Here is a 144,179-nt window from a genome sequence, read left to right as displayed (position 1 = left end):
GAGTTGCTAAAGTGGGTTGACGGATATTGCAGGCGCTTTGCTTTAACCTGACCGGCAAAACCTAATGGATACTGGCAATTAAGGTCTGTAATGCCTCGTTTCATAGAAAGGAAAGAAAGAAGAAAAAAACGTTATAATTGAAAATGCTTCATGTGTAGTAATTCACTCCCTCTGTTAGTTCTTCCGTCCTTCACTTAGGTCTGTAGAGGGACACGTAGACCTACAGTATAGTGAGGAAGAGCTAAAGAGGTTCGTGCTTACATTAGAATAACCCGCTATGCAGAAAGCGCAGGTCCAGTTAGTATTTATATATTAAAATGTTAGGTTTGTATGTTTGTAGTAAAAAAAAAAAAAAGTTTATATATTTGTGGCCAATTCTTTTGACAATATCTCGGAAACCACAATATCTAGAAAGATGCTGTTTTCACTAATCAATTCCAAATTTTGTGTAGATTGTTCAGTTCTAATTGAATTCTTAAGAAACATGGCCGTTATTTCTTTATTGCATTTTTAAGGGGTGCACTGGAAGTGTTGTATTTTTTAAAATTAAAGCATCATATCCTACGAGTTATACATTCCAACACCACACAAGTGTATACGGAGTATTATATCTCTCAGGCGATCGTTTCATGGCCAAACGATAATGGAAAACGAAGGATAACCATTCCTTCAGTCTAAGATGAATCTTTATTGTTTGAAGTATTTTGCCCAATGAACACCATATGTCACTGACATTATAATTAATTGTGTATGTAATGTGTTTGCTTATTAGATACTGCATGCAAAAAAAAAAAAAAAAAACACTCACCATATATATGAATTAGAAACTCCAACCGGAAGTAGGCTCAAATCTTGCAAACGGTGCGAGATATTGAAAAAAAATAGTCGAAATAATCTCTCCTTTATGGTACCGATTTTTTATCAAGACGTCTTTCACTTGAGTCTGTAAAGGGACATGTACAGATGTAAATAATGACAAGGATATTCATGTTCATACGTGAATGATACGCTGTGTAGAGAACGCAGGTTCAGCCAGTATATATTAAAATGCTACGTTTGTGCGCAATTCCTTTCGACAATGAGATCTTGGAAATCACAAGCTCTAGAAATATGCCGTTTTCGCTAGTAGCTTCCAAATTTTCTGTATATTTGCCACTTCTCATTCGCTTTTTTTAAAGTGCTATTATTTTTCAGTTAAACATTGTAGGTGTCATTGTAGCACTTAAGTCAATAGGCCTATATGATAGTGAAATTAATAACAAACAGACAGTACTGTGAAATTAGGCCCACCAACACATCTATTGCCAAATTACTGTACGGCATATAACTGCGAAATTGAAACCAATTGTATTTCGTACTTCGACGGAACTAGGGATGTTCAAGAGACAAGATTTGAGGCTGTCTCGTCTCGAAAATGTGCTGTAAAAGCGATGTCTCGACTCGAAAAATGTATATTTCTCTATTGGAAGAGGTGTGTCTTGACTCTAATTTTGTCAGAAAAATTGTCTCGACTCGTCTCGTGCGCATCCGTAGACGAAACAATACTAAATTTCTAAACGCAGCAAGAAAGCAATAACCTACAGTATATAGTCAGATTAATACGTACCTCCAAAACAATCAAGTCTGATGTTATTTGCCAATTATATATTTTGTAATATATATGCAAATATATATTACACCATATGTGTAATATATATATATATATATATATATATATATATATATATATATATATATATATATATGTGTGTGTGTGTGTGTGTGTGTGTAAAAACCTAATTTTTTCCACGGCTTTTTTTTCCCTGGGAAACTTTAGTCTTTTAAAAATATATGTCCATTTTAATGAAGATATAAAATACATTACATATTTGTTTTCTCATTATAACAAAACAAAACATAAAGAAGAAAAAGAAGAGAAAAAAGAAAAGTGTGCTGAAGATAAAAAATCGTAAAATAAATTCAGAAATCAATCATTCGATAGGAAAGCAAAATGACAGGTCAGTGGACGCAATGAGTTTTATAGTTCCAACAAATTTTGTGTACTACTGTTAGAATAATGTTTAATGGCTTTTTTTTTTTTTTTTTTGCAGTAAAAGGATTGATAGTGTTAGCTATAACTGTTCTGAAAATGTGTTATACGATAGTTACATATAATGGGATAGTTACATATCATGGTATAATTTATTGATAGGCTAAAATTTCAGTTAGTAATATGTTTTAGGAGCTAAAGACGCACTTGACGTAGAAGCATATGTTAAACAAGTAGAACGTAATATGAGTTCATTTCACAAAATTTAATTCATTTGGCATTTTATCCATTAAAATAGGTTGACCGCCATGAGCATCATATGTGGTGCTCACCTTATTTTTCTGTGAGGCCATGAGCACCATATATGATGCTCATGCTTCATTTCACAAATTACTAACCTATTCAGGTTCTTGAGCATCATATATGATGCTCATTGTAACAAATTACTATGAAACCATGAGCATGACATATGGTGCTCGGCTTCCATTGGTACATTTTCGGAAGAAGCAAAATATCGCGACAAAAATGTGACATGACTATCCATAATTGGGCCAAAGGTAAAAAGAAATTTTTGGCCTCCTGGGACCAGTGCCCTCAGTACCCTCAAATCACCTTGGCAGTCAACCTGTTAAAACCAAAATTTAAGTTTTTAAGCCCCAAAAAGGCCAACGACATACAATTTATATTCGAGTAATGAGATTTTACTCTTGTGTTATATACAGCCTATATATACGTACGAGGGGCATTCAATAAGTAAAGAGACAAATTGCTATAGCTCAATAAAGATTTATTTCAATCTTTCAAAACTAAGGCTATTTTTCAATATAATCACCCTTTACAGTTATGCATTTGTCCCATATTTCTTGCAGCTTCCTAATTCCCTTGGCGAAGAAATCTTTCGATTTAGCCCGAAGCCACCTTTGCACCGCTGCCTTAACTTCCTCATTGTTAGCAAATCTTTTTCCACGTAGGGCGTCTTTGAGTGGTCCAAACAGGTAAAAATCAGATGGGGCGAGGTCTGGGCTGTAGGCAGGATGAGGTAAGATCTCCCAACCCAATTCTTGAAGCTTATCTTTGGTCAGCTGGGCTGTATCGTGCTGAAGAATGACTCCTTTTGACAAGAGTCCACGGCGTTTGCTCCTGATAGCTGGTTTAACTTTGTGTTCTAGCATCTCAGAATAGTATAGGCTATTGATAGTTCGCCGATCTTCAAGGAAATCGCAATAGATTGGACCCTGTGAGTCCCAAAAGATGGTCAGCAGCACTTTACCAGCGGAAGGTTGAACCTTGAATTTTTTGCGAACTGGAGAGCTAGTGTGTTTCCACTCCATACTCTGCCTTTTGGTCTCAGGGTCGTAGTGATGGATCCAGGCCTCGTCGCAAGTCACTATTCTTTCAAAAAAAACGTCTCCTTCAATCAAACTTCGTTGCGTTAAGGCTTGACAAATGGAAAGCCTTGATTCTTTATGAGCGTCAGTAAGCTGTCTGGGAACCCATCTGGCACACGTTTTTCTGTACTTTAAAATGTTCCTAATGACATTGTGAACAGTTCCAACACTTACTTGAACTTCCTAAGCTATCATTTCAACAGTAATTCTTCTGTTATCACGAATAAGTCCGTCAATCCTCGATTCCAACGAAGAACCAGAAACTTCCACTGGACGTCCACATCGGGGTTCATCACCTACACTTATTCGGCCACTTTTAAACCGATCAACCCACTTTACACATTCGCACGGTTCATACAACTGTTACCGTACTGTCTCAACATTCGAGAAAAAATTGCACTTGGTTTTACACCTTCTGCGACTAAAAATCTAATGACTGAGCGCTGTTCTTCTAAGGTGCAATCTTCTAGAGGACTTGCCATGATAAATTGATATTTTTGAAGTTATGTTGACATAAAATTACGAAACAGCAGATCAGAGCATATTCCAAGGTTGCCAGCTAACACCCCTGAAACAAAAAAAAAAAAAAAATGATTATTGTAAAAATGATTATTGTTGTCTCTTTACTTATTGAATGATCCTCGTATATATATATATATATATATATATATATATATATATATATATATATATATATATATATATATATATATATATATATATATATATATATATATATATATATATATATATATATATACGTATAGCAGCCAAATTAACTTTGTCAGTTCGTTAAAATTCAACGGGAAGCAAGTTTAAAACGCTATCAACATTGTTTCCTATTTCAAGCGTATTGATACGATATATTAGCAGGGTTGTTTTGTTTAAAACAAATGATTGAAACTTGTTTTAAACAATTCATTTTGTTTAAAACAAATGTTATATACGTTTACATTTTTTTAAAAAAACGTTTATTTTTAAGATTTGTTTTAAACATAGGTTTATTTTTACTTCATTTTATTTTTGTAAAAGAAAATCTGTCAGAGAAAGAAAATTGTCAAAAAGTGCTCCTCATTCAGAAGACTATATTCTTTCTGTGTGAATGTTTTGATTTTTCGTGGCTTCAGCAGGTCAATATGATGATCTGTAATATTTATATTTATTTTGTCTCTTTTCCCCCCTTGTTTTTAACGTTTATTGTATTGTTTAAATGCTTATCAGTTAACTTACAAGAAAGTGTCGTAGTCGAAGGTTGAACTATTGTGGAACTGATATTAAAAAAATAAAGAATTATCCTGGAAACAAGCTTTTGTGTTGTATTCAGAAAACAAACAAAAGGTTCTTTGCTAAATTGTGGTTCTAGAATTAAAATATCCTAGGCAGTCATTGATGCAGTACATGTTGGTTCTTGGTTTCCGCACTGAAAAAAAAAAATACACAAAAAAAACGCATGTAGCGTACGTAAAAACGTAGGTTACATGTGTAAATTCTGTAGTTTTTGGACATGAAGTACAGCAAACATGTAGACCTAACTGAAAAAAATATATTTTATACGTACTTTCTGCATAAGTGCTCTGAATAAATGTACTTTCCGTACGAACGAAAGAACTGCATACATGCGGTCAGGATCTCACATATAGATGTATGTATGTAACATATAACTGGACTTATGTAACATACGTATATGTAGGTAATATACGGAAGACTGTTAGATCTCATACATCCTGCAATGACATGATGTAACATCTAAGCGGGAAAAGTATGTAGCATATGGATAACGTATGCTCCGTACTGATTTCCGTAGTAAACATAAGGATTCCGTATATTTGTACAATATACTGCTATCCGAATAACAGATTTTTCTCAGTGCGTACAACGTAGAATCGTTTAACATGAGTTTTACGGGAAGGAAAAAAAGTACATCATTTGGAACAAATTTATTAAAGTAACTCAACTCATCATTATGAAAAATGGAATGCTGTGAAAAAACTGGAAACTCCAACAATGCTTCTGATAATTCTCCGTCAGTGATGTGGTTAAGATGAACCGGAAACCAGGCCGGTAGCCAAACCAAAAATGTAGGGGGGTCCGGCTGCAGTTAGGGGGGCCGATCCAACCATATTATAGTTCATCACCATATTATAGTCCATTTGCAAGTTTACCGTGAAAATGTTAGGAACCCGCAAAAATTTAGGAAGGGGCCGGCCCCCCTAGACCCCCCTGCCGGGAACTTCAAGTAAGAATTAGTTTTGTTGTATAACCAATATCTTTTTCGTTATGTTATGAAAATTTTATTTCGTCCCTCTTCTCCACCTTCGTTCTAAATTTTCTTTAAAACTTTATACTCTGGCATAGCTTGTATGAAGAGAACAGGCAAGAAAGCGCATGGTAAGGCAGTCATCCGCTTAACTAACCATTAAAGCGTGATACGAGTACTTATTGTCACATCCAGAGTTGGCGTGGGTCAAAGAAAACTTGACCCACGACCCACTGACCCACCACCCACCATGACCCACTCTTACCCACGACCCACCATGACCCACGACCCACTCTGACCCACGACCCACCACCCACGGTGACCCACTCTGACCCACCACCCACGGTGACCCACCACCACCCACCACCCACCGTGACCTACTCTGAACACGAACCACGGCCTCTTCTGAACTGACTAGAGTTTACACTTGTAATAAAACAAGACTGTGAAATTGTCACTAATCGCAGTTTGAATTTCTAGTCAATCGCTCAAGCACCTCTCTGTTACAATAACGGTGAATCTGACCTTTACAATATCAAATGATAAAATGTTTATCAGTGAGGAAATTGAAACAGTTCGAGGTGGGGGAAAATTAGTGTGTGCCTAAAATATACTTGTACTAAGAGACTATTCTTGCAATGGTTAATTTCTGAACGCATTCCACAAGAAACTTCTATTCGCAGGAAAATACCCCTGTACAATATGGAAAAGGTTATGGTTTCTCAGTTCACAGTACTTTTCTCACAAAAGACTTGAAAAATTAGTTGTTCATAGGGTATAAAGGTGCTCGGGTACCCTATGTGAGAGCATCTCCATAAAGCATGCTCATAATTGTAATTTGTGTAATTACTAAAACACCACGTTAAATTTAAGTTACAAATATGCATAATTGCAATTATTATGAATATTCAAAGTAGTTTACCTAAAGTAAAGAAGAGACTTACTAAAAATTAGGTACAAAGTTGAATAACACAAATAAGCCATTAGTAATACAAGTATACATTTTCCGTAACTCGTAATTTTCCACCTTAAAACAAACATGAAATCAGATTTATTTCCTGTTGGTAACTTTTTGGCGGTAAATCATCCGCAGTGGAATGATGTCCATCTTTCAGCCAAGAAATAACTAGCTCGTCTACTTTGAGCTTGTCTAGCGGTGGGCCATTAACATTGATGAGCAACAAGTTAGACAATGTTTAAGCACTTAGTCTATTTCTAATATCAGTCATCTATAAATTCATAAGGGGAAATTCCCGTTCGCACTCTGTCGTGGAAATTGATAATACTTCTACCCGATTTCTGCAACTTCTCATCGACAATCTACTTGTTAGACTTAAGTCTGATAACGATTTTTCTTGGTCAGATTTGAAATACTCAGCAAGTAGTATCATCTCTCTACCACCATACAACATCTTTCCCATATCGACCATGTCAGTTGGCAATGTCGACCCATGTAGAACAGAAACTTCATCTACCACGCCTTTGATAGGGAATCTTGTGAATAAATTATCAATTAAAGCCATATAATTATGCGTACAATCCAAACTTCAAATTTCCGTGTAATTAAACTTACAGTACAAATTTTATGCCTATTTTTCTCACAATTTTAAGGGTTGATTGCCCTGTGCTGTAAGCGCTCCATATAATAAACATAAGCTTCAGCAATTATTATAGCAGAAAACAATAGATATATGAAGCCAAGCACTATATTTTTTGTTTCTGATTTTTTTCTTAAATAACATCGATCGTTTTCGATTTTTACACACCAACTCACTACCAATTTTCCATATATAGGAAGTGCCCCCCCCCCCACATAATGGAGAATTTTAAAAATTCTAGGACACATTTTGTTTATTTTTAATAAAGAGTTAATACACTGAATTTCAGCTCCATAAGTTTAACGGCTTGCGAGATACTTTTTTTTTTTTTTTTTTTTTTTTGCAAAAATTCGGATTCTCACTACCCCCTTAGGATATTATACATTATAATGAAAGCAATATAACATCCCAGTTTGGATTAAGGCCTAACTATATACTAAAAGTAATTTCATTTGACTTTGCAATTTGACCGTGATGGCCAGGTATTACCTGACCAGGATATTAGTGCGGTTTTTCGTGGAGGGCGCTAGTGTAGTGTTTACATCAGTTTCTAGGTAAGCGCGGTGGGACAGGGGAACGGAGAGCGTCACTCTGCAGTGTATCCAACGATTTTCAAAAGTTGCAGTTTACATGTTATAAGTAGCCTAATCTGTTTCGCTTAATAAAGAACTCCATAAATTATATAGTTATTATTGAATGCAGTAATGGTTATTCCTGCAGTAAAGCAGATGTATTGTGGATAATGGCATATGCATGGAAATTAATAATTTAAGAACAAGATAGCATACAAGTGAGTTTCTACCGTGTATTAAGCAGATTATATATATAAAAAATGATTACGTTTTATTTGATTTCATTATAAAACAGTAGAAACCTCTAAAACTCAGTAATAAGATGTAATGACTAAAATATTAATTATGGGTTGGTAGCTTAGATACTTGCGCAATATCTTGTAACTGTAAGTTTAAATCAAGTTAAGGCTCGCGATGCTTGTATTTGTTTTAATGTAGGTCTATTGATTGACAACTAAATTATTTTCTTGAGTTGTAGCCAAGAAATAATTCCGATACGTTTCCACTCGAGAACTGTGGAAGTTCTCTCCGTTGGTCTATTGGCTAGCGCATGTGTCATTGTTGTACGTGGTTCTGTGAGAGCCCAACAATTAATTTTACAATGTTTCACTTTCATTAATCATCTGTCTCCTCTAGCATAAAGAGCATAATCATGGGACGTTAAACTAAAGAAATTTCATTTCATTGTTTCGATTAATGTGAACCCTTTGGGGGAAAAGGAAGTGAAGAATAAATTTTCCTTAATTTTTTAAAGGGCTACGGGATTGGATAGCTTGTCTTTCGGGATTGCCTTGTAAAACCTGATTACAATGTACAGTATCTTTCTTTTAGGATTATAATCGTAATCCAGCCTTTTGGAAATAAAAGTATCGATAAAACATCAGCGTATGGGTAATGTAAGCATAAATATCATTCGTTCAATACACAATAAATTCACAACTTTTATTTATGAGTATAGAAATTCCCTTTGAACTCCCTCTGAATTTCTTTCAGACCCTAGGTCTCTTGTGACAAAGAATTAATTCTATTATCTGTTTTCATACACATAATTTTAAAACTTGGGAGCCTGGTGTTGTCTTTTTGTCTGTAACACGTAATCATTTGTCGATTGACTTCAGAAGACTGAGTTTAGCCCGTGAGCATAAGTTGCATATAGTTCAAACATATCAGATGTACGGTCTTGTTTAACAAATCCTGTGTGCACATATAAAATTCAAAGACAAAGGTAATCAATCGTCTTTAAACAGCTGTATTTTTATTTCAAGTGTAAGTACTAAAATGTGCTACGTAGATTTCCGGCCAATTGTTTCATCGCCGATATCTTTGAGCAATGAAATAGCAGTGGAAGACAAACTTCGTTCTTCTAACTTGATATTTTGAAAAACTTACGCAAGTGGTTTTGTTACTTAAATACATATCTATTCACTCTAATCAATTTCAAAAGTACCATCAACTTTATAATAACATAATGAATGTAAGAGTTACCCTGAAAATTTATTTTGTATTTCTTTTTTAATATGAAATTCATTTTTTCTGAATTTCACGAGCTATAAGAAATCGATTGTCAGGCTCCCCACTTTAAATTTTAATCGCTCCCCTACCGCCTCAATGTAACATTGGGTTTATTTCTTTTCAATATTTTTTTTTCAAAATATGGTAGAAATACTGGATTTTTAAATTACCAAACCATGCTAAATAATGACAGGTTAGATATCAGAGAAAGTTATCTTTATCTACCTTCTTAATTAGGGGCTGATCCAAATCTCCTTCGGAGGCGGTTAGATTATCAGTTTCTCTCTCACCAGTCTTTTGCAGCACATCCGAAAATGATCTCAATGCAAATTTGTTACTGAAGGTACTGTCAATCGATCGATCACATGGTCCAAATTGGTAGCAATTTCGAAGACGCCTTATCTCAAAACTACACAATAGAACTTGCTTTAAACAATGAAAGCGCAGTTGCCAAAGTATAACTTTGATTCACAAAGATGAACTTGGAGGTTTCGTTAACAGATGAATTAGGAATTCCTTACACTCTAATGCTACGAAGTTCTCAGTGTTCCTTTGTACAACACTGTGGTTAGTTTATTCGCAAGTTATTGTCATATTAATATGGAGGGTGTATGTACTTTTTTTTTTTTTTTGCAGTCCCTTAAAATGTTCTGAAAATAACTTCCATAACTTTTGAAATTGTGTTTGTCTTAACTTGAACATATGCGTGAAGTGGTTTATTATGAACAGGGCTAAAACAACTGTGATAGATTAATTACAAGTGATCCGGTTAGAAACACTGTTGTTTGTATTTTAGTTCCAAAATCGGCCGCCCGCACTCGTTCGCTGGTGGACTAATACACATAGTTACATTCAATTTTTTATATAACAATTTATATATTACAGTGATTCAAAAATGTATTTTTTCCAGTAGTTAGCTCTAAAAATTCACAAATCTCAAAAGCCAAGTTGTAGTGTAAGTCCTATTGCTATTATTACTATTAAAAATATCAATATCCAAAAGTGCCTGAAGTTCTTTTTTCACTTGGTTAGATATACTCACCTCAGGTAAGTAGACAGAAACAAGTGGAAAAGGAAGGGAAATGAAGGTCTTGAAAGTAAAACGGAGACAAATTTACCAGTCTTCAGAAGATACTGTCTACAATGCAGTGAGCAGAGAGGGTCGGTAGATCATACTGAGTCGGTGGGTCGCAGTTGGTCACGGTGGGTGGTGGGTCGCAGTGGGTCATGGTGGGTGGTGGGTCGCAGTGGGTCACGGTGGGTGGTGGGTCACAGTGGGTCATGGTGGGTGGTGGGTCGCAATGGGTCACGGTGGGTGGTGGGTCACAGTAGGTCACATGTTGTTGACCCACGGCCCACTGACCCACTCAGAAAACTTGACCCACTGACCCACCGACCCACTGACCCACTCCATCTCTGGTCACATCCTTGTCGCAGTCAGTGAGGTTCCTGGGACGACTTGATTTACATTTGTTCGTTGTATGTATGCACCACGCTAAAGAGCGCAATATTCAGTCTTTTATCATTATATTTTGAGGGTAGAGGTACGAGACGCCCGGAATTTGCTATATAGATTTTGACTGCAATCCAGTGTGCGAATTAGATCATCTATATTGGGGGGGGATAAAATTAGACCAAAGGACATAGTCTGAAGGTTCAAATTTCAAAATGAGACAATAAAATGCCTTACCCTCCATATATATATATATATATATATATATATATATATATATATATATATGTGTGTGTGTGTGTGTGTGTGTGTGTGACATCTGTAATAAATAAGAGATTTATTAATTTAATAAATCTACCGACAATAACTATGCACATATATATTGTCTGACATACACACACCCCACTAAACCTTTCTGAACGTGTTTTAATGTTGTACTCACTCTTGTCCCCGTAGCTCTCTAAGGTTTATTTAGTTAATAATTCGGCTCGAGCGATAGCCATGATCACAAGCATATGTTAATTTTTCCACTCATTGAAAGCTTCCACTTTGCATTAATACATACAGGTTGCGAAAAGAAACCTACTTCAGTCTTGTGAAAACGACTGAAATTATCAGTTAAACCGGACATTTTTTTTTTTAAAAGAAAATCTATATATTAGCCTATCAAATAAGAAATGGATTGTTGCTGGTCCCGATTTCTCACATAAGGTCAAATCGAAGGCCAAATATTTAAAATCTCTCAATTCAAATTTCGAGCTTGTCCTTCTACTTCCCGCTAAAGCTGTGCTCATCACGACTTTTTTTTCTCCAAATATCGATTCCGTGATGGGCACAGAAAGTCAACACTTAAAAATTGCTTTACTGTTAGGTTGAAGATGAGTTGATTCACTATGGGCTACGTTATTCAAATAAAGTAAAACATTACACTGAAGTTGTACAGCGAAAAGATGGAAAAATGAAGGGTTAACTTTTAAAAAACCCGCTCCAGTTGAAATGCTTATACAGACACGGACAATGACACGGAGAACCAGTCGTATTAACAAATGCTGAAACAAATCTTGAATTATTCGCTTATTCACCTAAAAATCACCTTCATTAACATGTCTGCTCACTAGGAGCGTATCCCCCAGCGTGTACGTTAACATATACTTACGAGAGAGTACCTATATCTCAGATTTTGAGTACAGTTTCAAAAGTTCATTTCCGTAAACTGTAAAAGCAGTGATTACTATGCTAATTATCACAAATTAAATGCAACTTTTGAGTTGCATACACACAACCTACTAGGGAATGAAGACCATGTACTAACAAAGAGTACACTGGAAAATGAAATAACATGTCATAACAAAAATTAAAATAAGATGATAATCGATACAAATATAGAGGATCAATAAGACATATCCGAACTTCGCAAAGTATGGTAGAAGAAGCTATTTGTTTACTTCTTCTTGGCCAACCGCTAAGAACATTTATAAATCTATATGTGGCTTTGTTATACGCAATTAGTACATTCAAATTCACAAACGATGACGAACTGAAGGGTACGAAGGTACAGTTGCAAGTAACAACCGTAGTCATAATAATATAGTTATACTAAACAACGTTGAAAATAGTGGGTAATTAGCTGGTAAGTAGAAATGACCAAAACTGAACAGTTTACATCGATCATTTCGAAATACAGCTAGAAGATTAAATTTACAAGAAATAACAAAAATCAGTGAAATTTGGAGTTATACTAAGCATAGTTTGAGGGGGAACGCGAGCATCCCCGGTGGGGATACTTCAGCTGACTTCTTTTGGGGGGGAACAAAATGCGATTGAGGGGGGAAATCCCCCTCACCCCCCCCCGGTAATTCGCACCCTGCTGCAATCCGAGGTAAAATTTCAAAATTAGTGGTTCGGATCCCACTTTAAACAATAAACTCTGTCTCATGTAGCCTTGCTACTGATGTAAAATTGTAAGCAATCAAACTAAACAAACTAATTTTATACGTTTCGAACAAACTTGGGTTGCAGGATAAATTTGGCTCCAACTTAGGCTTTTAAGAATATTTTTAGATATGGGGTGTTCAGAGCACAAGGAAACCAAGTCCATTTTCAGAAAAGATCACTTTTCTCAGTAAATGTACAAACGTAGTATCTTCGTGGCAAAGAGTCCGAAATAAATTAATTAAAAACCACGTGTAAGGGTGTGTGCTAGAGTTTCATAGGACAACCGCTAGACAAGGGCGTTGATGGAACGCGGGGACAGCAGGGCTAATTTCCCTCTCCTTGCCCATAAATTTAATGAGCGCAAGAGTCTTGGTCTTGAAGTTTGTGCAAGAGTCTTGGGGTCCCTTAGGGTCATGGGGCCCCTGGCATGGAGTCTCTGGTTCGATCCCATCTTGCGCCATGTGAGTTTTTATGGCGGACAAACACCGTGTGCGTGGATTTTCTCGGAATTTTCCTGTTTCCTCCTACTTTCTTCATTCCACCATTTCATTTATTTCTCATCATCACCGTCTTCCTTAATCTCGATGCATAAACGTGGGACGATAAACTAGATATTTCATTTTATTTCAAAACATATTAGTGGTGTTCTTCCAAAACTAAAGAGAAATGTAGTATTGAACATCGGTGATTCCGTACACCATAGGTGTCGACTACATGGGTATGGCCTTGGCTCCGAGGCTCAATCATCCGTTGGAAATTTCTAATATGTGCTCATAAAATTAATATCGAAAAGCATTTTTATGACATTGACAAAAACTTTGTGCATGTGACCACAAGCTTGATTTCATGGCCGGATGCTGCGGTACTTCTTCAACAATTTTTATAGAGGTAGTTGGTGAGTACTTCAGATATATGCTCGTATCCAAAATACCTCTATAAGAAAATGTTGCGTGAGTACCTTAGGATTCTGAAGCATGTATTTTTGGATAGTGCACGACCCGACTACGGTAGGCCCCATAGTATTGGAGCTATGTACCTTTGAAGCTCATTTTTTCATGTTTTCAGTAGCCTATAACTTTGAAAGGAAGCATTTATGCACCCAGGTTGGTCTATACTCTTTGTCTTATCTTGGTGTCAGGAAACACCTTCTAAACGTTGTCAGTGTTGTTTTGAAATTGAGTTTACACAAAGGACATAGACAGTTGAGTCTTTTTAAGTTTTCACTCAAATTATTCTAAAATATTGAGAGGTTTTATTATAATCATTATTATTTTATTTTTCTTTCTTTTTTGGCCAATATTGTTAAACATATCATCATCATCGTTATCATTGCCATTAATGGCAGGTCACTTGCTGCAACTGAGAAGATTCTATGTACGGTGGTCCTCAGCTAGTCTCTGCGTCTTGACGCAACAATTCTCTGTTTTAATACCTTCCTTCAACTAGTCTCCTTCGTCCCCTCCCTCTCTTTCCGTTCACCATACCCTAGTACTTCCTTCATAATACAGTTTCTCCTCAGCCAATGTGCCAATCAGTTCCTCTTCCTCCTCTTAATTACATCTGGAATTCTTCTTTTCTCCCCTACTGCTATTATTTCTAGCACCTCATTCGTTTTTCGTTCAACCCAGCTAATTCTCTCCTTTTTTCTGCATGCCAACGTTTCAAAAGCCTCCATTTTTTTTAATCGCTTTTGCGTAATGTCCATGTTTCTGTCCCATAGAATACATATTGGAATCAGTAAAATAAAATTTCAATATTTAATTGGAAGTTTGTTCAATACAAAGATTAGCTAATCGTGATTGAAAAAAAAAAAAATGTGACGCCTTTAGAGTGTAAAAATAATTTTGCAATTCATGGTCTTTCAGTAATCTGTGCCGTCTTGATTTTCGTTTATGCGTCTCAAGGGTAGCCTCCATTGTTTGGGAATAGCCCAGTCAATAAAGGTTTTTGCAAGGAAAAAATTTGGGTAAAGCTGATTTTCTCCCAAGTAATAGACCACTATGAGAGGAACATTTTCCCAAAAGTCCTCGCCCCTCCCCCTGGAGCTTTCCCCCCCACGCCCCCTCAAATTTAAAAAATGGGCGTTTTATAAAAAAGGCCATATCTTCAAAACTAATGGACATATTGACATGCTTCTTCTTTTCTCGTAATCTGTAAAATGTGCTCTACAATTTCGTATTCCTTAAAGTTTTTCATAAACCTAATGGTTTCTTGGCAATTTTAACCTAAAGAGTAAAAAATGAAAAAAATCGCCCGCGCCATTTTGTTTTTCCTCTTATATTTCCTTAGTGAGTTGTGATATGGAAAAATGTTTCAAATAAATCTTAAAGAGGATAAAATTATCTTTTCAACGGTGTATATATTGTGGGGGTTACTCTTAAAATTAGCCATGTAGCGAGGTAAGTTTGAAGACGAGCTGGCTCAAATTTTCGCCTCAAATATCAGTCACTATGTTTTATTTCGAAAAAAAAAAAAAGACAAAGCTTTTTGTTTTGCAAATAATAAGCCACTGCATTGTTAGAAAAGCATTTTTGTTTAGTCCTGCCTCCCCTGTGAAGCTTTAACCCTTACTCTATCCCCATTACCATTCTAAATTTAAAAATAAGTGTTTCTGACAAAAGGTATTATCTCCAAAACTATTCAACACACTGATAATTTTCACATTCTGTTTTATTCTTAAAAAGTGATAAAATTATTTTATTTTATTTTCTATTTTTTTTATAAATCTAATAATTTCTAGATAAACAAATAAACTATAAAAATTTGAAATATTTTGTTTGCTCTTCCTTTCCCTATTTTTTGCCTTGGATCTCCTCAGTCAATTAGCATATGAAATTATATCTATAACATTTTTTATTATGTTTACATCTTAATTTTGAACATGTTCCCTATGCTTACTGCAATATTTTCAAAATCTTCCGTAGCTATACAGTATACTATTTAATTTTCGGATGATGATTCTACAAGTTCTTCCTCGGAATAGAAATGTGAATTTAGGCAAGACAGCCCACTACAGTGCTCACACATTGCAGAGCAATCTATTTTAGTTATTTTACATTTACAGTATTGGCCACATCCTTGCTTACACGAACATGATATTATGTACAGAAGCTCGTCTGGTGCAAATGGATTGGATGTGGGAATAGGTTTCAACGTCTTTTTGGAGCGTCCGTTTTCTTTAGTTAATTCTATCCTCCAATCCCATTCTGTGTCAGGAAATTTATTCCCTAACCATTTCTGTACTTGCAAAAATACTCTGAGCGAATGTTCATTACACGCTTCAGAAGTTGGAGGTAGTTTGGCCAGGTCAAAGTTAGATCTTAGTGAACTTTTCTTTGTCAAAGACAAAAATCTGTGGTATCGGCCTTCATTCAAATTTGAGAATTTTCCCAAACCATACAAAGCCAAAACTAATTTTTCACCTGTAGATAATATTTCTCCTTTAGATTTTGAAATATCCAAAAACACTCTGGCCCAGTTTTGAAATTCCGGAGATTTGAGCATATCTATTACTTTTAATTTGCCCATACCATAAAAACACGATGTCGTGTCACATCCTGTAAACGCATGATAGAAGAAAAGTAGTTGCCGGCAATCTCCAAACTTTTCAATCAATGTTTCGATCCTGAAGTACCGTGTGTTCGGAGTCACACCACCTTTCTCTTTACAGAAGTAAACAGAAGCACTTTCTTTCTCAGGAGACAAAGCAGTAAGTAAGACTACCAGGTCAGTATCAGATCCTACAACAATAACTCTTGAAGCAGTTTTCAACTGTTGAATGGCCGTCATTACAATGTCAACATCTGCGTCTTCCTCTGCTGTAATTACAGTCAATCCACGTTTCACGAGTTCAGACCCCAGAGCCAACGATAATCTCTTCTTGTTTCTATTACCTAAGAACTCGTCTTTTCCCGTGGCACAGACTGTGTTTTGACAAAAAATTATCTTATGAAGATTTTTTCGCCGCTCTCCTGCTTTGTTCTTCAGTTTTCGTGGTAGGCTCACTAGGGTAACCATCAAATACCATGGTTTGGCCATGGCAGATGGTGAAGAAGAAACCCTCCGTCTACAATATATGTTGCATCCTTTACATCTAGTTCTTCGATGATTCCTTCTTCAAAAACTTTCATCAAGGATGATTTTGTACCTTTTCGAAGAGAAACTTCGTCAAACAGAGCTGGTGGGCGTACTGCCAATTCATATTCGAAATATGTCTAATTTGCTGGCGCTATCACAGACACACAATATCCGATTAAAAAGCTGTTGAGAATTGATATTGACCTCTTTTGATCTTACTATTGCTGACTTCTGTGCTGCCTGTGTCTTCACCATATCTTTTCTGTGCAGTTTGAGTTCTTCGAAATTTTTACCTTTAACTTTGTTTATGGTAGACAAACCGACATCGTATGCTTGATCACAGTTTACTGAATCATCACAAACAAACCCAGTGGCCAAAGAGACCAGTTCACCAGACAACTTTGTAAAAGGATTGTGTTCTTGTAACCAAGCTGTAAACTTCTGTAAGTCTGACAAGTCTTTCTTCTTTCTGAATTCTCGTAGTTCAACGTGCTGTTCGCTAAACTGCATTGCTGTTCCGAAAAAATCTTCTACACCCTCATGGACTTTGAGAAAGAATGGTGTTCCAAGTACCCATTTTGAAAGAGTATTGTCAGTAATGCCACGGCCATGTGTCAGTCCTCCTTTCCGCCTAATAGTGAAGAATCCTTTCTCCTTAAAAAGAACTAGTTCTTGATTTGTGAGTTTTGATTGAAGTTTGCACATCTCTTGTGCATACAAATGGGCGGATTTAGCATAGGGGACATGTGCGGCAGCATGAAAATATGGGAGCATTTGAATTGTTGTATTCAGATGTAAATTCCAGTTTCCTGATCTTTCTGCAAAGATAAACAGCATTATAAGGCTTGAAGGTGCATTTGTGTCAATTTCTGCACACACAAAGAAAACAATCTTTTCCACAAAGAAAACAATCTTTTCTAAAGTCAAAGTTCACTTCCGAACTCCTCAAAACCGAAGATGCCATTGAAGATGGATTACTTTCGCATTTATCTTATTTTCTAATAGCAGCGTTAATACTCGAAGGTCGAGTATAATTTTGCCTGCATCTTTTATGAACTGTAATATTTTGTTTTCCTTCCAACTTTTCATGAAGCCCATCGTTGGGCTTTAAGCTACTTTCAATAATCGTTTTCAGCCCCTTTTCAACTATTACGGTATCTCCTGCCAATTCTTCCCCACAAATAATACATGAGAAACTTGAACTGGCCATTGTCATCAAAAATAGAATGAAAGAACTATTTTTCTTTTATTATTAAACAGCTTTAGATGGGAAATCTTTCCTGCAATATAGCACAAAGTATTTCACAGAGACGCTGAACACAACAACCTAGCTCGCCAGTTGTTATGACTCAACTTGGATAAGCTTGCATATGTGCATTATTTTTATTCATATTAGTTTCATTTTTTGTATATAGTTTAGTGGTTTAGTGAATTCTTTGTGCTTCTTTAGTGATTTTTTTGGTGAGTTTTTAGTGAGTTGTGTTTGCATTGGCTGGCAACAGTGCCTTCAGTGTGCTATTCAAGTTGTGTCTGTGCATTCGACAATGTGTTGTGAAGTGCAACTAGGCAAACATATTCATTAATAGTTTCAGAAAAGCATATTTATTCATAGGGTTTAGAGTAACACTCATGTTCATTAATATACAAGATTCACATGTTCTTAACAGTGTTTTAGAGTGTTACTCAGTTTATGTGTGACCGAAGACAAAGTATGACAGTTTAGCAAGCAACCACGTGGTTTAGCAGCAAGCTAGCAACAATTAACTGCGAAAAGAAGTTAAGATAAGTAATTCATTGTACTAATATTTAAGTATTATGTCATTATATTAACCTATGAACAAAGCATGTCATATTTATCATATTAACGCATGTACTTTTGAATAAGAATTGAAGCAAGTAACAGCTAAATTGTTCGTCAAGTCTTATTTCTCGTTCCTTCATGATATCTGGGTGAATCAGTAAAATGGGTTTAATCATACAGTTCATTAGCTTTGGATGCGATATGTGTGATTTGTAAATAAAGTACATAAACATATCACCCCTTCATACATCATCATTTTTTTGGTCCTCCGGGCCGGATATCAGAACGAGAAACGTGACTTTGAATTGTTTGTTCTCGTGTGTGTGTTTGTGTGGGTGTTGGCTGTCATAGGCAGGACAGAACTGTTCATATCAGTACAGTGGTGTGTGTGCATTCAACCCAGCTGAATTCAAGGTTACACGTTTGTAGGTCACTCAGAAGTAAAAAAAAGAAAAATATATTGTCAGCGGTTTGAGTAGTTAAAAAAAAGAAAGACTGAAACAATGGCAGAAGTGCAGTTGGGTCAATTAATTAAGAAACGTGCTTCGGTCAAAGGTCAGGCAACAAGAATACAGACATTTCTTCAAAAACTACAGAATGAAAATAAACCTAGCATACAAGAAGCAAGAACAAGGCTAGTTGCACTTGAAGGGGTTTTTATTAAGTTTGATGAGATACAGTCAGAAATAGAGCTCTTGGATGAGACGGGTGAACAAGAAACGCACAGAATTACATTCGAGGAACTGTATTATGATTCAAAGGTTAAGTTACAAGAATTTATTGAAAGTTTTGAACAAAAAACGGATTCAGGGACAGCAAATAACAAAGCTGGAAATTCTAGTAGTAGTTCAGTACAATTGCCTAAAATTTCCTTGCCCACATTTTGCGGTAAATACGAGGAGTGGTCGCCCTTTAAGGACATTTTCATTTCCCTTATTCACAATAACGAATCATTAAGTACAGTTTGTCAGTTTCAATATTTGCGCACATCACTCAAGGGAGAAGCGTTTACATTAATAGCAAATCTGCCAACGGTAGAAGTAAATTACGAAATTGCATGGAAGCTTCTTGTTGAACGCTACGAAAACAAACGGTTGATAGCTTCGACATATGTACGAGGGTTGCTCAATATCAAGCCAGTAATGAAAGAAAACGCTAAAGACATTAGACAATTTGTAAATACTGCACGTAGTAATTTTCAAGCCCTTGAAGCATTGAATTTGGACAAACCTTTGCATGACGTACTCCTAACACAACATTTAGTAAAAAAACTTGATTCGGCAAGCAAAAGGGAATGGGAAGCTGAGCAAAGTAGTGACTCCTTTCCATCGTTATCGGAATTATTTTCATTTTTAGAAGGTCGTTGTCAAATGTTAGAAAACATTCGTCCGACTCAATCTGAAAGTACTTATGACAACAAAAGTGTAGATTCCAAAGCAAAAAGAAAGAATAACAGTCAAGTGAATGCGTTTGTTACTGTGCTTCCAAATGCATGTAATATTTGCCGTAGCAAAGAAACGCATGCTGTTTTTCGTTGCCCAGAATTTCTGAGTGCCAACATTAATCAAAGAAAGGAGCTCGTGAAGCAAAATAAACTATGTTTTAATTGCTTAGGTAATAAACATCAAGTAAGGGCATGCAAATCAAGTACTTGTAAGAAATGCAATTTTAAGCATAATACACTGTTGCATGAAGATACTACTCAGGAGGCTACTAACAAAGACAGTTCAAGCAAAACAAATAACAATACTACTAACGTACCTAAAGTTAAGGAACAGAATCAGGTTAAGGTTCAACCACAGGACTCTTATTGCTCATTTAAGATTAATTATGGTCAGCAAGTCTTATTAGCAACAGCGTTAGTTAACGTAACAGACACTAAAGGTCGTTTTCAACAATGCAGAGTGTTATTAGATGCAGCGTCTCAATCGAATTTTGTAAGCGAAGCTTTAGTTCATAGATTAGGTCTCAAGAAAACGAAAAATCGTGTTCCCATTAGAGGTATCAATTCTGTAACCTCCGAAGCTCAGTACAGTGTTGAAGTTCATATTTATTCACGAACATGTGATTTTAATGCAGTGGTCGATTGTTTAGTATTACCAAACATTACAGGTTGCATACCTTCTAAGGATATTGATTACAGTAATTGGAACTTGCCAAAAGATATCTGTTTAGCCGATCCAATTTTTAATCGCTCGTCTTCAGTAGACATGCTTATAGGTGCGGGGTTATTCTACAGTCTCCTTGAGCCAGGCCAGAAGACTAGAAAAGAAAATTATCCAGTTTTGCAGGAAACGAAGCTAGGATACGTTGTCGTCGGAAATATGCCTTCAATACCCGAAGAAGCCAACCAGTCGGTAATTTCATGTTTTGCTCAGATGGAGACAGACTTGGATACACAATTGAGAAAATTCTGGGAACTCGAAGATCTTCAGACTAAGATTTATACGCCGGAAGAAGAACATTGTGAGAAGCATTTTTTAAAAAATACAACCAGAAATGGAGATGGAAGATTTATTGTCAAATTACCAAAGAAGGAAGAGAATGCAGCTTTAGGAGAGTCTTACAACATGGCACTACAAAGATTTAAGCAGCTTGAAAGAAGATTGCTACAAAATCCTGAGTTTCATAAACAATATGCCGCCTTCATGGATGAGTATTTAAGTTTGGGTCACATGCGAAAAGTTACAGAAGAAGACGTGAACAGCAGCAGCAGTTGTTATCTTCCACATCATCCTGTAGTCAAGATGGACAGTACAACAACTAAATTAAGAGTGGTTTTTGATGCAAGTGCAAAAACGTCTAATGGCAAATCATTGAATGACATTCTTCAAGTTGGGCCAATTGTTCAAGATGACTTGTACTCCATTATTTTAAGGTTTCGGTTGTACCCAGTTGCATTTACAGCAGACTTAGAGAAAATGTACCACCAAATATTAATTCATGATGAAGACAAGTGTTTACAACGCATTCTTTGGAGAAACTCAGTAGAAGAACCGATCCAGACGTACGAACTACAAACAGTGACGTACGGGACTTCGTCAGCATCCTTCTTGGCAACAAGATGTCTGAAGCAAATAGCGGAGGAAAATTCCAAGGAATTTCCAGAAGCGGCAGAAGTAATAAAACACAATTTCTACATTGATGATGTGTTAAAATCAGTACCAAACGTGTCAAAGGCCTTAGAACTACAGAAGGATCTTATTAATATTTTAAGCAGAGCAGGTTTCAAGCTTTGTAAATGGAGTTCTAACAAAGAAGAAGTACTTCAAGGAGTTCCTGAAGACTTCAGGGAAAAACAACAGCCAATCATACTTGGTCAGCAAGACGGTGTTAAGACTTTAGGAATAGCATGGATTCCATTAACAGACAAACTTATAATTTCGAACAAAATCTGTAAAAATGGAACTGCAGTAGAAAGTAATGTTGCAATGACAAAAAGACAAGTCGTCAGCATAGTGTCATCTATCTTCGATCCATTAGGTCTAATCGCTCCAATTGTCATCAAATACAAGAATTTCTTACAGAAGTTGTGGAAGACAGGGATGGATTGGAATGACCCATTAGACACAGTCCTACAAGTTGAGTGGAATCAATTAATGTCTTGGTTACCTGCGATGGCGAAGATACAAATTACAAGAAACGTAATGTCTTCAGAGAACGTTAAGGAAATTCAATTACATGGGTTTTGCGATGCAAGTGAAGAAAATTTTGGAGCAGTAGTGTATATCAGGGCTACAGACGATCAAGGAAACATTGAAGTCAATTTACTTTGTTCAAAGTCGAAGGTTGCACCACTGAAGAAGCAAACTTTGCCTAGATTGGAATTATGTGGAGCACTGTTACTTTCGAAGCTAAGAGACAAAACGCTATCCATATTGAATATAGAGGTCAGTGGTATACACCTGTGGACAGACTCGACGATAGTTTTGTCATGGATCAAATCACCTCCCAATCGTTGGAAGACATTTGTATCCAACAGAGTGGCTCAAATTCAGAGAATCACATCAATCAATCAATGGCACCACGTGCCTAGTAAAGAAAATGCGGCAGACATAGTTAGTCGAGGAGCGGATCCCAACACTCTTATCCAGTCTCGAGAATGGTGGCATGGTCCAGAGTTTCTTCACACAGCAGAATGGCCATGTCAAGAACAAAATGAGCCAGCTAATATTCCAGAAGAGAAGAAAGTCATGATAAGTTTGGTGGCAGTTTATGAAACAAGCTTTATGAAAAGATATTCATCGTTAAACAAAGTGTTGAGAGTAGTAGCATATTGTTTGCGATTCAAACAGAATTGTCTTTCCAAGAAATTAGAAACAAAAACCGATAGTCTTGAAGCTTCGGAACTTCGTTTAGCGTTACACAGATGTATCAAGATAGTACAACATACTACCTATCATGAAGAAATATTGAACTTGCAGCAACAAATGGAAGTTTCAACAAAGAGCCCAATCAAGGATCTTTTTCCATTTCTGGACACGGAAGGAATGCTAAGAGTAGGAGGAAGATTGGAACATTCAAACTTGGAGTACGACAACAAGCATCAATTCATCCTACCTGTAGGACATCATTTCACCCACCTGATAGTCAAAGAAGAACATAAAAGGTTGCTTCATGCAGGACCACAGCTTCTTATTGCATCTTTGCGTACCAGATATTGGATTCCAAGAACTAAGAAGATAGTCAAAGCAATAGTACACAATTGTTTGGTTTGTTTCAAGTGGAGATCAACAAGTTCATCACAGTAAATGGGACACTTACCCAAGGAGAGAGTAAATGAAGCAAGACCATTTGTACACTTGGGAGTTGACTATGCAGGATTCTTTTATGTCAAGCCCACGATTCGCAGCAAAATTCAAATGAAAGTCTATGCAGCGTGGTTCATCTGTTTAGCCACTAGAGCAGTTCACATAGAAATAGTTTCAGACTTAAGTTCTCAAGCCTTCATCGCAGCATTGAAGAGATTTATTGCTAGGCGAGGAAAATGCTTACCTATCTGTAGCGACAATGGTTCAAACTTTGTTGGCGCCAATCGAGAATTGCAACAATTTTTTGAATCCAAGACTAACCGAAAGGACATCCTGGAATACTCAGCTCAAGAAGGTTTAGAATGGAAATTCATTCCTGCCAGATCTCCTCACATGGGGTCATGGGAAAGTTCAATAAAATCCATGAAGTACCACCTACGGCGTGTAGCGGGAACAGCAAGTCTGACATACGAAGAGTTGAATGCGTTACTTATTGAAATTAAAGCCATTCTAAATTCAAGACCATTGACAGCCATTTCCAATGATCCTACAGATCCAATGTATCTCAGTCCAGGACATTTTTTGATGGGAGCTACACTTCTCAGCCTTCCGGAACCAGATCTACTGGACGTACCTATCAACAGATTAGGAAGATGGCAACGGATTCAGCAAATGAATCAGCATATTTGGAAACGTTGGTCAAGGGATTACCTCAACCAGTTACAACAAAGAAGAAAATGGAAGTCAGCTCAGCCTAATCTACAACCGGGCATGGTCGTATTGTTAAAAGAAGACAATGTTCCTCCTCAAGTGTGGAAGTTAGGTGTGATTGAAGAAGGTCATCCGGGCAGTGATAATTTAGTGCGAGTGGCAACTGTGAAGTGTAAAAGTGGCATTTTTCGGCGCAGTGTTGCTAAATTAATTCCTTTGCCCCTAGAGCATTAATTGATTGTGTCCAATCAAGGAGGGGGAGGATGGATAAGCTTGCATATGTGCATTATTTTTATTCATATTAGTTTCATTTTTTGTATATAGTTTAGTGGTTTAGTGAATTCTTTGTGCTTCTTTAGTGATTTTTTTGGTGAGTTTTTAGTGAGTTGTGTTTGCATTGGCTGGCAACAGTGCCTTCAGTGTGCTATTCACACTGTTGCCACACTTGGTACAATGGTACCAAATTCAGCCCTTTTTCTCATTCATCGGCCCGTTGGTACCACGCTGGCATTTTCAGCCCCTTTTGTGAAAAAGTTGGTACAATTCTGCCCAATTCAGCACTATTTAACAAATACAAATACACATTTTCAAAAGTGTCAATAAGACTTTTCCTACAACTCATCACCATCACAACGCTGAACACGTATTTCAGACTGATCGTTTCCGATTTTGAAACCACTTCTGCGCACACTGCCATTACTCAACACCTTGTGTATTACATAGTCATTAACAAATCGTATATAAGAACTTTCTTTAAATAATAAGTAAAAACTTGTTGTGACTGTTATTGAAATTTTTGAGTTGCGAGCGGAGCGAGCATAAAAATTTTTAACAAATGTATTTCTTTGTAAATTAACAATATTGATTTAATAGTGCGCCAATTCTTTTACGGGGCGTCGCGTCGTTTACTTTTTTTGACACCTTTTCTTTCTTCTTGCTCGTTCGGCGCCCCTTCCTACCAGCGCCCGGGCAACCGCCCCTCTCGCCCCCTCACCCGTAGCTACGGCTCTGCATGTATTACAACTGGTATAGTATAATGAATTCAGCCCTTTTTGTTTCAATTTGGTACTATTTTCAGCCCACTCGAGGGCTAGGACTGTGGCAACACTGGCTATTCAAGTTGTGTCTGTGCATTCGACAAAGTGTTGTGAAGTGCAACTAGGCAAACATATTCATTAATAGTTTCAGAAAAGCATATTTATTCATAGGTTTTAGAGTAACACTCATGTTCATTAATATACAAGATTCACATGTTCTTAACGGTGTTTTAGAGTGTTAATCAGTTTATGTGTGACCGAAGACAAAGTATGACAGTTTAGCAAGCAACCACGTGGTTTAGCAGCAAGCTAGCAACAATTAACTGCGAAAAGAAGTTAAGATAAGTAATTCATTGTACTAATATTTAAGTATTATGTCATTATATTAACCTATGAACAAAGCATGTCATATTTATCATATTAACGCATGTACTTTTGAATAAGAATTGAAGCAAGTAACAGCTAAATTATTCGTCAAGTCTTATTTCTCGTTCCTTCATGATATCTGGGTGAATCAGTAAAATGGGTTTAATCATACAGTTCATTAGCTTTGGATGTGATATGTGTGATTTGTAAATAAAGTACATAAACATATCACCCCTTCATACATAATCACAACTGACTCGTTTGTTCTTCACGAAGACTGATAAAGATTGAGTGGAAGGGGGCAGTGTTGCCAACAACGTGAATAATAATGTCGCTACACATACAGCCTACATAGCTAAACATACTGCAAAAGTCAATAGAAACATTAATTTTAATAAAGTAATGCTCATTTGGTCATTTAACCACGTTAAAACTACATTTTTTTATATTTTCTTATTAATACCAAAATCATATGACAACTACAAAACTTCTTTTGATGGATGACGCTCATTTTTAACTTTAGAATGGAAAGGGAGTAAGGCGGGAGATCCAGAGGAGAGAAGGGATATCACGAAAATGCTTTTCTAGCAATGCAGTGGTTTATTATTTGCAAAACAAAAAGCTTTGTCTTTTTTTTTTTTTCGAAATAAAACATAGTGACTGATATTTGAGGCGAAAATTTGAGCCCGCTCGTCTTCAAACTTACCTCGCTACATGGCTAATTTTAAGAGTAACCCCCACAATATATACACCGTTGAAAAGATAATTTTATGCTCTTTAAGGTTTATTTGAAACATTTTTCCATATCACAACTCACTAAGGAAATATAAGAGGAAAAACAAAATGGCGCGGGCGATTTTTTTCATTTTTTACTCTTTAGGTTAAAATTGCCAAGAAACCATTAGGTTTATGAAAAACTTTAAGGAATACGAAATTGTAGAGCACATTTCACAGATTACGAGAAAAAAGGAGCATGTCAATATGTCCATTAGTTTTGAAGATATGGCCTTTTTTCTAAAACGCCCATTTTTTAACTTTGAGGGGGCGTAGGGGGGAAAGCTCCAGGGGGAGGGGCGGGGACTTTTGGGAAAATGTTCCTCTCATAGTGGTCTATCACTTGAGAGAAAATCAGCTTTACCCAATTTTTTTCCGAACTTTGATGTTTTTTGACCTTCATTGACTGGGCTAGAACTAGTGGAGTATTGGATCTGTTAAAAATATGAAAAGATTACGAAACGTCATTTATCTCATAAGTAGTGAAGCGTGGGCACCCATTAAAAAAATAAATAAAGGTCATCACCTATGGTGTACACTATCATCTGACACATTGTAGAATTTATTATCTCTTAGACATATATGCAGAGTAAAATTTACCTATGAAAAGCATAAGATTTATTAAAAGCAAGACTTGCAAGGCTCTTGCAGCAAGACCAAGACCAAGATCAAGGGTTCCAGTGCAAGACCAAGACGAAGACGAAGGGGTGGTCTTGGTCTTGGTCTTGCATTTGCTCATCACTACATAAATTTAAGACATTATCATTATATTCTGTACGCTGCTGCACGAAAATGAAGAACAAGTCAAGTTCCGAATGCCATAGTAAATGATACATAATTACGTTAAAGAGATGCAGGGTGAGGGTATGTCAAAAAGAATACACCGACGGGAAACCTCATATCTTCGCAACCACGAATCCGAAATGAAAGAAAGAGAAACTACGCGACAAGGTGCAATCTAGAGTTTTATATGATTGCCGCTAGAGAGGGGTGTCCCTTTAGAAGTCATCCGTCCATTACCCTCAATTTCAGATTTTGGGGGCAGTAATGTAGATTTAGAAAAATAGAGTCCTTACACCGAATAAATAAAAATGTTGATAAGTTATAATCCATTTCCATTGGCGGTAAGGAGCTATAGGCCTATATTGCTCTCTTGTATATTTTTGGCCCAGAGATTCCAAGGTGGCTCTACTTTTGAGTTTCGGGGTTGATTAAAATTCTGAAAATTAGGTCTAAGCAATTTTACAGTTTTGATCATCTGTATTTCCTCCGTATTTATTCAGTGAAAGGACCTCAAGCTTACTTGAAGAAAATATCCTTAAGTTAGCACAATATGAAGTGTGCTTCAAACGTTACTTTTCGAAAATGTATTATTTTAAAATAATTTTATTAGCCTTAGTGTTCTGAAATAGTAATCAAATTTTGCAACTAAAATCTCACTCACCTCCACGAAACGCGAGCTTAACGCCTAAGAGCACAATTAGTAAACTTTCAGAAGCAATAACTCCGAAATGACTTGATTTAGGGATTAAATAACCGCACAAGTATATTTCTGGTAAAATTCTAGCCTTAAAACGTGTAACATGACCCCCTTTGCATTTGAAACTTCGAATACCAATCAAAGATGGTCGCCATGGTGCTTGATAGCACCATCTATGTCAGTTCCAAGTTTCATCATTCTCCCTCAACCTTTTTTCGACATACAAGAATGGTAAGGACTTTTGTGTTACCATGTATATTGATAGATTGTGTAAAATCCCCATAGTAGGTAGATTTAAAAATCTACTTGTAAACCTTAATACAATGAAGAAAGTACTTATGAGAGTCATTGGTAAGAGGTTGTAATAAAAGTGGTTCGTAATATGAAATATGTTGAAAATTACTAATCTACACTGATATATTCTGTACCCAACACAGTGTAGTCGTAAACGTAATCGTAACCAGGATAAAATAAATGAAAAGGTCGGTTGCAAGTAAAGAGCAAAAAATATTAACAAATAAGTTATTATACGATTTTGAAATATATGCTTAAAATCATGTTTTAAGCTATTCAAAATGTTTAAAACATGTTTCTTTTGTGTGTTCCTTTTAAAACATGTTTATAACATTTTGAACATCTTTTTCATGTTTTAAACATACATTTTTTTTTTTTAATTTTCTTCCAATTCTGTATAAGCAGTAAAGAAAGTAGAATTTCTGTCGATAATGTGTTTCTACTGCCATGTTACTAACATAGTGCCCAAACGACAATTTATAGTAAACTGAACTTATATTAAGTTCTAATGTAGTTTTGAGAAATTCACAATAAAATGTTTCCAGAAAAGAGAAGAGAGGTCAGTTAAATTTCATACAAAAGCACATTATGGTTTTCTATGTGTTTCTTGGTTTATGGTATTTACTTTTTCTATGTCTGCACCGGCGGAGCCAAGAGGACCAGGCCCCCTTGCTCAGAATCTTGCCCCCCCCCACTAGTGGCCCCCTCACACAGAGTTATACTGCTCTAGGTCGACAAACGGTGAGTTGATAGTGGCCACAAGTGAAACTACTACCAAAACATCTTTCGACAACAGAGTTACCAACTGCAGAATGCCGTATGTTGCAACAATAGTCTGCGTTTCGAGTACTAAAACGTTCCACGCTCCATTGTTTGCAGTACAGAAAGATCTAGCTCATCGAAATCATGCATTGACCTCACCGTCTGAACGTTTCTTTTAACTTCTGTTCCTTAACTGGTTATCTTCTTTGTTTTTGACAAAGAACCAGAAAAAAAAAGCAAAATCACTCAGCATTCCATCTCGCTTCGATGTTGAATGTCATACTAAAATAAGAGATGTTTACTTACAAATAGCATGCAGTGCAGTAAATCATTACACTTGTGTTGGACGAAAGAAGTCTCCGTACGCTAAGTAATTAATTTCCATTGATTATGGCGACAGAAAAAAATGCATAGAATCCATTAAATTATTTGATATTATTATCAAATAATATCGAGTCGTCTTGTTTAATATACAGCAAAAGAAGAGAGCAGAAGTTTTTATTATTTCTCTCTGTTGTTCGTATCCCAATCGTTCGAGAAAATTAAGATACTGCATACTACCAACACTTACTATTTGCTACTGATACTGGTTCTCCTTCTCGACTACCTCCTGGTCTTGTCTCTAGCAATCGTTCTTTCAGAAAAAGTGTTCCGGGGGCGCACACATAGTATTCCGGGGGACAATGCAGGTACTATTATTATATTAATTTATTTATTATTATATTAAAGACGTATTATTTTTGTCTTGTCCGGGGGGGGGGGCACTGCCCCCAAAACCATGTCTGGAAGACACACTGGTCTGAAGTACGTCTAGTTTCCTAACGCTCTTGGCCGTGGCAGCTAAATAGAAACCTTCTGCTGCGATGTTAATAAGTGATACTACCGATCTCCAAGGAAAACGGAGTCAGCGCTTGGTGGACCTATACTACTAACTAAATCCTGTGGAACTGAGGCTAACAAAAATCAGTGATTCTTTATAAATAAATCTTTCAGAAGTATTTTCTTTTAAACTATTTTAACAGTAGCTTAATCCCAAAACTGCTACTACTAGAGAAATTCCGAAATTTATCACAGAGCCAGTGCTACAATCTACTGATTACTAACCATCAGGTAAGATACCGAGATGATACAACTTGGTCGCGGCAGTAATGCTATATTGTGTAAAAGTGGTAGTTACTCCCATGACCAGGTTGTATCATCCTGTTACCTGATGTTTAGTAATCAGAGATATATCAGGAGCTTATGGGACTGGTCCACAGATATTCCATTCAGTAAGTTCAGTCGAAATGAATACCCATTTTTATCACAGATTTATATTTGTTCTTCGTCAAAATGTGCATTTCTGAGGAAATTTAGCATTAAGCATTTATGAGAAAATTGCATTGTAGGAATTATGCAGAACAGTAAATAAGTGGTGACATGAATTTTCAACAGGATATACTAATTAATGCCCTCCTTCAAATCTAATCTCAAAACTTACAATATTAATTTTGCATCGACTACAGGATAGTAGCGTTAAGTTACTTCAACTACATTTGAATTTATTTTAAGGCTTTGAAACATCCGAGACTCATAATAGAAATAAGGGAAATGAGTCAATAGGACCATAAAAGTTTCCCCATATTGGTAATCTCATCAGTTGAAATATTTATCCACGAGAGATCGACCACACCATCTTCCGAATCTTAAGCTGATATTCTATCGCTGAGCTTTAAAAATTCGGCGTGGGTGTGAAGTGTTTGTGTACTTGAATTCACGTCAAATTCTAAAAACTATTGAAGGTAAACAAACCAAAGAAAGAAAAAGGCCACGTATACTTCTTTTGCTGTAAGGAGTCCCGATTGAAATGTTTGTTCTAACACTGATATTAGGGAAAGATAAACACATTTCCTCCTTTTGCTTCAATGAGTGCTCACTTCATCATTTTAATAAAGTAAAGGCAAATTCATTACTCAGTTTTAAAGCTCAAGGGTAAAAGTAACTAAAAATAATTGAACTACGGCTAGATCAAAACAAGATGCTGCAACCGGGGCAGTTGCCCCGGGCGCCAGCAAACTACTCTTTGTGTTTATTGGTGTAGATGTAGATGAAAGGGATACAAATCACAAAATTTGCCCTGGGCATCAAATGTCTAGTTTCGTCACTGATTACGCTATCATATTTTTAGAGCGTGAAATCGGTACATTTTTCTGAAATATTAAGAATATATTATATTCTAATTATTGGCAGTTTACTTTAAAGTGAAACTTAAGCTTCAAGAGCAAGCCTTATAATTTAAAGTGGGCTGGAACGGCAAATCAGTGTCTTGTTAGAGTTCAGTTTCTGTTTCCGTGCGATGTTTGTCTCGTAAGTACTTTTATCCTTGTACATAACTTTTTATATTATTATTATTATTATTATTATTATTATTATTATTATTATTATTATTATTATTATTATTATTATTATTATTATTATTACAGTTTATCTACAAAACAACTATTTATATTATGCGGTATTAAACCAAATCTGGAACATGTGATATTTATTTATTTCCATCATTCCATCCGGCAAATTAGTGTGATCTGTACAAGAGGGAATGTTTTCGGGCTGGTAAAATTTGAGATGACCGCTGCCATGCTGTAACTTTGAGCTTCGCCATATCTTAAGTAGATGCAGACATGTCGGAAGATTTGATTCTTGTAGATTCACTTGTTCAAACTTTGTCGAAGATGAGGTCTGGAGAATATGGCTCTCAACGAACAACATTCGAACAAATTTATCAAGAATATTTGTGGATATGCAAAGAAAATGGTCTTGAAATTCCAGAGCCGGAAAGAGATAGAATATAGGGGTTCTTCGTGGAAACGAACTAGACATTCGCCATCGAAATATCACGAATTCATTTTGAATGAAGCTCTTTCTTCATTGGAGGCAGAAAACGAATTTTCTAAAGATAATATACTAAGAGACATTTTTCTGCCTACTATTGATAAAGCAATCACTGAGACGGAAGAACGCTTTGGATCATGTAGCAAAATCATTAGATGAATCGCCACTCTGCATCCAAAAGGTGAAAACTTTCTAAGTTACAACATTGTGAAGCCTATGGCCCAGTATTATGGAAGTGATCTGGAAATATTCAAATGTGAACTCAAAATCATCCCAAACACAATTAAGTTGTAGGAAGACGAGAGAAAACTAAAGTTGATTTCTTGATGAATTTCGTTGATCTTTGGTCTACAAAAACGCATTCCTAGAAATCTACAAGCTTGATATCATCTCTGTGACTATATCAGTTTCTAGTGCTACATGTTAAAGGCCATTCTCATGTTTGAAAAGATTAAAGACATATACGCAATTCAATTACTGATGATAGGTTGAAAAACTTAGGATTACTTTATATTGAAGAAAATTGCTAAATCGTTAGATCTTGAAGAAGATGTTGATAAGTTTGCTGCTGCCCACATGAATAGAAAGATCCTCTTTTAAGTAGAGACGTGAACCTATAAGTTATTTTCTTGACCTGTAAAAGTGTATTTCTATGCTTCCACTTAAATCAACCAGCCACACATATTTTAAACGCAGCGATTAAATAACTACTTACTTATATTAGAAATCAGTTGTATTAATGTATATTAGTTGTTTGAAGTAGTAAATTCTTACATTTTCACCGTAAAAGAGTAAAATCATGAACAACAAAAATGAAAACATTCACCTTGGACACCCCTTCCCATATATATATATATATATATGAATACAATTTTGCATTCATTGGAGATGGCCCCCTCAAAATTTTCTTGGGCCCTTCATTGACCCCCCTAAAAAAATTCTAGCTACGCTACTGCATGTCTGACAGTTTGAACTGAATGCACTCATAAAATACACAACACATAATAACATGTAAAATTGTCAGACATTGATGAGGCTGTTGGGCAACCAGGCACTTATGAATATGATATATTGGGTTGCTAAACTTACCCTTGACGTCAACCAGTGCAATACCAGTTTGAAAACCAATCAAAACAGTCAGCCCCAGACTGAACGTTGAACTCTCAATCTCAAGATTATTTTAAGATACTCTTTTAATTACAGAATCGATTACAAGAAAACAAAAGTGGTACTTGAAAATTAAAGTAATGAAAATCTCCCCCCCCCCCAAAAAAAAAATACCGGCGAAAATTTCCATTTAAAAGAAACAGGCCTTTTTGCATCTTTAGATGTAGCAAATTTGTCTGTATGACATTCTATAAAACTTCCTTGTGTACAATTCTAGGAGCACCTCATAAACAATAATTTTCGATACACCTATCTTTTTAACTAAAAAAACCTTAAGTAAAACAAGATAGCTACTGTTTTTTTTTTTTTTTAATCGTATCATGTAAAAGAAGGAGGGTCAATTAATAACGCAAGTCGGACCAGATCAAGACTAGAACCACTCCTAGGATCCATTTTCCTTTCCTTTCCTTCCTGGGATGATAGTTCGTTGACATTTTCTGAATTGCTGTTCTATCCTGCGTCTCTTGCATCTTGTTTTCATGTGCCTTAGGCAAATAGGGCCTGAGAAACGATTATTTGAAAGTAACAACGCCTATATATACTGAACTTTTAAGGATTTTGGTTTACCAAGACTCCTTTATATATTTGCCCTCCCCATCCATCCGTTCGTCCAGGCGACCCCTCCCCTAAAAAATCTCAAGAACTTAGCCGAGCATCAACAAATCTGGTAAAAATTTAGAGGTTCCAAAGTTAGGAACCGAATTCTTTTCTAGAACCGATATTCAAACCGAAAGTGGTATAAATTAACCATTTCGAGTTTTAAGGTTGATCTCTATAGAGCAAAAACGGTAATAGATAGCCAGAGGCGATTATCTGTAAACAATTAAGCGTGTCAAAAGTATATTATATTTTTACTCTCTCTTTTTCTCTCTACTGAAACCGGAAGTTGCAAAAATCAACGACTTTGAGTTTTAACGTTGATCATTTATAGAGTGAAAACGGTAACAGATGGCGAGAAGTGCCATGGATTAAGCATCCTAATGATATATTCCTTCTCCACTCTAATCTCTCTACTAAAACTGGAAGTGGTATAAATGTATTACTAGTTCCAGTTTAAATACAATATTCGCAATTAAAATTGGAGCATCCAGAAGGAGATGTGGTAGAAATGTGAAACTTGGCAAACAGAGAGGTACTAATAAGAGAAGGAAATTATTACACTTACAGGTCGGTGCTGTAACATGTGACATGCATAGCAGGGTTGCAGAACTTCCTGGAGCTAGTAGCTTGTAAATCCTCCACAGGGAGCTGCAACACGATGAGCCATGGAGAAAATGAGCCCATCGATATCTGCTTGAGGTATGGTGTCCCAAGCCACTCGGCGCCAGAGTTTCTCAACATTAGGTGGAGCAAGTCTGTGTTCAGCCTGCCAGTGACACACCATGGACGAGGCATGCTCAATCGGCGAAAGATCTGGCAAACGTGCGGGCCACGGAAGCAGAGGCACGTGGTTAGCTTCTAGGAATGCGAGAACATTCCTTCAAACGTAGAATCCAGCGGTATCCTGTTAGAAAGTGACGTTATGCAGTCCATGGATTAACGGGACAGTAACAAGGGTAAGCACCTCTGTGAAGCACCGTTGGCTTTTCAATGCCCCTGGAATGCGCACGAGACGCGAACGAACACGTAAGGCCACGTCACTCCATACCATGATACCCCATGAAGGGCTTGTGTTTCTATGTATACTGCAGGTGTCATGAAACCTATTGCCACGGTAACGCCAGACACGTATATGTCCATCATGATGCTATAAATAGAAGCGGGATTCATCGGAGAAGAGTATGGCATTTCATTCCTCACGCCATGGACGATAGTATTTGCACTATGTCTGGCGCGCACGCCTATGTTGTACCCGCAGAGGAATCCGCAGAACTGGGCGGCGAGAAAAAAATGCCCGTGACGCAGCACGGTTCGTGGGAACACTGGACGTCGTAGAATTGTCCCTAGTTCCTACGCCAGCCGTCTTGATGTGGCCGTACGGTCTGTTAGGGCCATGCGCACCAGGCGTCTATCCTCGCAGTCCGTCGTCTGACGTGGACGTTGGGAACCTCTAGGTCGCTCTACTTTCCTGTACCCACTATTTCCACACACGTGTAATGGTAGATGAATTCCGTCCTAGTGTGGCACCAATCTCTCGGTACGATAAACCACAATCACGGTATGCAACAATTCAGAACCGATCAAACTACGAAACTGCTGGAAGCGGTGCCGCATTAGACGGCGAGGCATTGTTGACCGCTTTTGACACACTAAAGTCACGACCACGCATATTCACCGCTTTTCTGTGCCTTTCTGGTCTGCTCGAGGTACCTCTTCCCAGATGGTGTGGCAGGGGTACGTGACGCAAGACGACCTTGGCTACCTAATCATTTCCTTCTACAATTATCCCCTACACAGTGTGTGAATTTCGTACTCTTCCGATAACTCCTTCTAGGTGTTGCAATTTTAATGGCGAGCAGTTTATTAATTGAGAAAGAATACCACAGCATACAAACCAAACTCCTAAACGTGGTATACACGTGACACTGCGCTAATTATTGTATTAAGCAACGGCCTTATTTTGCAGAATGGACTTGGTAACCAAAGCTTAATTATGGTAATTTCACAACCCAAGTATCGATTCAGGTATACACCATGATGTCCAGCTACACTTTTCGTGTTACATGTGGAATATGGAAAAGAACAAACCATACATTTTTCACTTTTATTCGCAGACGAAATGAAATATACTCGGGGCCAGAATGCTTCCCGCGGTTCCCCCTTTGGTCATCAGTGATTAAAAAAAATGTTTTTACCTATTTTATTTATGAGCTCCTTCGTGGCTAAGCGGTTAGCGCACGCGCCTTTGGCGTGGGAGACTCTAGTTCGATTCCCGGTGGGAGCTCATGTGGTTCGGATTCCACGTTAAACAGTAGGTCCCGTATCATATAGCCTCGATGCTGAAAGGGACGATAAACTCAAAATCAACTCAACGCAAATCATTTTAATTTTGCTCTGTTATATCTTGTGGACTTCTTACCTATAAACAGGTAACGTAGTATACACAAAACTGTACGAATATATATATATATATATATATATATATATATATATATATATATATATATATATATATATATATATATATATATATATATATATATATATATATATATATATAATCAACTGTACAACATACTACAGGTTTCTACTTTAAGCTTCGTTCGTGACAGTAAGTATTGTATCTTTTGCACTCCCATAATATCACTTGCATGTGATTGGTACGGAATGCATTTGACTTCGAGCAACTGAAAGACAGTGTGAAAATAATTCTAAACAATTCACCAATGGAATTGATAAACTTACGTTTACTAAATTTATTGTATTTACCTTTAATTGTATTAAAAATAGAATTAACATCAAAATGGAATGTATCATTCAGTTACATTAACTTTTAAATATAGTTTTTAAAACATAAATGATTTTATTAAAAAAAAAAATGAATGGATTCATAGGCTATATTTTAGTGGTTGATTGATTTTAACATTTCATTCCAGCACTAAGGCTATATAATAACACAGGGCTTAATATATAGTGAAATTTTAACCACTGTTGGGTTTGTATCTAAGGCAGCAACCATGCTGGAAATCGAATATACTAATTCTCTTATAGCCGCCCACGATTTTATTTTTTCTCAGATTTGGACAACAAGAATAGAATATGGACAATAAATATTTTCATTTTTGGGTCTCAAAATTACCTTCTAATTACAAGAAATATGTCCGTCACAGTTAGAAGTATGTGGGTCATTATCATGAGAATATCGACACTGTTAATAGTGAGTTTATGAGTCATTAAGGAGTATGGGTTTCACTATTAGAACTATTCGTGTCACTGTCAGGAATATGTTGTCACTGTTAAGACGAGATTATCAGTCACTGTTAGGATTATGTGCAGCACTGCTAGCAATATGTTGTCACTGTTAAGAGTAAGATTATGAGTCACTGTTAGGAGTGTGTCACTTTTAGAAATATAGGCGTTACTGTCAGAAACATGTTGCCACTGTTAAGAATAATATCGTGAGCAACTGTTAGGACTCTAGGTGTCACTGTCAGGAGTGCATTGTAACTTAGGAATATGTCACCGTTAAGAATATATGTATGTGTCACTGTTAAGAGAAACCAAACTATATATGTATGTGATCTACTCTCCCTCCCCGCTAAGTCTAGTGGCATGCACACGAGCCTTTGGTGCATAGAGTCCCAGGTTTGAATCCTGGAAGAAGAGCATTAAAATTTGAACGCATATGGTGGATTGGACTCATTACGTACAACTCGACGTCGTCGTACATGTTAAAATTCTGCTTTGACTGGCTGCACCCAAGTCGTTGGTCCGATAAACACTATAGGTTAAAATCGTACTTAACTAAAATCTGTAATTGTTTACTTTTTTTTTTTTTAAGTTTCCCTACCAATAACCCCAAACTCCATACCGCAATTTTTATACAATCGTTCAAGTATTTCGTTATTCACAGTAATCCCGCAGATATTGTCAGCCAAACAAGTGAAAGTTCACGTACCCTTTCTATTAGGATGTCTATTTACTAGAGATAAAAGGGCTCGGAAAAAAACCGGCTTTTTTGAAAAAAAAAACTCGGTTTTTTCTGCTTCGCTTTTTTGCTTGGGAAATTTTGGGCTTTTTTCAAACTTCTGCTTTAAATTGATAAAGCAGACTTTGTTTCGCTTCTCTATAACACAAAAAGTCATTTAAGTAGTGGTTGATGCCGATAATAATATAAAAACTCGAAAATAAACCATTAATTTCGAAAAGATATTTTAAACAATTTTACTTCAACATTTTTACATTATGAAATCCAAAGGATTAACCAATGTATATAATAAAAAATAAATTAACCTCCTATATACAAAAGTAAGCAGAGTTGGCAAGAACCATGGTTGTTTCTGAAAATGCCAAAAACCTGTTTTTTGGGGGCAATTTAAACCAGGCTTTTAGGCTTTTTTGGGGTTTAAACCAGGTTTTTTAATTTAGATATTTTGCTTTATGTATTTATATTACATATTCACAGAAATAAGTTTGTTTCGCCTTGGTGTTATTATGCAACAAGGGGTTATGCTGAAAGAGGTACCATAAGCTTAAAGAAGTCCGGTCAGTAAATTTCTTAAATTGAGAAACTCCCGCCCTAGTCATCGGGAAAATCCCGTCATTATTTTAAATGTAAAACAATTACGTGAAAATCCTGTTATTGCTTTCCATGTAAAATTTAAAGGTCAAAGTATTATAATCAGTACGCTAAATTGAGGTATTAAATTACAAATTTAGTACGTAGATATCATTGAAAGTCCAATCCAAGCTAATGTTGGAAGCTACGTAAGCAATCGATAAATTTTACCAATTTCAATCAATATATTTAGGCAACCTTGGTTTCTTTATAAAACAACAGGCATGCAGAAATATATAATTTGGTTTCGTTTCGTATGTTTAGGATTAACATCCTTACGTAATACCGAGGTTATCAAGGAGAAGACTCGCTTAAAGTGACATCCGAACCGCTACTTGGTTTACACATGAAAGTAGGGTAGTGGTTCGACCGAGAATTGAATATGGGACACCTTGATTAAAAGGTGAAAAGGAAATAAGACTAATGCAGATGGTTTGACATGTGGAAACGTCACCATGAAGTTCACACGATTCGCATTTTTGTTCTTTTTATTTTTTTTTTTGGGGGGGGGGGTTAAACCAGTTATTAAAAAAACAGCTGGTGTAAACGCGCCAACCCTAAAAGTAAAATCTTCTTTTTTAAAAAAATATACAAATAACTAGCAAAATTGTATGTAGCATTTTTACTTCAAAATATTCCATACCCTCTTTTTGAAACAAAATAAAATTAAAATAAAACATAAGAGAAATACTTAGATTTATATGATACAATTAAAGGCTGTATATCTGGAACTTTTGGTACTGTATATTCTTGAAATTCTACAGTTAAGTTTTTTATAACCACCATCAAAGGCTCCCATCAGGGGGGCAAGGGGGGCGCTTGCCCCCCCTAGAGGAAAATGTACTTCAGAATATCGAAAATCCAATAGAATTTTTACATTAGTTACAGCAAAATTTGAAACTATTTTTGAAACGTCGCTTATACTTGCCCCCCCTTCCCTTGGAAACAACATGGGCGCCCTTGACCACCATCACGGTTTAACCAGTCCTCAAGTTTTCTGAATTTTTAACAAGAAGGATTCAACATATTACGGAAGTCCCCCCCCCAAAAAAAGGGCTACGGAATATATTTAAGTTAAGCTAAATACAACTGCACAACGAACATGACTGAGTGGTTGGCTTTTGCGCTTCTATCGGGAAGTCCGGGATTCAACCCAGCATTCGACCATTCTGACATAGCTTTCTTTCATTCCATCTGTGAATGTAGAAATAGTGCGTGTACTGGCCGACTAGGAGTGTAGGAGTTGGCCGACTTCTTTCTTATTGTTTTTAAATCGTTATTATTACTAATTACCAGCAGTGACGGTTTTGCGAAGGTTAGGGGGTCGGTCTTCCGGGCTGAAGCCTGTTCCCCAAAGTTGGGGAATGTCTAAAACGAACGATATATCTATTAATTATGCCTCTACTCATAAACTTTAAGCTCCCGTCAAATAAAAATCACGAATGTTTAGAAAAACTAAACATTAGTAGTAAGAAAACCCCTCCCAAAATACTTTTCTAAATCCGCTACTGACTCTCAGTATAAAATGATTTTCAAGGTTGTATCCGGAAGATTATTGCTAAACATATAAACGAAACGAAATATTAGTTATGCCTGTAATCATAAACATCAAGCACCTCCAAAATAAAATTAGGACTTTTTAGAAAACGAAACAATCAGAAAAACCCCTCCCAAAGTACTTTTCTGAATCCGCTACTGATTATTTGTATAAATTGGTATTCAAGGTTGTATCCGGAAAATTGTTGCTAAATCATTGCACAACTACAGTATAACAGAAATGTGGAAGTACGGTTTGACGGACATATTGAAAAACGCATGCTTTGACGGATATATAGAAAAAAGTAAGTTTAACTTAAGTGCTAGAAGCTAGAGTACTAAGCTCTTAGAAATGAAACACGGATGACAAACTAAAATGATCTAGAGAAGAAAAAATGTCTATAACTCAAAAGTTAAAATAAAGTTAAATAGCCTGTAAAATTGCTCTCAAATACTACATTCTTCATGTTAGCTTTAATTCGTAAAACATGTGCTCCATCCATCTTGATGGTGAATTACAGAGCGAAATATGGCATTTAGGTCATGGAATTCTTATCCAACTATAGAATATACTATAAGAAAGCTATTTGGATAGAAAATTCATGAAAATGAAAAAAGCCAAAATTTCCAAAATTCTCGTTTTTTTCCCAAAAAAGCCGGCTTTTTATGTGAAAAAAACCATCGATTCAAAAAAGCTGGCTTTTTTGCATCTCTACTATTTACTATTAGGAATTAGAGTCGTTGAGATATTTTCAGATTCTTATAAGGAATTCTCATTGTGCCCCTTGTATCTATACAACCAACATTAGAAATACCTTAAGCGAGATGTATAACTTTTCAGGATGTTATGACGTATAGACTAACATGTTTAACTTTTATAATTAGGATAGAATCTTTGATACAATATACATTGGAAAAGTGACAATGTCGAACATGCGTTATGGAAACCATTAGTGACGAATAACATCAATCACTATGGCATTTCGGGGTTACAGAAGATAAGATAAAGGTAACCTTATTCTTGTATTATTTCGGTAATACTAAACGATTTTTAAATGAAAATTTGCATATAAATGTCCTTGAATGAGTCATTGACGTAGCATTTGAGTGCGGAGGGAATGAAGCAGGAACATCGAAGCAATTCCATTATATACTTTGAGTTGCCTTAATTCTGAAATATTTGGTTGATATTTCCATTTTTGCAACAAAATAACTCTTCGGTCGTTTCGCTAGATATTTTTTTTTTTTCGTGTTCTTACAGGGTTCGTTAACACTTACTTGAGAGCACGGCGTCTCTTTGGTAGAGCGCTCAAACCTAGTGGAAGGTATCCCTGGTTCGATCCCAGGACCATCTGAGTTTCTGGTGGGCAACATCGTGTCAGTGGGTTTTCTCCGGGTTCCTCCGGTTCCTTTCACATTACACTATACTTTTCATATTTATTGATTTTCATTAATCATCCATGTGAAGGACAGGGATGGACTGATTCCATAAATGGGGTGGTGGTGCAGATATTAGTAGGGGCACCATATCATTAGCTAACTTTATATGCGTCTTGAAAACTTATTACCAAGAAGGATTCATAAGACAAGAGAATTATTTTGTAAATTATTCAAGAGAAATAAAGTAAATATTTCAGGAAAATATATAATTTTTAAAATTTTTGTTATTAAATAAATTTTGGAGGTCGCCATGAAGGGGAGGACGCACCGGGAATATTCCCGGTTGTCCGACTTGTCAGTGGACCCTTGGTGAAGCAATACAATATTTATATGGATATACGAACTTGTAAATTATAAAAATAACTCATATTCTCTCAGGGAAACAAGCAAACATATCCTACTAATTCATGAACCTAAACCAGAAAGAAATTACCAACAGAGACCACTCTGAACCAAAGGAATTTTACAAAAGAGAAAAGTCTCTGCTGAACAGTTATAACAGATTACATGACTATTTCTTTATTGACTATCTGTAAACTCCTCAGCCGCAAATTGAAGGAGGAGATGGGGAAGGTAGTCCCTGATCAGATGCCTGAAGAACTAAACTGATAAACAGAGTTTTACTTTTATGAGTTTTAGTAGAAAGTATATGCATAAAGCGCTCTGTAACCCGGCATTCTACGGTTTGACACATTTTCTAATTCGGAAAGTCGCATTTTTTAAATATATATATACATAACAAAAAGCTATAACTTTACAGAACTCATAAAACTGTGTATAATTCGTAACAATTTTTAGAAGAAAAGATTCTGAATCATGAAAGCAACGTGGTTATAAGGTTATAAACAACTAACGGTTATATGTATTTTTTCTTGCCATAGAGCACCTTATTACAACTTCTTTTAAATATCGTTGTGTACTGTATTAATTTTTCTTTTGTATTTAGTTCTTTTTGTATTAATGCAATAATATTCATTTAAATAAATATTCAATTTTGATTTTAATTTTGTATTTTATTGGATTAGAAGCTGGTGCACGGTGACTCAGTGGTAGAAGATTCACCTCTGATACGTGGAGTCACTAGTTCGATCCTATATAGCTCGCACCAAGTGGATTTTGTGGTGGACAAACACCGGGGGCGCCCAGAGAAAATTTTCTAGGGGGGCATCTCCATGGTTGCTGTATTACATATGATATTTCTGGTATTTAATATACGTGGTTTGATATATTTCGTATACATTTTCGTGAGCTAGGAGGGGCCCCGGGCCCCACCCTGCTCTACTTTCGGGCGCCCATGACAAACACCGTGTTCGTGGGTTTTTCGAAGTTCACCCGTTTCCTTCTACTTTATTCATTTCAACATTACATTCATTTATCATCATAACTGTCTTCTTTAGCCTAGCCAACATATGAATGGGACGTAAAACTGAAAGATTTCATTTCATTTTTATTGGATTATAAATAAGAATATTTAAAACCTCCCAATTGCCTTGTACATTAGGATATTTATATCGTGTACACAGGTTCAGAATGTGCAGAAACACGTGTGTTAATGGTTCGTATTTTTATCGAAAGTAATTTATCTTTGGTATTCTCTTTAAACCATTAATGACGGTTCAATAATCCGGCCCGGCCGTGGTCCGAATGTGCCGGATTAAAGAACGCCTACTGTACTTTGCCGTTGGATTAAAAAAAAAAAAAAAAAAAAAAGTTCACCTTATAAAGTTCTAACGTGTGGCAACTAATTATTTACCATGTGACGATGTGATTTTTTTTTTTTTTTTTTTTTTTTTTTTTTTTTACATAAAATGTACTGTACGTATGGTGAACTAAATAACAACGCTACATTCATTGTCATTAGCAGAGGTTCTCCACGAGTTCTAATTGAATTCAAGTGCTCTTTTTTTTTCTTTTTAACGTAATGTACTTACTAAAATAATTGAAGGGGTAATTAGGATAAGGGCGTATCGACCTATTTCCGCTAAAATGAGATATACATATTTTCTGCAAGTTTGAGCATGTCCGTATGTTTAAGTGATGTTAAGGTAATATCTCTACTCCGTAGCGAACACCTGCCTCCAAAACTAGTGTGTGAATACGTTTGTTAATTGGATAAGGATGTTTGTTTTTGTGCTCTTCTGAAAAATTGAAGAATTGCTAGTTACGCCCTTATCCAAATTTACCCCTCAATTGATATCAAAGGTTCCGCGGTGGCTCAGTGGTAGAGCGTTCACCTCTGGTGCTTGGGGTCCCGGGTTCGATCACAGCCCCCGCCAAGTGAACTTTGTGGTGGACAAACACCGTGTGCGTGGGTTTTCTCGGGGTTCTCCCGTTTCCTCCCACTTACTTCATTCCACCATTTCATTCATTACTCATCATCACCGTCTCCTTTAGCCTAACCGGCATAACCGCGGGACGTAAAACTCAAAGATTTCATTTCATTTCAATTGATATCAATATAACATCTTACATGATAGCACTAAACTTTATATAGCGATTCGATAATTCGTTCATTCCTAGCGTATTTGTAGCAAGAATCTTAATGAGCTGCTGTATTCTAATGAAATATTAAAACAGAAATTAACTCAGGACGGGACATTCAGAAAAATCAGAAGGGGAGAGGGAGTAGTCGGCGGAACATATTTCTGTATAACTTTAGAGGACCAGGGGCGGATCCAGGACCGACTTCTTGGGGGGCGATCGCCCCCCTTGGATCCGCCCCTGTAGAGGACTGGCAGTAGCGTACGCAGGAATTTATTTCGGGGTGGTTAAAACTCAATATGAGGGTATTTTATATTAAAATTCCTAAAATTGTCCCTAAAATTAGGATAAATTTACACAAAAGTCGAAATTTCGGGGGGGTCCGGACCCCCAGGACCCACCCTCTGCGTACGTCCCTGAGGACGCGCGCTCAGATTTCGTATGTTTCGTTCCTAGATACAGTATCGTGTAATAAGACATCAATGAAGATTTTAATACAAATGCGGGAGATCCGAGTAAACTTTAGTAAATACGAAGTAGCACCTCAGTATCGTTACTCGTTGCTAAAATTAAGAAAGTTTGCAAAGAATCTTGAGAATTATTATGTGGGAGACTCAATGTCCTAATCTAATAATAGTATGGCTATATATGGCCCTTTTTTAATAGTATGGCTATATATTTGGACCTTTAAATAAAACAGCACAGGCATTCTGCTGATGTAAACACAAAGATATGTCAATATACATGACGAAATTTGCAGAAAAGCGTTGTAATGTGCAAAATTACATGTGCGTATTTTTTTTTTTTTTTTTAATTTTACCATTATTTAAAAAATTGAACAATGTACTTGTACATCAACTGTTTACAGGAAGACGCAATAGATAAACAATACACGAGAGTGAAATCATAAAATTCCGATCATTTCAAAAATGTGAAAGTTCAAGGTAAATAAATAAAACATACGTAAGCTACAGCTTACGCTTGCTTCTCCAACAATGTTATTATGATAGTGGAGTTAACTCAAGCGAGGTATACACAACACATAAGGATTCTGCTATGTATGAGTATGTGTATGTGTGTGTGTATATATATATGTGTGTGTGTGAGTGAAGAGTGGAGCGTCTTGAATGGAATTTGTCTCCTTTATGCGTTTCACATACTTGCTCACAGATGGCTCTAGTAGCGACAAGCTTCAACCAGTGGGATTGGTCTTTCGAGCTCTGGAATGTTAAATGCAGCGCCGATCGGAGCCCTGGTGGAGGCTAAAACGTTCGTGCTAGCTCACGGCGGCATGGCACTTGTCAAGTTATTGGAAGAGATAGACTGTATTCCCACGGGCTATGCGCTGTGGTTCTCCCAGCGCCGCGACCCTGCCGCTGTCTAAAAAGAGACCTACACTGGACGCAAGTGCTACGATAACTTCTCTCAAAATTTCTTTGATTTAACGAGTGTTTGTTAACAAGTGTTTGTTTACTTGGATCTGTTTGTGATATGTGGAATGTGATTTGTGATCAAAGAGGACGTAGCTATGTCAGGTAAGAAACTTCTTTACTCTTTTTATTTTATTTTTTTTTTAAAATAAAAGAACATAGTTTCAATGTTACGATATTAATGCTACAGGTGGCTTTTACGCTTGCGATGAATGAAAATGTATTGAAATTTGATTACATTGACGAAATATGTTGAGATATATTTTTTCTAAAGAGTATATTGCTTAAACTTTTATCAAATAGAAAAAGTTTTATTGTTGTCTGTAAAAAAGATTGTGGCTGTTGTGTTGAGTGAATCCTCTGTTGGCTTGTTTCGCTGTTGTATAGGAGATAGGCATACCACATTCCAACGTGAATTTGTGATGGGGAGGGAGAGGGGAGGGCCAACAAGCACATAGCTGAGCGATGCGCAGGTATTTCATGTAGGCTTTTAAGCGAAGCGAATTTATTCAGACTTTGGAATTTGGTTCGGCTGATGATGTTAACGATAAAAGAAGAAAAAGCTGCTATTGTTGTTGCGTTATTAGGTGCATATTTGTTTAGGCCAGCGCGTTTCATATCTTAATGTAGCTATTTAGGATTGAATTTTTACACTTTTATTCATTTTGTGAATGCGATATTGTTTAAGATATATTTTGAAATTAATTACAGTTCCGATTTTCAATAGTCTATAAATCAAAATGAGGGTTTGAAAAAAATATGCCATACTTTTTTGACAACTTTTTAAATTTTCGTTTTAATAGTTTTATACTGAAATCCATATGATCACGATGTGAAAGTCCTGGATTCGATTCCTAATACGAAGAGTCTTAGTTTTTATTTAATGCTGCTCTCTCTCTCTCTTTTTTTTTTTTTGGGGGGGGGGGTCAAGTGGCTCATAAACACAACAATGTAAACAGTTGGTGGTAAGATTATCTACATATTGAAATTCTGGGTTTATATGTTTGTCTTCAATCCTTTCGACAATGAGATCTCGAAAACCGCAAGTGCTAGAAACGTGCCGTTTTCGTTGGTCTATTCCAAACTTTGTGTATATTGTCCAGTTCTAATTGAATATTAAAGAAAGGAAAAAACATGGTCGATATTTTTTTTATTGCACTTTTAAGGGATGCACTGTAAGTGTTCAAATTAAAAAAAAAATCATATCCTAGGAATTATACATTCCAATACAACGTAGTTGTACGCAGGAGTTGTAAAATGAAATGAAATCTTTGAGTTTTACGTCCCACGGTTATGCCGGTTAGGCTAAAGGAGACGGTGATGATGAGTAATGAATGAAATGGCGGAATGAAGAAAGTGGGAGGAAACGAGAGAATCCCGAGAAAACCCACGCACACGGTGTTTGTCCACCACAAAGTTCACTTGGCGGGGGCTCGGATTGAACCCGGAACCCCAAGCACCAGAGGTGAACGCTCTACCACTGAACAGGAGTTTGTTTCATAGCCAAATGATAATGAAAAATGAAGGATAACCGTTTCTCCAGGCTAAGATGAATCTTCATTGTTTTGAGTGTTTTGCCCAATGAACACCATATATCACTGACTTCATAATTAATTGTATATGTAATTTATTTGCTTATTACATACTGCCTGCAAGAAGAAAGAAAATATTGATCATACATGATTTAGAAATTCCAAGCGGAAGTATGCTCGATCTTACAACTGGTGGGAGATATTGAAAAAATAATCGAAAAAATCTCCCCTTTATGGTACCCCTTGCCGATTTTTATGAAGACATCTTTCATTTGTATGTGTAAAGAGACATGTACCGATTTTGTGAAGTATGACAAGAAGATTCATGTTCATATGTGAATGATGCGCTGGCAGGTTCAGGTAGTCTAGGCCTATATGTTAAAATGCTAGTTTATATGTTTGTGGCTAATCATTTCAACATTGAGATCTCGAAAATGCACGAGTGCTAGGAACGTGTCATTTTCTCTGGCCAGTTCCAAATTTTGTGTAGATTTGCCAGATCTCATTCAAATTTTCAAAATAAAATTGTCTTTATTTTTCTATTCCACATTTTAAACGTCGTTTTGGCCCTATTAGTTTAATATTGCCACTAGGACGTTCAAGTTGACACCCTTGTGAAAGGCAACCAGTACAGAAGCTACGTATAGCGGGTTGAGGGACATTTCAGGCGCTTTGCTCTAGCCTGAATGACAAAACCTATTGCAAGCTGGCAACTTCGAAGGCTTGTGGTCCGTAATGAGGCGAGCTCGGATATGGATTTAAGAAAAAAAATTGCATTTGGTATCATATATTATCCAAGTTTGCCACAAATTCACCCCGACATTCCATGTAGATATTAAAATACTACATTTATATGTTTGTCTATAGCAATTCACTCCCTTTGAGAGATTTCCTGTCCTTTACTTGTGTCCGTAAAGGGACTTGCACAGATATAGTGAGAAGTGGGAAGGAGATTCACATCATATTAGAACTGTGCGCTATGTAAATAGTGCAGGTTTAGCTAGTGTAAATTAAAAATATATTTTGGATCAATGACAGGATAATTAATTTGATGTTGAAGTTACTGTAACGTACGGGACAAAAATAAACGACCAAAAACACCATTAAAACTAATGCCGATTTTGGTCGTTTACTTTTGTTCAATACTTTATTTGTTATTTCGTTAACATTTATTTTTACTGCATTTATAAAAATTAAACCAGACAGCCTGTGTTCATTTTTGAAACTTTATACTCTTGGATTCGGGACATAAACTAAGTTTCAGATAGTCGAATGCTGGGATATTGCCTTCATTTAAAACCATATTATTTTTCTTTGCTTCAGATTCACTGAATTAAAATGTTTACATAGACTAAACAATTTATGGGCTTAAATTACTAATTATAAATTTACAATAATCTTAAAGTAACATGTTGATATACGATACAAATAATTTGGACAGCAAATAGCTACTATGAAGAAAGAAAAAAAATGTTATCGGCATTGACGGATTTATTAGATTTTTAATTTAGTAATTTTGTGGTAAGTACACTGATAAGGATACATATAGAATTGCAGACATAATTTGTTTTTAATGCTGGAAGTATGGTTTCTGAATTGAATCCAATGCAGCTGTCCAGTGATGGTTTACAAAAAAAAAAAAAAAAAAAAAAAAAATAAAAATAAAAATAAATAAAATAAAATAAATAAATAAATAAATAAAAATCTTAAATGGAAATAATGAACACCAATCAAGGGACGATGGTTCAAGGCATTACAAAAGTTACAAATTTTATACTACCTTAAAAAAAATGTTTGTTGTAGTAAATTCTCAATGGGATTAAAATCTCTTACCCGGCAATCCTGACTGAAGTTTTCTCTTCAGTTCTACCAGGCGAAAGAATTTCATCAAAATAGTCCATATTGTTTCAGGACACGACACGCGTTTGTTGTATTGCAGGTAAATACAGATTTTTTGTATATTAATTTGATAAATGTTTATTTTCCCGTATCTTAGTAAAAGGGGGTTTAAATTCAGAAATCCCCTTATGTACGCCACTCCATTTTTCACTATCAAGATGTGTATCAAACACATATGGATTACTGCACCCTCAACGATGCCCCTGTTTGGAAATACATTTTATTAATTTCATATCCCAAAACTGTATTAATGAATATTTCATTCTTTTATGACAATATTTATTTATTTATTAAGCAAAATTGCAGATACAGATATGAAAGTTTTACACTTGACCTTATCATGACGGGTACAAAATAGTCTCATTACTAACGTCTTCATAAGACCACAAATCAATTGAAACAAAAGATAAATATTGGTAGGAATTCAGCCAAAGCCAGTTTTTAAAGGTACTATCTCAGTAATCTCCACGGGCGTCAATCCCACCGGAGACGTGTCCCCTCCAATATTTGTAAAATGATTCCCCCCCCCCCCCCCCAATATTTCAAGTATTTTACGTTAAATATGATCCAAAGGAGCCTCAACCACGTAGCAGTTTGCTACCAAAACAATGGTAGACAAAGTGCATATGAAAAAAGTAGTACCAAAGTTTGTTTCAAATTAGGAAAAAAGGTAGTCAAGAGTTTGGCCCTATGAAGGTGAAGGTGGAGTTAACTGTAAATTTACAAACTGTTTTTGTTTAAATAGCGAACAGCAAAGCGAGTTTTGTTTAATTAAAATGAAACATAATTTTCAACTAATTTTTAAACTATACATTGTTAAGCTTGTAGATCTAAAACCTTGTTTCTAAGTTTAACTAAAATCGTGAAACGAGGTTGTATTTTAATGTTTGAGTAAACAAACTGTAAAGCGTGTGTGTGTATGCGTGTTTTAGTACGACATTTTGCAAAAAAAAAAAAAAAAAAAAAAAAAAAAAAAAAAAAAAAACTAGAGTATCAAAAGTAAAAATAAAACACAAAAAAAATTTAAGTTTTTGTTTGCTTCTTAAGTCAAAAATGCTTTTAAATGCAATGTACGAAGACTATTGTTTCTTTTTTAATTTTTAGGGGAAGGTCCTCGGACCCCCACTTTCTGGGGGGTATTCCCAGTCACCACGGTAGTTGTCCCCCCCAAAGTTTATGTGCTTTTGGCGCCAATATTAACCTCCAAGAGTAACTGAGGGATAAACTTTGGGATAACCTTCCCCAGGGTTGCTGGTCACGAGATTCGAACACGGATTTTCCAATTGCGATGCGAGAACACTCACCTTGATTTACTCGTACTCCGTGTCATGCTATTGTACTGAAAACTAAAAGAAAAACTCGCACTACTTTCATAATTATAGTGGGCCATAACCAGAGATAAACTTCTTGAGAGGATCGACAAGATGCAGGTGCTCACCCAGAAATCGTTGTTGGGGGGTCCAAAGATTCAAGAAGATCTAGATCGGGTGGCCTCCTGTGTGTGCACCCCTGGTTGAGACAAAACAGAAAAGTTACCAGGTTTGGGATTCCAGACTCTTTGGACCCGCTCCTCCCATGAGTGCACCGACGATTAGAAGACAGTTCAAAGATAGTGGATTGTAGTTTCAGGGGCGTAGCGTGGTTTTCTGCTTAGGGAAAGCTGTTATTTTTACTTCCAAACCGTATTGTTATTCTTAATGCATTCTTCTATCTACTCACTCACTAGAAGCAGCTGTAACACAGCTTCCATGTACGCTACGCTCCTGGTAGTTATTGATTCAATTTATCTTAGTTTTATCACTTACGAAGAAATATGGCTATCGGTTGTGTAATGAGCGTGTATGCTTCCGTTATTTCGGTTGGGTAGCTTTTAATTCATGTAGGTTTCCAGTTGCCAAATGATGTTTAGTAAATATTATAAGGGTGTTCCGTGAACATGTACTATAAAGGAATAGCTCCGTGCAAGCATGCCAGTGCTTATGGTGCCTATATACGGTAACGAAGGAACGAAATCATATTAGTTCATAAATTCTCATATGAGCTAAGTTGAAATTCTGCTTTCCCACATGAATGGTATCTAGCTGCCAAAGATAGACATTTATTTCTTATAGAAGTGAGCTAAAGCTCTCCTTTGGGTTAAAGCAGCTGTCGGGAGATTTTGATATAATATTTCATGATCTCTTGGGGCCGCGGTGACTCAGTAGTAGAGCGTTCATCTCTGGTGCTTGGGGTCCCGGGTTCGATCTCAGCCCCCGCCAAGTGAACTTTGTGGTGGACAAACACCGTGTGCGTGGGTTTTCTCGGGGTTCTCCCGTTTCCTCCCATTTTCTTCATTCCACCATGTCATTCACTTATCATCACCGTCTCCTTTAGTCTAACCGGCATAACCGTGGGACATAAAACTCAAAGATTTCATTTTCATTTTTTCATGACCTCTTCTTGGTTTCGCCAAAGATCTCTTTCCTTCAAACTTCCTGATTAGGATTTTATGCACATTGCGCCAATTTTTGTCTGATCTCCTACTTTGCAGTCGTTATCTGGCCCTCGTAGTATTCTGGATGTGAGTTACATATACGAGGTTTGGTTAAAAAATAAAGGTACGTGCCAATAGTACGATTTATTGTCAGAAACTTTCAAATTAAAGGTGATCTCCTACAACATACTTCCCTCCCCACTCTATACACGTGTGTATACGAAGTTTCCATTGTTGGAAGCAGTTGTGAAAATCTTTGTGTCACCGTCTTGAGTACTGCTGCTATTTTCTGCTTTATGTCTTCCACAGTCTAAAAATTAGTTCCATTAAGGGTAGATTTCACTTTCGGAAAAGGAAAGAAATCACACGGTGACAAGTCCGGCGAATAAGGTGGTTGTTGCAACACTAGAGTCTTCTCAGCTGCCAGAAACTGCTTAACGATCAAAGCAGTGTGCGAAGTAGCATTGTTGTAATGCACAATCCATTAATTGTTCTTCCACAAGAGGGATTTTTTCTTTCTCACGCGTTCCCGCAGCTTTACCAAAACCTGCGGATAATACTGCGTATCCACTGTTTGACCTGATGGTATCTATTCAATCAAAAGAAGGCCATTGACAACGGCGCCGATTTCTCTGTAACTTTGGCGGGGCCCATTCATAAAAAATACATACAACAATACCTATAACAAAAAATACATATTCATAAAAATACATGAGCTTTGGGTGCGCCCTCCCTCCCAGGATCGGCGCACTTGGCCATTGCTCATGCATACATTTTTCATTCGCGCGGTTTCCAGTGCATGGATTGCCTTTTCGTTTCAGGATCATACTGAAACATCCACGTCTCGTTCTGCTTCTAGGCGTTCCATTGTGTCACTGCACACGTGCTTCCTGAAGTCTTTCTGCTCCTGTGTGAGGTTTTTTGATACTATTTGTGGAGTGCAGGGGAAGAAAAGAGAAACCTCCGTATTGAAATCATATGTAGATCTCTCCCTTACTACCCCTTTACCTATAGGAATGTTGTATCACCCAAATTTAAAGAAAATTTAATGATATGCCAAATAAAATAATAGGAATTAATGAAATTTAGGTAAAGGTCGGTAGAGCCAAGATAAAAAAAAAAAAAAAAATCTTTATATAATTTCTATAATGCCATTCCTGTAAGTGTGAGTTCCTTATTTAAAGTCCTGTAGCCCCTTTCGGTCACGCATGAATTATCTACCACCTTAGTTTATCAAAGAATAGGTGTGTGATTACCTTACTAGTTTCAAACATCTGATATTGAAGAACATGGAATCTACCAAGCCTGCAAGAAACGAACAAATTATTCTGGTACTTACCATATCAACCGAAATTCTGTTAGGGAAGGTGATAACTCCATGTGGTTTAATAAACACTTTTATTTTAACACAACACTTGATCAATTAAACAAAAACAATTTATATCGATATATGCACACAGTTGAACCGAAAGAATTATTTTATGATTTTTTTTTTAAATCACTAGTTCACATTTAGTAACATATATTTATATCCACTGCACAGTTCATCTTCTTTAATTCCCAGGTAGGTATGTCCGTTACTTCACAACGTTAATCCCGATTCTAGCGTCTCTTCTTTCTTGGTAATAATTTTCTTCTTAGAACGGTTTCTGTAGCATCCAGGCGTATATTAAGTTTTTGGTGCCTGATTATAACTTTAGTGCTATATATACTCCTTCGGAATTGGACCATCTATGATGCTGACTGAAAATAGCTCTATCATCAGAAGGAAAGAAAAATAGGAAACATATTGTATTGTTTAGTTGGATTAGAGTTTACTTTCCCGTTCAGCACCAAGGCTATACGAGATATGGACCTTCAGCTGAACGTGGTATCCGAATCACATGTGCTCCACCGAGAATCAAACCCGGGTTTCCCGCACCAAAGGTTAGGTGTTTCGCTAACCATATAACCACAAGAGAGCTCTAATGTAGAACATTGTGCTAACAAGAGCGAGAATATGAACATGATGCAGAAGCTAAAATAAGGAATAGTTGCTTTTCGAAATATAAGTATGAAGAAGAATTAAGACAATTTTCTGAGTCGGACTACATATTTCCAATGTAAGTGAGATTTTTTTTTAAAAAGAAAAAGTTCACGAACCAAGTTCTTCCTGATTTCCTTTCTCAAAGTACCAAATAAGTCAATCGAATTTGACTGAATTATTGTGAGTATTGGTTAATAAGAAGTATATATGGAAAGATAGAAGAAGCTGTTTTTGTCTGTTTGCACTCGGAGTGCATTTACATGCATTACAGAGAAGTAGTGATTGTTCAGTGAAAAAAATAGTGGCATTGGAAGTAATACTCTCACTGAATTTAGTTGAACGATAGGACAGCCTTTACTTACAGTCTTGGTAAACAGTTCGGTCGTTATTCCTTCAATAATTTCTAGATTTTATTCTGTACCGACGTAATTGGGATTTGACTACGTAAGTTTATCCCATAAGCATCAATGTTGCCATTGCTACATCACTTCAATCTCTAGGAGATCTCAAGGATTTTAGTACTTTGAGCGATTATCTTCGCTGATTTATATTCCCGGGATTGATTCCCAGTTGGAAAACAATTCCTGCATATGTAGGTATAATACTCGTATGTAGAAGCGAGTCCTGACTTTTTTTCCGCTCATGATACCGACGTAAAATTGCTGTATAAGATGTTCCCGTAAAATTACAATGATACGCCAAAATATTCTTCCATTATTGTAGAGTACAATCGAGTGTAACGCGAGGTATAATAATGGATTGATTGTTACTCTTATTGGTAGGTAATATTAAAGGTTATGTTAATCGCATTATTCATATTGCTCCCTATTGTAGTTAAACAACACTGTAATTGCTGTACATTTGTCAGTGAGTCATTGTTGTTTCAGCAAAATTTTTCAGAATAGAAATAAAAAGAAAATCAAACTGTGGATTGTACAGGTTATGTAAATAGCGTACCTTAAGATGTTTTGTAAAATTATAAGGAATTATTGGCAAATACATGAACAATATACCTCTACTCTTCGCTTTGTAATTCTTTTTAGTTTGTCTCACGATTATGCACCGAGCTAGAGAGAGACAGACAGTTGAGTTGAGTTGATTTTAGTTTAGTGTCCCTTTCAGCAGCGAGGCTATGTGAGACATGGACCTACTGATTAACGTGGAATCCGAACCACATGAGCTCCCGCTGGAAATCGAACCCGGGTCTCCCACGCCAAAGGCGCATACGCTAACCGGAGAACAGTGTTGATGATAATGAACAAAACGGAAGGATGAAGAAAGTAGAAGGAAACGGGAGAACTCCAAGAAAACCCACGCATACAATGTTTGTCCACAAGTTCAGTATCAGGGACCACACGCACCAGAAGTGAGCTTTCTACCGTTGAGCTACCACCGCCGCCTCACCTTTCGCAATCGTGCCTTTGGTATAAATCTTTTATTCACCCATCTTGACTTTTTTTTTTTTTTTTTTGTAAGAGTCTTCTCTTGAATCGAGCGATATATCTTAAAACTTGTAGGTCTTGGCTAACTTGGTTACTGGGTATCTAGAACTTCATTGAAGCATAAATAACTTATCCAAAATTGAACTTTATTTTCCTTTTTTTGGTTAAATATTAAAATCGTGGTATGTTTATTTACATAAATGCAGGCTAGTTGTTTCGCATTTCTTTTTCCTTCCTATGAAATATTCTGTAGTGCACGATGAAAATTTATTTTAAAGTGTTTTTTTTTTTTTTTTTTTTTTTTTAAGTGATGATATTAGTTCAAGTTGCAACCTTCCGAATGAAAAAAATATATTTGTTGCGACACTCTAATAATTGTAAATAGCAAAAATAAGTTTTTCGTAAAAATACGTCAAAATACTGGCAAATTTGCTTTCAGTCTATCAATGTTAACTTACAGCAAAGTACAAGTGGAATGCTGTTATTAAAAGAAATTAATTGATATTAAAGGAGTACCCATATTAACAATCATTTATCATTTTAATATCTTCCATATTGCTTTGGTTAAACATAGTAAACTGACGAAGATAAAATGACTGTCTTTTGCGACTATTTGTCGTACATTTACTAGAATGGTTTGTGGTAGAAGCATGTTTTGTTTCTGGCTTTAAAAAATAATAATAATAATAATAAAAAAAAGCTATTTATGTGATAATCGTACGGAAATATGTTTTGAGCTTGAGTCAGGGTCATTATTTAGGGAGGGCAATTGCCCCTCCTGAGTTTGACAAACATAGCAGAAATTGTATATTAATAGACTAATAAAGAATGTGAAGCTCTTTTGTTACTGGACAATCTTCCTTCCTCCCTCCCCCCCATTGGGCAAAATCTGAAAGGACGCTTCTGGTTTGAGATATATTCAGATCTCAAAAATAAATATTAATTTTTATAGAATTAGTAGATTAAAGTTAGGTCGGAATCATTGAATACTGTAACATCATAGGAGATAAATACCCAAGAAAAGTTTTTAAAAAAGTGGGTGTAAAGTTGGATCCAAAAGAGGAAGAAACCAGGAGTAAATTTGTACAGATAAAGGTTCGCAATCGTGAACACGTGCCTAAGATTCTTTTCCTACATACAGGATTTGTTGATATGAGGATAGCTAACAAGTAAGAATGATTTCCCTCTGGGAGTAGAATCGTGTGAGCTATGGTTTAAAACAAACCTAATCGAACCTATCTTCTTGTGAATTACTATTATTTCAAATAAAACAAAAGAAACATTTTGTGTGCCCTTGTAGATGAGAGAGAGAAAGAGAAGACAAGCTTATAAATATTGGAGCTAGAACAACAAAATGAAAGTATAGCTTTCCCCTACGGTATGAATTCTTTTTAGCAACAAAAAGTATACCATCTGCACTATAATTTCCAAGTTAAAATATTCGAACTACCTCTTTCTCTCTCCCCCTCCCTCCCTCTCTCTCTGTTCTGATTCAGTGATTTGAACTGGTTTTCGGAACGACAAGAATGTCACGACGAGGGACATCTGTTAATTATTTACATGCTAAGATGGCCGTCTTCTTTTTCCTTTATTTCTTTTAACCTTCCTTCGTAACATAACTTTGGGTTGAGTGAGTGCAACCAAATTCCATAATGAGAGAAGCCTGTTTTCTCCTTTAGATACGCATTCTTTTATTTTATTATTATAATTTACTTTTGTTTTAGTTTTTATAAAAGTTCATAGCATTTGAAAGAGGTTTTCGTATGCGCATACAGTTAATGACGAGTTACGTTGTAGGAAGAGAGAATAATTGATGACAAACTGATAGATTAATAGTGCTGAAGATTCTGTGCGTTCCGAATTGCAATAAAAAGTTGATCATAAGGTAATACTATTGTGCGTGCTGCGCGTTCCATATTAATAGTAGCGTAGGTGCTGTGCTTTCCGAATTGCAGTAACGAAGTCGTTCTAGCCAAAATTCTACGAAAGTCTTTGTCATGGGCTCCTATTCCGAGAGGGGACCAAGGCTCCCCCCTAAAGTTTGCGTGGGTCACTTAGGATTTTTTTTTTTTTTTTTTTTTGCTTGGATATTTGACAACGAAACTCCCGTCCTCGAACGCCCGTAAAGTTGTTCAGAAATCGGTGCCAACGCCACTAGTCATTGTGCATCCATTATCTCTAGCGATGTCAAATTGGAATTAGATTTTTCTTTTCTTTTTTTTTTTTAATTGATGAGTTGAGTTGATTTCAGTTTAGCGTCCCTTTCAGCAGCAAAACTATATGAGACGTGGACCTTATAATTAAAGTGGAATCCGAACCACATGGGCTCCTGCCAAGAATCAAACCCGGGTCTCCCACGCCAAAGGCGCGTTCGCTGACCATCTTTAATTGATGAAAATACATATTGTTTGCTTTTCGTTTCAAGCGTTTCTTTCTAGTGAAGTCCAGGTATTCTGATGGCATATATATCTGGAAATTATTTCAGGTTTTGCTTTCGGGGAGGGAGGGAGGGGGAGGGCAAGAGACTCCGTAAGTAGTTTCCCGTTTTTCATAACTATATTACTGTATTATTAATCAACAGATTTATATCTCGGACTCAGGGGAGAAGGGAATTCCTTTGGGATAGCCTATAGTAACATCCATTGGACCTGACATAGACGTGTGATGGAAATTTGGGTATACATCGCCCAGTTAAGAACATTATGATATATACGGTATTTTATTTTACACTTTCGTAATATAGATATGTTGATTCTAATACCACATAATTATGGGGATGTTAAAGGAAAACTGCTTAAACTTTTCTAACTCCTTATCTGAGGGTTTTAATGTCATGAATCAGAACATATTTGTTCCAATTTTGTTTCCTGTTAACACTTAGGACTCCCCAGTGACTATAGACTGTAGGCTTGCGATGTATATGGTTAGCGTATTCGCTTTGACCCGTGGAGTTCCTGGTGGTACCATATCTTTAGTGGTTTGGATCAGGCGTGAACCCACACATTTTTGTTTGGAGGGGTCCATGGTTTGGGGAAGACGAGAAAGACTACAGATGAAGCGTAAGATCAAATCTTTTGCTACATCAATCATTTCTCTGCTAAACGTATAGTTTTATGAAGAAAGTGTACACATGTGTGTTTAGTTAGGAAGTTGGGGGGAAGGGTCCGGACCCAGTGGACACCCCGCGTGGGTGCTCTCCTGGTTTGGATCACGTTACACTGTTGGTCTGCGTCTCAGTAGCCTCGGTGCTGAAGTGAACGTTAAAATCCAATCCAATCAACCATATAACAGAGATGAGCTACCGTTAGTCGATACATCCATTAACAAGTCTATTTGATCCTTTGAAAAGAAGTTCAGAATTATTCCTTACATAATACACTGAATACATACGTAAATAGAAAACAACAAGATGTAATGTTATTGAATGCAGTAGCACCGAACCCGGTCATTATTTTGTGGAGGCATTTGTCCTTGCTCTTCTTTGTTGAAAGACAAATATATAAGCTGTAATATGAAATATAAACTGAATTTCTTTTTCTTTTTCTTTTTTTTTTTTTTAATGAAAGGATGAATTGGCGGATTTTCTGCGTATCACCTCTCTCTCTCTCATGAAACTTCGGTTCGGTTCAGTGGTGGTTTCAGGAGATTCCCCTCCCCCCGCCGGCTATCCCATGTATTGGGAGTGAAAAATAGCATTGTGTAAATACAGGTACTCCACATTGAACATGAACAGAAATATGGGTCCAGAGGACTTTTGTAGCTCCGGGAGGGCATCTCGGGACCGCTCCTAAAATCATCACTGGTTAAGTCTGTCTGGGTAAATTACATTTCTGAACATCTACTTGAATACAACTGCATGAATAAACCACATGAATGTATATGATATCCATTTGGGGTTGTAGTAAGAGTTTTGAACATTTCTGGGAGAATTATTGTATCAGAACATATATAAGAAAAAACCTGTACATCTGAGGACACATGATTAACCTTTGTTTCTCCTCAGGAGCTTGAAAGATGGGCGCCCTTGAATGTAGCGAGTATAGACATATCAACAAGGTTACGTAAGTACGAGATGGAGAGAGTAAAATTGTTTGAATCTCGGAACGCATAAAGTGATTTGACCAGTGTTTTATAACAATTAAGGTGCGGATCTACCGTGCCATGGCGACACATTGATTAGTAAATCAAAACGTTGGGTACACGCTAGTGAGTCGGGGTTAAGTGTCTTAGTCTTAGGTACGACCATTTTCACTGCTTTCTAAAAATTATTTGTTATAATTTAATGTCAACAAATATTTGACAATTGTGGAAACTAGACTATTTAATGCTTACAAAATATTACTAAATGAGATAATTGCTTAAAAAAAAAAAAAAAAAAAAAGAATTACAATTTTGGAAAATAGGCTGTTTAATGGTTACAACGTGATATTGAATGAGCTAATTGTTGAATAACAAATAATGTGACTATTTTGGAAAATAGGTTTAAAATTAATTTTAATATCTGTAAAATTAATTAAAATTTCAGTTCATTCTAAAGACAAGAGAAGCATACACCCCCGACATACACCATGAATACAGTGACGTAACTAGGGGGCAAAGGGGGCTTGTGCCCTGGGCACCGGATTGGGAGGGCGCAAAATTGGGCAAATATTTGGGGGAGCGTTTTGGTTTGGTTGGTTAGGGGGTGCTAAGGCGAGTTCCTGCTCCGGACGACAACTAGCGTATTTGCGTCGCTGCATGAATATACAGACAATAAATAAATAAATAAATAAAATACAGTAGAATTTTAAAAAATAAAACCTGTCAGTGTAGCAGCATGAAATGTAGTTGCTCAGCATTTTTTCATCCATTCCTGGTGCGACTGGTGGCTTTAAATAAAGGTAGGTGTTAAATAATTCTTAAAGGAGAATGTCCCGTTAAAATCAGTATATAAATAATTAGCAGGGAGGTAATGGGGCGTACACCCGTCTAAATATTTTTGCAGTCCAGCGTATACTCACCTTAAGGAAAGAACGAGCTTTGGGTATATTTTTATAACGTTCAAGCGTTTACCTACCAAACGTAACTAGAACAAATCTATAACTGTTGCAGTTAATTCTTACTTTTTTTTTTTAATAAGAAAGAATCTAACTTGGCTACGACTTAGTTCCTTATTTCTTGCCTTAAAAGATACGCATCAGGCTATTTAACGGAAAAATGAAATAAAATCTTTCAGTTTAACGTCCCACGTTATGCCTGTTAGGCTAAGGGAGACGGATTACTAAGACAAAATGAATGGTGATGAAATAATTAATGGAATGAGAATGTGGGAGAGAACAGGAATCCCTGGGAAAACTCACGGACACGATGTTGTGCACCACAGACTTACTTGGTCGAAGATCGAACCAGGAACCCGATGCATCAGAGGTAAGCTCTCTTCCTCTGAGTTACCGTGCCCCCAGGTTATTTAATGGAATAACAACCATTGGTTACTTTTAAATCGCTATCCTGCTCGACCTAGCACGTAAGTGTATGACGAGTGGCAACTATATCATCTGAATAATAAAATAATATGGTAAGAAAATTATTTATATTATATTAAAAAGGATAATTCCAAGTTTATACTTTTAAATAAATACTAGTATGACCAAAAAGACGAATTTTTTATAAAATGTTTTAACTCACCTTAAATTAAAAAAAAAAAAAAAAGGAAAGGGGCCTAACGTAATTTCGCAGTTGTGAACTTGTCATTATATTGGAGTTGGTTATAGCAACATTTTAGTGATAACTACGTCTCTTTCCTAAGGTCATAACTAGAAATACTTTGTCTTTTATCTGGCGCCAGTTTCCAATGTATCCCGACCAAAAGATTCCAGAAGCATTTACGTTCTTTTATTCTGAAATAACAAATCATCTTGAGTCTCCACTTGAGTTGCTTTGGAACGAAATACCAAGCATTCCTCCCGGTAGCTTCACCACAAGAATTTCTGGGATTCCTAACAAACGATCCATTAATGAGAATCCCGTCTCTTTATGACTTTCACGCGCAGAATAAACGCTATGATGAGGGAAAAAAAAAAAATTTCGTCTTTTGTTGTCTGCATATTTTCACTTAGATAATAGTTTTCGTCGCTCTCGCATGTGTGACACATAAGAAGCCTTAAACACAATACATTGTGAACTAAATGTATTATATTTATTAATTAGCACATTCATATTCAAGCTCTTTGACTTCGCTTTTCATTTATTGACAATAGACGAGGACTAGTTAATTCCATGCGATGTTTACAATGATTTAGCAGAAAAGGAAGGTAATGTTATTTAATTTTATTATATTTGTTTCAGTTGTAGTGAAGTGGTGCTTAGGAAATGGACCTACGGTGACACAGAATAATTGTTTTGACAGATTGATTATATTGTCTTTCATCATATTTTAATGCATTGAAGATATCTCACTTTTCCGCATTAAATAATTTTTTAAAGTATCCTTCCGGGGGGAGGAAGAATTGCTGTTTCGAAGTTCACCAACTTCCTCCCATTCCAATGTAAGATATATATTAAATTGCGATTACATGGCCTCTCATGCAGAGTGACCCGTTAGCAAGCAGATAATTTCCACAGGAGATTAAAGTAGTACTGCGAAATTACTACTAATTTTTGTTGAGCACATTCTTCCTTATGACTATAGGTAGCGTACGCACCTTTGACCTAGGAGAGCCGGGGTTCGATTTACGTTAAGTTGTAGGCAGGGGCGGATCCAGACCGACTTCTGGAGGGGGGAGGTGGGTTGTCATACTGCTACTTTTAAGGGCTCCAAACTTTGGGATGGTTTTTACTTATATATATAAAATAAGAAAGTTTCCTCTTTTTGGGGGGGGGCTATTGCCCCGATCGCCCCCCCCCTGGACCCGCCCCTGGTTGTAGGTTCACGTTTCGTGGATTGCACAGCAGTGGCGAATCTGGAAGGAAAAAACGGGGGGTAGCCAGAACTAAGTCTATGATAGGTATACTAGTTTACTATAAACTTTCATGAGTTTACTATAAACTTTCAAAAATATATAAATAATACCTTAAATTATTTTTGTCACCCAAAAAACTATGGGGCCTAGGCTCCCTCGGCCCCGGGCTAGATCCACCACTGTTGTACAGTGTAATAGGTAAGCACGAAACATACTTGGAACCTTTTCATGCTCTTCCCGTTGTTGGGTACTCATGTGTCCAGTATGTTAGTAAGCTGAATGGGTGTCCTCCCACTTGCGTACATTCCCATTTCGGTACATGTCAGAATCCTTCCCAGTTGCATACAAGTACCAGATGCAATGAAATGTCGTGATTTAAAAGCGAGATAAGAATTCCCATTTCCGTACGGGTTCAATAGCTGGCACTATTTCTGTGAATTTTTGTTAGTTTTAGAACAGAGGGAGATACGGAATCTAAAGGTTTCGTTTCGAGTAGCAGGCACAGCGAATAAGAATCCTTGAATAGTTTCGTATTGTAGACTGCCTAGCAGGCCAGCACGACCTTCTTTATTGACGGCACATTTAAGAGCTACATTTTCTCCCAATTTTTTGTAATTTATGCAAATATTGGAAGTTCAATAGAGGAAACTAATGTGATTCCAATGGTTTTTAGCCTTCTCCCGAACAAGAGAAAGCATATATATGAAAGGTTGAAATCCTGAATTGGAATACTAAAGTTGTAATGGTAGGTTCAAGGAAGCAGTAATAAATTCTTTGAGGACAATTTTCCCTTCAGCTTCCATAAGTGGGTACAATTTTCACTTTAACCAGTGTCTTTGGCGTAAGATATGGGATTTGGTCTTGGTTACAGACTACAAAAACAATGATGGTATAAGACTTCAGGTTCGAATGTTTGCGTCATTAGCTTTTCTTCCGTTAGAAATGGTCGACAGTGGTTGACTGTTTATTCAAGAAGACATCCCCTAAGTTTGAGCAGCTCTATGGATATTTCATTGACCAGTAGCTAGAAAATTCTACAGTCCCAATGTGCATGTGGAACTGTCATGAAAAACGCCATAGAATAAATAATACTGCAGATGACTGGGATAACAAATTAAATACTCTGCTAAACAAGCAAAATTCTCATGTCATCGAATTAGTCCTTTTTTCTCAAGTTAGAAGCCAGGACAAGTGACTATGCTTACGACAGAAAGTATCTCAACTTGCAACGTAAAAGAAGAAAGTGTATGTGCAGCTTGAAAAAAAAAAAAAGTTTCGGGTAGTTTTGATGTTTCAAAAGATGTCAGATGATATTTGGTTGCACAAGTTGTCTTAAACTGTACTGATATATATGGAAAGCATGTAAAGCATGGAAAGCATCTTTTCGTATTTCCTTGAGCATGCAATTCCATATCCTCCTCTACTCAAACTTTATTAAAAATACACAGAAACAGTGTCAGTTATTAAACATGTACGGAAGTGGGAAAACTCTTATCAATATCAAAATATGTCATGTCATTGCCCATGGCACTTTTACGCATCTGGGAGGTAATCGCTGTATGTCCTAGTGTAATAGTGAAGTCATGAAAGATAAGATTGACGATGATTGTACTTCCAGTGTGGATCGAACATGCAAACACGCGTAAAGAAAACGAGTACTCTAGCCACGAGGCTAAATGGTACACTCTGTGCACAAGGAAATTGTCGTTTTTTTTTTTTTTTTTTTTTTTTTTTTTTTGACATTTTGGACATATTTCTTCTTCAAGATCTCTATCTGAAGCTCAGAGGCGGACCTAGACGTTAAAGACGGGAGAAGTGGCAACCAGAACCCAGACTATGATAGGTATTTCATGAGTATAAACTTTGAAAAATATATAAATAATACGGTAAATTTAGCTTAAATTATTTTTGTTGCTCAAAAAACTGAGGGGCCTAGGCCCCCGGTCCAGGGCAAGATCCACCACTACTGAAACTCCTTCAGAGCTTAAAAGATTCATCTCTAGGCATCGGGGCGGATGCAGGGGGAGGGCGATCGCTCCCCAGAAGGGGAAGCGTTGTTATTGTACATATAAATAAAACCCATCCCAGAGTTTGGAGCTCTTAAAAGTAGCTCTAAGTAGCAGTATTACAACACACCGCCTCCCCCCAGAAGTTCATCCTGGATCCGCCCCTGCTAGGTATTGTCAATAACATAATGAAAAAAACTTCATGTACTTAAGCGTACCTACAAGCTTTGTCATTTTTTTCCTCACAACTTTTGTAACTTAACTTGTTTCCCTTGTGCTTTGAACGCCCCACATGGGGGAATGATAATGGCAATTATTATTTTAACCGGAAGTAAATAATTCAAATATTTAAGCTGCTTTGTAGTGGCAGAAAAAATATTTACACAGTCATTCATATGAGAAGCAGAAATATAATTTTCTTTGTCCTTTGTTGAGACCACCCACTTGAATGCACATTCCGCTGTTATCACTTCTATTGATGTGCTCCAATTATTTTAAGATAAACGTTGATGAACAATGTTGGATAAGAATTCAGTGCCAGTTGTCATATTTAACTACATTTAGGTATTGTTTCATTTAAACATCGCTTCGTTTATAGTCTTTCAGAGCACGATGAAAATTTATAAAAGCATACTCTATCTTGAATAGGAAATACAATAAAAACTTTCTTTAATTGTTATGAATTAGTTATTTAAAAAATGGCTGTCAACAATCTGTTCTGTCTTTCTGTCCTCAAAAGAAGTAATATAATTCGGTAAACACATATTCGTAGAAATGAATGGGGAAAGATTTTTCTGAGGTAAATTAAAGGTAAAGGTCCAATGATGGTGAAAATATAACAAACGATATGTAGTTCAGCGCTGTGGCTCAGTGGTAAAGTGTTCACGTCTGGTGCATGGGGTTCCTGTTTCAATCCCAGGTTATCCATCTGACTCTCCCCCTGACTTCTTTAGTTAGTTTTTTTTTTTCAAATTTCTATAGTAGGCCCTATATGGCAGTGTATTCATTTTCTACTTGTAGATGTCCCTGCAATCCATATCATAGCTCATTATGTATTAAGACAGTGCTTCCCAACCTTTTTTTGACTGACGACATAGTTCACTGAACGCCTGCAAAACAGGGTAGGCTAAGTTAGAATTGGTCATTATTGTTGCCTTTCTTTCTAGACGTTGTCTGGTAGTCTGTCGCAACGAAAGGCGGTAATTTTGGCACCGGAAATTTTGGCACCAGTAGTTTTGACACGGTAATTTTGCCACCGGTAATTTTGGCACCAAGAAACAAAGCAAGCGGAAATTTTGGCACCATTTATAACTGAAGTACAGAAAATGTGAAAAAATACTCTGAATGCAATAGATATTTAAATTTTCATGTTATTAACTGGAACTGCTCCAACGCGACGAATCAAACCAGTGACGAATGTGCAGTCAGCGACAAAATTTCTTTCTTTTCTGTAAAATTTATTTTGCTTATAACTTTGGAATTGATAGACTGATTGCAGCGGATCTATGAGTTTGCAGAAAAGACTTCAAAATTTGTGCTTGGCCTACAATGCTGGAACAAAGAGCATGCAAGAATTTTTCATTTAATGTTGTGCACAACAATTAAAGATGTAAAGAAAAGGTGCAATGTTGTACAATTGGTATTATTGGGAACCATATATTATTGCAAATCATGTGTTATTGAAATTAATTTATTGATTTGTTAATTTTTCTTGCGTAAGTGTGTATTTGAGTTTTCTTAGTTAAGAGTTCAATAATTTCCATTTTGACTTGCTTTGAATACCTAATGAAGCTACCAATATTACCTTTTACTGGTGTTTGTACATTCGTCGCTGGTTTCATTATTCGTGCTGATACAGTTCTAGTCATTAACATGTGAACGTAAATATCTATTATATCTAGAGTATTTTCTATTTTTTTTTCTCTGTACTTCAATTTCAATGGTTCGAATCAGCTGTTACTGTTTGCACTTAAAAGTAAAATACAAACCCAGTGCAGTGAACATAGTGCAGTCTTCAGCAACTCAAAGATGATACAGTTTTCCATAAATTACAGAAAACTTTTCAAATCAGTCCATCAATTCCAAAGTTATAGGCAAATAAATTTTACAGAAGAGAAAGAAATTTTGTCGCTGACTGTACATTCGTCACTGATTTGATTCGTCGCGCTGGAACAGTCCTAGTTAATAACATGTGAATTTAAATATCTATTACATTCAGAGTATTTTCTCACATTTTCTGTACTTCAATTATAAATGGTGCCAAAACTTCCGTTTGCTTCGTTTCTTGGTGCCAAAATTACCGTGTCAAAACTACTGGTGCCAAAATTACCGCGCCCCTGTCGCAACAGTGATTATTAAAGGCATCATTTTTTTAAAAGTATTGTATAAAGTTCTAGGTGTTTCGAATAGTATAAAATGTATTTTTAAATTCTAAAATTTCCCAACACACCTAGTGGAACTGCACAATACACCGAAAGCTTGTATTAAGTATACACGTATATAGATCCTAATCCTAGTAAGATAATGAGTGTTTTGGGTCAATGTAAGGCAATGATCTAACAGTAAGTATTAAACCGAAAAGCCAAACTTTGTCTACATATACCCTTCAACATTATCGATTAGGGAACTTACCCAGCTTTAACAATTATGTGAAAAAGTAAACCCAAAGTTGGGAAAAAGTATTTTGACATAATTTGAAGGCCCAACGTAATTTGTAAAATAAAATGAAATGAAATCTTTGAGTTTTACGTCTCACGGTTACACCGGCTAGGCTAAAGGAGACTTTAATGAGAAATGAATGAAATGGTGGAATGAAGAAAGTGGGAGGAAACGAGAGAACCCCGAGGAAACCCACTCACACGTGTTTGTCCACCACAAAATTCACTTGGCACAAGCTGAGATCGAACCAAGAACCCCGTGCACCAGAGGTGAACACTCTCCCACTGAGCCATCATGGCACCACCAACGTAATTTGTGTGGTATGATCTGATTTCTGCGTATTATCATCCAATCATCAAGTAGTGTACTACTACCACTATGCATATACTACTACTACTATTATCGATCCAATATATATATATGTAAAATCTGCCTAAAATGTATACAAGCGATTCCAACAAAAACTATCCAGCTCATAAATGGTCAAGTTACGGCAGTTAGGACCAATGCTACTGTTAATAATAATAATAATAATAATAATAATAATAATAATAATAATAATAATAATAATAATAATAATAATAATAATAATAATAATAATAATAATAATAATAATAATAATAGGGGTCTAATAATAATAATAGTAATAATAATAGTTTACAGAATGATGAAATTGGACAATTTAACAAAGGTCGAACTTCACAAATTTTAGTGTAGGCCTACATAGTTTACTCCAGCGCAATAATGTTGGCTGTACCGTAGGTTGGAAGGAAAAAGGAATCTGAAAAGAAAAAGAGAATGTACGCTTCCAACTTCTAGATTGTTTTCTGTATGTAGGCCTATATTTTAGCTTTCCAATTCCATAGTAGATTTCACGTATTTATTTGAAGCATTTTCTTTGTTTGCATTTTTCTTTAAGCACTGGTTTTAGTTTTTTTTTTTTAAAAAAAAGGACACAAATGTTTTAAAAGTTTAATGGTTTACGTAAAACTACGTAAGAATGTCCTTCGCATACTTGCGAAAAGAGATCAAGTAATTCGTGGATAATATATATGTTAGATTGTGACTTCTGAAACTCATAACTACAGATACGCGGAAGCATGTTGAATACACTAGTAAACTGGAGTTTGTTACGTTACTGTTCATGCACGCACATAAGTCTCTTTTTTTTTTCTTCTAACAAGAAAAGAAAATACGCACACATTAGTATATGTATATACATTTCACCGTCATGGTCCGTTCTGCTACATTCTTACCCAACCTCCTTCATATAAACTTTGATGTAATAAAGTTAATATTATTAAAGCAATTCGAAATATTTTAACAGAAATTTTACTCCAAATTCCATGGATTTCTTTTTTCTTTTTTTTTATATTTCTATCTTTAAATATTTCAGTAGGAATCTTTTGATATGGAAAAGTCACAAATGCCTCTAATAAATTATGCCTTTGTAAATTCCTCAGTTGAAAAAGATTATAATAGTAACAATAATACCGCAGTTCCAAGATATATAGTATATATGAAAATGAAATATGTAGTTAATAAAGAGAATGGTCTGGGAAGCGTATTTCTTTCGTTCTTACTTTTCTTTTTTTATTTTAAAGAAATATTTAGGACTTACAACTGCCCCCACATGGTTACTTCGGACAGTAGTTTTTGTTCTTCCTCCTGTTTCTTTCAAATAGAATTTGTCTGACCTCAAAGGCTCCCACGAAATTCGAATACCTCGTCCGAGGATCTTAGTGAACCACTCCCACCCCCCTTTCTCTTGCGTTCTGGATCAAATAGAAAAAAAAAAAAACCTGCTTAAACACGTGTTTAATTATTTTAAATGAAAAATGCAAACACCAAATTTCATGTTTATAATCTCATAGGTTTCCTTGATATGAACATATAATTGCTACCCTTATTAACCATCTCCTTCCAAGTTGAATTTCCAGAAATCCTCCTTTAGTGCAGCGTTGCCATCCAAGATATCAATAGCAAGCACTCGAAAATTTCCGTAGATAGGCAAGTTAATGCAATTTCTGATCTATGAAGAAATTTACGCTGCACTTGCATATATTTTGTTATAAACTAGAAACCTCATTTACCTTATCCGCCAGTGAATTAAGTCCAGACAGCTTGTTTAGAAAATATTGTCGTCTGTCGGGAGTTCTATTGACTGTAGACAAGCTTCTTCCCTCGCACCAAAATACATAGATATGGAGGCACTAGAATTTCGATAGTCCACTCTTTCGACTCTTGTACCGTAAGTGTTCAAGCTTTATTTACCTAGGAATTTATTTATTTATTTTGTTTAATGCCCCAACGAAGCTAGGGGATACGATAATAAATTAGATGAATGATAATGGTGGAATGAAGAAAGTAGGAAGGAACAGGAGAACCCCCTGAAAGACTCATGTATATGATGGTATGGTGGCTCAGTGATAGAACGTTCACTTATGATGCGTGGATCCCTGGTTCGATCCCACCTCGCGCTAAGTGTGATGGACAAACACCGTGTTCGTGGGTTTTCTTGGGTTCTCCCATTTCCTCCCACTTTATTCATTCCGCCATTGCATTCATTTCGCATCATCACCGTCTCCTTTAGCCTAGCCGGCATAATCATGGGACGTAAAACTCAATTTCATTTTTCCTCCTCCTCCTCCTCCTCCTCCTTCTTCTTCTTCTTCTTATTATTATTATTAGTAGTAGTATTAGTATTTCAATTCCTTTCGTTCAGCATATTAGGGCCATAGTTCACTCATCTTCCCACATCAAAATTCTAACTACTGCACTCAGTGACGTACACAGAATTTCATCAGAGGGAATTTCAAGCTTCCAACTCCATGTTGTTTCAGAACATGCGCGATTTTTGTAGACATAACCAAGGGCGCCCATCAAGGGGGGAAAGGTGGGGCGCTCGCCCCCACCTAGAGAAAATTGTACTCTAGAATATCGAAAACCCAATAGAATTTTTACATTACTTACAGCAAAATTTGAAACTATATATGAAACGTTTCTTATTCTTGCCCCCCCCCCTTGGAAACCACAACATGGGCGCCCTTGGACATAACTTGATATAGTAAATATTTAGTTTCTCACAAGCCCATGTGCAGGGGGCTCTAGGGGGCCGTCTTCCCGTAATTTTTGCTGCCCCCTAAAAGTTTCACAGTAGTCTTCCAAATGAACTATAATATGGTGATGAAGTATAATATGGTTGGATCGGGCCCCCTAACTTCTACCGCCGCCCCCTTACATTTTTGGGCGGCTACCGGCTTGGTTTCTCATAATGTCTTATTGATGGGGAAGATTGGCGGTTAAAACCCGAAACCTCCTTTGTCTACGCCACTGGCAATACTGGCGTTGCAAACTTCTACTTGTTCTGATAATATTATTTCCAATTGTGTTCAGTTTATAAGAAGAATGTTTTGAGAAGAACATCGTCCCAAATATGGACAAGGTCGTTTTGTTTCACCATTGCAAATGAGAAAGGGTCACAGTTCATGGTCATGTAGAGAAACATTCCTGTTCGATTCTTCTTTTATATAATTTTCTCATACCGTAATTAATAGCTACTCTCTTAAGTATGACGTAAGTTTAAAACAATTCAGTGAATTCCTTTATAGGATGTTCAAAAATTCCTGTTTTAGAAGTATTTCTATCAAAGAAAGAAAAAAAAAGTCGATATCGGCTTCCTTCCTGATTTATGGGCTTCGCAATATGTGGGAAGATGAACTTGGAAATAACATAATTAAAAAATTATTGACATTACAAGAAGCGGTAAACTGTGTGCTGTAGCAGCGCCTTGGCTGCCGTACAAAGCCTGATATTTCAGCTTCATACAGTGAAAGTTACGGGAGGGTTGCACCAATGAGGATAATCTTTTGCCGAATAGCGGCAATTTTTGTTCCTTGATACATACCCAGTATGTTCTAGGGGAAAGTGATTGTGGTAGCTAGGAACATTTGTTACAAAATGAACGATAAAAATACTTTTCAGAAATGATTATCTGCTTCTTCTTTCTGATTAGAATTGTAATCTCTTCTCCGTAGGGTAACTTTAATAGCAAGCAACACAATGTGCATTTATCAATAAATATACTGAGTTTTACCAGGTCATTTGTTGAAAGAAAATGCAATGAATATAGAACTAGGTATTTGGTTTCAAAACTAGAAGTGCTTAAGAAATTCAGGGGCTGCAATGAAATTGCTCACACTTTTCCGGTTTTATCAGTTTTATCTGATGAGCCGTTGACAAGCTGTCATAATGTACAGGATTGCGCACAAAAAATTAAGCAATGTTGTCAGATGGAAAATATTTTCTTTTCTGTTATGTTTGTACACTCATGTCCATTTCTTGTAAGAATATAATTTGATAATGATTTTGCAGGGTACTTTTATTACTGATACTATGTGTATAATCGGGAAATGTATATTTGTGGTAAATTTCATAGGAAAATAATTATAAATACGGAAATTAGAATGAGTAAAACAAAATGTTGCTAAATGGAGAAGAGTTTTATTTTCGTTTTATTGTTCTTATTTACTGCCCTTTTGACATGAAATTTGCCACATACATGTCTTTGCCGATTATATACATACTATCGTTATAAGAAATACCGGGCGAATTCGTTATCAAATTATATTCCTACAACAACATATTTATAGACATGCAACAATAATTTTGGACATGAGTGTACATGTATTTACATTATCGACAGGTGTTTTCAAGAACTGACTACTGTAATTAATTAGAGGATGAATGGTAGCTCAGTAGCCTCCTCTGATTGATGGAATGGACAACGAACTTTTTCAGGTATTTTAATTAGAGAATGTTGGCTGGGATGTAATGGTCAAAAAATCTTATTTATACCAAAGGTGATGATCTTAGTTTTGATTTGAGACTTTAATACTTCATCCTATTCTCCACTAAAAAGTATATGGAATTCAACAAAGAAATAATTATATATGATAATTAAATTGAAATTCATGGTAATATGGCCAATGACAAACACTTTACCATTTTTACATCGTAAAGGTCAGTCAGATCCACCGGTATTTTAACAGAGCGGTGCTTGAGCCATGAACAGTAAAAATTCAAACTCCGATTAGCAATAATTTCACAGTCTTGTTTTATTACGAGTGTAAACTCCTTACTGGAGAGGAGGCGTGGATCATGGGTCAGAGTTGATGATTGGTTTTGGTGGATCGGAGTGGATCATGGTGGGTCACGGAGGATGATAGGTAACGGTGGGTTTTGGTGGATCCAGGTGGGTCATGGTGGGTAAAGGTGGGTCAGAGTGGGTCATGGTGGATAACAGTTGGTGGTGGGTCGCCGATCACGGTGGGCCAATGGGTCATAGGTCAAGATTTCGTTGATTCACGCCATCTCCAGTCTAAATGAAATACCTTACTTGCGCACATATTTTAAAGCTACCATTGTGGCAACGCTGGACAAATGTGTTCAAAAAACCAACAGAAATTTGTGCGCAATTTGGGATCTAGAGTGTGCGCAGTCCAGTTGCTATCAATTCAGGAAGGCTGTAGGTGCCATGTCCCCTGGTCAGTAGCGTATTTACGATTTTGTTTCGGGGGGACTTTGCCTGAAAATGTGAAAATTGTGCAAGATATTCATATACTTTACTATAGTAAGTAAGATTTCGAGGGGGCTTAAGCCCGGAAGCCCCCCTTAAATACGCCACTGCCCGTGGTCCATCCTGACCCTGGGATGAGCAACTTTTCCTACTAAAAAAGAATGTACGTACAAGTATAATATCATTTCGTACTTTGTGCTATATTTTGAAAAGTATGAAATTATAGTACGTAGATATTTTTGGTAATACATAGTTGTTCAATAATTGCAGGGAACTCATTCTTTTATAACCACAAATAAAGCGATATTTACAAAAACTGAGTGACTTTGAAGATGAACTATGTTTCGTGAAACATATTTTATCGAGGCTTGTCAATACATATTTCTATAACGACAACTGCACTGTAATACTTTTTGGGAGTTTTTATTCAGACTTAACATGTTCTGTGAACTACCATTTGTAGTAAAAGATGAAATTCTACATTTGAACTGAAAGATTATCCATAAACATATTTTTATTTTTGTGTTAAAAGTTTCGTATATGAATCTCCTATATCTTGTCGAAGTAGGCTTCCATTTACCACGTTCCTTTTTTCCACCCGACGAGTTCTTTGCACGCGAAGTATTTGAAACGGGCGTATAAAATTCTTTTCACATTGAACGACCTTGAACCATAACAGAAACCATGAATATGAAATTTTGAAAGGCCAACTATGCTATGCGGCTTCTGCGCTGGTCAACTTCTCTCTCTCTCTCTCTCTCTTTCTTTCTTCCTTCTGTTCGGAATAAATTCTTATCGTGTAGATAAGAGAAGTAACATTCTGTTGAACATATGTTATTTTTAATTCTTTCCTCTTTATCACGGCTGTGTAATATATTACAGTTCTCAACGATGGTGTGATTTTGTTTCCCAAAGAAAGAAAAAAGAAATATATGAATAAAATTTCATACGAAAGAAGAATAAGTAAAGTGATGGCATCTAGCGGATAAAAGAAGAACTAGCGAGAAAGGAGAAAAAGAATGAGAATAGAAACAAAGAGAACTAACTACACGTCAATTTTGTTCTTTTTTCTTCTTTCGTACAAATGTGGAAGACATGATCCGCCAAGCAATCCCAATATCACTGGCTGGCTACACTTCCCCTTCCTTTTACATGTTCGGCAGCATTCCAATGCCTCTGGCCTCGCAGTACAGGAGTTAGGTTTGCTGTAGTCGCTTCTGTACTCCGCCACGAATCACATAGCCAGTCCTTTTAGTTTTTAAAAGTTCTAGGTGCTGCTGACTTCAAATAGCGTTTTTGTTTTGATTCAGTTCCTGAATCAAGCAGTAGACCTACTATTTCTTTCGTTTTCTTCTTTTCTTATATTCTTTTTTTTTTCAAACTAATCTAACTTACCGTTTATATATTTCTTGTTATAATGAAAAATATTTTATGAATAAAAACTAAAGAAATTCCTTTTTGAAGACACATTGAGTGGCAAAGAAGTTAAGAATGTTGCTCCCAGCTGCTGTTTTTTGTTCTAGTCTTGTATTTATTTAGAAAAAAAAAATACAATAAAAAAGAGAATGAATGAATTCCTTTATAGACCGGTGTTCTTTTTGTTCCTCTGTAGGTTTACCATTTCTTTTCCTATTCTTTATTTTTATTTATTTATTATTATTATTATTTTATTGTTTTGGCTTGAGTTGTAGTTTAAAGTGTAGTGTGCACGAGATTAGTCTCGTAAGAAAGAAACAAGACTAATCTTTATTATTTTCCTTCTTTGTTAAAAGATTTGTAGACAGGAGAATAAATTCTTGCTACAATATAACAAAATCTCAGGTTTATAGAACTTGTGCCACGCACTGACGTAATTATTTCTATTGCTCATCAGGACATTCCTAGATATAAGTGTTTCATAATGTGTGGTTGTGATTCAGGATGTACAACTAAAATTCTTATGAACATATTATATAGGGTTACCATATGACTTTTTTTGAAAGGGCATCTTTAGATTTCACAGAAAGATTTCGACTAGGCCTATACTAGTCGCCAAATCTCATAATGGCATAGTGAGAAAATATAATTTACACATAGTCGACAAATCTCATAATGAAATAGTGAGAAAATATAATTTACACAGTACAACTAAATTTTTACAGCCCTAACAGCAAACGCCTCAGTTGAGCGCACGCTAATTCCTAATAATAAAGAACCACGCTAATAGAAGTCGCTACCTGCGCTGCGCTATGAAACTATGCAAACAATTTGCCAATTTAAAACTGCCAGTACCAATTGCGGAGATATTGGTATTAAGTTTCTTTCTATTATTCAACTCATGCGAGTATTGCATCATTAGAGTTACGGCCATAGAGCCATGTCAACTTTATCACTAAAATTATTCTTGGATTATAATGGATTCAACAGTTACAGCAGAAGCTGTAACCAAAATGGCCCGGCCATTAAGGTTAATAGCTTGTTCTAAGAAGTTACACTATTTACACTAAAAAAAGTTGTAAATAATAGTTATTTAAGGTGCCAGATATTCTTATATTGTTCTGTCACTTAAACTTCGTAACACACTAAAAAATTGTTAATAATTGTGAAAAAAAAGAAAAAAAATAGTTTGAAATTCATCTGGCAGCCATTGTAATCTCGGTCCCCAAGCCAAGTTTCTTTCCTTTGTGCTTATAGCTGAATGAGTTGTATTTTCTGGAAACTGAACATTACAATAATATTAACACTATTAATTGTTTACAAGTATATATTACGAATCTTGAAATTATTTCTACCCCCCCCCCAAAAAAAAAAGAGAGCACTTCCCCATTTTCCTTTAAAAAAAAAAAAAACACCCAGACCATTTTTAGAACCCGAAAAAGAGGATATGTCGAGGTAAAATAGGATGTCTGTTAACCCTAAGAGTAGACAAATGAATGTTTGTTGGAGTGCCAGTTCAGATTTCAGTATTCTGTATCCTCGACATTGTAAAATAACTAACTTCACAAACTGAATGTGTTTACTACAATTCACGTTGGCTATCGTTGGCAGTCTTCCAAAATAGTTACGTTCATACATCATTAATGTCTTCAGAAGTAACATAACTTGATTCTCGCTGTATGTGGAGTTAATGAATAAGAAATTAACGATAAAAAAAAAAAAAAAAAAGTCGCTTAGTCACAGGTACTGTCGATTTTAAGTTTCAAAAATTAGTTTCATATAAACGATAAAGGCTTGAATGTGAAAAAAAGTCCGTTTGAGAACAACTAAAGTAATTATTCTTTTTTAAGTAAAATTAGTGTATTCGGTGCAGAGATTTCGCATCATGCAAGTAAATAAAAAGTTTTCTAAGATTAGTATTGAAAATAAGATGATTGAAACTAATATATTGATATTACTGCGTTTCAGCAATACATTAGTGTCTGAAAATTGATTTGGCAATAAGTATTAGGTGTGGTTCAATTTCTAAACTTAGATTCACTCATTAATACAGTATAAATAAATATAATATAAATGATACAACGCACAGAAAAATGAAATATTTAATTCTAGTTCATAATTATTCGAATTCAAGTAATATAAAAAGGGGTTTTCGCAAACCTAGAAAATTACGGAAAAACTAAAAGATTATCAAAATTTAAACTTAATAACAGTACAGAGGCAGTCATCATTATATATAACTCTGCTTCTAACTAAGTTATTGCAGTTACGTAGATCAATTTTACTAAGTGGTAAGTAAGAAAATTATGCCGTTCGTCTTAGGACTTTGAAATGAAAACTGTTACCTATTTAAACAAGCAAAACATAGTGAATGAATATTGTGGTATTCCGTAATATTTTCTGCCAATACGAAAACGATGAAGATTTGGTTAAACATATTCTTCAATTTATTATCATTATCATTATTATTATTATTTAAAGTAAGCATAATGTCACTAATGTAACAGTTGTATATATAAAATTTGAAGAATAAATAACCGAAAGCTTTGAGAAAAAATAAAATGACATTAATAATGCGTGTCAGTTTTCATTAAGGAAAATTTCAAGATCTAAAACTTACTTTTTCCCTGCGTGCTGTAATGAGCAGAAAATTTACGATTGAAGCTCACTATGGTGATTTTTGTCCCAAAACTTTTAGATATTTTCAACAATTTTTGCTAAATTTGGTATGGTATTAGTGACCGAAACAGTCTTGCTCCAAGTGTTTTTCTTTTCTTCTTCTTCTTCTTCTTCTTCTTCCATTGACTGTAATATTGAGGAATAGTGGCCAAAGAACTGTTCTGTATACTTGATATTGAGATGTGTGTATGAATTGGTACAGCATAACGCATTTCTGTGAGTTCAGTACTTCCTGATCGTTTGTTTCTGGTGACTTCCAATGAAATATGTGATGTATGTAACTTACAATAGCAGGTTTGCGCTGACCCAAAACAGCATAGTGAAAGAGAGATTTGTACGTTTCGATTAAATTTCCGAAAGAAGTAGCAATAAATAATGGATGGATCTTTTAGAATAACATATTTTAAAATAAAGAAGGTAAGGAAACATAGCTACATAAAAATAAATTAGGAATATATTGTAGTCCATTCTTTCTTTATGTGACAGCCGAACTGTATGAAATCGAAAAATAGAAATTTTGAAACCTCGTACTTTTGACGCCAAAAGTGACCAAATTATTTAACTCATGTACAATAATCTTTGGCGTAGCATCGATAAGTAAATTCATTATGTTACAAGAGAGCACTTACTATGTATTTGCTGCAATACTGTATGTTTGCATCTCCTTTTGCAACTGAATTATGAACTCGTTTTATCAATCTTGGTATCAAAAGCTAAATCTTGTGTAGTTTATTTTTATTTTTCATTCATTTGGTTTCAAATAAATAAGATAGATAAGAATTAGTGTATAATGTAGAATTTAAAATAAATACGATTCATTCGGCAGTGCATGGGTCCAGTATTCGTTGTTCTGCTAAATGCACTGTGAATAAGTAGTTCAAAAAGTGATAAAACCCATAGTGAAGCATAAAGCAACTTCTTACTTTTATTCATAAACAGTTGTTTTTTGTAAAACCAATTTCGAACCATTAAGCACCGTTTATACATTAATATTTGGTTTCAGTTGTACATATTCTTGTAATGTGTGTTTTCAAATATAAAATTCGAAAATAATGAAAGTCCCGGCACATTTGACAGAACAAGCGTCCAAATTTATTTCATCGAGTAGTCAGAAGTTAGGAAAAGCTCATGGAACGGATTTGGGTGCCAACAGCAGGGCATAAAATCAAGGACTATTAGTTCAATTGGTTAAAAGTTACTTTCGTAAATATCGAGGACCTTATTCTTGAGAAATGCCAACGAACGACAGTGGGCATTCCGTTAAGGAATTTCAAATTTGCATATTATGTGCGCGTTATTGGAACTATCACTTACTAGTATTAACTTGGTATACGTCAATCATAGAGCAGTTGCTGAAATTTTCAATGAAAACTCTCATCTTTCTCAGTGGCTTTTTCTTTTCTTTTCTTTTTTTTTTTTTTTTTAATCACATCACATTGTATCTATCGTTGAGGTACAGAAGTATCTAAACAAAAACAGTTCTTGTAGTAATCTTGTGAAAATTGAAGGAAGGTTACCACATTTCCTGATTTGCTGGTAACTTCTCTTGTCAGAGCCTATTCTCAGCCCAGATAAAATTCCGAAAGTTATCCATTACTAATTCAGCAAAATTGTTCTGATAATTAATGGTTATGTTCCACTCTCATACATTCAATACACTGCACTTAAACTATATAGTCGTGTAAGGATACAGAAATAAAATTAAATATTGACACTGTTAAATTATTGTCAGTAGCATATTTCTATAATTTTAGCTTGAGAAACTTAACGTCAGTGGTGTTTTTCAGCCGGTTCTCTCAAAGGTTCCGGAACCGGTTGTTAAAATAATTTTCCCACCTCTAGATCCAGTACTTACGAAAACAAATTTAATTCTCCTCTGCTATTTTTAAGAATATAATTTGTTGCTTGATTCCATTCTATCTTTTAAATATCCAATTTTTACGTGCTGCGGTTAAGAGTAAGAGTGACACTTTAAATGATTTGATGACTCTACTACTAGCATCATTGGAATAACTATTATTATTATTATTATTATTATTATGTAGTAATACGTAAAAATATAGTAATGTAGTAATGATAGTAATTCTAAGTCAACTTTTTATACTATTCACGGAACAGATATTATATTGATTTGAATGACACAGTTGCATAACATACTCCGAATATTATAATAACATTTATGAGATTTCTAGAGTGAGAGAGATTCCTAACAAATAAGAATATTTAAAAATAAATATGTTACAAACAACATTGTCGGAATCTTTCTTTCTTCATAAAATGGAGATAACTCTATGCCAGGCGAATTCTTATTATTCAATAAATGTAATTTCAAGGTTCTGAAATCAGTCCGTGACTTTGACAGTTGAGAAACAATCGTAAACCATGGCGTTTCATCGACAGCTTTAGTTTTACATCTAAAAATCATTCCATTTAAGTACCTAACAACGAAGCGGAATACTTGAACAATTTCTTAAAATAGCTTTGTAAAAAATGCTCAAGGGAGCGATACCGTAATTGGAATTCCATGGTTTCGATAAGTGCGTATGAGATGAATGCGACCTTGTCACGTTAACCATGGAAGTATTCGTGAAGAGCAATGACAACAATTGTCATTCATTCATTGTCTTTAAGAACATTGAAATCCAATCAAAAAAGTTCCATTTAAATTTAATGTGAAGGTTAGAATTGCTAAGCAATAATCCATTAAAAATTTACTTCATTGTATTTGGGTATTTGGTTATTATAAACACGTAACATTTCAAATGCGAAAACACTGGAGGTCCTTGCCCTTATTGCGATAAAGTTAAAGATGTATGAAATGTTGGCATCTTTGTCTTATCAACAAAACTTGTATATTCTATTACGGGGCACCTGAAAACTATCAAAACAGTTTATAATAATACTAGTAATAATAGTTGTGACGTCATTCGCATCCCACTTCCTTTTTTCTCTTATGAATAACTGAATAATTCAATTAATAACAATCACTATGGTAATTTTAGGAAGCAATAAATGCTGCCTAGTGAACTAATAATTGTTGAAATTCAATTGTAATGATGGTCATCTGCGTCCACATATTTCTGACCTGTAAGAAATTATCTGCAAATACCTAGGTAATAATAATAATTATTAAATGGCAATTCTATAAATACTATGCGAGTAGCTTACTATCCAAAAGTTCCGATATTGCTAATTGTTCTTGCGTTATTCGCTTAATAATAATAATAATAATAATAATAATAATAATAATAATAATAATAATAATACTTTGTAATAAACTTTAGTGATGGTTAACCCATGGTCAATTTTCTATGTTCAACAGGGTTACACATTCTGTTGTACCGTTTCCACTTCAGAATTTCGTCTGAAAGTATGGAGGCAGCGGTAGAACTAGCTCACGCTACGTGATCTAATGAGCTGTATAGAGTCCGTTTCACAAGACGCCAAATTCTTTAGATATTTTCGCGAAAGTCGTTCCTGAAATATGATTTTGTGGCTCCTCCCTTGAACGGTGTTTCCATCTATTGTGGAAAGCTACTCGCAGACCCAACGAACAGTCTGTGAATGCATTGCGTGAAAGCACTATATGATGCTTTTTTTTTTTTTTTTTTTTTTGTTAATTCTTTGGGTCGATTAATATCGTAGCACGCAAAGAGTTGGTAGTCCGTAATACAAGCATGAACTTTAGGTAAGTTCATTTTTTTTTTTATTTCAGAGAAAAATCAAATAATTCCAAATTGTGGAGCATAAAAGTGGAGAGCTTGATTTCATATTGCGCTTTCATTCAATTGTTATTTTTATTATTGTCTCCACTTGAAATACTAATTGTGCAGGAATAGAAAGAAAGTTAGATTTAGGTTTCATAAATATGTTAAATAAAATAAAAGAAAAAAAAAAGATTAGGAAAGAATTTAAGTATCAGTTGGAAACAGTGGCGTACACAGAATTTCATCAGGGGAGTTGAAGCACTCAAGTTCACCTTGTTTCATATTCATATAATTCATATTGTTTCACACATATATATTCATATTGTTAAGAATCCAAGGACACATGCAACATATTTTAAGCTGTTAAAATGTTTATTTTTCCGTAACCTCTTGTGAAAGGGGAGTTAAAACCAGGAGAATCTCCCCTTGGGCACGCCACTGCTTGAAAACGCTATAATAAAGCAACGTAGTTGTAAAGTAAATCGAAACACGTTCGAATAATAAAATGATATAGCATTGAATTATATATAGTATAACATAGAATACTAAAAATTAAAAAAAAAAAAAAAATAGAGAAGACAAAACGAATTACTACTATAAATGTGGGTGACGAAGATTTTTTTTCTTCCCGGGGATAATATTCCTTCTAAGGGATCAGCAATATAACTACAGTATTATGCTATTAAAATAAACACATATTTTTAAATAGACTGTAGATAAACGTTTTTTTTTTTTTTTTTACCAAGTAATAAAAAGAGTTTTGTTTTCCATTTCACAGTTCGAAAACTCATAAATTTCACTTCTTCACACTTTCTAAACTTCATGTGCCAAATATTTCAAAGAGTTTATCACGGAATCTCTCAATACTATATGTGTATGGACACATGTCAATACCTGCAATGGTGTGATGAATTTAACATCTTTGTAAAAATTATATTTTGCAAGTAATTGTGGTACAGTTTTTCACAGCTATGAAAAAAAAAAAAAAAGAAACTAGATTTACTAATGAAAAGGGAGAGAGTTAAGAGAAAGATTTACATTATCAAAACATCACGAGCGCAAAAATTTTTTTTTAATTGGGTCATGTTTGCTTTCCATCATTACTTAAAAGAAAAAGAAAAAAGGATTTGTACACAATTGTGTGCAGCAACTCGAAAACAATTGCTGTATACCCATTCAATTTTAAATTTAGACAGATGTTTAAAAAAAATGGAAATTTCAAAAGCAGATAACAGTAACTGTTTCAATTGAGTGGTTCGTAAACCCAAACTGAAATTACTGACTTTTAATTGAAAATAAACAGAATCTTATTTCAGTACATAATTATATATATATATAATATTTATAATTGTCTCATTTAATTTAACTGCTGTTTTAATTAATATACTGAGTATGTAGTAGGATGATTTTGTGAATATTTGCTGATATCCACGACGATTATTTTAATTTGCATTTTTTACAATTTTTTTCCTCTTAGAATTTACGTTGTATTTAATTTATAATTATTCCTGACGATTGTCTCCCTAGTTACTTAACTAGCTTCTTCAGGGATATACTATATATTCGCACGTATATTCGTTACTTTTTAACAGAATGATCATAATTTTTTTATATATATATATGTACTAAAATCCATTTACCGTTCATAACGCCACTCTTTCAAATTTTACTCTGGCCAAAGAGAATGCGTCACTTTTCAGTGACTTTTCCATCTTCTAATGGAAATGACAAATATAGTTAAAAAAAAAAAAAAAAGAATAATTTGGAAATTAAATCACGATGCAAATTCACGGAGTGTTTAATTTTTTCATTTTTAAGAAATGATTTCGGCATGTTTGATTCTGTTCATTCTGGCTATCAGCGATACTGTGCCTATAAATATTTAAAGTATATAAGAATATTTAAACCTATAAATGAGATCAGTGATTGCCAATGTATAATGTACTACGGGTCTGGAGAAAAAAAGAATGATGCTTGGGGTCAATTTTCCATACTCAATTTGCATAAGTCATACATTTTCTGAGTCTTTGTTCTATTTTGCGCATTCCGCTTCTTTTATCATGAGTCTAGGCTTGTCAGGACTAGAGCTACGAATCTTTAAAAGCAACTCTATGAAATCTGCACCTTTCTAAAAAATCGCCTTAGTAGGTCTAACAGCGTCCCTACCTTACAGAATGGTATTGGTGAAGAAAAGGTTAAAAAAAAAAAAGTATTTTTTACAGTTACAAGTCAAGTCTCTATTCAGTATATTATAATACTCGTTCTGTTATGCATGGAGTTAAAAAGGAAACAAATCATACACTTTTTTACATTTTCATTCGCGGGGCTGCCATTTGACCATTAATGAATTAGATAAATCAATCTTATCTGAATCTCCTTCTCAAACGTGGTTTCTAGCCTACTTATCCTACTGTAACTAGGTGAAACCATGAAGTCAATACAGTAGAAAGATGAGGGTGAGTTTTTTTTTTCCGTGGTTCAAAAAGCGCACGGAAAACAGGAAATTACGGAACTAGAATGGAGAGTTAGGGTTGGAGATACCATGAATACAAGAAATGAGTAATTTAGATTTCAATACATAGATTCACCTGTCAATTAATATCATTTCCGCACAAAAGTACTCTCGACTTCTTGTAGTGACTAAAATCCAGATCCTTGATATGAATAATTAAATCAACAAAATAACTTGAAGTAATGTTAACTATATAGTTGGATGAGGGTAGAATGAAGTAGATTTTTTCTTTATCAATTATCAAAATAGTATCTTCACCCTCCATAGCACGCGTGGTCAATTGTAACATCAAGGCACGTGCGCGGAGTCTCACTCCGCAGTATTTATTTATCTTATTTTAACGTGTATTTTATTTTGAAGCGATATTAAATTTTTAAAATATTTTCTTTGCAATGTTTCTGACAATTCACCACGTATATTTTATAGCACAAATTCCTTTAACAGTTCTAGGAAAACTAAAATTTCTCTCCGCGGCGCGTGCTACAGCGGGTTAAAGTACTGGTATAAGTAAAGAACTGATAAGTGTTCATAATCGGGAAGTTTCAGGTGCGAATCAAAGGGTCAGCTAGACAAATTGTTTTTTTCTTCCGCCGTGTTTTCTTCGAAGGTTAAAAACTGACATGAAAAATCCAAAATTAACCATAGTAGTCCATAATTATGGTTTCTCAACAATAAATATTATTAGGTTTAGGTAAACTCGATAACAACTTCGGGATTGTACCTAATTTGTCAAAAAATGAACATAGCGAAAAATAAATTACGTAACTCTTAGTCAACAAATATAGTAAGGCATTACTTGATAAAAACAAAAGCTGTGAAAATATTTGTTTATTAGACAACAGTTTTCCATAAGACATCAAACGATTGTGCCTAAATTAGCAGTCGTCTTTAATATCAACATTTCTCATAATATTAACTTTTATAACTACTACTACTGCCTTTCTCTAGAACCGCCAGCTTCTAGTACGTGTTAAAAAAGAAAAAAAAAAATACTCAAATTAAAGTGATACAATGGTAAGTCATTCATTCCTAACACTTTTCTTCGCTGTTTTATTGTCACATTAATAATTGGAAGATTATTCCTTTTAGTACTCAGTGATTGTCCTGCTCCCCTCGTCTCCTAGTCAGTGTGGTACCGTTGAAAACAATATTAAGAAAGAAGAATGAAAGAAATAAAAGCAGATGGAATGTCACGACTCATAATTCAGCTGCGTAAAAAGAATGCTTGATAAAATTGCACCGTCTTTTTCTGTCAGGAATGTGTAACAACTCTCGTAAACTAGAAAAAGACAGTACAATTATTATTCTCAACAATACGCCATAGAATTGGACGGTGTATGGTATTAAAAATATTTTGTTTCTTCTTTACGGAACAAAAATTCAGGACAAAAAATGGCGGGAAAAATAAAAGTTCTTCCAGAAAATTTTATTAATGTTAATAATAAGGAAAAAAAGATCGTCAAGAAATCGTAGACTATAACATCATTTCCATAAATACTGGATTCGTAACGGGAAATCAAGCTAGAAAACAAACAAGATAACAATCGTTCTTTCTAAAAAGAGTAATGATAGATTTTTCATGTCACGGTACTTAACTGAACAATTAAATTTGCACATTATTGTTTATGGATAACCACGAGATCGGACAATATGATTTCCGATTAAATCTCATGTCTAGCGTTAAAAATAGTGAATTACGTAAACTTTTCGGCATTTTAATGACCGGCAGTATGAAATTAAAAGCTACTTAAAACAAGCTGTTATGAGGATGTACACAACATCGAAAGATCTATATTTAGACAATTCGTAGAATAAGGTACCTGAATAGATCTCTTTTAAAATTTTCTAGCCTTAAAATTCCCATGTGGTTTTATACTTACTTATGTCTCCATTATGAGTATTCTGCTTGCTAAGGTAAAACAGTTTTTTGTAATTGTTTAAAAGGCAAAGCTTTATAAATATAATGGGCAATAAAATAACAATAAACATACATATAATCATTTATTTGCTTTATTTAGTACATAATTTGCATTCATTTTAGTTATTTTTAATTGACAATAAGTTAATTTTATTTCATTTACTTGCCTACCTTAGCTTACAGCAACTAGAACGTTTTTAGCTAACATCATAGAATTGTCCATTTTGCTAGTGTAAAAAGGAACATTCATGTTATTGTATACAGTATAAACAGAGCAGCACCTGTATAATGTAATAAGTAACAAATCACATAGTCGAATTTGAATCTATACAACTATTTTTTCAACCAGCATAAATACAATCTTAAAATGTGTAATAAACATTTTATGTACAAATATTGAACACATTTACCTGAAAAGTCTTCACAATAATTGTAATATTAATTTTTAAAAGATGTTTTATTATAAACCTAATACAATTCTAACATTATTTGCAAATTCTTGTCTGAATTAATTTTGCCATACCGTATTATAAATCTTGATTGGTATAGCTTTGGATTATGTTTAGCTCAATAACAACAAAATGTATATTGTCTGTATACCAGTATGTTCATTTTATGTGTATTTCTTTAGTGCTTATAAGCTTTGCATATATTGGTGTATTTTAAACTTACTGTGTTATTTTTTTTTCTTTTTTTCCAGTTATCAATTGGTCGAGGCAAACGACGGGGTATAGACAGAATGCATAGTAGCACTGTCAGTGCCCCTTTACCAGATTGTAACACTTCGCTGTCCAGTTCAAAGAAATATGCCGCTGTGGAACTGCTTACCAAAGATATCATTTACTTCATTGTAGGGGTAAGTACCTGTGAATTAATAAATACGGAAACAAAAATAAAATCAAGGATAGGGACGGCAAAAGAAGACTTTAGGATCAAGTGAACTTATTTTGTTTCTATCTCTCCATCCAAACCTTTGAAGCTAAATCTTTGTTGGGAGTGCCATGTGCGGCGATGCATTGTTAAGAAAGAGAATAGTGCCTTCGCGTAACTTGCTTCGCCTCATGTTGTTGATGATAATGCACAACGATCACAATGTTTGGAAGTACGGGTCGACATTAATGGTTGTGCTCCTTTGCGTAAACACGGTGTAAAACACGCATTCATAGTCGAAGAAAAATATTTCCTTAATCTTTCCTGCTTATGGCACGACATTGCATTTCTTCTGCACAGGCAAGAATGTGTGTCTCCATTCTATACAGACTCTTTGTTTCTGATGAAATGATATATCTATGTCATGTAATGATGCGGCACAAAGACTCGTGGTCTTCATCTGTATTCGTCGATTACGGCCTTCTTTCTGGATTAACATCCTCTAAGCTTGTGTAACCATATTCAAATTGTTGATACAATTTCACTATGGCTAGATGCGATGTTGCGTTTGGTCTATACATCGTTGACAGTTTATGGTGAAACTTTCTGCAATTTTACTGTTTTGTCCACAGAATGCGTGCCTTTCCGCTCATTTTCAATTTACCACATCATTTCACTTTCGAATTACGATACACCTCTGAAGAATATCACACCAACTGTTTGTGCGGGTAGCTGCGATCCTGAACTCTTTTTCGGACAGGATTTCGCCCGTGTTGCTCAGTACACTCCAGTTCAAGGGACATGTATATTTTTTTTAAAAAAAATTCTCCTCGTACTTCTGTTTAACTATTTTGTTGTTAAGAAATAATCTGGAAATTAATTTTGATAGATTTCAAGTACAAAATGTCCAGAATAATGAATATTTGGAAAACACTGTTTATTTTACGTAACATTACTTTGAAAATTTAAGAGAAGTGTGAAAAATAAGTTAGTATTGAAACAAGCGAAAGTGAACCGAACTCAAAAATTCCCGACATGGAAATCTGTGGAAGACATTCTTGTTATCGAGTCAAACCTGTTCCTGGCCAAGCTCGATACCAGATATAGCGATCTTTAGTTCCTAGACGATGGGATGCTTGCCCACCGAATTTCGCTCAGATCAGGCTAGTAGTTACCGAGAAATAATGTACCACATACAAGGTGAGCCGAGAGTGTTTCTTGCCGAGCTCAGCCACCAAATATACCATTTTTTCTTTTTTTTACTCCTTCGTACATGGGCTATTTACTCCACCAAATCTGGTTCAAATCTGGCCATTAGTACCACTGTCTCTCTCTCTCTTTCTCTCTCAATCTCTCTCTCTCACACACAAATATAGACCAACCTGGGTGCACAAATGCTTCCTTTCGGAGTTATAAGCTGCCGAAAACATGGAAAAAAAAAATGAGCTTTAAAGGTCCGTAGCTCCAAAACTATGGGTCCTACTGTAGTCGGGTCAAGACTTCACTTAGAAACTAATATGTGCACTATTCAAAAATACATGTTTCGGAACGAGTCTGGTTCTAGGTAACATTAAGAAAAGGGATGTAAACTAAAATCAATTCGCCCCAAAATATCAATTAAATAGGACATGGTGATACGAAGAACAAACTTTCAAATGGTTTAAATATCAAAGTGCAATAGATTCATCAAAGTCGTCATTGTAACATTTTCTATGTTTAAACACCAAATCACTACAATTTGTTTAATAATAATAATAATAATAATAATAATAATAATAATAATAATAATAATAATAATGGAAAATTATACATACACAATTGTTCGTAAAGTTCATGACATAAGTAGTAGAATTAATTTTAAAAATTACACGTAGTATGTGCGTAAAGAGTGCGTGTGTGTGTGTCACTGTTAGGAAATGACAACAATCTGCTAGTTAACAATATATTTTGCTACATATACAGTACATAAGTACTGTAAATAACAATATCTTCCGGGAAAATAAAAACTTTAAAATATTATTAGCAACAAACGAATGTTTTAGCTCCACAAAAGTTCTTTTTTAGCTTTTCTCGAAAACTACTCATGATAATTTACCCTGAAGTTTATTATCTTGTCCAGTTGGATGTAATCTATCGACTGATGCATATTCTACGTTTGAACAATATTTTCGTTAAACAGAAATTTGTTAATGGCAATTTCAGGCAGTGGCGTATTTACGGTTTTATTTCGGGTGGGGGGAGGCTTTGCTAACTTTATTCCTGAAAATGTGAAAATTCTGCAAGATATTTCATTTACTTTAATATAGAAAATAAAATTTCAGTGAGAGGGGCTTCAGCTCGGAAGCCCCCTTTAAATACGCCACTGATTTCAGGCTATATCTCATTAATTATACTATATATTGTTGTCTTGCTAGAGTCTTAATGAAGGTATATTTCGGTATCAGTTTCACTTCAATAAATGGCATGGTTCTTGTCCAGCATCAATTTTTAGGTTCGCAATTTATTTGTTTTTCTTTCTTCATTGTTTCGAAAACTATGCACGAGGTATTACATTCACGCCTATCATTTACCTCAGCTCAATAAAATCATCGTTTGGTACACGCCTTCAGTGCCGTGCTGTGGAAAATCAGTGCCCGAGGCGCGAGTATAGACAGAGTCCCCGTACCTATGAGTGGGGTCCGCTGCTAAGCGCCGCCATGGTAGGCACGAAGCGTAAGAAAATTTTCAAAAATAAACCCTGCTTTTCCTTGATTTTGAGCGCTTTTTATTACTATTTTCCTTCCATTTTATATATGTGCATATGCATTTTCTTAACATGAGTAACATTATAGTATTCCTTCCTAAAGCAGGAAGAGGACTTAAGTACATACTAGTAATATTTTCCTCTCCCTCTTTTTTATTTCTCTTTCCCCCCGAATTTTGCGCCCTCTTTCTTCGGCGCCCCGAGCCCTCGTCCCGCTTGCCCCCTCTCCCCGTGACACGGCACTGTACGTTTCATCTTTAGACAATTTCTTTTCCGTTAAACACCGATAATATTTAGAATTAAATCGATCGTTAAAATCTCTGTTACAATTTACTCCAATGTACTACTGATTCTTAACAAACAATTAAAGAAACATATTGCAGCTGAAACTTATGGTTAGAGACCCTTAAATGTGATCTCAATACGAAAACAGCGATCTGATTCCACTATACTTCGTGGATTGATATCAATTTGCTCCATTGTTTGCGAGGTAGTAAGTCACCGCCATTACTGAATCAGTTTTATAACTTCTTAAATTGTGTCATACATTGACTCACATGCGTCTATTTTAATATGCAGAAATGTGCTGTCGGAAACTATGAAATGTCCGAGAAGTTCGCTTTGTTACATTGTGCTGTTGGTGAAACTAATTGCCAGTAAGACGGCATTAAATTAGCCTTGTAGCACACATGTGTGTTTACAACGTTTAAAATTTAACTGAATTGGTTGATTGATTAATGATAATTCTTTGTTATTTTCAAACATTCTTTGACCAAATGTGAATACAATGTTCCTTCAAGTGAATGAAATCACTTTAGTGTTCTAGCAGCAATAATTTAGTGTTAAGCTATAACTTTTTATAAACAGTTTTATGTGCAACAGGAGTAGTTAATTTGAATATCGACACTTTGTGTTTCCTTAATGTTAGTCCTCAGTAAGTTTACAAATTTATAAAGAAAGAAGCTACTTTTTAAAACTGTTTTTTGCTAAAAGATTACCAATACTAATTGTAAAAATCATCACAATATTGCTCCAATACTATGCACCAAATGAGAAATAGCACAGCACCCTTTGATTTCGCTAATAGCTTGTAGATATCCAAACTGTGCTATCCATACGTGTCGGAAGTATTGTAGAACAGCTTTGTCCGTCTATTTGTCGTCAATTATCAGAGCAAAAACAGTAAGATATATCGAGATGCAGTTTTTGCAATCGATTCAGCTTCCCAAGAATAGGTTCTATCTCCTCCCTTAACCCTCTGTTCAACCCGGAAGTGGTTTAAATTAACCATTTTCGGTTTCAACATTTATCGCATAGAATAAAAATGGTGATAGTAGCGACAAGCGGTTTTCTACAGTTAATTCAGTCTCTCAAGAGTACATACCATCACAAACCTCAACATTCTATCGAAACCGGAAGTAGTTGAAATTTACTACTACTTTCGATTTAGGTACTGATTTCCGTAGAGCAAACGTGGTAAGAGATATCGTGGTACAGTTTTCTGCAATCGCTTTTGTTTTCCATACAGGCCCGTCATACAGTTTGTTTATTGGATTACGTGGCCAGTAGATCGGTTCTCATAGTTATAATATTTTTAATCGAAGTTTCGCTACATCGTAATTTAAGTACTTATAACATTATCGGAAAACGTTGAGTCAATAATGAAAATTAATGATCGAACTGGGATCATAAAGCATGTTAGCCACTTATGCACAGAAATACCATTTCATTAATTTACATGTTTTCTAAAAACATATACGTAGATTATTATTATTATATTTTTTTTTTAAAAAAAGATAATTCTGGAACTAACTAAAGTTTACACACAACAAGTATGCATTATGAAAATCGTATTAAGTACTAATTTTTCTTCTATTCTTTTATTTTACAGCCGAAATCGAGGACGAAAGAATTGTATTCTCAGTTATGTTCACATCTAGAAAAACAGGGAATGCTCAGCTGCAATCTTTTTGGTTTGGCAGTCGTGTTAGGTAAGTATATTACTTCTCTTGCGTTACACTTACAGACTGTGTTATGTATAAGTAATTGAGAACCAACATACAGTCAGAAATAAAGTATATAAGCATGGAAATAGTAATCAACACCTTCCACATTTTCTTTTGACACTTTTTCTATTCGGGTAAAATCATTAGTCATTATTTGTTACCATTGTTTGTTTCTTATTTATTTATTTATTGAATAAACACCCAGATAATAGCTTCCATTGTACAATGGAACATGCGACTAGATAAAACAACAAAAATAAAATAAACAAATATAACGAAGTAAGTAAATAATATATCTAAGCTTACACTAAGGGTGGAAGCATGGTGATGTAGTATTAGAGCGCTTACATCTGGTGCGAAGGATCCCTGGTTCGATCTCAGTCCATATGAGTTTGTAGTGGACAACATTATTTCCGTGGGTTTTCTCGGGTTCTTCCGTTTCCTTCCACGTACTCATTTCACCAGGTCTTTCATAATAATTCACTTTCTTTATTATCCGTCTCTTTTAGGCCACAGGACATAATCATGGGTTGTAAAACTTAAAAGGAAGGGTTAACTTTAGAGACCTAATGACATTTACTTATTCTAGAAATGTGATTTCGAAAGCTGCTTCTGCTCTCATCCTCGGTCGATCAATATACAAAGAACAATGAAATCACAGAACTCAACATACTTATTAGTTCATAACTAATATCTTATAGAAATCATGATATGAAAAATAGTTGATCAACGTAAACTATCTTACCACTCATGTACGAAAAGTATCACAAATGTAATCAGAACAAGAAGTTCGTCAAGTATTTGAGTGTTTGAGATCCCTAAGTGTACTTATAGTGAATTATATGCAACCGATAATTCACTATAGGTAAAGGTGCAATAAAATTCATTGAGCGAAAGTGCGACTTGGCGTGGGCGAAATCTGTATGTCTGACATACCATTCTAAGTCAGTCTCTTTCCAGATCAGTCATACGTTTTTAATGTTGGTAAAATATATTCTCGAAAATAGTAGTTAGTGACCTTCTAATTATATGATAATTCATTGCAAACTATGCTTTTATGCTTTGTTTAGCATTATAAACACCTTCCAAATATATCCTTAAATTAAAAAAGTAATAATAATAAAAATAATAAAATTAACAGTTATATGGAGCAATACAACATAATAGTAAAACGATACCTAGAAAACTGTTCAGTCTTCTATAAGAAGATTATTTTTCTATGAGTCTTGTAATTCAGTTGAGGATGATTTTCTCTTCTTTCATGTAACCCTTCTCTTTTCTTTATGTATAAGTTAACGTACCTTTTTAACAGCAAGGATATATGACTCCTAGGAACGGCGCTGACTTTCCAAAATTTATGTGGGTATATATCAATGGCGGTGCGTGTTATATATTTTCAGGGATGTCTCGATATTTGATTGATTTCTTTTTAGTTAGAATATTTTATGAACACTGTCATAAAGGGCTGTGCTGGGAAAAAGTAAAATATACCAGTACTATAAGGATAAGTTGGGGCTCCCCTAGCTCAGTCGATAATACGACTGACTTAAACGGAACAGAAACGGGTTCAAACCCGGACCCAAACTAAAAATCCTGTGGGTGTGCCGCACCCACAAGATTATTTGTGTGGGTGCCGGAATCCTAGAGCACCCACATAGTCGGCGCGCATGACTCCTAGCTCTACAGTTTAGCATGTTCAAAACCACATGTAATCCTGACTCGTGAGATTTTGTATATCTATATATATGCATATAATTTATTTTCCATGAATTAACAAATTATCTCAATTAAAGTATGTTATTATCTCTTTTTTTTCAGATGGAGAATATGTCTTTATTGATCCTGAGAACAAGCTGTCAAAATACGCACCAAAGAGTTGGAAGTCATCGAATGGAAACGTTAGTATTGTTTTAAGTTCAGTATAATAATAATAGTTCTAGCAGTAGTAATAAAATACTAAAATTGTAGAAATTAGTAATATTAGATACCTTCTAATAAGAAGACAAAATCCTTAAACTGTTTAAGGCAACGTTGCTTATCAAACGGTAGCAATATCTGAGCAAGAGCATTCATTCTAAAATTATTGTGATTAAAACAATGTATGAGAGGAAGTCAAAAAGTAACTGAAACATATATTATTTTTTACATAATCTCCTTGCACTTCTACGCACTTTTCTCAACGTTTCACAAGTTTTTTGTTTCTGTCGAAAAAAAAAAAGTTTTTCGGTTGCACCTGTAACCAATTTTGTACCGCATCAATGACTTCTGCATCGGTTGCAAATCTTTTTCCCATGAGCGCTTCCTTCAATGGAATGCGCTGAACCGTGACTGATATGTAAAGTATTGGCGATTTCGTCCACTGTGATTCGTCTGTTTTCCATCACCATAACCTCAACGATTTTCAAATTATTCTCAGTCGTTGATGTCGATGGCCTGCCCGATCTTCCCTCGTCACATAAAGAAGTTCTTCCTTGTTTGAAATGCTTCATCCATTCGTAGATTTTGCTTCGCGATAAACAGCTGTCACCGTACTGCGCTTGCTTTCGACGAATAATTTCCTCCTTGGTGCGGGTCGACAATGGAGCTGTCATGTTTAACGGTCTGCTACGCTCCAACGACTAACACGGGAATAAGACTGACATGTTGCATAGAAGTGTTGCAGACGACACTATAACCGTCACCAGTTTATAGAAATATTTTTGTGGACGCTCTGTATATTTCGTAAAGACAGTAATTATTTTTCGATTTATACTTTATTCTGCGACGAAATAACTTCTTTCTTCGATGGGAACTCTTTTTCTTCCTACAAACAGGACAAAGAAGTATTTCATCGTTTATTCATATATATATTTAAAACGTTGCTTTGTGAGAACATCTTAGTGAGCTACGAAGGTTCTCAATTTTCTCCCTGACTTATTAATATGTAAAGAGTATGTTCTATTGTTATTTGGAACTGAATTAAGTGTATCTTCCAGTCATTTATGGGAATACTGCGATCCAGATCACAGTAGGTGTTGGAGCGACAGAACGACGCCAGCCACATCGTTTTGCCAGTTCGTTATCTAAATGTTTCCACAATCAAGTTATCGCAATGTCTTGTGCGTCGTGGCCAGTGGACTAAAGTTAACGTTAATTCTTTTTTATATTCTATTTACATGTACATACAAGTTATTTAACCTGAGTGTTTTTTTGGAATGAATTGCCAACATTGATCAGGCGATCAGGCGTATCGAACCTCTGAGTTCGAGGAGTCTTACTCCGTAACTATGAGCAGAAATCACGTACGTTGCATCGGGCATCAAGTATAATGTTGTGCTAAGGGGTATACGTTATTAGCCAGCCAAGGACCTAGTTATGGCTAACACCAGTCAGTGAAATCCCCGGTTCACATACCTACTATCCATTTCATAAAGATAGGCCCCTGACTTCGCGGTGCTGCCATGACGTCCAGTCAAAACTTATATTTCATTGTCATACCTCGTTGGAATTGCTGGAATGTTGTCTTTTCAATACTTAAGATATAAAAATTTTCTTTGTACTATGTAGTGAGAAAAAAATAAAAATTAATGAAAAAGTGCGTATTTTTTCGTACTTTTCTGGTAGATCAATGTTTATAGAGCTATATCTCAGAAAAGAGATCACGTGAAATAATTTCCTGTGTACAGTATGTAGATGCATCCATTAACTGTAAGATGTGAAAAGTTCAATTTTCATCACTTGATATTTTTTGTGTAATTAAAACAAATGTACGACGCTCTGATCTCCTTTACCAAGGTAGGTAGAGAAACGTACAAAACACTGTTCGAAAATTTGGAAGTCTAGTGTTCCAAATATTTGGAACTATAAACATAAAAGGGTTTAGTTGATAGAGTATTTATTTTTTAAAAAAAAATGTTTACTTCAACATATTCTCTGCGTTAAGCGGTGAGCCATGTTGCAACCCAATCTTTAAATTCCCCGCGCTTATATGAAGAAACAGCATACAGTAAATGGAAGTGCGGCAACGCTGTCGTGCACTGTTGTCGCGTTCAGGAAGCTTGTAGCGCGAAGCCTACTTCATAAGAATGTAATAGGAAAAGTATTTATTATAACCTTTCACAACATCATAAAAATATTAATGCATGCACACTTATGTCCAAAATTATTGTCGCATGTCTATAAATATGTTATTGTAGGAATATAATTTGATAACGAATTCGCCTGGTATTTCTTATAATGTTAGTATGTGTATAATCGGCAAAGACATGTATGTGGCAAATTTCATGTCAAAAGAGCAGTAAATAAGAACAATAAAACGAGTATTAAAAGTACCCTGCAAAATCATTATCAAATTATATTCTTACAAGAAGACAGTTATAGATATGCGACAATAATTTTGGACAAGAGTGTACACATCTCAATGTAATCGAAATAAAACGTTGAAGAAACACATCTAAAAACTCATCTCTTAATCTACTTACTTCATTCACTTTCGTCATGGCTTTGTTGACTCATCGCTGCTCCTGCTATCTTCCCTAATATTTATAAACAATGGCTCCATTTCTACGTCAAGATCTATCAGTATACACACTCTACAGCTTACGAACATGTTAATAGTTAAAAAGAAATGTAGCCCTACTGTAGCCTTGGCAATCATATGTTCACCCAAGTTCTGCGATCAATTCCCCTGCCGAATGTAACACAGAATGAGTCCTTTGTTTTCTTTCAACGAAAGTAAACAATGCAATGAGTAGGTGACGAGGGCTGTATTTGCGTCTAATCACGTCGCACTGATTAAATCTTCAACACTTCTCTTCGGTTCGTAGGCGTCAAAAACTTCCACACACACTCACATCATATGGGTTCATTGCAATGAAACAGACGAATGGGCATTTATATTTTTGTGAGTGTATCCTGTGCTTTTTGATTGAAAAAAAAAAAAAAAAAATAGATATTCCTTCACGAGCGGCGATATTACAAAAAGAAGAGGCAAAATGTTTAGTGATAATGAAATTGCAGAACTGATAAATGACTCCGACTCAGACGGTTATGAGTTAGTAATTAATAGTAAGGACATTGATTATTCTGTGCTCAGTGGCGTATCCGGGAGTGAACAAGATAGTAACTCTGTTTCAAGTAAACCTGAAGCTGCGCCGAAAAAAAACGCGTCATTCCTATTCAAAGGCAGATTCTAATGTAGCTTGGAGCTCTTAGATCTGAAAACAGATTTTCTGTGAAGTGTAAACTCAATATTACATATCAACTAAGGTTGTATCATATAATAAACTTTGTGCATGTTCTTGTTTCTGTGCAAGTGTATTTTGTACTGCGTGCAATAAGTGAAAAACTGACAAAAAGCAACAAATTTTCGAGGACCATCACATGCAAATCCAAACAAGATAAGAGTTTGCTTTTCTAATTTTGAACACTTGGTACATTTACTGTATATCCTGTTAATTTCTAAGAAATTGGTTTAAAATCTGTGGAGACATTACATTTTAAAAATATCTCTAAAAAGTGCCGGACTGTGTGCGTGACAAGTTTAAATACCCGTCCGGCTGAGAGTCTATACGCGCCAGGAAAATGTGGCAACGTAGCACTCCGTATAAACTGCGATAGCGAAGGGCGCAAAGCAGAAATAATCATAATGTCATATTTGTGATTGTTTATCTTTTAAAACAAGTCAAAACAGTTTGGTTGAAAAAGCTATTTTAAGATCTTTCTAAAAGTTTTTTCAAATTGTTAATACACCGCAGCAATTCAGAGATAATGATGTCTCACTTTTTACTGAATAACAAGAAAATTACTATGTGTTGAGTAATGAAATTTTCAGAACTTACAGGTAATAGATGCACCTACATATCGTGCACAGGAAATTATTTCATGTTATCTCATTTCCGAGATATAGTCCTATAAACATTGATTTACCAAAAAAGTACAAAAAAAATACGCACTTTTTCATTAATTTCTATTTTTTTCTCACTACACAGTACAAAGAAAATTTGTATGTCTTAAGTATTGAAAAGACAACATTCCAACAATTCCAACGAGGTACGACAATGCAGTATAAGTTTTGACTGGACGTCACGGCAGCACCGCGAAGTCAGGGGCCTATCTTTATGAAATGGATAGTAGTGCGTCTTAGTTATAAACGCGCCCTCCAACATTATCATTCCATATTGGTGACTGTCTATGCCGAAGACTAACGTCGACCTCTTAAGGATTTTCTGGAGCGGCAACCATACTACTTCGTGGAATCATCCCGATGTTTACTCCCACAGTGCTAATTCCTCAAGTGCATTAATGGTGCGAGAAAAGCATCTATAGTGAAATCCCAATTATAATCTTCCATTCTAATATATAAAAGTGATAAAGAGCTATAGTGTAGTGAAAAAGCAAAATGTGATTTCATTAATAAAAATAATTATACATATTCAGTGTTGAGTGTTGTGATTGTTTTTCTAATACGTTATTTTTTTTTAACAGTATTTTAATAAATAAGCATAGCGTCGTTTAATCCAGTGTGTTTTTGTCGTATGTATAAATAATGTTTGTGTGCGTTGTGGTCTGAATGACCGTCTGATCGTCCGTGAGGTTTTCGAGACGAGACATCCGAACCTCTCGGTGCCTAATGCTCATCTTGTTATTGAGACCGGCGGGCAATTTGGGAACTATTTTGTAATCCGTTTTTGGAGATGTCCTTCAACGTCTTACCCAGGTAAGTCCAGATCTCCGGAAAATACTCATTGACAGGACAACGAAGGACAGACCCCGGAAAGCGGTTATAACACTAATTCTGCGCTGGATACTAGCAGTGTTAGCAAACCCTAGTGCGATAAATTACGAAAGTCCTTTTACTTTTTTGACTTCCCCTCGTAAATTATAGTAATAGCTGCATTTTAAAATCTTGACTAATGAAAATTTATACATAACATTTGAGAACAGTTAGTGTAATGTCAAATGTTTTACAGAAGATGAAACTTTATAGTAATGTTTATTCTAAGAGTTATACGAAGTGCACAACTCACAATGCGCTCTTAAATCCAAATTATACTGTTGTCTATGTTTCTTGTAAAATTGTAACTTTGATCTTGTGAATATATGAAGGTTAAATGTGAGAATAAACAATTACATGTACATAATCATTTACGTAGTAAATCCCTCTTTGACATCTTAAAAAACGAGTTTTGAATAACAGCATATTGTATAAATATATATATGCATTATATTTTTTTCGTGACGATCAATAATTATTTTACAGGGTTTGGATGGAAATGGTAGCCCTTTGTTCGTCTTGCACTTTAGAGTACAATTTTATGTAGACACTCCACAATATCTCAGGTAAGAACCTATTATATGAACATAATTTCTTTTGTTCAGGCTTGTGCACTTAAAAAATAAATTTCCTTTATTATTTTATTATTTTTTTATTCTTCTAATTTAAATGATATCTTAGTGTTTGTTACAATTTAGAAATAAGCTTAACGTAATCAAATCTGGATATGCTGCCAACATATCGTCGCCTGAGATTCAACACCGCGTAAGTAACATTTCACCAATTTTACAGGAGAGACAAAAAAATTTTTTGAAAGTTATTTTTTATTGCAGAAAAGTAATGTTAAAGCACCTATTAAAGTTTTCTTCTTCTTCTTGTTCTTATATTGTTCTTATATATATAAGAAGAAACTTGAATTTTAGAATTGCTTTAATACAACTCTTAGGGCTTTGTATGATTTGCTCGGAAGCGATACAATAATTTAATCGTCCTTTTTTATTTCATTTATTTATTTATTTTTACAATGAGAACCCTCTACTGACCAGAATCATGTTTTAGAGCTAACAAAACACACATTTAAAAGCATCTAATTAAGAATCGCAGTGAATAAAGAAATATTTGATGGAATTTGAATGTTATCAAAACACAGTAAAACACAAGTAGCGAGCATTTATGATTATTCACCACGTAACATAAATCTGAAACAGAAATTAAATCATATCTCAATCAAGAAACTCCTCTGTTATGAATAGCGAAGTAAAATCTCAAGAACACACTTCCACACGGTCAGTTGTTGTATAAACATATAATGTTTTCGTCAGAATAGAATCCTAATATGGTTAATTAATATAATTGACTGGGAAACTTAACAGCAGTGCGTGACAAAAAGAAAGAAAACTTTATACGATGAACCACTAAACGGAGAGAGAAAGAGAAAGAAAGATATCGATAAACCATTGTATTGAAATTTGAACACTCTTAAGCAGAAATATTAGTTTAACTCTTTAAGTAAGTATTAATAATTATAAAAAAGATGTACACGAGCATTTTAGAATTTTATAAGATTAATTATTTAAATACGTTTGTATCTTTTCCTTTTTCAAGGTAATAGCTTATTTTATCAATATTGTTAACATTTCTATTTATAGGGATAAAATATCACGCCGTCATTATTACCTTCAGCTGAGGCAGAATGTTTTGCATCAAAATCAGTCGGTTTCTGCTCAGAAACATTTCATATTGCTTGGAATTGCATTACAGGCGGACTTTGGCAACTTCGATGAAAACATTCACTCAGGACAGTATTTTGTGACCAACGAATATTTTCCAAAACAGGTTAGTTACAGTTAAATGCTGAGTATCAGTCAAAAGTACTACATTTAATTATATGTTATGCTTTAAAGTGAGTCGAAAAAATATTGTGATTCTGTAAAATTCAAATGTAGTCGCTGGTCAAACAGTAAGTTTTATCGGCAGTAAAGGACATACTAAGGAAAATGTAGATAAGGAAAGGAAGGGTCTGAAAGAAACTACACTTGAGAAAGGCCTGTATTTTTTTTTTTTTTTTTTTTTTGTAGTCTATTAGATGTCACTGGAGTCTGTTAAGCTTTCTGCAGTTGTTCATAGACCTACCTTAGCACAAATATACACAACAGAATTGAAGAATATGGTAGGAATGCAAACTATAGTGATCTTCCATATGTGGTCCTACCTAAATAGCTGAAAGAGCATAACTGTTAAATAAGTCACAAACATAATTTAAAAAATCTTTAAACAGAAAGGAAAAATTGAAAACTTTATTTAATAACTACACTAGCGCCCGCTTTAAATACGGATTTTGGAAATTAAAATCAAAATTGAACAAGCAGTATTGATTCGTACACCAAAATTAATTCGGAAAAGGTTTAAAAATTATTTTGGAAATAATCAAGCACAAGATTCCATATGGAAGGAGTAAAGTACTGTCACAAAACAAATTAACAGTAGACAGCATTTCAAAAGAAATAATCCTTTCGAAGTTGTATATCAAGTAAATTATATTTTTTACTTCTACATCTATATATAGTACGGAACATATGCCCTTTTGTATTTATATTTACCTTAGTATCTCTTTTACCCCCAATGATACGATAGATTGTTGAATGAAAATAGTTGAATATTAAAGAACTATGATACTATTTCAACTGTAGTAGGATAATTATTTAAGGTCAGTCCAGTTTATGTACGGTTAGAGATTATTTCATATTTTAACAAAGTTGTATTTATTAGTAGTTAATTGTGAAAATGCAGAACATAAAGCAAAATATTGATTGATCGCTTTTAGTAAATATATAAATACATATATATAATATATATAATATTTCATGTTAATTTATAAATGCTGAGCCACCGAACCATGCGCCCGCATACAATTAGATTTGTAATTTTCTAATATGTGATAGTTCTAATATGTAATATATACAGGTTAATACTGGATATGTTTCTTATTTTCATAGCTCATGGATGAAGCTCAAGTGAATCAGTACGCTAGTGCTTTTCATAAGAGTAACTATGGAATGTCCCAAGAAGAAGCTCACCTTCAGTATATCAAACAGGCCTCGTCACTCGATGCTCCACACAATGTTCACATGTATCAGCTCAAAAGTAAAAAGACTGAACAACAAGGCAATATTTGGTTAGGTATCTCCACCAAAGGAATTGGGATCTACAAGGTAAAATTAAAAGAAAAATTTAGTCTTAAAATATCGTTGTATATTTTTGAGTAACTATTCATGTTGCTACGAAGTAAGACTGTATAAGGATCAATTTAAATTTATGTAGAAGAATTTGTAAATTATTCAAATGAAATTTTAACATTTAGTTGACAAATTATACTAAACAAAACACATACACAGTATATTGACACTTAAATTAGTGTGTTAGTTACAACATGCATTAGTAACAAATCTTAAGAAGTTAATAATTGTAAAGTATAAATTATAAAGTCAAAGTATATAATTACAATATCTCAAATGATCTTACGTGCTTGAGAAATTTCCTCATTATGTATGTGCTTGCTATGGAAGTTCTGTACTAGATGCTTTGTTGTTACTCTTTTAACGTATAATTGCATTGTTACAATTATATTATTTGTTTGTATATGATTATAATTAATGACAGAATAATAGTTAGAAGATACGTATATATTCTATTATATGCTATCTGTATAATCTTTAATTTGTGGGAATGAAAATAAAGTAATAAAAATTAAAAAGAAATGAAGCCCAAAAACATCACAGCACATTGGTAATAAAATATAAGAATAGCGACACAGATTAAGTTGTAGTATTTCGACTGAAGTTTAAGAAGCCCACTATCAAAATTGAAGCAGCTTTATATGTAGGAATAAAAATAAATTTAGGTCACAATCACTTTGCTTTTCCAAAGCGATTTGAATAGTAAGAAAAGTTGGCCCTTCTGGTAGGTAGATTTGTCAGGATATAGTTCTAAGTTTAGGTATATTATACAATAAAATCCTTAACAAAATAAACAAGAGAAATATAAACACTGAAGAATGCACAAATGTTATTGAATAAAACTTTACTTTTTTCTAGCTGTAGTTCCCAGCAAAAGTGACACAATTTTTTGTATCAATAATTTGAATAGGGGACAACTGTTTCAGTAAACATTTTCGTAACGTGAACAGACAAGGAAAGTTCTTCCGCAAGTGAAGACAAATCCCGTGTACTTCGAAGTTTTGAGAAAAGGAACTGGATAGGATGTTTACATTAGCTGGCAACTACATAATATAAAATAAACAATACAAACGAGCATTTCATAAAAATTTGCGGAGTTCAAAAACCATTAATATTTAAAAAAAGAAATATTTTTTGTTTAAGAATTGACTTCAAAAAATTAGTGAAACACTTTGCAGAATTCTTCCACATAATAAATTATCTGGGAGTTTTATTGAATTTTCACACATAGTTTTAAAAAAATAAAATCTCGAGTTCGTTAGAGTGTAACTTTCATTTTAATACTGTATAATAGCTTCAAAATAATTATATATCGTATGTTATTGTCTCTTTTACAGGAAACATACTGTAAAACTCTCACTGAGATGTTTCTTTGGAACAATATTGGAAAACTGAGCTTTGAGGTTAGTTATTCTTTTAGTATTTGTTCATGTACTTATTTATTTGATTGACACAGTAAAAGGTATAGTTGCTCAGGATTTGAAGTGAGCAAAGACAAAATTAATTAATTTACACTTCAATAATAAAATCTGCCTACTAACAATGCGAAAAGCTAGATTAATGAATCGTATATAATTTAGATTCTTCTTCTTCTTCTTCTTCTTCTTCTTATTATTATTATTATTATTATTATTATTATTATTATTATTATTATTATTATTATCAGTCATTATGTATTAAATGGTCCTCTTCTTTAAAACACGAGATATTTTTTTTCTGATCTCCACTATAACACAAAAAATAAATTAATAACAAAAAGATAGAAAATAAATGTTAATAAATAAATAAAATAGAAAGTTATATAAAATAAATGCCACCTTGGTTTCAGTTTGTTGGAAACAATGAAATAGTGATTTTATTAACACAAAATTTTTCTAAAAATGTTATGTCAATCAAGTGAAAATGGAACAAGTCAGCGACTTAATTTTCTGATGAATTTGTTTTAAAACTCCTTTAAAGTTGAAGAATCGTTGTCTTTTTTTTTTTTTTTTTTTTTTTTTAAGTGTCGTCAATAAAAATGATACACTATCCATGTGAATGTAGTTATAGATATGTAAGCATGAAAAAAAAAAGAAATAAATAAATGGTTGGAATCAGAAAATATTAAAGACTGAAGATAAATAAATCAACAATATAAAATCTGTTTAAACATTTAGTTCATTCATCAATATAAAATACAAGAAGTTGATGTATTACATACTGTAAATAGAAAAGAAATATGTACATTCCAATGTAAAAAAAATGTCTGTTCCAACAGAATGAAAACTATCGGTTATTATCACAGTATTGCGAGCGGTGATAATATTGAGCAAGAAATGTAAGCAAAAAACTAGTATTCATCGAAAAAAAAAAAAAAAAAACTTTTAAGCAGTGCTTCCGGAAAACTCTATTTCCATCTTAATCCTAGAAACAGTTCGAGGAGGATTTTAAAACGTGGGGGAGAAATGTGGATAGATAAAAAATGATTAAAATTATTTTAAAAAGATTTGTACTTCGCAATTTTTAAAATCCTTTTAACCATTTTTTACTTATTCATATTTATCCCCCATCTTTTAAAAGTCCTCCTCAAACTGTTTCTAGGCTTAAGATGGAAATAGAGTTTTCGAAAGCGCTTCCTAGAAGAATACTTTGGGTTTTTGCGGTAAGTACTAGTCTTTTGCTTACATTTCTTACTATTGGTTATTGTTAGCAATGAACAACATACTTGTTTAGCGCCATAATATTCGTTTTTATAGATTTTTTTTCGAAAACTACGCATAAAAATATATCCCAACTATGTCACTTTGTTCAGCTCATCGATTGATATATGCTTTATCTTTGTACAATTTTATATTTAGCAGAGATTAAGGTTTAAGAGTTAATCATAATTTTGAGTTTTCTGCCGTCTTGCTAGTGTGATAATAAAAGCTTGATGAGAATTTACTTTAGAGTCAGTTTCATCTTAATAGGGAAGTGGTTATCGTGCAGCGTATTTTTTTAAGTTTACGAAAAAAATCATCCTCAATTTTCTCAAAAACTACGCATGAAGCTTTACACTCATCCATATCATTTCGTTCAGATCAATGAGATATATCGATTAATATGTCTCATATTTTTTTCCCCATTAAAATCTAATAATATTGTAAAATGAATTAATTTATTTGTTTATTTTTTTCCTAAGCCACTTGATAATAGATTTTTGACAATAATTAAATTCTGTACTGTACTTTTCATAAAGTTCATTCTGGTGTAAACAATTGTATTAACATAAATATCGTATTTTATATTACAGAAAAAGAAGTTTGAAATCAGAACCATTGTGAAACCCGAAACAAAGAAGTTTACATTTTATACCAGCAGTGATGTAAAAAGCAAACTTCTTTTGTTTCTCTGTCGAGTTACACATCAGTTCAATATGGCTACTTCCATTTCGTTGACTACAGGCTCAATTTCTGAATTACGAGGTAAGGTGTCATACGTAGATACGATTTTAAATTGAGGTAATCTCATAGTTTAGTTTATCATGCGTAATTCATTACCCATTTCCTAATCTATATATGGGTATCTCTTACAATCATTTATAGTTTCTTTTCATCTTATTGATACTTATTTACAGTGAAATTTAAAGAGTGAAAAATGTGCGACAAAATGAGGAATTAAGCCTTGGTGGTACACTAACCACTACGCTATCAAGTCTTGCTTCCCAACCAACCATGCACATTTTTCTTTTGAGTCGGTGTTCATCTACAGGATATAGTGTAACAGAAGAATATCAGTTGTTTCCTATCATATAACACGTAGTTACAGTACTCTTACGGAGCTAAATAAGAATAATATTATTCAAGTTACTTTTTACTGTTCGTTTAATTTGGTGCACTTTATCGTTAACTATGGAACAAATAGATAAACTTGAGAAGTACTTTTTTTTTCCTAAAATAAAATAAAGAGTAGGATTCCAGTTTATAGTTTCAACCACAAAGTTTTAAAATAAAATGTATGTGATAACAACTGCGCAAGGAAGCAAATCAAGTAAAATTAAAAACTTTACCAGGTAGGCTTCCAATATTAAATGGCACAATTGAAAACCTTATATTTCGTCTGGTCAACGTCAGATACATTTATAGGCTAAATAGAAAAGAATAATACGGGATTTATGCAACACACTTGTATTATCAATCTCAGTACTTTACACGGTATACGTGCTGCGAATTTAATCGTCATAGCCATTTTTATCTGAAAAGAAACATAAACAAAAATTAAGAGCAAAATACAGGAATTAAAATCTGAAGTCATCAAGCCATGATTTAACTTGAATGGAGTCTATCTAAAGGACTTGAAAGCGACAGTCGTAGATTAATTTATTTTTGTGTATACTTCATTCTTTTACTCAAACAGTCAATAATTTCTAACCACAATAAAGTTATTTACATCTAATAATTTGTTTCTGGTAAATTTCACCATAATTTGTGTACCCAAGATGGTTCCGAACAAATTATTATTTTAATAATCTTGTTTACGAACCATGGATAATCAGCTTTTAAGTTTTGCTGAATGTGAATGTCCAAAACCTTGCTTTAGTCTATCTACTAGCAGTAGGATACTTGTTGCGCTTTATTAAAGATGTGTTAGTAATTGTATAACAAGTATTCAAAACCAGAAAAAGAAAAAATCTTGTAAAAAAAATATTTCTTTGAAAAGAATAAAATAAACTGGGAATTTGTAAAAGTATACATCTTTAATAATAGAACATATCATTGTATCTAGTTTGTTAATATTAGCATTTGAGTAAGTATGTGTAATCTGTTGTTTTTCCCTGGAGCTCGCTAGTAGCTAATAACGTTCGCCTCCTCAGTGTGAGAGACCCGGGTTTGATTTCCGGTGGAAGTTCATGTAATGGGGATCCCATGGTAAGCTGTAGGTCCACGTCCTGTGTAGTCTTGGTGCTAAAAGAGGAAGTAAAATATTATTGTTATCATTATTTAAAAAAGAAAACAGCTTTGAAAATTTTTGTAGCAATATGCACCACTGAGAAATCAGTAGTAGCACTATGGTATATTGTTGGAATTGTTTAAAATAAATAAATAAAACAAAAGTCTCATGATAAGCACTGAGGCTAAGAGAGACGTTGGGAATTCTGTAATAGATTCCATCTGACATTAATACATTTTGTATTTGCTTAGTCAGAACCAAATTATCTTTGATATAAACGGATTAATTTTTAAAATTAGATTTTGTATGAATTTGCGCAATACATATTTTAAAAAGGATATTTGTTTATATTTGTATTTTATTTTTTACAGATTCAAGCAAGAAGCTACAACAACCAAATGAATCAAAGATATCAAGTGGTATGCAGTTTGTAAGCGAAAATAACGATTACTGCGTGCAGTATACGTGCCCTAAATTAAGCAGGCAGCAAGGACCAGATGTGAAGTGTACTTCTGAAGGGAGTTGTCACAGTGTGTCGTCTCATCACAGCGAAGCAACATTACGCTCATTTCTGTCTCAGCTCAAAGCGTGTGAAATTACAAATGATAGTGTGGACAGTGAACAGTGTGACAACGAGAAGGGGAAAGTGTCGAACAGTGTGAAACATAAATGTGGCAAAGCATCATCTTCGTTTTCCTTGTCAGAAGGTAAAACTGTGTATGATTCTTTATGCTCAATTTTATTCAAAGATGACAGTGCCAACATTAAAACGAATAATAGTAGAAGTATTAGTGACTTTCGTGTTAGCAATAAAGGAGCAAATACTATAACAATGACAAGAATTAAAAGTGCTCTACATTCCACGCTAAGTAGAACTATCAGAAGTCATCATAGAAAGGTAGCGTCATCAGATAGCACTTCTTTGCAATCTGATGGATGGACTTCCAACATGCATTCCGGTGGCCACAAAGTTCATAGCTCAAGTGAAATAGAAAAATGCCATAACTGTGTAAATTCTTGCGAACAGTTACGCGTGCACGACTGTGGTGGTTCTCTGGTAGTAGCTGCGCCAAAGGACAAAAGCGAGTCCGATCACTGTAAACATCATAGTGCAAGTGACACAAAAAATCCTTCCACGTGTATAAGCACATCTTCATCATCATCTATAGACTTTTCAAACACAGTGGACCATTCGGTGAGAAGTGCACAGACTTTATTATATTCTTCCACTACTACAAAGTGTGGCACGTATCCAAGGAAGTTCTCTGTGAGTAACCGATTGGATACAAACAGTGATTATGTACAGTTTCCTTTGGATGATAGTTATGTACAGTTAACGTCGGATCCGGTTATAAGTGCTATTGCTTCTTCAGTACCTCTTTCGGAAACAAAAGACTCTCAACTTTCAACACAAAAGACTTCTTCGTGCACTGAATTAGACAGGAGAAAAGTGAATAGTGACAAATCACAGTGTGGTGAAACTGACTCGTCTCCGTCTATTAATGTTAGTGCGAATACTACAACTGCTTTAGTTGCTAATAGCAAGCCTTCTTCTGTACCTGTCACATCTCCCATCAGGGAAGCGAATGCTCGATTTATTACAACGAAACCTCATATCAATATTCTCACTGCTCATACGTCTTTAGCTACCACTGCAACACCAAGCTTTACTTGTCCCACAATCCAGTGCCAAGAAGCCCCACTAATTGCTCAAACGTCAACCACTAACTCCATCCAATCTTGTAACTTATCAGTTGGAATCCCCACAACGTGTGCTTTACCTGCATCACTTCCTACCTCTTGTCCTAGAACCACTGCAAGCACCTTTACTCCTCAAATCCCACCAGTACCATTTGTTGGTGTTGCAAGCTCAGAACACACTAAGGACCCTCGAGGAATGAAACCACCAGAAGTTCCTCCATTACCTGTCATAACTAGAAACAACTATATTGATTTCCAAGCTTCAAGAAAGTTATCTTTGCAAAATTCATCAGTAAATCAACCTTCAGAGTTGCTCACAAGACCGTACGTGTTGCATACAGAGTCTTCATATACAAAATCTTCTCTATTCCTTCCATACATCCCAAATAGAAACACTGTCAATCAGTTCAATTCTCATGACATGTATGCAACATTTAGTTCACAACCCAGCTTGGCAACAGTGTACACAAACCAAGTTACAAATAGCCAAATAGAACAGTTAAAACAACAGTTATATTCAGATGCTGACTATGTCATATACCCAATGAAGGAACCAGCTATAAGTAAACAAGAATATTTAGATGCCAAACGCTTAGCTGCATTAGCCCAACTTCATCGCGAAGATGGTCATCGGTCATTCCGTCCTCCGTCTTTGTATGAATGCTCAAAAAGAAACAAATACAAGAGTACCCCTGATATAAATTCCGAAGCCATTTACTCACCATTGTCATCTTCTACCAATATCTCTCTTTCACAAAATATCAGTTCTCGCATGAATGCTCCCCCATTTTCAGAGTGTCATGCATCTATTGCGCAGCAACATTTTAGTAGAGGAACCTCGGATCATAACATTATGACGGGTTTTACACCAAAGTCACGTCTAGATGGCAAATATATGTCTAATCAGAGTCTATCAAGTAGCCACTCTTCTTATCCTAACAGTTTCTCCACTTACTCTTTATACTCTTCCACACAAAGTTTGATGAACAACAGTTCGGAGGAAATTCTGCAAGTAAAAGGACTGAAGAAAGCGCCAGGAAATAGCAAATCAACAAATGGGAAAGGATGCAATTCAGAAAGTCGAGCAGAGAAACATGCAGACATCTTTAATGGAAGAAAGAAATCCAATGGAAACGATAAAAAGGTAAGATAAAAGAACAGTTAAATGATGAATGTTTATTTATGCACAATGTTTATTATTATTATTTTATTATTAATCTTCTTCTTCATCTTCTTCTGAGCCTTTCTCCCAGTTACCTTAGGTTGGCTCTTCGGATCGATGTTCTCCACCAGTTTCTATCTTGTGTCATATCCTCTGTAACATTACACTGCACCATATCGTTCTTAACCCAACATTGCATATTGTTACTTGCAGGTAACAACATGTATTTTTGTTTCTAATTATCCGGCATAAATCAAAATTGTCATTATTGCATGTTGTTATTCTCAGGTAACTTTTGTGATTACATTTTCCGTCACTAAATGTCAACTATCATTGCGTTGGAATATGACGTGTTATTCTTGCTAGCGCGTAAGGCTCTGTTTGCCATTGGAACACATGTGTACTTGACCTTGGTTAATTTCTATGAATTTGAAAAAGGTAAGCTGTCATTTGATAAAGATTAATATTTACCTAATTACATTAAGCTAATAAGAGAAGAAATCACGTCTTTTTTAATAGTTAATTGCGTATTTATTATTATTGCATGATGTTAGCTGGAAGTCATAACCCCCTCCCCCGTAACATACATGAGGTAGGACAATATTTCCAATACTAATTATTTTAGACCATAAATATAGATATTTTGAGCCACCTTCTGATTTTTTTTCTTTTAAGTACGTTAATTTATGCAATGTAGGGTTAACACACTCTTCCCACTTCTTCTTTGGACGACCTCGGACTCGTTTCCCACTCACTTCTGTAGTATCTACCCGGTGAGCTACGTATTCCGAAGATAATCTTACATGGCCAAACTATCTCAGTCTACTTTCTTGCAGTTTTTCTACTGCTGGTCTCACCTTTACTGTTCCCCGGATAATTTTAATTTTGTCCTTCCGCGTCACTCCACTCCACACATCCACCGCAGCATCTTTGTCTCCGCAGCATGCAACTTCTGTTCCTTTCTCTTCTTCGTCATCCAACATTCCGCTCCGTATATAACAAGGCGGGTCTCAATACTGTTTTATAAACTTTCCTTTTATGGTGTATTTTACCCTGCGGTCACATAACACTCCTGCCGCTTCTCTCCACTTCGTCCAACAGCTGCTAATTCTGCTGTTTACATCTTCTATTCTTGCATTTTCCTGGAGAATTGATCCCAAGTACTTGAATTTCTTCGTCATTACCACCTCTTTTTCGTATAATTTTGTATTACGTAACCTAAACCTTCTTGTGGTAGTAACATTTCATTTTTGTTTATGTTAAGCCTTGTATAACAGTGAGATATATACAACGGAACGTACTTACAGGGAAAAATTATCTATTTTGTCACCTATTTCTGTCTAGATGGAAATTCAATAATATATAAAGAGTGAAAAATGCATGACTGGATCGAAAATCCAACCCAAGTCTCCAGCTTACTGTACAAATGCGCTAACCACTACGCTACCCAGTCCGAACTCGATTCTTAATTCAGTCATTCATTGTTTCATTCTTTACGTATCAAGGGAATTACTATTAAAGTGTAATCGATGTCCTACTTCGGTGTTTTTTTAAGGCATTGTACCCCAGCAGGTTTTGAATTAGCAACCATGAGCTTCGTTGAAAGCAAGTTATCTGTGATAATGTGGTGGAACCCTATTATATGTTTGTATATTTAATGTGTTGAACATCATATTTTTTAAAATCATATTTAACATATGAACAAATTTAATATAAGTTATATTTAGTTTTTATATAATGCAGCATTCATTGAAAGAAAGAAAAAAGGGACATTTAACTACTCTCGAAGAACAAATTGGTGAATAAAACCACTGAAATTATTGTTTATTTAAAAGAAAATAAAGTAATTTCCCATTCAAATCAATTCGTTAAAAAATAACAGTGGCTTAGGTAGTCAAAACCGTTAACCAAACTAGAACTTTTTTTTTTTAAAAAAAAAAATAGATGTCTTTGCAAGTACAGTAAAATTTTAATAAGACTTGTGATAACAAAATATTTATTATTGTTTTTTGTGGTTGTATTTTTAAGGGCTCTGCATCTTCGGACATGGATCAAATTCATCGTGTCGACGGAACTCTTGACATAAAAACACTTCAAGAGAAGAGCAAACATATGGATCTTCCAATGATTTCGGCTTTGTGTAATGATCATTCTCTTTTAAATCAAACAAATTTTGTAGTCCCACAACATCCCCAAAGTTACAATAACACAAAATGGGTAAAAGGTCTTCATAATATGTTCGATGTGAAAAAGCATTCTTCTAAAATCCGCCCATCTTCTAGACACAATTCAAATTCTAAATCTGACAAACATAAAGAGAGTGCGAGAACTTTGAATTCCGTCGAAACGGCAACAGCAGCAAGTTCATCTACGAATCAACAACAACAATGTGGGGCGTCATCGCACCAGTGTTTGCAGGAAGGTAAATCATCATTAAATCAAAATACTCTCATCGCAGAAGTAAAGAAAAAGACCAAGATCCCGTCCTTTTCGTTGTCTGGTAAGACTTCGTATAGTGCTTCGTCGTGTAAAAAGTATCCAGTATCTGGTTTGTCAACCAATAAAATTGCGAAAACTGCTCAACGAAAACCATCTTCAACCACTCACACACATCCATTGCAGTACACCTGTAGAAACGATCCATCAACTACAGCAACCCAGGGTCCAATTGTAATGAAAAAAGCATCACAAAGTTCCGTAACGTGATGTTATGGAAATTTTTGTATATGTTGTATGTGATTTATTATTATTATTATTATTATTATATTATTGTGTGCAATTTTCTTATGTTACACAATCATGTGTAACAATTGTAAAATTGTATCAAACAATGCGCATGTAAAATATTTTTTTAAAAAAGAAAGTGTATTATTTTTTATTAATAATAAGAGTGAATGAGTTAAAAGAAATTTGATTTTATTTTCCATCCAAAATCTGTTGAAAATAAAATTAAGTTTATTTGTTTACACAATTTACTGTATTGTTACGTTGCTCTTTATGGTAATGTTTGTTTGCATGAAATGTACTATATTTGCAACTTAAAAATATTATCAAACAGTTACTTGAGAATAAGGGAATATTAGTCTCTACCACCAGTAGTCAGTTTACTGGAAACATGATTGATTAACATCGCTCATAAGCTGTAAGCAAATACATGAGAAATTGAATAGCAGATATAGCTCAAACTTAATTACGAAATTAATTATTATTAAAATGAACAAGACGCAATTTTATTTTAATAGTGCAGCAGATGAATAGGGAAGATAGAATTTGGCTTTAAACTAATAAGCAGTTTGGATGTAAAGTTTCCTAACTTGTTAGCTTGAAGGGCAATAACTTGGTGCCAAGAAGTAGGTCCATTGCTAGATTGACATATCAACGATATTTGTCCTCAAAAAATCTCAGTCGCACTCCCTTCAGATCTCACAGTCGGTGGTTTTGTTCAGAGAGGGTTTAAACGAACCCACCTTCTTTGTCTTCTCATTTCCAGATTGGTAAAGGTTGAGGTGTTAAAAAGCACCCACAATCAGGTTGTGACGTCAACTGAATGTTCTAGAAGGTACATGTCATGTACCTCTAGGGACGTAGACCTCAAAAAGGTGGTCCAAAAATGAACTCACTTGAGATGGAATCATAAGGTGAAAATTCAATTTCAACAGAATCGAAGTAGAAAATAAAATTTAGGCATGAGGAAATATTCAGGTGAATGGACTCAGGAATAGACCTTCCTGGTAAAATCACAAGCTGGCATTGTTTGTCAATAAGTCAAACCATGACTCGGCGGTCGCTGGTCTGCTGGCATACGATGGCTGACACATAAGGAAATACAAAGAGACACGCGTAACGCTAAGTGAAACAGCAAAAGGCAGAAAAACAAAGAAATGAAGAGCAGGAGGAAGGAGGAATTAGGAGCTAGGAAGAGACTCTGGTATTGCACTGAGTTTAATGAACATCAAAAGAATTACAGATCTTGCTTCAAAATTAAGCACAAGGCAACATAACACAATTTAAAAATAGAATGCGTGACTAATAAAGGCGATGAAATCCATAATAGTGATGGCAGTGATCGAACACAGCTCCACTGCAGGTCACATCTTCTATCATACAACAGTATAATCAAATTCAGAAATGTTTCGTGTTATCTTTCACTCATCTCTTCAGAATCCTGAGTATATACCCTGATTACAGAATTTAGCGATATCTCAAAACTCTGAACACTTAACTTACATTCTTACATACACGAGCTAGGATCATATATAAAGTAGGCGACACTTGTAAAATGTTGAATGTGGCTATACATAACATTACTCACACTCTCGATTATTCGTGCTAACCACCAGAGACAACAGCACGAAAAACGCGAATAATCGGAAATGTTTATTGATTTGCCACAATAATCGTTTAGCATAAGAAAACAAACATGTATAAACAAGCTGTTATAGCAGTGGTGCTGTTAATGCTTTTGCCTTTTCCGAATTGTTTTGCCGTTTCAATTTTCAATCTTTCGAACTCCGTCAGCGAAGTAAAATAACAATAATAAAATACTCTGTATGAATAACCTCAAGCCGGATATTCTGCTCATGAGTAATCAAGAGTTTTCTGTTGTGTGTCATAGCTACAAAATGATTTATATGCTTAATCCGTATGTGTGAGTATCGTCAGCATTCGTGTTAAAGAGTAGGATCATATCATCAGTGTCTCAAGTAGTCTACATGCATAAAATGTTGATCGTTAAACTTGAAACAAACTGAATGTGTTTCGTTTGATATATATTGTCGTAAGCATCAGATATACTAATATTAACCATTACTGGCAGATCACATGTTGCATCTGAGAAGGTTCCATGCACCATTATTTTCAGGTAAACTCCTGGTCTTGATATAGCAGTTCATTGTAATACTATCTACTACTTAATTGTAATCTCTAGCCCTTCGCGTTTTCCTTCCACTACTTTTTATCAGTCCATCACAGAAAAATTTCTTCTGGGACAATGCCCCAACCAGTCATTCTTGTTTTGTTTTGTTTTTTAATTACATTTAAAATTGTTCTTTTGTTTCCTACTATTTACTTCCTCAGTCGTTTCCCATTCGACCAGCTTTCTCCAGTCTTTTCCATACTCACATTTCGAAAGCCTTCAATCATTTTCGTCGCTTTTGCGTAGTGTCCTTGTTCCTGTCCCGTACAGTACGATACTTCGCAATAACATTTTATGAGTAATTTTTGTAATACTTTCATCAAATACGAACAAAGTATACTTTTTATTCTCCTGAATCCTTGTTTCACTATTCCTTTTATTATTTCACTTTCGCAATCCATTTTTTCAGTAATAATAATAATAATACTAGGGACCGAAAACTAGACACTTGTTTCACTTTTCGCGCTCCTACTTATATATTTCATACATAACGCTTCGTTTCAATTGCCATTGCTTTTGTCTTCTAACGTTTATTTTTTGTTCCATATTCTTTGTATCTTTTCCTCAGGTTTTCTAATACCTTATGATGTATTTCATTTCTTCAATAACTTTTCCAAACAGCGTTGGTGAGCGGCAATTAAATTCTACAATTTTATTAGCTTTTAATGGAATAAAATTTGGTCTAAAGATCAGACATATACTAATCGATAGGTCGCACTGAGTAGAAGAAAGTAATATTGCGTCAGTATCAAAGCTCAAGCACAGTTGTCGAGAAAAAAGAATCCTTTATATACCTAAAAATTGATGGTGAACGGAAGCCACACATATTAAGGTAAGACTGATACTGGAATATACCCTCAGGGAAGTCTTCATTCTGACACTAGCCAGATGATAGTAAGGTTAATGGAATATAGTCCAAAGTTATGATTAACTCTTAAACTTTAATTTCTATTTAACTAAAATATTGTCTAATGATAAGACCAGGCCCGTATTTAGGTAAGTGCTATTCTGCGCTCGAGCACAGGGCGGCAGAATTTAGGAGGCGGCAAGTTTTTCTAAGATTCACAATAAAGTAATATTTAAAACTAATAACCTGTGGAGTCCTGCACAAGCGCGAGAAAATATGTAATGTGTTTAATTACAGTAGTTGCTGATTAGATTAGCTAGCTTATCTGATTATTTTTATAGTCATCCTCTCATATCCCCACTCAAGGGGTAAGGATGAACTTGAACATCATAAAAAGTGATACCGTTAAACTCAGCAGCCTCGAAAAACTATGAATTTAACACTAATATCTGTCTTTTTTGGTTACTTTAAAAATCTCGCCCCCTCTCTGGGAAATGGAATATGATCTTGATGTTGAATTGGATTAAAACTGTCAATATTCATCTCAGCAATCCCAAAAACTATGAATTCAACTCTAATACTGGTCATTTTCGCTTATTTTTAAAATGACTGGGCATTCTTTAAAAAAAAAAAAAAAAAAAAATGTTCGGATCCCAAGTTAAACTGTAGGTCTCGTCCTTTGTACGTCATCATCATGCCATGGAAGGCAATGGTAAAACTACCATTTGTTCAACTTGCCCGAGGATCTTCGAGTCAAACACCTACCTTCGGGCAGAACACCATATCATAATCGTCATTGAGAGAATTAGGCCATTTAAAACTACGTTTTAACTTCTGTAACTTGTAATACCTAAATTGCTACTCAACAAGAGCTGGTATGTTTGCAAAATCACGCCTTGTTTCCTTGTTTGAGGCAAGTTTGTGCCGGGGGGTGGCAAATTATTTGGAGCACAGGGGCGCACAATATATAAATACGGGCCTGGATAAGACATATATCAGTTGATAGATCACGTAGTGCTTAACAAAATGACATGCTTAAGGGTAAAGTATGATGCGTAGTCTCAGAGAAAATCAACAAAAAACGAACTTTTATGGCGCTAAAAAAGTACGTTGTTTGTTGACTATAATAATTAATAGTTCTCCTGGAACAGATTGTTCAGTTATATTAATGTACTGTTTATATATAAAGAGTACTTTGTTAAATATCACATTGCGTCTTTTCCTAATAGTAATAGAGACACTTCTAGCAATGGGACAATACACCTGTCACAAAAAAAAAAAAAAAAAATCTTTCAACATTTGGTTATATTAATTGAATTTTTACCGATGTTCGTGTATCTTTTCCAAAAGTAAAAACCATGGATAAAATTTTATAGAGTAATCAGAATTTCATAATGTAGGTAATCAGGATTCCATAATACCCACTATTTTGACTAGTTCGAAAATACATAGTTTTTTTAAAAAAAAATAATATTCATACGTTTAAAATATGACTATATAAATAGTATACATCAGTATACTCTGTAAATTATTAGAATCATCTGCACAATAACAGAATAGAACAGAAATTAATATATGTATAACATGGAATATAACATTAACGAGAAACAATAATATATCACCTGGAAAGCAGCATCTCAGGGAGAAAGCTTCTGTAAGGGAACGAGTAGTTACACATGGAAGATCCACATTTTATTTGATGTGGTAAAGCGATCATAACATTTAATACCATTTTGTGCAAAAGTAATAAATTAGATTCTTTACAGTATGTTAATTCTCCAATTATTCTGAGTTGTACTGCAGAAATATGATCCTTTTTTTTATTTATTTATTCTGATTCATCAGATCAGTTAATGATGTAGTGGACCTCTAAGAAACAATTATAGTTTTCGGAAAACGACGAAATGGAGCTTAAGACTTCTAACCATTTGTTACATTTATAAACAAACCCTGCATTTATGAAATCATTTCACAATAAGTACTGGATATAATAATGTTGTTACCGTTCAACGAAAAAGAAAAGTGTTCAAACATGAAACATATCAATCGATAGATTTCATTAAGCTGAACAAAATGCTATGGGTGAGTGTAAATTTTCATGCGTAGATTTTGAGAAAATAAGTAACAAGTTTATTTTCCGTAAACTTAAAAATATATATGCATTGGAACAACCACGCCACCTAGTAAGATTAAACCGATACTAAAGTGTGCAGTAATAAAGCTTTTCATTTTGACATTAGTAAAACGACAATATACAGCAATATGATTAATGAGATATAGACCAAAATTATGATTTTCTCTCAAACTTTAATTTTTAACTTGCTATGATATTGTCCAAGGCTAAGTCATCAATCGTTCGAGCAAGTGGAAAAAATGAAATGAAATCTTTAAGTTTAACGTCCCACGGTTATGCCGGTTAGGCTAAAGGAGACGGTGATAATGAGAAATGAGTGAAATGGTGGAATGAAGAAAGTGGGAGGAAACGGGAGAACCCCGAGAAAACCCACGAGCACGATGTTTGTCCACCACAAAGTCCACACGGCGCGAGCTGGGATCGAACAAGGGACCCCAAGCACCGGAGGTGAATGCTCTACCACTGAGCCACCGCGCCCCCCTCGAGCACGTGGAAGTGAACGAACTGACGTCCGTGAAGGTAAATTATCATGCGCAGTTTTGGTGAAAATCGAGAGAGATATAATTTTGTTGCCAATCTGAATACTGTATGTGGTGCATTACTTCTGATATATAAAATTACTGTGAAACTTTTACTCAGGAAAAGGGTAGTCACGCTTAATAGGAAATTATCTTTTTTTCTTTTTTAAAAAGTTCTCTTTCTTCAATAAAGTGTTGTTGCTAATGACACAAAACAAGTACAGTACAGGAATGTGAATGTAAGTAGGGTTATTTCTTTTAGAAAAAAAAAAAAGATTTGAATCGACACTTTTTATTCTTTTACAACTACACTAATCTCTGTTTTCCACTGTTTGGACTTAACTGTTCACGAAGAAGAAATCAATTATATGTTGTCTGCTTGATGTATCTTCTCGAATAATTATCTTTTCGTGTGACTTTATAAGTACGTAAAGCAAATATATCATGAATACGCGCCTGCTCATCGCAGTTTATAATCTCTAAATCTTATGTATAGTTGCTGTACAATTTACAGTGCCTCCACTTTTTTTTTTTTTTTTTTTAATAAGTCTAAAGTGATTTTACCTCATTATCTTTGTCAGGCATTGTTTTCTGAGACCAAGGAGGAAAAAATAGTATTTTTTAAAAAAATATTTATATATTCAATTAGGGTAACTTCTATAAGCTACAGCTAGCATATAGAATAAAGACGGTATTTGTTTTCAGTTCAAATTATGAAGAACAGTTATATTCGAATTCAGACCAATACTCGTAACTTGAGGATTTTGTTCAAATTCTTCTATACGCAGCAAATTTTGCTGCATTACATTTCAGATGAGACACCTCCCGACAAATACATCAATCACAGCTATGTTCTTACACGCATTGGTTTATCGTGGAAACCAAAGTATGCCGTGTTGACAAGCGGACGGGAAAGTCCGATCATGTGATTTTCGACGCTGTGCAATGCTTGTTGTTGTCAATGTATCTTATATAGAGGGAAGTAAGAAGTGATCGCTTAAAGAGAAGGTGTACATGCTTCCTCACCAACCTGTAGTTGAAGTGAGGGTTATTTGATACGTATGGGTTCAAAATACATTGACATTACAAGATTTAACATCGGTTCCTGTGAAATAAGAATGTAATTCAGAGGAGTTTCATGTGTATTTCCCAAAACATGCTCAGCTCATTGTTGTCAATTTTGAATGCTGAACACATTAACATTCTTAGTGTTTGTGTCCCTTGTAAAAAATCTTGATTTAACTACAGAAGCCGTCAAAAGATTCTAAAGGAATTTACAAACAATAGATCAACAAGAAGTAAACTCATGCTTCCAGTCCTATTATTTTCTTTCTTTTTCCACTCTTAAATTACAAAAGAATTAAACATTAATTTCTTTTTCTTTTTTTAAAAAAAATAAACTAAAACATCATATATTGAAATTAATTGCTTTTTATTTATATTTTATACACACTTATCGTCAAATATCTTCTGAACTTTGTCTGAAACGTTATTAAATATGTAAAAATAATCAATAAAATATAGAATAACACCTGCAAGTCCTTACGATCAAACTATCGATCTTTCATTTTGACTTCTCAAACATATAATGCATGTCAAGTGAACAATGAACAAATCTCATTATAAATTCTCTTTGCTATTTTCATTACCATGTTTTGTGTAACATCTTTTTGTTCAACTGGAAGCAAGCAGCTAGTCAGAACAGAAAGAAGAGAAAAGAAAACCCAATGAGCTGACTAGAATTGATATTCGACGTTAAAACGATTAAGCAAACAGTACCAAGATAAAGAGGAAAGAAGTGCATGTTATACACGAGCTTTTGTAAGTTTAATTATATTATATAATTTAAATACTGTTTGTTATTCCTACAAAAGAATGAACAACGAAGAATATACTATTATTGCTGCCGTTGCGTTAAGTATTTTCAATATGATATATTTCGCATAAAATAGTAAAATATTTTTACATTTCTTTCCATTGAGGTGTTACACCTTTTCCACAATGACATTAATTAATTAATCTCTTGATTTCTTGTATATTGAAAGTAATAACATGTCGCAATAAAATATGTATATTGAAATAGTACAATGCAACGTGGAGTAGCTGTAGCTATACCCCACCCTCAGATTCTATGAACAATAGAGTTTAGTCTTAAATTTATCCAAATGTCTTCTATACTGACAAATAATACCTTCAGTGGACGAATTGTAGTGATAGTGTTGCCAATTGGTGAAATATTTAAGGATTTTCCAAAATTTTATTTTTTATGTATGTCCTTATTTATTTTTTCAATATATAAAGTAAGTGGTAAGTTAGACCAATATGTTAATTTATAAGGCAGCAATGAAATATATAGTGTAGCAATTAGGAAACAAAACTGGGTTTGTAATAATAATAATAATAATAATAATAATAATAATAATAATAATAATAATAATAATAATAATAAAAGAAGAAAAATAATAAACGAATAACAAGTGATGTAAAGTTACCTCGGCTTATTCAAAGTAGGAACCTCCTTTGAACACACACAGTTTTGCATGATCCAATATAAGTCATGGAATGACTTCTAGAGATCCTGGATTGCAATGGTGTTCATGATCTCTTCAGTGCTGCTTGGAGAAAAGAAAGTAATCCCAGAAGGACAAGTCTGGTGAGTATAATAGGTGTGGTAACACTCAAACACCTTTTTGGGTTAAAAATGAAATGAAATCTTTAAGTTTTACGTCCCACGTTTATGCCGGCTAGGCTAAAGGAGATGGTGATGAGAAATGAATGAAATGGAGGAATGAAGAAAGTGGGAGGAAATGGGAGAACCCCGAGAAAACACATGCACACTGTGTCCACCACAAAGCTCACTTGTTGCGAGCTGGGATCGAGCCAAGGACCCCATGCACCAGAGGTGAACGTTCTGTACCACTGAGTCACCGCGGCCCCTTTGGGTCAAAAATTCACAAACAATCATTGTATTTAGTGATGAGCAAATGCAAGATGAAGACCAAGACCAGGGTGGTCTTGGTCTTGGTCTTGGTCTTGCACTGGAACCTTCGGTCTTGGACTTGCACATCCAGTGTTGGTCTTGCAAGTCTTGCTTTTCAGAAATCTTATGCTTTTCATAGGTAAATTTTACTCTGGATATAAGGGATAGTAAATTTTACAGTGCTCCAATAGTAACGGAAATATACAATGTATGTTTCTAAATGTAACATAGTTTATCTTCGTGTAAGTATGATAATAGTGTACAACATAAGTCATGATCTTTATTTTTTTATTAGGTGCCCACGCTTCGCTGCTTATAAGATAAATCACGACGTTTCGTAATCTTTTTATATTTTTTAACAGATCCAACACTCCACTGGTTTCCAAACTGGGGAGGCTACCCCTGAGACGAATGAAAGAAAATCAAGACGGCATAGATTATCGAAATACTATGAATCACAAAAATATATTTACACTCTAAAGGCGTCAGATTTTTCTTTTCAACCACGATTAGCTAATCCTTGTATTAATCAAACTTCTAATTAAATATTAAGATTTTATTTTACTGATTCCAATGGGGCAGAAACATGGACATTACGCAAAAGCGATGGAAAAAATTGCAGACATTCGAAACCTGGGCATGGAGAAAAAAGTAGAAAATTAGCTGTGTTGAACGGAAAACGATTGAGAAGGTGTTAGAATTATTAGCAGTAGGAGAAAAAAGAAGAATTTTAGATATTGATAAGAGGAACCTGGTTGGGATATTGGCTGTGGAGGACGTGCTAGAGGGTATGGTGAAAGGAAAGAGAGAGAGGGAGCAAGGGAGACTGTAGTTGAAGGAAGGTATTAAAACAGAAAATTGCTACATTAAAACGAAGAGACTAGCTGAGGACCACTGTACACCGAGATTTCTCAGTTGCAGCAAGCAACCTGCCAATAATGGCAGAATAGCTTTGATGATGATTATGATGATATGTTATCATATGATATGATTATGATAAAATATATAGGGTTGGTGAATATGAAATATCTAATTGATGTGTACCACTTTCATCTTTAAAAAGAAATCAAAACTACAATCCCTAATTAGGCTATAGGCAGGCACTGTACCTGCTCTCAGCCAACGATTAGATTCAACAACGAGGAAATCTGGAGTATATGATGTGAAGAGTCCTCAACCGCAGGTTGTATCATTAGATCACCAGGGAAGCTCTTCGCTTCCAAAAAGTGGACGAGATGCCCCAAGAGTTGGTAGCTGGTGGGAGAAAGGTCAAGTGAATACAGTGGATGAGGAAGAGTTTCATATTGTAACTTGTGGAGAGTCTGCACCGTTTTTGAGCAACGTGTGAGCCTGTCTTGTAAAAAAATGAGAATATCCCATTGGTGGATGCTTGGAGGAAAATTTGCAGTACGTTTCATTTATTTCAGCAGTGATAGTTTCGCCTCGACGGAGAAAAGACTATAGATCACCGTACCAGAAACAACACTTTGTGTGGATGGAAAGGTGATTTTGGAAACCGTCATGGACGTTGATAATGATCCTCTGTCCTGATCGCTAGAATTGTTGTAGCAGATCCTACTTATTTATCAGAAATGACAATCTGATGCAGAAAACCTTCCCGGTTATCCCGTACACTCAGAACCGGTGGGAATTTATGTGGCATCGATGAGTCCAACTTTTTACCTTGCCGGATAACGGTAGTATACTTAACTCATCTCCAATTGCACGAATAATGTGGTCGCTGATGGCCGCAGGGCTCAGTTTACAAATTTGCGTCACCAGCACGAAATTTCATAGACCAATGCCACATGATGCATTCTTGGTTAGATGTGCAGAATGCCCTAGTTTGAACTTATCAAGGAAAATGATTCATAATTTCAGTTCCACACTACTGTAAAGACACACTGTTTTATGACTGACTGGTCTTCTTAGCCTGGTTTCTGAACATGTACGGAGTTTGTGACTGTGACCTCAGTCCATGCATTGCTTGTGTTATAGAAGGTGGTATTGCACCAAACATAAAACCATACACGTTAATCGCACCAACCCAATCGGTACTGCTGGTTCGTCGACGTCAGTTGAGGTTGCATTCAATTTGTCGTAACTTCTACCAATTTCTGATATAGTGACACGCAGAATTCCTTCATAATTTACACATTAGTGAAAGATATTTGTAAAAGAAATTGGAAAAATATTTATTTTGTGTTTGCAGTTCAACGTTCCTTTTCTTTGGCACCGAGATGTGGATTTATAGTTCAACGTGCGATTCAAAACACATGGATCCGTTCAGGAATCATAGCTATTAGATAATTTATGCACATAGATTATATGCTAATAGCTTGGATACAGGGAGGGTAAAGAAATAAAATCATTCTGGTCGTATCCTTAACTAAAGATTCTGCTTGAAACAAACAAACAAACAAAAATGAAGTTATTTTCATGCACTTAGAAAACAGACTAGATCTTGATACCTTCTGCAATGCTATTGAACTTTCCACACCTGACGGCTAACAGGTTGATTGATATTTCTTTGATCTGGTTTTATGATTTGTTTATTAAAGCATAAATTATTACAATTTGTTCAAAATGTTATAATTCATAGAACTTCACAGTACTATATACATGCGCAGATTGCCTGTTCCTCATACTCAAATTTGTACGTGGAATAATTTATTAAGAACAATAAAAGAAATACATAGAATGAAATTTGCAATGTAGAAAATTTAAGCCAAAAGCAATGTAGAAAACTCAAAGCATCAACTTGTTGGTGGTAGTTGAACAGATCTTGTGAACCATTGAATCTCCACAAACAGAGAATAACTCATTGCGGTAATTTTACTGCTGTAAACACGAAAAGTTTTAGCGTTGATACATCGAAAGTCATTGGATTTGTAACATATCATGGGTCTAAATTTACAAATGCCACTAACAATTTCTGTCTCATACTTTTTAAAGTTTTGGAATTTTCGCATCTCACTTAGGGGTAATTCGGAACGCTGAAAATTTTCCTAAAATTCAGGATATACCGCCTAATTCCAAACAGGCGGCAGCCCCACATGGTGGAGTTCGTATAATTACGGTTTGTTAATTTCCACACCAGCTTTTTATACTTTCAAGAATAAAATGAATGTGAAGTTTTTATGTGAGAAGCCATCTTTCACGTAGAATGGCAAATTTGAATAAATAGGAAGACTATTATTGTCGCACAGTAAACGGAATAGTAAATTATTGCATAGCAAAAAACGTATCGGTAACTAGAGTGGAATGCTGCAGTGACGATTTGAAGTTTGTAAAGGTAAGTGCAAAACCAGCGGATGATAATACAAGTATATATGCCAACAACCGACCATGATGCCAATGAAGAAGAAGTAATAACAAGATTAGTGACATATTGCATCCGGAGGGAATAGATCAGGGCATGATTAAGGGAGGGGCTTAGGGGGGCTGTAGCCCCGGATCTTCAGTTCGACGGGGCCCCCCATTCTGATCAAAATCTCAGCTGGGTGTCTAGAAAGAATCATACAAGATAGGTCATCATCTACAAGACGCATTAGATAAAATATACCAAAAATATCATAGTCTCTTAACGTTCCTACTATACTTTCACAGAAATGTATTGGGCCAAGTCAACAGGGGCCACATATTTTTTTTTTTTTTTTTTTAGCCCCGGGCCTCCAGATGGGTTAATCATTCTCTGGAATAGATAATATCAACGCCATAGTAATGGGAGACTTCAACAGGGTAGTAGGAAAAGGAGTCAAATATTGGGACCATTTGGACTAGGTAAAAGAAACGCACAGGACCAGATGTTGATCAACTTCTATAGGCAACATGATAAGGTGGTGACGAATACTTAGTTTAAGAAAAGAAATAAGGAGATAAGTCCAGGAGATAAGAAACGCTTCCAAATAGATTACATTCTTGTCAATTAACGTTTCAGGAATAGTGTACGAGAATGAAGACACTGCAAGGAACGGACATTGATTCGGACCACAATCTCCTAGTGATGGAAGTGCAAACCTGGTTTAAGTCAATCAAGAAAAATGGGAGGAGAAATCAAAAATGGAACTTAGATCAACTAAGAAGTATGGATAGTGATGTGAGAAAGAGATTGAAAAAGAAAATTGTGCAATGGGTGATATGGCATACAATGTAGAAAATAGCTGGGGAAAAGTTAAACAGATTCTACTAGATACATTTCACAACAACACTGGCAGGTTGGAAGAATATCGAGAAAACCATAGGTAACTGAAGCAATGAAGATGGGGGAACGCAGAAGAGCGAAAACCACGGACATCAAAGAATACAGTAAGGTGAATAATGAATTGAGAAGAGAGACAGAAAAAAGCCAAAGAAAAGTACAGGGAACAGATATGTGAAGAAATAATGGAACTTCAAGGGCGCTGCAGATATGATCTGATGTACTAGAAAACACAAGAATTAGGGGGAAACGTAACAAAATCATACGCACGTTTGGAATGGAAGATCAGTAGGTCATGTAGTCACTGACCATCAAAGAATCTTTAGAATTTGGGAGAAATGACAAAGGTGATATGAGTAGAACTGCCCAAGAGATATTGCGATAGAAGTAGAGGATGATGAAAAATGACCCAATATATTTAAAAGTGAAGTAGTACAAGCCATCAAAGATATACGAAGGAAGAACACTGCTGGAGACGACCACATAACAGCGGATTTCTTCAAGGAAGTAGGAGAAAATGCAGTGAAAGTACTGACTTGACTTCATTTACTAAGATCTACCTGGGTAGAGAATGGACAAAAGGTTTTCTTGATGTTACAACAGTAGTATTACCTAAGACAAATCAAGCAAAGAAACGTAGTGATCACAATATTATTACCCTTATTTCTCCCACTGAAAAGATTATTGCCTGCATACCGAACGGGAGGCTGGAAGATAAGATAAAGAGATATTGGAGGAAATCCATTTGTATTCCGAACAAGAAAACTATCAGAGATACTATTGTGTTGATGAGAACGAGTTCTAGACATAAGAGAAGAGTTCTGTTTCTATTTCATTTACTGGCACAAAACTTTCGACCAAGACAATTGGACCAAACTTTTGAAAATATTTAATTGGGACCTAGTGGGACGACTCATTTGCATCCTTATATAGGACAACGAGTGAAATTGCACTTGAATCAAGAAGATTCCAATAGTATGGAGATTAGAAGAGGAGTCAGAAACTATGGAAAAAAGCGTTAATGGGAATTGGAGATTTCAAGATTGGAGGGTAGATCATTAACAAGGTCAGATATGCGAATTATTATTATTATACCTAGAACAGAAGAAGGATTACAGGAGCTGATGGACAGAATAGTTGATACTGGGAAACAATATGGAATGGAAATCAATGTCCAAAAATCGAAAGTCATGAGAATATTCCGTAGAAACACGTCCTTACGGGGCAGAATAGAGCAAAGAGAACTTTAAGAGGTCGCTTATTTCAAATATGTGGGAAGTATTTTGACGAGAGACGCTTATTGAACCAAAGATATCAAGACAAAAAATTGTCGTAGCCAAAAAAGCATTCAACAAGAAAAGATCACTCTTAATAGCAGGTTTAATGTTGGACTAAGGAAGAAGCTGTCAAGTGCTATATATGGCATATTGGATTGTATGGTTCAGAGACTTGGACACTATAAAAGTTGGAGAAGAAATATTTATAGAACTTCAAAATGTAGTGTTGGAGGAAGATGGTGAAGATAAAAAGCGCGGCAAGAGTAACAAACGAAGATATTTTGAATCGATAGGAGAGAAGATGCTTTCAGCCAGAAGCTTTCATAGGAAGGGCAATTGGATTGGACACATTTTGCGAAGAAATTGTCTTCTTCATACCGTGATAAAGGAAAAGATTGAAGAAAAAAGAAAAGTAGGAAGAAGAACACAATTGACCGATGATTTGCAAAATAGAAGAAGATATTGAGAATTAAAAGAGGAAGTTGAAGATCGAGAAACGTGGATGGAACATTTCCAGCCCCGAACCTAAGAAAGAAGACAAAAACTCATTAGTCTCAGGACCTACCAACGGGCAGAATACTTAATATAGTCCGGGATCCACAGTACATGCCCGTAAAAATTTGTAGGTGCACCGAGTTTTATTGTTGCATCGTATTCTTCGACCTATCGCTTTCTATTTTTTCTTGGGTAGACATCTCAATTATGGTCGCTTACCTCCACAGACGCCATTTTCGAATATGGCCGCCAAATAGGCAACCACCATACGTAACTAAGGAACTAAGTCATCTAGGAAAGTGATCTTGGTGTCGAATCATAGGTTTTCGAGGTCAGAGAATTCAAATATTACCTTACATTTGCGATGTATTGAAATATTGTATATAATATAGCCAGGAGTGTACGCAGGAATTTATTTCGGAGGAGGTCCAAAGCTGACACACCAAGTCATTTCAACTTAAGAGACTTTACAATAGGAGCTCTTGACAAGTTCGACTTTGAGGATATTCACAGTTCTCAGGTACATTTGAGAGCCATTGTACTGCCGTGGTTCTTTTTCAACATAAAAATCAGAAGAGATCCACAGAAAAAAAGATTTCACAAACTGCAATGATGAACAGAACTTGTAAACTTGTGTGAGCTACCGGGTCAAAAAAAAAGTACTAAATCGAATGAAGAGTACAACCAACCCTGCTCTTCCGAACAACTTTAAAGTAGCTGAAGATCGCATTCATTGATCTGATGAGACATCCACATGTGCTCTAAAAATTGAGTTTGTTATTTCTCTTACTCGATGTGGTGCGTTTTCAGGCGACACTCAGCTCGTATCACCAACGTGGAGAAATATACACTCTTTAATTTCATCCAAAGTTGTACCAATTAAACAAGTTGGGTTTCTGCCAGTTATTCCTTCCCCAGTTACCGATTACGTTAGTGTGTGCACTGCCATTAAAATATTTGAATTTGTGAGACAACTATTGAGACAACCCAACCTTCCGGTCTTTTTCGACGAAGGAGCAATCTGTACAGTTGTATACATAGTTCTAAGTAACCCAAAGGAATCTTATGGCATATTGCCAATGCTTAGGATGTTTCATTCCACAAAAGTGGCTCTACAGTGTGGTGGGAAGTACTTCCTTGGTAGCGGTTTCGATGATGCTATGGTTGAAACAGAGATCTTCAGAGTGAATTCAGTTAAGAGTGTACTAAATGGAAAATATTATGTTCGGGAATTTCAAGGTATGTTAATTGTCTCTGAAGTACTCGAGAAAATAATTTGGGATGCTCTCTGGAGTAGTAACGAAAACGAAGCATACAACGATTTGCTTAAAGAAGTAAATCAGTTTCAACTGGCCTTGCAAAATAGAGAAGAAAAATGTAAATTCCTCTATACTCAACTGTTAGTTTCAAGTCAACAACTAAGGGACTGCTATTTAAGATTTGTGAATGAATGTAACGAGAAATCAGAACTTTGCAGTTACCTCGACAATTTCCTTAACATTGAAGGACTTCTGAGCGCGAAGAGATTGGAATTTACATATTGAGACCGTTGGGTCATTAATCCCTATATTTCAGCACTTCAATTGCCTGAATTATTTGCGTTATGAATCATGATACTTGGAATTAATGAAGCGCCTTGGAATAGATTGTCCTTACTTGCATGAAAAGTTCTTGAATGGTCAGTTTGTAGTTTGTGGAAAGCCGGCACCATTACACGCAGTGGGCCCAGATATGAAACAATTCAACGAGCTCTAAAAAGTACGAGAGGAATAATTGGACAAACGCGTAAAACTCAGTACGTCGCTGAATGGCAACTGACCTATCACGAAGTTCTCGCCATTGCCAATGTTTGGAACAATCTTATAAATGCACAGGTAGTGAGTCACACAGAAACAGTTCATCATGAATTAACAGGGCAGCAAAGCCAATCGTTTGCTTCAGTTCATAATAGCAGAAGGTAAACCATTCAAATTTGATGGTTCTTTTATTTTACACAACATTGTGACAAAGCAAATTGTTTTTGAGGATGTGAGGGCGAAAATTTTAGGTGTATTAAGAGATACAAGGAGTATCAATGAGAAATTTAGGAGAGAACGCTTCTTTATCAAAGAAAGGAAACTGACGGACAGAATTGAAAAAGTCTATATCCCCACCTCTTACTTCCGTCCCCAGAAACTCTTACCACAAACAACGTAATTGTGACACCTGCCATAATCAAATCAAGGGATTTTGCACAGATTCAGAAGAAAATCGCATTGCAAATGAAAGAGGTTTGATAGTGCAAGAAATACTCTCTCATGATCTCGTAAATTCAAGTTAGTTGTTGGAAGGTGATGCACCTTCGAGACCAACATAGTATGAGCAAGTATCGCATTTGGAGAAAAAATCGACAGGAGTACCTCATTTCATTCAAAATTTCAAACACGGACTACTGTAGTGGTTGATTTCATGTCGCAATAAGAATGTTGAAAATGTCAGTATTTAATAACTTTGGAGAAGCAATAAACGCTGTTATTGAACGAACCACTAAAGTATACCCAGCCAAAGAAATACACTTTATTTTTGACAGTTATTGTGACAATTCACTCAAAGAAAGTAAGAGAGTACGTCAATCAGGCACTACCGGATCTATTCATCTCGCTTGCCTTCAGTCTCAGACTCATATACCAATCCAAACTGAAATTCTGGAATGCTTTTCAATATAAATAATGCTGCAAGCATTAGGAAAAAAATGATACTTGAAAAACCTTCAACAGACTTAATTCTTGTTACAAGCGGAATGGTAATAAATGACAGTGTCCTTCCTGCTAACGTACGCATAAAAGGAAACGTAACTAATATTGAAATGCTCACATCAAAGATTGAAGAAGCCGACCAAAGAATTGTACCTCACACATACTGGGCACTTGAACGCGGCGCGCAGCGAGTTGTCCAATGATACTGATGTGGCAATTTTGTTACTAACAAGGTAAGATATTTTGCAACCTTATGTAGTAAAGGGCTGAAGCAATTGTAGATAACGTTTGGGGTGGGAGAAAAGAATCGTTTCATTCCTATTCACCACTTATATGATACACTTAGAGACAAAATGAGTAGCGTCGTCCTCAAGGCTCACATTCTCATGGGCAATGGCATTGTAAGTAAAGTGGGAACAAACAATGCAGCACTGAATGCACAACCAACAAAAATTATCTTCTTCATTTTGCTGAAACAAGCAGTCTCTCTTTGTGGTGTTGGTATTGAAGAGTACGCCAAAATGTGTCTCTCTTTGTGGTGAACAAATATAATTGAAAACTTCTTTTGATTCGGTTTGTGGTTTTCGAGATATTCCAGTGGATGAGTTAAAATGGTCCACCCTGTATATACATAGTGTATCTTTTGTCTGTAATATATAATATTCTTCAATATATAGCAATTTTATGGTAATATTTCACTTCCTTGACCTCGAAAACCTATGATTCGACACCAAAATCACTTTCCTAGGTGACTTAGTTCCTTAGTTATGCATGTTGGTTGCTTATTTGGCGGCCATATTGGAAAATGGCGTCTGTAGAGATAAGCGACCATAATTGAGATGTCTACCCAAGAAAAAATAGAAAGCGATAGATCGAAGAACACGATGCAACAATAAAACTCCGTGCACCCACAAATTTTTACGTGCATGTACTGTGGATCCAGGACTAATGATAATTTACTTATACTTAACAATCAAAAGCTATTACAAAGTACGAAAGTTTATACGTAATCATGAAAGCACGTGCAACAGCAAATATATAACTAGTATAAGTAACATGAAATTACAATATTCTTTCACATTAACTTTTAACATCCAAAAGTAGTTTTTCAGTTTATCAATTAGCAACTGAAAACATTTCCGCTTAAAAACCTTAAATTGAAACAAAACATATATATGCAAGGCCACATATTTGATTTATTATTTGCATCGTATAGTTTATAGTGAAAAATTCTCATTTACATTTATTTTATTTTTAATCTATTGTACAGGGTTTTCATAAAGTCTGGACGGATTTAATTTGCTTATAATTTTCATAAAAATGCTCATAATGAAATCAAATAAAGTGCAAACGGTAGCGGAAGGATTAAATTTTTAGTTGGCAACACTGTTAGATAAGCGGCAACTTTGAACACGTTGAGAGAGGGAGAGGGAGGGCAAGGGTCAGTTTCTTACCAAATTCCATCCATTGGTGTTTTCATTGTTGTTTCAATGTTGACTGTTAAAAGTAAGTTGTAAGCTGTATTGGTGTGTGTGTCTTTTAAAGAAATAAATAAATGAAAACCTCCTCTGAGAAGACTATTTTTTTTTACCGTATCAAAGATGGCGTCGGTGAAAGAGAAAGCGCAATGTGTTCTGTGGTACGCAGAGCTAAAATCACCAATTCTGGTGTGTCGAAAGTTCACCCGACCTTACCCCCTGCGACTTCTGGCTTTGGGGTCATGTGAAAACGGAAGTTTATGCAAAGAAGCCAAGTGGTTTGGAGAACTTAAAGGACAAAATCAGGGCGTCTGTGACTGGCATTTCGGATCAAACACGGCGGAACGCTGTGAGTGGATTCCAGCGCCGCCTACGCGAATGTGTGGACGTAAATGGCGCCCAGTTGGAGTTGTGGCGGTGAATGAACTGAGCTGGTGCAGATTACAGGTAAAAATTTAATCCTTCCGCTACCGTTTGCACTTTATTTGATTTCAATATGAGCATTTTTATGTAAATTATAAGCGAATTAAATCCGTCCATACTTTATGAAAACCCTGTACTTGCTGTGTACACCTATTTTCAAGTGAAAACACATTAAATATTTTCAGAAGTACATTATAAGAAACATAACGTGTTTGGATACCATGTATTTTATAAGCATTATATTTTAGTAGGCATTATTTTTGTAAGCGTTATAACAAATTATTTCCGACACTGATCAAAAGATCCCAAACTATAGATGCATATTGTTTTTTTATCGAACAAAGGTATTATGTAACGATAGTGTATTTTTTTATTTTGTAAGCAATGACTTGACCTCTTAATAAAACTCAGCATTTTAAAAGCTTCGTTAGTTATTATACGTGGGGGTGCTGACAATTTTTGCATCCAAGGTCATAAAGAACTACAAATCACAGAGACAAGTATGTACTATCAAATGAAAGCTTACACAGTTCTCTACAAGGTTGTGTATTCATTTTCCCATATAATCACCATTTATTGCAATATATTTACGCTAACGATAAACAAGTCGTTTCATTCCGTTGGTGTAGAATTCAGAATCATGTGAGCATAACCAAAAGCGAATAGCAGGCTCAACTTCTGCATCACAGATGTAATGTGTGCCCTTCAAATGTTCATTCAATTTTCGAAACAAAAACATAACTAGGGGCAAGATCAGGACTGTAAGGTAAGTGGGGTATCACAGTGAACTTCATGGTTTCAAGAGCAGCTGTAGTCGTATGGCTTGTGTGTGACCTTGCATTGCCATGGTGTAGAAAAACCCATTCCCTGCCGAACCCTGTTTACACGTGACCTTAATCTTCACAGTGTTGCCATATACGACTCAGAGTTTACACTTTTCCTCTTGTGCAAGAATTCACAATAAACAACACCTAGGCTATCACAAAACATTGTCAGGAATACCTTTCCTGCTGATGGCACTTTTGGCTTTTTTTGGTCTTGGAGTACCACTGCGGCGAAATCTTGGATTGTCTTTGGTTTCAGGGTAATAATGATGGGCGTATGACTCATCACCTGTGAGAATTCTCTGCAGAAATACATCACCTTCAGTCTCATACCGCTGCAGAACTTGACAAATGTATAATCTCTTCTGTCAACAGACGAGGCACCCAACGGATACACACCTTGCGGTACCCTAAATATTGAATAATGTGTACCACCTTTTCACGTGAGATGCCAAGGGCATTGGACAGTTCCTGCTGTGTGATTCTTCGATTCTGACGAATCAATTCATCAGCACGTTGTTTGTGATTATCATCTATCACACTCACTGGTCTTCCTGTATGAGTTTCATCGTTCAGTAATGAAGAGCCCGGATATGCGTCCTTGGCCTTTCGGGTCCAACGCCTCACTGTACTCATATCAACACATGCTGCACCATACCTTGTACCATTCGACGATGAATGTCAATAGGTGGAACACCTCTGCTGTGAGAAACTCTATCACTGCCTGCTGTTTTAACCGTATATCCAAACATGCTGTCATGTTTATACATGTAGCTTCCCAGAATACCGTTACAATGGCCTTAAACTTGGTACACCTTAAAATCATAGACCACCAGTCACACTGCTGCCCTCACTCGACGATTTCTGAAGGTACCGGAAAGAATAAAAAAAATTAAAATAGGAGGCAAAAATTAAATCAGCATGCCGTCATATTTAATTCCAAGTTCATATCAAAACAAACTAGTAGATTTCTTATAATTTCCTTTCTTTTTATCGTCTGATTGACTATAGTATATTCATGGTACTTTTTAAAATTAAAAGTAAGCGACACTAGGTAACACAAAGAAATATTAAGCTGGAATTCATTTCTTTTAGACCATTCATCAAGTCTATTAATACCCGATTGTAATTTACTGCAATCATTCTTCGTGTAGATTTCTTTATATAAGTTTGTGTCATCCTTAAACGTTAAATAAGAATCATATTTTAACATTTCAGGTAGAAAATTTATCATTATAAGGAAAAGCAAAGGTCTTAAATTCGATCCTTGAAGTACACCATAATATATTTTATGTTGCTTAGATTTAATATTATTAAAAATACATCTTGAGTTCTTTCAGTTAAATATGATTGAAACCATTTGATTAGTTCTTGCGATTTACCAAACATTCTCTGCTTCCTAGCAAGCACCCTATGATCAAACAGATCAAGAGCCCATTCAAAATCCGTACATACTATATCTACTTGAGACCTTTAATTGAAAGAACCATTAATTGCTTGATTTATAATCAGCAAATTTGAAATAATTGATCTATTACATCTGATTCCATATTGATAATTCGATAAATATATAGAAACATAAAAAAACAGAAGTTTATAAATAATTAATACCAGATTAATTGATCTATGATCTTGTATTCATCTTACTGACATAGGAACTGGGCACACCACTGATATCTTAAATTTTGCTGGGAATTTGCCGGGATTATAATTTTGAGAAAGTAGTTCAATATTATACTTAATTTGTTTTCTAATATCAATAGAACGCGTATAATGAGAGTAACGTTTAGATCTTGTATATCGTGTATAGTTTACATCTAATATTATCTTGTTTCTCCTTTAATTTTATTATTTTAACAGCGAACCGAAGGCAGATATGAAGTTTACTCTTAACCTTTTTCAATAAATGTACATCAAGTATCCTATATAATTAAGGATAATGTGAGCTCCTTCGTGGCTAAGCGGTTAGCGTACGCGCCTTTGGCGTGGGAGACCCAAGTTAGATTTCCGGCCGGAGCTCATGTGATTCGAATTCCACGTTAATCAGTAGGTCCCGTCTCATATATCCTTGCTGCTGAAAGGCACGTTAAACTCAAAATCAACTTAATTAAGAATAAAATAAATTAATACTTTCAGCTACATCAGTAACTACATATAAGGAATCCCAATTTTTTTAACTATGTAATTTTAAAAATCACATTCGTTAAAATTATAAATTACGTCACCAAGTTCGTGATAGATTTTACAATGGTTTAGAAATAGAATACTAATATTCAAACACAAATGATATTTTACCTTGTTGAACAAAGGAAACTTCAGATTTAGAAACTTTCATGTTAGGTATATTAGATAACATTACACCTAAAATTCCGTTGTTTAATTTTGTAACTATTTAACTATGAAACATTTAAAAAGTTCAATTTGTGCAAAACATTAATTTTTAAACTAGTCAGTGCTACAGAATAATTTTCATTCGTGTATTTTGATAAAAGCCAAGATTAAGATCACATATTTCAAGAACATATTGGGATAATGATAATTCTTTGAATCTTTCAATATCCATAAAAAGTTCTATATAATATTTTTCTTTAGTATATGGTAGGCGAATATTCGGACCTAAGAGGAACGGGAATGGGGAATGGCGGAAACTTCATAACGAGGAACTACATAATTTATATGGTTTACCCAACATTGTTAGGGTCGTCAAGTCTAGGAGGCTTAGGTGGGCGGGTCATGTAGCTAGAATGGAAGAAAGTAGAAACGCTTTCAAAGTCTTGACTGGAAGACCAATCGGAAAACGACCAGTAGGAAGACCTAGGCGCAGATGGGAGGACAATATTAAGATGGATCTCGCAGAGATTGGAATACAAAGTAGAAACTGGATGCAGTTAGCTAAGGATAGAAGTCAGTGGAGAGCTTTTGTGAACGCGGCATTGAACCTTCGGGTTCCATAGGCCATAGAGTTAGTTAGTTAGTTAGTTAGTATATGGTAGGTAATATATTACACAAACGAATACACAATTTGAGTTTTATAACCCAATCTTGATCCATAAATCTTCATAGTCTGGTAATTCAAACTTAAACTCTTTAAAGTGTAGTTATTGTTAGCAGTTAAGAGCACAGCACAGTAGATAGAACTTGGTGATACTGGGTCAAACTTTCCCAAAACCACGAAAAATTCTAGAACAAATTGTCTATTATTAAATTATTAATAATTATAAAATGTTCTGATATCTTTTCCTATATAAAAATCATTTATTCGTTATTTTGAACAGATGAGTTTAAACATTGAACAGTACATAGATCCTTATGACATATAATCATAAAGAATTTAGATTTAAAGGTCAATACATATATACTACATTTATAACTCTTCTACCTTATAATGATCCCACGACAACGTGTTTATACCATCTTTCGAAACACATCTATTGTCACAACTTAAGGCGAGTTTATTCACTTCTACACCATATAACTCGTGCTTATAACTTCTAATTAAATTTATCTTCTAATATCTCTTTTGATTGAACAGTCTTTATATTCATTATATATTAGTTCTGTATATACTAAGAGAAGGCGTTGTACCTATGAACACTTTTAGAGTCTTCGAAATTTTGGTGCTAATATTCAGCACTTTTTCCCCAATTTTTGTCGTACATTTGAAGTGTCATCTCTTTGCTATCAGATAGCATAATTTTTAAACGTGTTACATAATTACAATAGCTTTTATAAGATAAAATAAGAACAAATCCGTTTTGTTCACAGGTACATTATGGTCGTGTACCTTCGAACAGACCCTCTTGTACCTTTGAATACAATGATAATTACAATGTTTCTGCGGCAATAATATAAAAAGAAACCACAAATATTAACAGTTATAAATTGCAATAAAAGGTTTAGCTATAAAAAGCTCTCCAAAATTAAAATTTTATCAATTAAATTAAAAATTGAAGAGAAGTTCTAACAAAAACCTGTGAACAATAAAGTTGAGCATATACAACTCTTAACATTATGTTATATAATAAGCGAATATATAGAAACTACTTAAAATTATAATTAATAACTTAATATCCTAACCTAACCTATATAAAATATATCAATTGTTTTAACTACTTACATTGTGTAGCTTTAAACAGTATTATTTATCGTTCAAAGGTACACGATACATTAATGTTCATAGGTACAAGAGGGTCACCATTACGAAAAAAAGTTCTCCACTAGCTTAAATATTGAACAGAAGTTAAAACTAAAAATATTACTGTATTCACCAATGATTCTACCCCAAGTTTGGACAAATAAATATCACAAGTTGCGAAAACCGAAGAGCACAAAACTCAAAAGGTAAGTACAAAAAAATCTTCGTTTTGGGGGTGAAAAAATTAAAAGGAACATTACTCGACACAACACTCAGTAAACAACAGCCAAACGCGTTTGTAGTGCTTTTTTCATTTAATATTTCAAATGAATTTTAATCACTGCACCTAGATAGCTCTGAATTCGAGAAAAGTACAGGTGTTCAAAGGTACATTGTTTCAAAGGTACAACGCCTTCCCCTACATTTTTCTTAACATCCTTCGCTTTTCTACAATATTTTTCTTTATCGAATTTACTTTTAAAATCATTTTTCTTTATCGAATTTACTTTTAAAGTCTTTATCTGTTAGATCGATCTGGGGTGCTTTTATTATGTTCATTTTTATGTTAATCCGATAAACTCTGCGATAAATGTTCGTTTACCTCCTTTCATTTTACCAAGTATTTTCTTATTTATTTGAGATAGTTCGTATCTATTATTTTGAGGACAGTCACTCGTATCAAAGCAATTAATAAAACTTTTCATATCTTCATACACATCTTTCGTTTAATATGATAAATAGAACTATCCATGTCTGTATAGCATATTTGTATTTTGTACTGATATTTTCGTTTCATTACATTAGAAAAGTATGTAATAACATTATGTAATAAACATTCAAATTAGCATAAATCACAAATGGCATTTTCATCACATGTTAATAGTTCTTAAATATAACACATTTATCTTCTTCAGCTATTTCAATTTTTACTGACTCATCCAATGAACAATGTTGCTTATGTTTATCTAATGCATCTTGTGGGGAAAGTATAACAAACATCTATCAAATAGGTATTTCCCATTTATGCCATTGTTTAATTTTTTTAGCCAGATCACATAAAAGATATTCTTTTCTAAAAGCATAGTAATAGAATAATTTCTAAGTTTTGATACACATGTTTCTTGATACGATTTTATCGATTATGATATTTCGCCTTCATGTTTAATTAACCTAATCAGTTCCGCGTTTCTTAGTTAAGAATAGTCTTTGATTTTCTTTTCTTTGCTGTTTTCATTTTCATCCTCTTGCTGTTTTCTACTTTGATCGTTTGATTTGGTTTAATTTTTTCATATATTTTATTTTTATCACTACTCAAAGTCCTTATAATTCGAAAAATATATCTTTTTAATAATATCTTTTACATATATCTACATAAAAGGTGAACATATTAAATTATAACATTATATTACTCCTGCCTATCCAACTGTTATATGAATCACCAAACTCTAAACCCTTAACATACACTTTGTCACCTCCTTTTTTTTAATATTTTTTCTACAAGATACTCATTTTTTTATCCAGTTTTTAATAACTCTGGTTGATAAAATCTTCCCTTAATTTCTTCCTTATTTAAATTTTGTATTATCTATGTTGGTGGGTTCGAAAGTATAACCTCATAATAACGAATATTTCTGTTGACCAGTTCGGATATATCCTTCCTCAAAACCTTTGGATTTGCTTTACGAACATAATCACTAATTTTATACTTTAGTTTACCGGATTTATGTTCGTTTTCATGTACTTTTTCTAATATTATTTGCTCATTATTTTTGTTAACTTCTACAGGTTTCATACTACGTTTTTATGAAATTTATTATTATACTCATTGATCAATTTTTGTAATATTTCTAATCATTTATAATTTCCTAGAGTAGTAAATTTTTCCCACGTTTCATTTAAGAGTTCGGTTAAAATATTGATATATGATCATCGCTTCTTATACCATGTAAAATCATCTGTTCAAAATAATAATTTAAAGGTTTTTTATATAAATAAAAAAAAATAACCAGAAAATCTTATAACCATTCATAATTTAATCTAATTTTGCTAATAGATAATTTGATATGTTATTTTTCGTAAAATGTATTTATGTAATTTTGTATGCAAATTTACTTTTAAAAAATGGGCTTTGGGGAAGTTTGGTCCAGAACACCAAATTCTATCTACTCACCATCCTGATCACACATTCCAGATCTCTTTTCTTCCTAAAAACTCCATAGCTTTCATCAAATGATTCAGTACTAAATATTTCATTTTTAGCTATAATCCAGTAATAGCCACACCATCACAATCATACACAGTTGAGCTCAGATAAAAGTAATTAACTTTGGTCTTTAAACCATTAACACTTTGTCACAAAATATCAAATGTGCTATTAACTATTTGAATAATTTGTTACATAAATAACAAATAGTACTATGTTATTATTTAAATTTTGCTTCGTATTGCGCCAATCAGTTCTTTCTAATAATTATGTTCATTATGCAGTTTCCAGAATTAAACATTTCTCGTCTGATCAATAACGACATACAAGGAAATTAATAATGTAGCTAGAACGTTTATCAAATCCTGACGATATAAAAAGCAACTTATCTGCTGGTTCATCTATAGTTTGGTAAGGAAGAACAAATATGGAAGGCGTTCAAATCAATGTAGTAACTGAAGAGGTATGGCAAATTTCTTCTTTTTTTTATTTCTTCGATGTGATATTAATTGTGGAATATTGTGGATTCTTTATTATGGTGTGTAACTTAAGTAGTCATTATATGAATAGGTAATGGTGATTTACACTATTAGGTTACAAGAAACGAAGTTTTACATCTAAATGGGATGTTAAACAAATGCTGAGACAAGATTCTGGGGATAAGATATGACTTTTGGGATGTGAATTTGATTAAGATGAAAGTTGCTAAACATGCATGCTCTAAGAGCAATTATATGACAGAAAAGAGAAGTCATATTTTTAAAAACAGAAAGTGGAGTAAAAGGAGTTTCTCATTCTTATTCTGGAAGAAGATATATTGCATTCTTAGATTATGTACCTGTACCTTCATTATACACAAATATCTTACTTACCCGCGATCTCAGCGCCTTAAAGAATTCCTAAGTATACTCCCGATCCTACGAAAGTAAGCATACAATTCTTAATCCAACTAGCTTTGTTTGTTCTAATAATGAATAACGTTACATTTTTTTTTAAATATCTTTTCAAATAAAGGGTACTGCAATGGGACATCCATGGGTCCCTTCTACTCCAATCTATTTCCCTCCTATGTGTCGACAAATCTTACATATCATGGTGCTCCTGAAACAACAAATACCCCACTTTTCACTACCAACGTTTCCTTCGTCTTCGATTCATAGACAAAATTTTTTAACATGCTTCCACAGCCAACTAGCACAGGAACTATTCTTATAATTTCTAGTCAACAAGTGTCCATTCTAATTCAATTCGTCTGGTCCATCTCCATCCACACAGTCACATTCCTTGATGTAGACTTAAGAGTAAGAATGCACGTCTCGAGACTGATGTACATACCAAACCTACTAACAACATTCAATAATTTCACTTCAATAGATCGTATCTCCACTATTTCAAACATTCCTGATCCTATATCTTGGACATTTGAGGAACCCGTATCTATTCCATCATATCGGTCTTCGACAACTAGCTCAAAATATTTTCGTTAGCATTGTTCAACTTAGGATATCCCCTCTCACCGATACTCCAATAACACTCAAATTCTATAGCTATCTGTTTCAGAACACACAACAATATATTTAACTACACATTCTGCGTAAAAATTCTCAAAATCCTCCTCCCAGACTCCTCCATTTCCTTCAGAAATAGACGGGAAGATAAATTACAAGAACATTCTAGATATAAATTGTCTTCTAATCATAATCGACCATAATATCGTGTGTTTCTTCTCATTTTTTTTAAAAAATATTTTTAGTTACAGACAAAGTAGATTCTCTTTTTCGATCCAATTTATTAACACCATTAACGTAAGTGCCTTAAATTGACTTTTACACATAGTTTTACTTGTGATTTGTGAAAAACAGGACACTTTTTACTATCAAACAATAAAACATAACCCTTATTTATTATTTTGTTAATGGACAGTAAATTTGCACTAATTTCAGTCACAAATAACACATCAGAAATAGTTTTTTGTTCGTTGTTGTTTAGAGACCTATATCGTTAGTACTAACCTTTGGTTTATTAGCTACTGTAATAACAGATGGCTCAGGTTCTGAAAAATTAACAAGCCTTTAACTTTAAATAAATAAATAAAGATGTCCAAGGGATATTAAGAAAATTAGATATAAAATAAATAAAGAAAAGAAATTACAAGATTGATTTTGAAAATAAAATAATGTGTGAAATAAATAAACAAAATAAAACAAAGCCATTGTGGATGAATTTACTAAGGAATTTATGATGTTTACTTTCCTTTAGACCATGAGTTGCTCAAATATACTATTTATTGGTTTCTACACAGTCTACTGGGCTAGAGACTGGGCATTTATCAATCAGTAATATAATTGTGCACCCATATGTCTCCAGGAAACAAAACTCAATTTTAGTCCAAGGAAATTTCCAGGACATCTTCCATAACAACTCAGACTCCAATATCAAGGCCTGTTGTCTGTTATTTATAACCCTTCGTGGAGAAGGTTGCAAACATCAGAATACCAGCACAAGATACTGACCTCTTAGTTGAAACAGAACTGATGATCATCGAAAACTAAAAGGTATGAAATAGCCCTACTTAAAAAAAAAAAAAAAAAAAAAAAAAAAAAAAAAAAAAAAAACGACTAAAACTCGACAAAGTAAATTCTGATAAAGACTGCGCAACAAGGAAAACAAAAACACGAAATCACATCTGAAATTTTGAGTTGGATCGGTTGTATATATCTCCGGTCACACCAAAAATTATATTAAAAAATATCGGAACAGTCAATGAGATTTAACTGCTCTTATTATATGTAAAGAATAGAATTATGTTACTGTTCTTTTATACTTTACACATATTATACAAAGACATCTTAAACCTGAACGGGCCCTCCCCAACTACATTCTGTTTATTATTTGTTTGGTTGGTCGCCAAGGCAATTGTGATAAGCCTAACGGATTTAAGTGATTTATGAAAAGTATTAAAATTTTAATATGTTAAAGCAATGGACTTCCGAGATTACATTCTATTTTATTTTAGTTACATGACTGTGTTACTGGAAGAATGGGGACGAGTCCTTTTCAATTAAAAGAATGACACGAAATCACCTTTTTCTAAGGTAACATCATGCTATTGTTTGCTTGCAGTACTAGAAATTTGAAGTTAGCAGTAATCTGGTGTTTGGCCGATTCATATTCAATTATGTCAAATAATTGAATATGAATCGGGACCATTCTTGGTAAACTGAGAATTGATATGAATGTATCAATCATATTTCAATAGTAAATTCCTAATAAAATGGTACTGTCAACTCAGTGTTGGGTAAGTTACTTGTAAAAATGTAACGCGTTACAAGTTACTTTACTTTCTCTTAAAATGTAACGCGTTAGTAACGCGTTACTTGCCCCAAAAAAGTAACTGTTCTTTACTTCGAAAGTAACGCGTTAGTAACGCGTTACTTTTAGGTCCGAAACTTTAAATATGTGAAAAAAATATTTCAATTTTCCGTACTACTATTACTACCGCTATTATTATTATTATTATTATTATTATTATTATTATTATTATTATTATTATTATTATTATTATTATTATTATTATTATTATTATTGCACTTCTGAATCGCTTTATGTAAATGCAAGGACAAATTTTTACTTGTTATATGAACATTTTCATATAGACTAATGTAACATTGATAAAATGCCATGGGATGACCACTAGGGATGCGCACGAGACAAAATTTGAGGCTGTCTCATCTCGAAAATGTGCTGTAAAAATGATGTCTCGACTCGAAAAATGTATTCTTCTCTATTGGAAGAGCTGTGTCTCTACTAGAATTTTGTCAGGAAAATTCTGTCTCGACTCGTCTCGTGCGCATCCCTAATGTGCACGAGCGAGTTCGAGCGAGTTTTCTTTGAAACTCGATTCGACTAGAAACATTCATCTTTGAGCTTGATCCGAGAACTCGGCTCGAAAAATTTCCTCCAACTCGACTCGAATTGGGGTCGAGTTTTGAGTCGAGTCGAGCCAAATTCGGTGTGTAGTTTCGAGTAATCTCTTCAAGTATATTATATAGACAATATAATTATTATCAATGACACTACTACTACAACTTATATTATTATTATTATTATTATTATTATTATTATTATTATTATTATTATTATTATTATTATTTTTGTAAGAAAATGTATTCTTTCAAATGTTCGAACAGTAAAATATTTTCGTTCTCCATCTTTATAAAAACAACACCAATCAAAGTAAAATATACTACCGGTATCATTGCACTCCTAGTTCACTCACTGAATCTATTGATTTGGAGCTGTCAAAATCTAAGACAAAATCTTCCAAGTGCTTGCAATCAGTACACGTGATTTCCCTGAGGCTGTCCTCCTGTTCCAAAAACAGCAAGTGGCACTACGAACTTATCTTTTTCTCTGTGTGTCTGTGACTGTCGGTCACTGACATACGTAGTTCATGCTCGATTGTTTCATTCTGAGAAATTCACTTACAGGAAAGAAGAATTTGTTTCCGAAAAAATAAAAAATACATATATTGTATTTACTCATCCGAAATGTAACGCGAAAAAAGTAACGCAAACTAGGTACGTTACTGAAAAATTTGTAACGCGTTACCGTTACAGTTACTTTGGAAAAAATGTAACGCGTTACTAGGAAACGTTACTTAAAAAGTAACGCGTTACAAGTAACGCGTTACTTGCGTTACGTTACTTCCCAAGACTGTGTCAACTTAAATTGACATATTCACTATTTTCTTCTGTCATGATAATGCACCACCTCACGTTTTATTCTCTAGGCTTCCAATGGTAGCTCTCTTATATGTTTATACTTATGACAGTTTATCATTATAGCAATCGCAAGATTGTAAATATACAGAGTCTTCCAAAAGTCCTGCAAAAAGGTAAAAAGCTCTAACTTTGAAAGCACTACTTACAATTTTGTATTTTGTTTGTAATGTTTAGTGGAAATGTTAAAATTTTTGTTGGCAACAATGAGCGGATGTAAATGTTGACGTCATAACCGAAAATCACGTGACAAAGATGGCGTCTACTCAAGAGAAAGCGCAGTGTATGGCGTGGTTTTGTGAGTTAAAATCTAGTGTTTTGGTGAGAAGAAAATTCCGACAAAAATATCAGAAACAACCACCTGCAGGTTCAAGTATCAAGAGATGGTACGATAAGTTCCTAGCTACCGGAAGTGTCTTGGACTTGCCTCGTAGCGGAAAGCCAACAACCAGTGTTGATGTGATTCAGTCCGTGCAGGAAAGCGTGTTGCAAAGTCCAAAGAAATCGTTGAAACGCAGATCCTTGGAGCTGCGAGTGCCAATGACAATGCTACACAATATCGTTCGTAAGAAAATGATACAGAAGTTTACAAGCAAGAACCGAAAGATATTCAGGGCCTCCGGAAGAAGATAGGTGATTTGATTGGGAGTATTACGGATGAAGCACGTCGAAATGGCATTCTTGGATTCCCGAAAATACTTCAGCAATGTTTGGACGTAAATGGTGCTCAGCTGGAGGTTGGGCGTTGAAACAATACCTGGAAACAAAATTTCTGACGTTCTTACAAGTCCACTAAAAGTTTTGTACAAATACAATAAATGATTACAAAGTTACAGCTTTTTACTTTTTTGCAGGACTTTTGAAAGAGTCTGTATATCAGCATCAACTAGCTTATTACATATTCCTAAATTATACTAAACACTAAAGTCAAAAGTCAGGCTCTACCCACTATCAATACATTTTGAATCAAATAACATAAATCAATTTCACTAGACATTTTAATAAATGAAATGTTCATTTGAACATACAGAAAAAATAATAAAAAAAGAAAATCTGTATAACAGAATATAAAAAGTTCAAAAGTAGGATTTCAAAATTTCTTCATTCTCAATACAGATTTAACTTATGAGTTTCAAGAGAAATTGTATTAAATTTGAGATCAATAAAGTATCTGACACATCTGTAACCAAATTATTAAACATAGGTGAAATTAGTATAAATACATACATTACACATTCTAGGAAGTTTCATACCTTTCAAGTATATAAAGTTTTGATAAGTATGTATAGAAGAAACATTGTTTATTAGCTGCACTAATGGTGTGGCATTATGATCGATACTATACGAAGGATGGTTGATGATAAAACGCTCAGTAGTGAACCACGTTCTTTGCGATCCTTGGAAGAAAAGTTTTAAATTAGCGAAGTAAAAAGAAAAGAAATAATTTTTTAAAAATCCTTGAAGAAATGGGAATTAATCGGAACTTTGAGTCTCTTCACTCACACCCAATTAAACCTTAAATAGTTTGATAAGAAAATCCATATTGACTTCTATCTCGATTGGATTTTAGTTTAAAATCTCACTAATAGTACACAGCACAATTTTAGAAGTCTATATATATTTTACACTGCTTCTGATCAGTGCTTCCACTGATCTGCTTAAAGAAAATCCATCAATTTACTCGTTTAATACTAAAGTATTATAACTAAAGGAAAATTAGATTTCCACATATAAATCATAGGTCTTATCCGGGAATAGCATATTTAGTCACTATAAGGAACTTTCAAGTGGTCGATTGTAGTCTATGCATTGATAAGCATTTCCAGAAAACTGCATGGTGATCAGATTGAAAAAAAAAATGATGATGATGCTCATGGAGATATTTATTGAACAATTATAGCTTCGTGAACTAACATTTAACATGACGATTGCAAAAACTTCATGGATTAATACATAATTTTGGATAGCTTCTTAACTTTGATCTCACTGATGAATGCTTGGTTTAAACTTATACTATATTACTTGTCACCGCTGATTTTGAAATCACTGTTTTACTGAGAAGTTGATGCATAACTATGTCTCTTCACCCGAATTTACAAATTTTAACAGCGTTGCATGTTACATATAAACAAGTATTGTACTGTGAATTGTATTAAAATGAGCAAACATATAAGAAATCTCAAAGAAATATGGCTAGCACCCCGAGTAGCAACGAACAATCTACTGGTAGGTAGGGACTCGACGAAAATCATGTAAAATCGAAAAATACAGGTCTAACTTTACATTTATTTACCTATTTCAAACACTTCGTAATAATCAATTATATATATATTTCGTCGTAGCATTATTCTTTATACATTTCCCTCTAATCATATAACATATCACAATTCCGTTTTACTTTTCACCCTTTTCACAAACTACGGTTCCCACTATATACAACATGTTTATACAGAATATCTTTCTGTGCTAGGAAGCTTTATTTTATTATATATATCTTAAAACATGTCTTCGGGTGAATAAAATTATTAAAACAAGGCTATTACATTGATAGGTAATTGAGTAAAACCGGAGGAAACCGGAAATAAAAAAAATCACGTGTATTGAAATGTTAACTTGCCACTGAATAACCCAGCTCGCTACAATCCAGAAACACGACCGAACAAGGTACCAGATAGGCCCGAAACGTAGTCACTGAGATGTAGTATGTATACAGGGTGAATGGTAACTACGTGGGCAAACTTGGACGGGTGATAGTACATATAAAAAGAAGCAAAAAAGTCCTAGTGAACATGGGGGAAATTCTGGCCCATTTAGGAGTGAAAGAGTGTCTTAAGCGTGGGAACATGAACTTCAGAGGCCAACACCTTAAAAACAATACATCGTAAAGAATGCGGTTAAAAACGTCACTTAGAAAGTCATACCTACTCTATTGAAAAATGCATGTTTGGAAACACAGCTACATGTACGCACGGGATTACCAACGTGTGACACTTCTTTCCTTTACAGCATGTCCGGGAATCCCTCTGTTCCTTTGGGGAATCCCGTGCGCACGCATAGCTGCGTTTTCAAACATGAATTTTTTAATAGAGTAGGTATGACTTTCTAAGTGACGTTTTTAACCGCACTCTC

At 34.9% G+C, this 144,179-nt stretch overlaps 3 protein-coding genes across 4 annotated transcripts; all 3 read left to right on the top strand.

The window, feature by feature from the left end:
• The first annotated feature begins 21,192 nt into the window (after window positions 1–21,192).
• On the top strand, window positions 21,193–23,373 carry LOC145685231 (uncharacterized). The gene is made up of 2 exons (XM_081757592.1): window positions 21,193–21,741; window positions 22,717–23,373. The coding sequence occupies exons 1-2, from the start codon at window positions 21,193–21,195 to the stop codon at window positions 23,371–23,373; spliced, it is 1,206 nt and encodes a 401-aa protein (XP_081613718.1).
• On the top strand, window positions 23,374–24,318 carry LOC145685230 (uncharacterized). Its single transcript, XM_081757591.1, has one exon. The coding sequence runs from the start codon at window positions 23,374–23,376 to the stop codon at window positions 24,316–24,318; it is 945 nt and encodes a 314-aa protein (XP_081613717.1).
• A 20,363-nt stretch (window positions 24,319–44,681) lies between these two features.
• ex (FERM domain containing expanded) lies at window positions 44,682–110,013 on the top strand. Of its 2 annotated transcripts, none has more exons than XM_081759022.1 (11): window positions 44,682–45,045; window positions 84,425–84,580; window positions 89,229–89,328; window positions 91,162–91,241; window positions 96,584–96,663; window positions 97,747–97,933; window positions 99,094–99,309; window positions 100,671–100,736; window positions 102,605–102,776; window positions 104,613–107,086; window positions 109,133–110,013. In XM_081759022.1, the coding sequence occupies exons 2-11, from the start codon at window positions 84,464–84,466 to the stop codon at window positions 109,808–109,810; spliced, it is 4,170 nt and encodes a 1,389-aa protein (XP_081615148.1). In that variant the 5' UTR covers window positions 44,682–45,045; window positions 84,425–84,463; the 3' UTR covers window positions 109,811–110,013. The 2 variants fall into 2 exon arrangements, with proteins under 2 accessions (XP_081615148.1, XP_081615147.1); XM_081759021.1 differs by lacking the exon at window positions 44,682–45,045 and adding an exon at window positions 75,808–75,921.
• Window positions 110,014–144,179: the final 34,166 nt, after the last annotated feature.

This window comes from Thermobia domestica, chromosome 5, assembly GCF_964235325.1.
Source record: "Thermobia domestica chromosome 5, izTheDome1.hap1.1, whole genome shotgun sequence".
NCBI classification, from domain to species: Eukaryota; Metazoa; Arthropoda; class Insecta; order Zygentoma; family Lepismatidae; genus Thermobia; species Thermobia domestica.
The sequence above is the reverse complement of the archived record's forward strand: the minus strand, read 5'-3'. Positions and strand labels throughout refer to the sequence as shown.

What these genes read in the sequence shown, in the direction of transcription:
- ex (XM_081759021.1), top strand. Translation starts at nt 75,847, where the DNA reads ATGAAATATGTGATGTATGTAACTTACAATAGCAGGTTTGCGCTGACC. An exon ending in GCATAGTGAAAGAGAGATTT is followed by an intron (nt 75,922 to 84,424) that starts GTACGTTTCGAT and finishes CTTTTTTTCCAG; the next exon opens with TTATCAATTGGTCGAGGCAA. An exon ending in ACGAATATTTTCCAAAACAG is followed by an intron (nt 97,934 to 99,093) that starts GTTAGTTACAGT and finishes TTATTTTCATAG; the next exon opens with CTCATGGATGAAGCTCAAGT.
- LOC145685231 (XM_081757592.1), top strand. Translation starts at nt 21,193, where the DNA reads ATGGCACTACAAAGATTTAAGCAGCTTGAAAGAAGATTGCTACAAAAT. An exon ending in AATTTCCAGAAGCGGCAGAA is followed by an intron (nt 21,742 to 22,716) that starts GTAATAAAACAC and finishes ACTCTTATCCAG; the next exon opens with TCTCGAGAATGGTGGCATGG.
- LOC145685230 (XM_081757591.1), top strand. Translation starts at nt 23,374, where the DNA reads ATGGGACACTTACCCAAGGAGAGAGTAAATGAAGCAAGACCATTTGTA.